General features: G+C 38.2%; 1 protein-coding gene and 1 long non-coding RNA gene across 3 annotated transcripts; one reads left to right on the top strand and one right to left on the bottom strand.

The window, feature by feature from the left end:
* The first annotated feature begins 681 nt into the window (after positions 1 to 681).
* MALT1 (MALT1 paracaspase) lies at positions 682 to 67,464 on the top strand. 2 transcript variants are annotated; one of them, XM_072416540.1, is made up of 17 exons: positions 682 to 885; positions 25,021 to 25,187; positions 26,727 to 26,848; positions 28,974 to 29,124; positions 30,600 to 30,766; positions 34,511 to 34,607; positions 41,043 to 41,087; positions 49,709 to 49,735; positions 52,739 to 52,762; positions 54,431 to 54,634; positions 58,024 to 58,201; positions 58,593 to 58,667; positions 60,529 to 60,656; positions 61,607 to 61,756; positions 63,794 to 63,951; positions 64,592 to 64,717; positions 64,843 to 67,464. In XM_072416540.1, exons 1-17 carry the CDS (start codon positions 704 to 706, stop codon positions 65,293 to 65,295), a joined length of 2,454 nt encoding a protein of 817 aa, XP_072272641.1. In that variant the 5' UTR covers positions 682 to 703; the 3' UTR covers positions 65,296 to 67,464. The 2 variants fall into 2 exon arrangements, with proteins under 2 accessions (XP_072272641.1, XP_072272642.1); XM_072416541.1 differs by lacking the exon at positions 41,043 to 41,087.
* Positions 23,982 to 36,153, bottom strand: LOC140334269 (uncharacterized). Its single transcript, XR_011921502.1, has 3 exons — positions 36,120 to 36,153; positions 27,341 to 27,575; positions 23,982 to 24,090 (listed from the first exon to the last, which is right to left on the bottom strand). It is a non-coding gene; the product is annotated as an uncharacterized lncRNA (long non-coding RNA).
* Positions 67,465 to 104,234: the final 36,770 nt, after the last annotated feature.

Here is a 104,234-nt window from a genome sequence, read left to right on the forward strand (position 1 = left end):
TCATTTGGATATCTTTTAATAAAAACTTTTTTACCAAATACAATCCTAGGCATAGACAGGAAATGAAAATTATCACATAAAAACAAATACAAATAATTACATATCTTTCAACTGTGCCGTTATCAGATACATGTTTTTCTGTCCCACTTTCCTCCTCATTTGTTATATATATCTCTATGTGTTGTTTAACTATTAAAAAGTATTTTGTATGAAACCTTCATCCACCCTCTAAATTATTTAATGTGCAATTTAAAAAGTTAATGTTAAAAAAAGAAGGAAAAACATTTGTTTAACTATTATGTTTGTTTGATAAGTTTTTTTATTGACTCGAAAACATTGGTATGTCATTTCGCGCTAAAATGTGTCTCATTTGCAAATGTTAAGATGTAAAAAAAAAAAAATAATTAAAATAATAATATTATTGATAATAAAACATATTAATAAAACAATCAGGGACGAGTCAGCTTTTTACGCGAGCTGGAGATAGTAGCAAACAACTCATTTTGCACCACACATTTCAACAGGACTTCCCTAAACTTTTGCAGATTTTTCTAAACACATCTATGCTTCTTTCACTTTAATAGGTTGCAGCCCAGAGTGAAAAGACAAGTTACGTTTCTCCAGGAGATGGCGCAAGGCAGCAAACGCCAAATCGTATGTAAAAGACACATAAAGCAGGAAGGAGTTATAAGGAAATAAGCTAATGAGATACCTGAGTGTTTGCTCCACAGAGATGTCTGACACTCAGCAGTTTTATTCACTTAATATTAATTTATTACCAGATCCCACCTTGCAGAAAGTCTGCGAGCTGCTAGACCAGACCAGCGACAGAGGATGGCGAAAGCTTGCTGGGTTTATATCCAAAAACAGTCGCTTCAAGTTAAGGTAAGTTTAGAGTTAAGTGGCATTTAGGATGCCCTGTCTGTAGATTTTTATATACCTAGTATGGAGATAATGATACATTGTATACATTGTATGGTAGGAGTTAACATAGTACACACATTTTGTTTCATGTGGGTCGCCCTGTTTGGGGTTTACACTCCGAAAGCAGAGCAGGAGATCCAAGCAGTGCTTGTGTATGTGGGAGACACAAACCCACAACATGTGTTTGTATACAAGAGATCGCATATCACCAACACACCAAAACCTTCCTTAAAGCACAACTGAACCCTGCAACAACAAAGTTAATATAAAAAGTATTCCACCCCAATGAGTTTTTTTTTTCATTTTTGGCTGCTTTGTTTTTAAAAAAAATTTTCTTGTGATCAGAGCTTGCACTCACACATGACTTCACTTCTCTTCTGTCAGTCAGACCATTGGTGTTTGGTCCAGAGGAAGGTGTTTTAGGATCTCAGGACAGGATGATGGTGGGCATGTTGGCACGGTATACATCAGTGTATTTTGTAGTCCATTGTAGAACCTTTAGGGTGACACTCAATGCAGGACACAGAAGGGTTGTATTGTCTTTATACCTCCCAACTGTTTGTGATGAAGGAACTGTCCCTTTTTCAGGTTCTGTGTCCCACTTTCCGCCATCTTTTTGGATGGATATATATATATATATATATATATATATATACACCTCTATAAAAATGTATAATTTAAATTACATTGGTATAAGTGTTGATTTGCTCTAAACCTTTCATGCATCCACTAAACAATTTTTAATTTAAAAAAACTAAGATAATATAATAAAGAAAACATAAGATAAACTAGAAAGTGCAACTATCATTTTTGCATACTGATTTTTATTGTCCACAAACTGGGGGTGCGCTATTTTCTTTCATCTCTAAATCGAAAACCAGTCCTTCTTCCAAAAGTTATATCCAAAAGTTTAGAGGTGTGTTGTCGCACTTACACAGGAAGTGTCAGGGTCCTGATATTACTTCATATGCTGTAAGAGAAGTAAAAACATCATTATTATTTAATAATTTTTTTTCTTACTTTTTAATTTGATTTGCGTTGCCCAGAAATGTTCAACGTTGCTTCTAATTTTTTTTTAATGCTAGGCATACAGTACTTGACTTTTCGTTTAATGTGTACCACAGGGCCAGATGTTGATGTGCATTACATCGCACTGCATTGGTATGGTGCACTTGAGCTGCCATTAACAATAAGAAGCAACCCAGCACACAAGAGCATGTGCTTTGGATTGCTGCATGTCGAAATACACATTTCTGGTCAATGCATAGACACGACACATCAGTGGGAATTAACCTGTACGGGATCATGTCTGGTACATTTTTGATGATAACAACATTACCATGTGAGATAACAATGCGGCACAGGTTAAAGGGCTATGTAACATTATTTATTGTTTGCAATTGGACACAAGAAGAAGGTAATACAGCAAACTTCATACAGGGATGTTAAAAAATTTGGAAAAGCTTATCTGAATATCCTCACTTTTCACTGTGCCACAAATATACAATGCACATTACGCACAGGTGATACATTGGTCAATCTATTCTTCATGTGGACCTTTTGTGGAGAGAGGGAAGAAGGGTTTGGTCCTCTTGTAGTGTTTTTATTGCAGGTGAAAATATTGCAAAATATTGCACGAAAAAACATGGTCACACATGTAAATGCATGCATTTCAAATCAAAGCTCCCAAAACTAGCTTTTCTGGTCAGATAAATGCACAATAAGTACTAAAGGCAAGAATGTACACATGCTAAGTGATTTTGCCTGAGATGATCATGAGCTTCTCTGGTGAAAATCTAGCATGGTACATCAGTTTCTCAACATCGCTTAGAAGCATTGTGTATAAGAAGCAATGTATCTTGTATCGTTTTTATTTATGTCTCTACCCCCTGTTTTTGGTACTTCTCCTTTATAGCTGTGAGATGACTGTTACAGTCAAAAGATATGGCAGTTTTAGGTGTAAACAGGTGTATTAGCTATTTGACTCTTTGCTGCTCATCAACTGTATTAGCGGTTGACTAAAAAGCCACAGTAGTACAAACAGCAAAAAGCAAATGTGCCAAAAACAACTGTATATATTGTAAAGGTATTAGATCAGTGACAGTTTTTTTATGAAAAGTACACTCTTGCTTTACCCTGCAGGTAAACCTGTAATTGCTGACAGATGGGACTTTTGTCAATTTGTTCTTGCTAAGAACTAAAATTCTGTTGTTTGGCCCCCAATGGCATCAAACTGCTGTTCAGTTTAATGGAGGGAGAAGGGGAAGATAAGCAGAAGGCACTCTGCTGCATCCACACTGACAAATGACAGCGGTTATCCCTGCTCAGCCATTTAGTGATCTGCCTAGTTGCTCGCTAAACAACAAAAAGGGGACTGCTGTACATATGCTAGAGTTTCATCTGAGACAGCGACCATAGTGTATGTAGCATAAAGCTGATAGACTTCGGCCATGCTTTTTTATAATAATTTATACTGGATAACAGGGATATTTATATTTTTGCAAACTATGTAGCAATCCCTGTATCTTATCTTAGATCTTATGATTTGGCATTCAAGTTTGCAGTCAGCTTATCTTGTACATTTCCACTTAACTGAAGTTTAGCAGAAGCCCCAAAGCAGACAAAGTAGGGAGTGTGTAACAAACCTGAGAGTGAAGTCTGAGATGGAAGCTGCCCTAGGACCATATCACACATGTCATTCTTTTCAGTGGCAGAATCACAATACAAGACACAGAAGTGCCTAAAATAAAATGGGTATTGTCAATAAGGGAGCAACATCTTGCCCATCAAACAGGCATTTTGCATTTCAGAGATTTTTTATTTTATACATGGCAATGGGCCATACTTGTACCAAGGCAAAAACAACTGAACCTGTTTATTTGACTAATTTAAAGGAAAGGATTGAGGATAAGAAGCACAAGAGCTACCAGGTACTAGATCAAAATTTTGACTCTGACGTCCATAACTCATGAGTTACTGTTCTGGAATAAGAACAGAGCTACTCAAGTATTGATTTAGGTATGTTCTTCATACTTGTTTTACTTGGTAGTGACGTCAGAATCATGATACCAATATTGGGACCTGAACTTTTAAAATCCACTTAGCATCCCATTTACACATTACCCTTAAAGCAGAACTTAACCTAGGTTTGTTGCAGGCTTGTATGTAAAGCATTTTAACTCTTCACTACTTCATCCAAAATAGAGAACTTTGGTCTTTAAATAGAAAAAAAGATGAAGTCTGTGTCCTTTTTCCTACACCCCCCCCCCCCACACACACACCTTTACTATCTGGTCCACTCATCTTCTTTCTTATTTCTGGCAGAGGAGAAATTGTCTTTCTTAGGATGTCCTTTTCATTGACCAGGTGTCATGAACACTATGGATACTAATGGCTGTCAAGTGGCAGGGTCCACTTAGAATCCAATGGAGAGATGACATTCAGGTTGGTGGTCAAAGATTGCAGTGCTAAATGCAGGGCCTGTTTTAGACTCTTGCTGCCCTAGGGAAACATTGAGAGGATGTTCTCTTCCTTAGCAGTGAAAAAAAGAAGAAGGACAGCATTACAGTTGAATAAACTTGAAATTATTTTTTTATTTAGTTTTTAATCAGACCTTCAGTAACAGCCCCAGTGCTTTCCTTAGTGACAGACCCCAAATACAGACCCCAGTTAAAAAAAACAAAAAAAAAAACAGAGCAGACTCCCATGCAGACCCTCAGTTCAGACCTCAGTGCAGACCTCCCAGTGAATACCTTAGTGACAAGTTCTAAATGCACACCTTAGGGCAGACCTCAATGCAGATCCTGTGAAAAGACCTCAGGACAGACCCCCAGAGAGACCTTAGGGCCGCACCCCAGTCAGACCTTAGTACAGACCCCCGTTACAGACCACAGTAAAGAACCCAATGCAGACCTCAGTATAGGCCCCTAGTACAAACCTCTTTAATACAGTCAGTGTCCCTCCCAACCTCCCACAGTGTCTCACCACATTGGATTAAGGAATGTACTGACTGACATGCATTGGACTTGTGAAAGAAAGAATTTCTCTTACACAGCACATGTGAGCATCATGCATGGAAAGCAGTGTAAGAATCAATGTTGACTCTATATGCCCACTGCACCCTTAGTTGCTAATAATGCCTCTTGATGTTGAAGATTCAGTTTGCCTCATTGTAGATCAGAGCCTGGTTGGATCCCAGGTCAAAACTCCAGCAAGAGCAACATGCCCTAAATAGTAAGCATTATAAAGACTTCAGATTATTTTCCTTTAACATTGTTAAATAGGTAAAAGGGGGTAAAAGGAACACAATGTATTGTCTGGAGATGCGCTTTAAAAAACGCCTGAGAGAACTATGAAGGTCGCCATTGCTAATGTCTCATTATGCAACAGCAAGCTGCCTGACTGTCAGACTGACTATCTGGCTCCCTTTTTGAGGCAGTAATCCAGAACAAATATGTTGCTAAGGACTCTGAACTTTACTTCAACAGTCTTAATTTGCATAGTTCTTCTAGGTCAGTGATTCAGAAGATATAGGACTCAATATATACCTTTGACTTTTTTGTTGAAATCAGTAGAGATGATGTTATGGTTTACATTGTTCTCAGCATCTCAATAGGCTAATACATTCCTCGTTTTATGGTAAAGAGTAGAAGGGATGTATTCTATTGTTTTGAACAATGTAAAAAAATTATTTAATTATTCATTTATTGAATAAACTATGCATGAAAAAGTGCTGTTTTCTTAGGACAAGCCAAGGTTACTAACTTGATCAAAGGTGGGAATGAAAAAACGGAGTGAAAACTAATGCATATTATTCTTTCGATATAGATGATCCAGCAGCAGATGAAAATAGACATCATGGGATGAGTTCTGTACAGAATATAGCGTGATAAGACATCTGCAAAATAAGAGGAAGTAGCAGTCAGGCCTTGCTTCCACTTTCACATTTGCCATACACTCACATATGCGGTTAAATGGCATAACAGATGTTAGTCTGCCAGAATTCTATAGGATAGCAGATAACATCAGCACATATAAGAATAGATTAAAAGAGAAACAATAGAGCTGCCCTTGTTGAGTCTCTACCTAAAATGCTCAGCTTTGCTCTTTCTGACTTGAAATGGATAATTCAGCTAGTGAAGCCAAAACCCATGATAACCATACTTGGTAATGCAATATTTTTATTATCTAATAAACATGACAGCCAGACAGGAGGTATACACACTGCCTGGTTAAAAAACTCCCCAAGCCTACGGGGGTTATTAGCTGGGGTGCCTGTTGAGCAGTTTTACGCACCTGTTGGTGCAGTGGTATGATCTGGGGTTACTTCCGATGCTCAGGTCTAGGTTCAGCAATGGTATGTGTCCCAAAAAATGAGGTCAGCTGACTACCTGAATAATGACTACCTGATGATACAACAATATTTCAAGAAAACAATTCCATGATTCACTGTGCTCCAATTATGAAGGAGTGATCCAGAGCTTGATACTTTATTTTCACCCATGGATAGACCCATGGATGTGCTAGAGATTATTTTTTACCCAACAGTCAGACTCTTCTAACATTACTTCCAGAAAGAAATTGTGACATAGTATGAACTTATTTAGCTTGTGCATGACATAATTTAAAGCTAAAGGCAGTCTAACTCATATTTGGAGCTATTAAAGTGACTTTTTGTTTATTCCAGTACTTTGTTTGTTTTATGAGAAGGATCTTTAATAAATGACCTCCTTCCAAGAATTCTAGTTGCCTTGTTGTTATGTTAAAATGCCAAGCAAAATTAAAATTCCTTACCTGCATACTTGCTCAATTCAGTTACTAAGAATTAAAGCAGAAAGGTTTGGCACACCTAATGAACAGACAGTTTATTGGAATACACAGACAGTTATTGGAATGAAACTGCACATTGGGAGCTCATGTGGGTGAAAACTACATCTGTCATCCCTTTCCTAAGCAAAAATCCATAAGGACCTGCAAAGGGCAAAAGACTAGTTACAGTAAAAGTAATACCTCTAGGCTCTCTCAAGCTGAATATTATATGTTACTGAAATGCTACTGACTTTTTGTAATTCCTTGTGTCTTTATGTGGAGGAATATGGTAGAAGCAAAGCTCTGCTTTCTTCTGTCTGAGTCCCTGATTACTGCTGATCCAATGATAATAATGGATGATTGATAGAGATAATCAACAAAGACGAGAGGTACAAGAACACAGATTTACAGAATAAATAAACCAGAGGCTTGTAGATCCATCCAATGCAGGTTCTCAGGTACAGCTTTCTCTCTGAAAAGAAAAACAGTAAGCAGCAGCAAGTTGTGACCTCACTAAACTTCAATCCAAGGGCAACTCATTCAAAAGAGCAAGCTGGCAACACACCAAAATGTGCAAAAATGGACATGTGCAATTTGTGGCAACACACCACAACACATTGTGGTGAGGAGTATATTGCTTCAATGTGTTAAATGGTTTCAAATGGCAAAATGTCACTCTAATATTATCACAACATGCATTAATGTGTAACGGCACACTAAATATTGTGATACAGAGGCAGCAGTGACTTAGATGAGTTCACACTGCAGATATACAGCCATAATGTTCATGTAATAACTTAGGAGTCCCTAGTCAAATGAAGTACAGTGCTATTCTTTAAAAGAGTCCCAGCAAAACACACATTTAGTACTGCTTAAGCATAATAGTTTTAAACCTTTCCTATATTATATCCGATTTTAACTTTTTCAGGTCCACTTAAATATTCCAAAATTACTTTAGATTACCTGCCTAATTTTTTTTCTGCTTAGTAAAATGAAGGTATGCTTTTCTGAATGGGATTTCACATGTACACATTAGATATAACTGTGTAGATCCTAAGGACCCAAATCAAGGTGTCTGGTGCTCTAGTTTTAACAGTTCTTATGAAGAATATAACAGGAGGAGCAGGGACATACAAACCTGGGGGAGAACACCCAAAACTTCCAGGTGGACAGGAATAAAGTTGGGGATTATGGTAGGGAGATCTCATTGCAGTATCCCAACAGTAACATATGTAAGAAGTAGGAATAAGAAGAAAAGGTGACTCTGTTCACTGACTTTAAACCAGACCAACATACTAGTCTTAGAGCTCCACACCTATCCTTAACCATGGGGCTAGTGAAAATATATGTGAGTGCAAATATTTCCAGGTGTTTTAGTCTAAAAAAAAATTCATACTGAGTGTGGGTACTTAAACTGCTTTGGATAGGCAATGAGAAAGAAAAATTATAATAAAAAACACGCAGTTAGGATAATTTGCTCTTCCCCTAAAGATTAACCTTAGACAGTGTTAATGACATTGGACTATGGTGGGGCATTAGATTGTGAGCCCCCTTGAGGGATAGTTGACTATGGACTGCTTTAAGTGCTGGGTAATATGTCAGTGCAATATAAATACTAGTTAATAATAATAATAATTCATTTAAATATGCAGACACATTTCTGATTTTTATAGTTTCTATATAATTTATTAACAGAAATTATAGCTTGAACTCGTATGGACTTTGTAGTTAATGAGGCACTTAATTTTGTTGATGGCGTTTTCTCCCCTGCAAGATGATCTTATCCAGTTGACCTAGTTGGTTTTTATTGAGTGTCATGATCCCTGTGGTCAAAGACCATTAACTACCCTCTTTTCCCTTGAACTTTCCTCCTAGCAGGAGTCTTTAGAGTTCTTGTCACATCCAAATTGTGCTACAAATAACCGTCTAAAATCTGTAAAAAAGCATGTAGTACTCCTGGTGGTATTCCTACTAAGAACAATGCCTCAAAAGTAATGTTCCAGAGGGAGCAGTCCTCCGTAGGAATGGTGGGATGGCAAGATAAAACAATGAAAATAATTCTCAGGTACCATTGAGGAATTATTTTTTCATGGACACAACAAATTTAGGAAAGTTCTTTGAAATTATTCCACCAAGAGATCTGCTCACTTGTGACTGCCGAAATGGCAAACACTTGGACCTGTAAAGAACTTAAACTAAAGTCCTACCATGTCTGTAGGAAGACTCGAAGATGATATGCTTCTGGAGCTGTAGGTTTAAAATTTTAACCAGTTGTAAGGCCACAAACCTGTTCGAAATATGAGAGTGTATATTGGGTCTTATATGCTGAAATACATTGCCAGGAGAAATATGGCCTACATGACCAATGATTTAAAAGCAGTCCCATCAAGAACCTCATAAGCAAGAAAAGGAAAGGCCAGGCTGCAAACCTTTTACAGCCTGAAGTTTATCTGCAACATCATCTTTCCATCATACTGCAACTTATATACCAGGGCTTACCAAATGCAGATCCCGAGGACGACACACAGTATTATTTGGTATAAACAAAGTAGTTTTCTGAGACTGTAAACCATTCTATACCTAATTTGTTGCTGTCTGTTAGAGAAATACTAACTTGCGCAGATCCTGGACTTCTAGTACTGAGCTGGACATATCTGTGCTAAAACATTCTAACATTTTCAAAAGAATTGAGATATCACCCATTAGACAACCTGGAGGCATTCTGCACACCATGTCAAACATAGTTCCTTAAAAAATATAAATATCTGAATGGCTTACTTCTTTTCTCAGTCTGAGTTACAAGTCTTTATTTAGGCATTGTCTGTTACAAGAATATTTTCTTTCTTTTTTGTGACCTACTTTCCAATGTACTTCTTAAGGGTTACGGGCAATGTTAATTTTATTATTATAACTCTGCGATTACTCAGGTGATTATAATGAAGACTGACCTTATCATTCAGAAATTAGTGCAGGATCAATCATACTAAATAAGTTGCTTCAGAGAAAAGTGTAGATCTTCAAAAAACATCTAAATTCCCTTCCCTTATATTGATCAAACTAGAAAGGATTTCAGTTTCATACTCATACTCCTCCTTATCAAACTGTACGGTCTAAAGTTTTATTCAGATTCCAAATGGGCACCATCATTTTATATAAACCTCAGTGCTGGGAATCCTTTAGACATGGTTGCTTATGTAACAAAATTTGGGGAACATTAAGATAAACAACATTTAAAAACATAAATCATAAAAAAAACAAAAAACAAATAAAATGTATTCAGATGCATTTTAGATTCCTATAAAAGACTTGACAACATCCCCTTTGTATTCATTTAGATAATGTATATGAATTTATCCTGACAAAAAATCATATCCACATTAAAAGGATGATGATCAATAATAATGAGCAATTAGGAACTGAAGGTGAGTTCCCACACCATGTCATTACTGTTATTTGTTATTAAGGCAAAATTATAAAGGCAAACAAAAAAAGTGCATCCAAATGCATGAAGACGCAAAAAAGAAAGAAAGGGCATATCAGTGGTATGAGAGAACGCGTCAAAATAGTTAACCAAACACATTCAACATAGAAGTGTGAAGTGGTAGGACTGAAGCTCCTGACCAGACAGTGTGTTTAAATTTGCAAAGTTTCACTTTTTTACTTTTTAAGTACACAGAGATCCTAAATTAAACCTACAAAGCTGAATGGATGTAAAATGAGTTTTCAATTTTGTAAGGAGGAGAAGTAAAAAAATGGTAATTGGGGATGTTCTTTTTAATTCCTAGTCATCAATTAAGTTCTTTTCAGACCCTGTGTCAAAAAAAAAAAAATTGAACCCAAACATGCATACATGAAAAGATCCCTCAAACCCATCCTTCTGGTGGCTTGGATTTCCCACATTTCCTCCATTTCAGCACTAAAACCTTCATCAGTGTCTCTATTAGACTTCCAGGAGTGTCAGATCCCAGTGACCCCACCACATTCCACATCTTCTTCCTCTGGCCTCTTTGTGATTTTTACTAATTAAGTTCTTTTACTAATGAAGGTAATGGAGGACAGTGCCACATTGGGCTTTATTCATTAAAGCTCTCTAAGAATGCAGAAGATAAACTATCCTAGGTAATATTTGGTGATTCGGCAAACTTTGAATGGATCTGGTCAAGACTGAAGATATCTGCCAATAAATAGCAAATGATTCCTAAGACATTCATTCCAGGTTTGCTGGATTACCCATGGATCTCCATAGATAGTCCCCTCCGGTCTTGGAGAACTTTGATAAATAGGTCCACTGCATAGCAGAAGACACTTGCATCCAACACTCCTAATTTACTGACTGTACTTTGTGCCCCTTTGCATAGTTTCCATGTTTCATCAATAGCAGATCACAGAAACATAATGCTGAAACTGCTATTTCTTAGTTTAATGCCATAGCCAGCCACCAGTGAACTGTCCTTTTTTGCTTACATTGAGGTAACACCATTATTTGGAACAGTATTGGGTATATGTTGGGGTAGTATAATTTGTTTGAATACTGGAAATTCTTATCCCAGATGCTGCTGACATCAATGTATTTGTTGTCTAGAGAAGTTTTACTCAACCAGGGTCCCGTGGAACCCTAAGGTTCCTCTAGAAGTTGCTAGGGGTTCCTTGAGCTATGAGCAATTTGGGCCTATTGTGCCAATTCAGGTATTACCAATGACTTTTTTGGCTATCTGCAGGGGTGATATTCTTTCCAATGGCCAGCAATGTAGAAGGTATTCTTCCCAATGACCACCACAATAATGTACTGTGAGTTGTGGATATAGTAATTATAGTAGGTGTACCCTGAAAACATGTAAGTTATTTCCATGGATTCCCCCATGTTTTAAAGCTTGGGAGACTCGGGAGAGACCTAACAGCCTTTATAGAGCTAAGCAGCAAAGAGCAGTTACAACGTTAGGATTACTCTTGGAGAGCTATGACCTGGTTTCAAAACCAAGCAGCCCAGATGTAGCTGGCTACCTTTACAGAAAGGTTTAGTTCATCCATAGGCATCATTTCTATAAAGAGGTGGAATCTTGTATCATTAGAATCCTAGGTTCAAACCTCGGACAGGACACAATCTGCGTGGAGTTAGCACTACAGAAGATGTCAGTGATGCCAATATTTGTGAAGTTAAATAAATAAAGGAAACATGACAAAAGTAAGGTTGAAAGTAGAGAACATATCCTGAAGTTACCTACATAAACTCATACTAAAATTAATGAAACTATTGCTTTTACTGAAAATAAAGTACAGATTTTAAAATGCATTCAGGTTGAGAAAATGAGAATTGCAGAGGAGCAAATCAAAAAACTGTTTGGGACCTTTTCTTTTGTTTTTATCCTATTTGTGGAATATAAAACATACGATTTAGAATGTCCCCACTGAAAATAAGACAACAGGTTAGTGTTGTGGAAATGAGTAAGATATCTGATGGTAACACATACGTAGTTTTGAGAAGACGTGGGTGTAGAAGGAGGCTGTGGGCTTGAATGAGTGTGATTAACAACCTCTTCTAAGAGATAGGAAGGGGAAAGGGGTGCTAATTCAAAAAGATTTCCCACCTTTAAGATAAATCTTGTTTTTTACGTAACAATCTGTAACCATTACTAGATGTTGACTTGTTTGTTATTGGCTCATTTTATGTTTTAAAGTGGAAGCTGGATAATATATTCTTTATATTTACCTGGTATGACTCAACTCATGATTCATATGTCAAGACAATAAAAAAAAATGCACATGCATGCCCCCCAATTGTCCTATGGGGCTGTCCCTTCATGCAAAAATAACAAAATAGGTGGGCACCAGGCCAAGCTGTTTGCCAAGTTCATCGGGGTCATTAGGTTGAGTGGAGTTTAAAAAAAAATTAAGTTTTGGAATGAATAGACAAAAATTAAAACATTTGTGGGTTATTCACTACTACCAAGTGTACCTTTAGAGATATTTCCCCCAAAATATATGATGTGACATGATGTTATACCAAAGTCAACATATTATTCACCCTTCCCATAACTCATCTTCTGCTGCCTCTCTTTGTAGTTCTCTTCATTGGCTTCCATTTCACCTTAGAATCAAATGCAAGCTCCTGTGCTTTGCCTTCAAATCCCTCCACAGTTCTTGTCCCACTTACCTTTCTGACCTGATAGAAAAATACTCCCCTTACTGCTCTCTCTGCTCCTCCAATGACCTACTAATGACATCCTTACTCATAACCTCTTTACATGCACCGCTGTAAGACTTTTATAGAGCTGCCCCGACTTTCTGAAATGGTCTTCCTCGTCCTATTCGGCTTGCTCCTACTTTCTGCACATTCAAAACCCATCTTTTCAAACGTGCCTATCTGTATTCTGTCTCTTAAAACCCTCACTACTTACCTACCATTCCATATCCCCCATCCTATTGTGTGCTACTTCCTCCACCTCTTAAGGACTTAAAAAAAGAGAGAGCGAGAACCATATATTATCTTCTATTGTGTGCTACAGCCCCCACCTCTTAGACTGTAAGCTCTTCCAGTCAAGGATCCTCTCCTCCTCCCGTGTCACTGTCTGTCACAACCACTATTTAATGCACTGCGCTGCATAATATGTTGGCGCTTAATAATTACTGTTTATTATTTTTATTAATATTATTATTATTATTATTAATAATAATAATATTAATAACAAAAATATTAATTATATTGAAAAAGTTGTTTATATATTAACTCTTGAAAATGTATTCCAGATGTGGTACACCAGCCCTTTTATTATGCTTTTTTAATCATTTATATGACCGTGGATAATAAATAATACATCTCTCTGACTCTGAGGATATGATGGTATCCCCTAATAATCACAGTTTTTGTATGTTTCTTTGATAAATGGTTGTGAATATCCCTATTTAGCTGATCTGATTATTTCATGAAATTAAATTTGTAGATGATATAAGGGAAATCTTATAGTATTTTATCAAGTATTCTACAATAATAATATACTATTTAGTGTATGATAATTTGTTAAGAGACCTTCGCTCTATATATTTATAAACTTTAATATTTTGATGATATAACACATTTCATTGTTGCACAAGCAATTTCCATTTCCTTCTTTTCTTTCTTTTATTGACCTTTTATCTTCTGTATGCACCTGCTGCCATAAATGTTCTTCCCTTATAATATGGCACTCTGTATATGGTGTATTTTTTGCTTAGGCTTTTTTTTTTTGACAAAGCACTATCTTCTTTTGTTGCAATGCACAAATGTCCAATATAGAGCATTATTTCCCAACCAGGGTTCCATTAGAGGTTTATATGTGTTTCTTGAGCTGTGGCTGATTGACCTGCCATCTGATGGTGCCGGCATAGTTCCATGTCCAGTGGCACTCATTGTGCAGCTTGCATTTCAGGGAAGAGACAAACTTTGAAACAATCATGACACCTGTAGCCACTTAAACCTGGAGTGGTATCTTCTTTTGAACTTCTATTGTAGTACTTGTGAACATACAGGTGGGGAGATCAAAGGCAAGACCTTATCAGGGTGCTCCTTCACTTTCTTTGTAAAGCCACAGTTGGGTCAGCCATGTGAAAGACTGAATTGCGGTGTGGCCCGTACAGACGTCAAACACCTGGTGTGAAGTCTAAATCACAACACTAGTTAAACAGAAGTACAAGTCTTGACATCTATAAACAGTTCACAAATATGTTTATTTCAGTGTGTAAAAAGCTGTTTACTTGGAGCTCAACTTTAAAAGTAATGACCTAGTTTTCGAGGAGTCCAGCAAGTTTTAGCCTGGAGATATGTATGAATACCAGGCCCTCTGGGAGAAGACACACGCCACCTGTTAACTGAAGGAATGTAGACACAATCATTCATCATCTAGGATTTCCCTGCAACGTGAGAATGCATGCATCTGTTTACTTTCGTGATTCCCCTGGCAAAATTGCTGTGGCACTGGTATAGGAAAGAAAATAAACCAGTTGCTCACAGCAACCAAACAAGCTTATTTTCTTTGCTATTTGCAGACCTCATGGCATAAGCTACTCATAAACTGCATGGCATGGGCACCCATAATAGTATTGTTGGTGCCTTCCCATTACTGTCAGAAAAGCAATATTAACTTTTCAAATTTTTTAATTTTTCTTTGTGTTACAGCTAATTCAGATATTTACATTGTAAAAAGGCTAAATAAAATGCACATTTTACAGCATTTGGCATTTGGGATACTACAGTGAGTTGTAGTTTCAGTCATTGTAAACAGAACCCCAACATATTGAACAATAGAAGTCAATATACAACGTAAAGAAGCACAACACAGTGCTATACTCTGATTTGTAGTTTGTTGCATTCCCAAATAAAGTCAAATGCCCTTTTTGGTCCATGTTTTCCCATTTAGAGAAAGACATAGAAGACATAGCCATTGAGTGCTCTCTGTAGCAGATAATGTACAAATCTCTTGATACAATAACTGTCATTTGATACACTAACTAATATATATTAGATAATTAGCTAGGGTTGGGGTTGTGTTTGAGCAATTAAAGGGCATGTAGACCTGCCCTGGAAAGCAAAATGCATTCTTAATGTGGGTTGGTTTAAAAACGGACCATGAAATATTTTCAGATAATCTATGATATATTTACACAGGCAGTTCTTTAGCTTTGTGTGTCAGGAAGTTTACCAAACAAATTTAAGCACAGAGTTTCTAATCAGGGTTACCAGTGCAGTATAAATTATACAACACCTTGTAAGTTGTTTTGATAGAGCTGTCCAAAAAAATAAAAATATTTTATCATTATCAGCAAGAAATACTGCTTACCTGATGTCATTCTGTAAAGTTGGGTTTCCAGTGGGGAACTTCCCACTATTGCAATGCAATGCACTTTTGAAAATGCATATTACCATTTACACTGGCATATGTAAGAATAAATGGCAACCCAGCCCACCAAATTATGTGATAAATGTTACCACTCAAGAAAAAATGTGCTAAACTGCAATGCACTAGTGTGAATAACGCCTTCATGATTTATTAGTATCCACATCTATTGTTGGTAGATATGCCTTTTTTTGTTTCACCTTTATTACAGCCTATAAATTCATTAAGCTAAAAATAAGTGTCTGCTGACTTTTTTTCAGTTCTTGTACTTTTTGTGGCCTCAGTGACCTGATCCTAACCAGGAAACAAGGTGCTGTGCAGACTTTGGAAATTCTGTTCTATAAATTCTTAATAATTTCCTGCAAACGTGTGTGTGTAGGAGAGGTGGGCAGCAAATGAGTCGAGAACCTGGGCACGTGCGAGGCTGCATTTGCAATGGTTCATTTTCAGGGACAATCCGTAACAAGGAAATGAAAAATGGTAATTCAGGACACATACATGGCTTTTTCCCACAATATTATTATTATTATTATTAATAATAAACAGGATTTATATAGCGCCAACAAATTACGCAGCGCTGTACATTAAATAGGGATTGCAAATGACTGACTAATACAGACAGTGATACAGGAGGAGAGGACCCTGCCCCTGCTCTCAAGGTATTTTTGAGTGACTACACCCTTCAAGAGAATGCTTGAGAAGAACTTATTCTCAGCAAAGTTAAGCCAATATAGTATGGTGGATGTTGTAATAGGATATTCACACCAGTAAGATTTGCTGCTGTGTGTTTATTACACATGCGTTATTGCAGGTTGTTTCTTAGGAGGCAGGTTTTTAAATGAAAAGGCACAACAATGCACATGAATGTGTTACCATAGATTGCAGTGCCTGTTTTTGCATGACATTTGTTGCAATGCAAAATGTATGGCACCACAATGCGCATGTGTCATAGTAGTGCAATGGCATGTACAGGTACTAATTCATAATACAATATATATTTTGCAATGCCCATGTAGTGCATTACAGTGGGTTCACTTTTTCACAGCGTTCCCCAGTAGGAATTACTTTCTATACCTTTGCTCTGCTCCAGAAGGTTATATAGGACTGATTTATTCAAGCTCTTCAAGGCTGGAGAAGATACACTTTATTCAGTGAAGCTGGGTGATCCAGCAAACTTGGAATGGATCTTCTGCAGGATCGAAAACAGTTGCTAACAAATAGCAAATTACTTTTAAGAAAGCCATTCCAGGTTTGCTGGATCACCCAAGAAAGTTTATCCTCTCCAGCCTTGGGGAGCTTTAATAAATCAGGCCCCATGAGAGACAGTGCAGGTTGGCCCAGTGTTGTCACATGGCGTAAGTTACATGCTCTTCCATACCCAGAGATACTTGGTATTCTCTTCTACCTTTAGAATTCAAAAAGTTGTTTATTTATATAAAACAGCGTGACCTTGATTCACTTCAGCAGCAGTAAAACTATATGTGGGCAATATTTGTTAAGGCATATAAGATTATCACCTGCTACAGGGTGTGATCAGTTGGCTTTATTCAACGGAGGGAAAGTTTCTGGAATTAATACTGTTTGAAAATGTTTTTTCAGCCTGGTATTAATACCAGAGGGTTTCTTCAATGTGTGAAAATGTTAATATCATTGATATCAAGAAAGTTCCAATGTGGGTTTAGGTTTTTTTTAAATAAAATGAACAGAACAGTAAACATTACTTACAGTAAATGTATGAAAATAAATAGATTCAAAATGATTTTGATTAATACACACTGCAGGTAATTTATTCTTGCTAAATCCAGCAGCAACTAACCAGCATGACATTAATCATTCAGTACACGAATATCACTGCTCTGATACCCAGTGTTTAATGAATGTGCTTCATAAAATGTTTTTTGTCTTCCTGGTGGAATTGTATGTATTAGACCAGGTGTACTAATGGGTATGCATGTGGAGTCTTGTTTCGATGTCATGCCAACATGAGAATAAAAGAATTTATTAGTTGTCCCAGATTTGCGAGCAAATGCATGCATATAAAATATATTCATTATTATTTATTAAAAAGGTTACAAGGTTAGGTACTGCCATGAAATGTAACTCCCACGTCCAAATATATAACTGCTAAAATGTGTTTTTCTTTGCTGCATCAAGAGTGAAGAGCTAATATTAATATAACATAAAACACCGAGCTGTTCACTGAAAAGGGGTTGCAAATTACAGATTTACATAATGGCCAAGTACAAAGACACAGGAGAATTAGAGGACCCTATCCAATGGAGCTTACAATCTAATAGCTATCATTTGAAAGTTTAAAAATAAGAGAGAGAGAGATAAAGAGAACCATATATGTACCTCTAATGGCGCGCAACATCCCCCACCTCTTGGGTTGTAAGCTTTTCTGGGCAGAGTCTTCTCCTCCTGTGTCATTGTCTGGATCTGTTGGTCATTTGCAACCCCTATTTAATGTACAACGCTGCGTAATATGTTAGCGCTATAAAAATATAAATAATAGTAATATGTGTGTGGTGGGGGGATATTGTTATGCTCATGCAGATATTTTACATGTGCTTAGAGTTATGAAACTCCATAAATTGCTAATTTAATACTGATTATATTGATAAATACTTTTACAAGTTTTTTATATGCCATACAGGGTTTATTTGGTATATCCTATAGCTTGCATATGCATTTAGTTGATCGGAAGCCAATTTTAAAGCCATTTGTAATTTATTTTTATGTGTGCTGTGAGCTGCACATAGCTCCAGTGGCCTCATTTGGACCATAATCCATCTGTCCCCCAGTTCTCCTTCTTTTTGGTACTGATAGGTGGACCGATATAATAAAATCATATTTTACCACCAAAAGTGTTGCACTACATAACCTCATTCAACTTCTGCATTTTTGAAACTGCTATTTAGGAAAGGTAGTGTGAAAAGTTTAACCAATCATTTTTTGCAAAATACCTCTTCACAGTCTGCACAACTACAGCCGTAGCAGGAGTGTGGTGCACAATATAGGATTGGGTACATAAAGCAAAACTGAATGGATTTGTCAATGTGCACTACAAACTAAGACTGCACCATTCATTTTGAACATCAATAAGCTAGTGAAGGGGTTGGATAACAATCATGCACTTTCACATGTTGGTAAAGGATCTGATTGTACATTTGTGGTTAATCACGGCTCTGGTTTAATTTATTTAATAAATCATTTTTGTCATTCTAATGTGTGTGCAAACTCCAGATTTATTATGAACTGTGTACATTTCTGATGTCCATTGTCAGTAGCTGGTGGTAAACCAATTGTGACTCAGAGGCCCTGATTTATTAAAGCTCTCCAAGGCTGGAGAGAATACACTTTGATCAGTGAAGCTGGGTGATCCAGCAAACCTGGATTGGATCTGGTCCAGGATTCAAAACATTTGGTAGCAAATGATTTAAGGAATCCTTTCCAGGTTTTCTGGATCACCCACCTTCACTGATCAAAGTGTATTTCTTCAAGCCTTGGAGAGCTTTAGTAAATCAGAGTGCAGAGTATAAAGCTTTCCTTTTTTATACAAACAAACCTGTTTTATTGCTACCAGTTGGAATTAACTGGTCATAAAATTTAGCCAACACTCAATGACCTTCACAAATGCACTCTCTTAGTTCTTTGATAAGAAAACAATTTAAAGCTGGTGGAAATTCTTTTAAAGCTTGCAATCATGCAATATTTATCTTTGGAAATGAACAATTAGTGACCGATCGTTTCTATAATTGCTAACAAAAAAGGTGCACAACGACAGGCCAACAACGCCGATGAATGAGCAATGTCGCTGGAACAAACAGCCGTCCTGGCGGATCTGTTTGGGCGACAATCGTTTTCTATCTATGTACGGTCGATCAGTGATTGTGGATTGTTCTGCGGTACACTTTCTCTGATACACATCACTTCCTGCATCGTTCAAACGATTGTATCTACTGTGGGTACATTATTGGTGGATTATATTTGAACGAATCATTACAGCTTGTACAGAATCGTGTATTATACGATCGTTCAAAATAATCATGAATAATTGCTGATCAGTCATTAGTTGTTTGTTTTCTAACTACAATTATTGCACATGTGTACTGTACCTAGCCCAAGACTTTGGATCAACTATGTGTATTAGAAGGATATTAGAGAACTTTATTGGAGAATGTTACCTTCCCAGTATGTTCTGAAACTGACTTTTAAAAGGGAGAGTTTGATTATTTTTCAGAAAAAGTCACCAAATTGAGACCCCTTATTGAACGGGATGCCAATAATTTAACTTCAAGCTCTATGTAGACTGCTTAGAAAGAATAGAATAGACAGGGGACATCTAGGAAGCTTTTATTTATGCAGAGAACTCACTGCAGATGGCAAGGTTCATCCTCATTCCACTTATTTTATGAGAAGAAGCACTCACAGGCTCTAGAGATGAAATTTTTTTGAACATTTGGGAATTTATTGTTATTGAAATCACTATTAATTTGAATACATGCAACCAGAATTACTAAAACTAGTCTAAATCTAAAAACATTTGAACTGTGACAACTGAAGGAATATTGTACACAGATTGTGTACAGAAAAATCCCCAGAAATTCTCTGTTCCTCAGTAGTTCACTGCAGTAGTGTTTCTCTCAATTATTATACTGAGACTGATTATGTCAGTCTTCTTTAGCAAGACGTCTTTCTGATGTAACAGAGCGGAAAAGAGAAGTAACTGGATTGCATGTGTGAGTTTAAAATGTTAGAAAGTCATCTGTAATGGATTTTGCTTTGTTAACAATGTGTATATTTTAGCTATAGGATTAACTGGAAGGTCTAAAGTCTTATTTAATGTCTTACATAAGCCTTCCTCAACCATTTACCACTGAGTAACCCTGGAAATAACTTTAATGAACCCCCACTTTCCTGATGAACCCATACTAAAGCCATAGAAGGCCACAGTGTATGTTCCCTACATCATTTGTATATTTATTTTTATATCCAATATCTACTATCTAATATTATTAAAGAGGAACTAAAGTCAGAACTGCAAAAAACCTGCAGGGCAGTCTGATCCCTCCAGGGGTGTCTTGCATGGGGTCCCGCATCATCCTTGCATCAATCCCAGAGCCGACTCTCTGAGCGCTAATATCTTCTCTTCTTCTTCCTGTTCTTCATCCTATGTCACCCGACCCAGGCACGAGATCAGGTGACGTAGGATGAAAAAAAAATTTGCTGATCTCAATGCACATGCGTGAGATCAGCAAATGTTACTCTATGCTCCAAAGGAGGCTATGAGACTACCGAGAGAGATGTACAGACTATTGACAAATATTCCTGAAGAAGCAGACTAGTTCTGCGAAATGCACTGAAGAATGTTAAAAACCATTGCTAGGTTCCCCCATCTGTTCTTCAAATGTTTATCTGCACAGAAAAAAACTTTAAGTCTTGTTTGGGGAACCTTTGGCACAATTAATAGGTCACCTTGGTTTCTTCTGCCAAATACATGGTCATCTATTTTGTGATTTTTTGTTATATATATTATGCATAGAAAGTCCCACCTTCCTTGAAATTTTTTTTATAAATATATACTTATAGGGATGTGGCATCTCCCTTTTAATTGTTTAGGAATTTGATACTTTGGAATTCTTCCAGTTACATCATACCACTGAGTTTGTGACTTTGCCAAGTGCATCAGCCAAAAAGAAGTAAATCGTTCGAACCTCTAGGAAGCTCTAACAACCTCTGGAAGAACCCCAGGGAAACCTCTGATTCCACTGCACCTTGATTGAGAATGGCTTTTGAAAACACTTAAACTTCTTGGTATAATTCTATATTTTGTTTATGTCTTCCTGGGAGTCTTGTCCTAGCAGACAAGGAGTCTAGGAGTCATGTTCCCCTTTTTGGCATGCCCCAGCACCTCCTTACATCCTCTATAATATAAAATGTAAAACGATCACCCATTATAGTGGCCTAAATCAAATACACATAAATTGCTAATAGAGTACCCAGAAGTTTAGTAAATTGTTGGGTAGTTTAAATTGCTCTCTACCAAGCATGCTGTGCACTAGAATGTGCAGCATGCATAAGGTGGTGCTCTATAGGGGTTCAGGACAGGTATGTTGTCTGCTACTGCAGTTGTACATTAGGTTGCTATTCTAATATAGGGTGATGAAATGCACCCAGACCTGTTAATTCTGTTTTGGGACACTGTATTGTGCACCATATTTATGCTTTTCACAGTTAAACTGGTTTATGTTGAATAATTCCATTACAATGCTGCTTTCCCAGTGACCTGTTGCATGCACCAAAAATATATTTTCATGATTCCACCATAAAAGAAGAGAAAAAATAGTAGAGAAACAAAGACCCAAACCAAGTAACAGGCATGGCTGAATCAAACCAACCATGACCAATGCACATTCCTGGGCCAGCAACAAACCAATGGCCAACTAGCACAGCTAGTACACATGAATTTCACTGAAATCCTACACCAGCCTGCAGAAACCAACATAACCAATATTCCCAGTGGTATTATTATTATTAACAATAATAATAATAAAAGGATTTATATAGCACCAACCTATATAAGGGCCAATTTGCTAAAGCCTAGCTCAACCTGCAGTTTAAATCGGCTACATACAGTTAGGTCCATAAATATTTGGACAGAGACAACTTTTGTCTATCTTTGGTTCTGTACATTACCACAATTAATTTTAAATGAAACAACTCAGATGCAGTTTCAGCTTTAATTCAGTGGGTTGAACAAAAAGATTGCATACAAATGTGAGGAACTAAAGCCTTTTTTTACACAATTACTTCATTTCAGAGGCTCAAAAGTAATTGGACAAATTAAAAAGCTGAAAATAAAATGTTCATTTCTAATTCTTGGTTGAAAACTCTTTGCTGGCAATGTCAGCCTGTAGTCTTGAACTCATGGACATCACCAGATGCTGGGTTTCCTCCTTTTTAATGCTCTGCCAGGACTGCAGCGGCTTTCAGTTGCTGTTTGTTTGTGGGGCTTTCTGTCCGAAATTTAGTTTTCAACAAGGGAAATGCATGCTCAATTGGGTTCAGATCAGGTGACTGATTTGGCCTTTCTAGAATATTCCACTTCTTTGCTTTAATAAACTCCTGGGTTGCTTTGGCTGTATGTTTTGGGTCATTGTACATCTGTATTATGAAATGCCTCCCAATCAATGTGACTGCATTTAGCTGGATTTGAGCAGACAGTATGTCTCTGAACACCTCAGAATTCATTTGGCTGCTTCTGTCCTGTGTCACCAATGGATAAACACTAGTGTCCCAGTGCCATGGCAGTCATGCACGCCCAAGCCATAACACTGCCTCTGCCATGTTTTACAGATGATGTTCTATGCTTTGGATCATAAGATGTTCCACGCCTTCTCCATACTTTTTTCTTGCCATTATTCTGGTGAAGGTTGATCTTGGTTTCAACTGTCCAAGTAATGTTTTTTCCAGAACTGTGCTGGCTTTTTAGATGTTTTTCAATCTAGTCCAATCTAGCCGTTCCATTCTTGAGGCTTATGAGTGGCTTGCACCTTGCAGTGCACCCTCTGTATTTACTTTCATGCAGTCTTCTCTTTATGGTAGACTTGGATATCGATACGCCTACTTCCTGGAGAGTGTTGTTCACTTGGTTGGCTGTTGTGAAGGGGTTTTCTCTTCACCTTGGAAATGATTCTGCCATCATCCACCACTGTTGTCTTCCGTGGACGTCCAGGTCTTTTGGCGTTGCTGAGTTCACCAGTGCTTTGTTTCTTTCTCCTGATGTACCAAACTGTAGATTTTGCCACTCCTAATATTGTAGCAATTTCTCGGATGGATTTTTCTGTTTTTGCAGCTTAAGGATGGCTTGTTTCACCTGCATGGAGAGCTCCTTGGATCGCATGTTGTCTGTTCACAGCAAAATCTTCCACATACAAGCACCCCTCTTCGAATCATTTCCAGGCCTTTTATCTGCTTAATTGATAATGACATAACAAAGGAATTGCCCACACCAGCCCATGAAATAGCCTTTGAGTCAATTGTCCAATTACTTTTGAGTCCCTGAAATGAAGTGATTGTGTAAAAAAAAAGGCTTTAGTTCCTCACATATATATGCAATATTTTTGTTTAACCCACTGAATTAAAGCTGAAAGTCTGCAGTACAACTGCATCTGAGTTGTTTCATTTAAAATTAATTGTGGTAATGTACAGAAAAAAATTAGAAAAAAGTTGTCTCTGTCCAAATATTTATGGACCTAACTGTATATCCTAGGTACATCAAAACAGAAGGTGTGCAAAGTTGTAGGGGTCAATCACAACAATACATTTCAGAACTTCATGTGTTTTTATGCAGTTTTAATTGCAACACTTACGTTGACACTCATTTCTCATGCATTTTTTCCAGCTGGCAAGGCACAATAATGCTTCACAAGCTGCATTTTTCTTCCATGCTTTGTCAAAGACTTTATTTTATGTTCTGTAACTGCACCTATAAAGTAACAATACCATACATTATACACACATTTAACAGCTTTTTTACACATACAAATAAGTAAAAAAATATGCAAACATAATACAAAAAACCTCTCTGTTACAAGAGACCAGCAATGAAGAAGACACACAAAGTATGTGTTATATATATATGCATACCTCTAAAATACACAAATGTCCAAACAAAATATTGGAAAAGCTAGTGCATAAATAAGTGAAAGTCACATGCTGAAAAAATGCTGAACGCCTGGGTACTGTTACATTTTCCCAAGTACTTCCCTTTCCCTTTCTCAATAGAAACGCATAGTTTTTCTTTCACTGACTTTTTTCTGAGAAATGGTCTATTGAAAAGTCCATGACGTCAGCAATGGCTGCAGAGAAAGGAGAGGGCATAGCAGCCGCCAGTATTATAAAATGTAAATCAGGGTGAGTGACCCTCCAAAGAACAATATGAGGAGGGAATTATTCAATGGCTGCTACTATTTGAAAAAGTGATACAGAATATTGTATGATGGCATATCTCATTTAGAAAAATGATTTTACATTTCTTCTAATTTCAGCTTTAAAGCCTAACTCTAGAAACATTTTTTATTGGGTTTTAGAAAGAGCTGGAACAAGTTACAGCTTCTGTTGGGTTTCTATCACCATCTGTAACCTTGCCATTTATAAGAGTATCTGTCTTTGTGACACCCATACAAAAAATAGCGGTTGTCCAGGGGCAAAAATATGTTTTGTTCTGATTGGAGAGATCTTCCATAACTTTCTGTGCTGCCAGAAAGAGAGTGGAAATCTCACTAAGAAAGAAAAAAAAAGAGTTACTGACCTCCATTGGTAATTCATTGGAAAATAAATTATGTTTCCCTTTTCTCAAATACACCAGTTTAACCTTAAAAATTTAATAACTTTAATAAAAATACTTTATTTGTAGATCTACAGAGCTTCACCAGTGTTCCCTGAAAGTCATGGAGCCCGAAGGAAGCCCTGCCCGCAGCCTGCTAAGACTGATAGGAGACCAAGGATGTACAACGAAAGAACTGGCAGATCTTCTACAAAATATTGGCCAGACTAATGCCATTCAGATCCTGAAACCTCCAGGTGTGTTCTATTCATTGTATATTCACATTACCCTAAATACAAGGAGAAAAGTTTGTGAATGCAGAACTGTTCCCGGCCATCAGCAATTCTGGTCATACATTGAACAATATTTCTTAAATTCCAAATAAACATTAAATCTAAAGCAAATCCATTAGAGATTTTGGACATCTCTGGTCAATATCAATATGAAATAATGAATATATTGCATGTTGATTGAACATTGATAAGGATTAGTGGGGGGTGGGATGAGGGTCATTGATCAGGCAATGAACTGGCTTGGTTGATGGTTGCACAGTACTAACCAGGTAAATGATTGCTATCCAGCAGTTATCAATAATTTATCTGGCCATACACCAATTGGCCAGCATCTTTCTGTGGCTAGCAACAGGCAAATTGGACAGGGTTAGTTTAGCTTTAACTAACCCATCAGCTACCAGCTTCATTTTGTCAGCTGCCAAAGATGGGCCACTATGATGTGCCAAACACCACTGCAGCTGTCCAAGAACAAGGTAGGTAACCAGGGTCACTCAACATCATTTTTAGGTAGTTTAAGGTAATGCAAAGAGTTATTGATTACGGAACTCATTCTAAGATTTCCACATTCCCTCTGCTTGCACCACAACAACAAATTGCCCATATTGTTAGTTTTAAATAACGTTGGAAGAATGAGGTTTGGGGCTCAAGGAAATTGTTTGAAAACTTAATTATGTATTTATACATTCAGGATTCATACATAATAAGGCAATCATTGTGTTGCATACCCAATCTTGTCACAATTCACAAGACTGGTGTATCCATACTATACAGAAGAATTCTAGCACCATACATAAGTCAAAAGTAGGACCTGTATAGGTTGCACGTGTTCCAACGCGTTTTGCCAATTTTTGGCTTCTTCAGGGGTTTGATATTGGAAGGACTGCATGGTCTTTTGTTATCTCTTCATAATAATACATAGACTTATACAGGTCCTACTTTTGACTTATGTGTGGTGCTAGAACTCTTCTGTATAGTATGGATATCCCAATCTTGTGAATTGTAACAAGATTGGGTATGCAACACAATTATTGTACATGATAATTATGTATGAATCCTGAATGTATAATGTGTATAATTAAGTTTTCAAACAATTTTGTTGAGCCTCAAACTTAATTCTTCCAATCTTCTACCTTTTACCTTCAATAGATTGTGTTCTATTGTGTTCAATAGAGGTGGCTCTAACACATTTTTTAGAGATAGAAGAGAACAAATCTATACCTCATCTTTAATCTAGTTTTAAACAACACAAATCCAATTAAAGTGTGAGACAATCACTTGACTTTGAACTGGTTCAACCAGTTTTGCAGACCTAGAGCATTTGGTGAAGGAGGCTTCCACTGGTTTCCAAGAGAGGTATATAAGAAACTACCATACTATTGAGATTGCCAGAAAATATCCAAAATGAAAAATCAGTTTTGTTTAACATTGACTGGGTTAAAGAATTTTTGTTAATGGGGATTTGTTCCTTTTTTAACGTAATGTGAGGCATTGTCTGTGTTTCAGGTATCAAAGTGATAGTCCAACCAGAGTCACTGGCTGTCCAGTCTGGACAAATGGTCAAGCTTTCCTGTGTAGCAACTGGACATCCACTTGTTAATTACCAGTGGTTCAAAATGGACAAAGAGGTAATGACTTCACTCTGCACTGACTCAAAGGATGAAATGAGGATGAAGCAAAAAACAACGGCACCCATAATAATGTCATTATTCATTTTTATAGTAATGAACCTCTTTGATAAAGAGGAGGTGAAAAGACATACCCCTAGGGGACAGGAGGTGGGCACTATATGATATTATTTTTGCACCTGTTCCCACTATGCGTGTGCATGGCTTTTCCCAAAACCAGGCAGATTGCTGTGCACAATGCCATGTGTTGAATAAGCAGCCCAAAGCACCTCTGTGCAAACAAAAAATAGTCATGCTGTGAAAAATGACTGTGATCAGCAATGCATGGCAGTTCTTTTAACTGATAAGATGCATTTCAGACACATTTCACATGCATTGCTTTATGTTGCGTAAATGCACACCTTTCTGCCACACACAAGCAGGTAAAAGCACCTATAATGCACCTTTGCTTTTTTCCTTGAAAATATATACTTAGTTTAGGTATAAACTTACCTTTTCATCACTTCCCATCTTTTCATTTAACTGATGGGAGTGAAGAAGATAACTGGTACTTCCAAGCATGGGGGAGCATATGAGCCGTTTCGGTCTTCTAAAATGGTGCTGCTGCTTGACCCCTCTGGCAGAGGGAGAGTCAACATTATGTGGTTCTAAATCCAACTGGAGCTTACATAAGGTTGTCCTCTATGCTGCTTGTTAGGGGCAGTTCCAGTGAACGTGTATCCATACCCTGTATGGGAAAAAAAGAAACAGAAATGGCTCTCATTGATGATCTTTGTCAACATGTGACATACTATAGGAGTGACTCCAAATCTTTATGCATTGTTGACTTGGCCATGTAATTGCTTTCAATGGAACCTACTTTGACTTTTCTAAAAAAAAAAAAAAATATTTGTGAAGGCTTACATAAAAAAATGCGTATTTCCACATTTATTAGTTATAGCTTACTAGCTTACTATTTAGCCTAAGGTTTAGAGATTAGATGTCATCAAAATTTGACAGTTGTTGCCCTGTTAACTGCCTAAGACCTTACTTGATTTACAAATATTACATTTTAAAGACTCTGCATTATCTGTTTTTTATTTGTTCCATTTATCTGTTCTATTAAGCACAGTTATTGAGATTTTGTTGCAACTGTCCTGTGCTTATTGATAATATTGCTTTTTTATAAAAAGTACCTGGTTTTAACTCAGCAACTCCCATTCCTTCAGAAGATATGTGGTTTAGGGGTCCTTTTGCTAATTTTCTAAGATGTAATATGCATGTAAAAGATAGCAAAATTGATGTGCAAAAATCTGATGTGCAAAATAGGAGCCAGTGGCCATCGGTAAAATGATTAAAGTATTTGAAATTCCAATACTAAAGTCCTCCTATCTTCCTTAACATGTTAATAAAATATCAAAATAATAATATTAATACCTGGTGATTTTGCCATAGGGTGCTTCTTCAGACACTTTTTGTTATAGTGTGAGAACATTCTGCCACTGGTTCCCAATTGTGCCATTGTGTTGTCATCCTATCTTGGTAATTTTGCTCCTAAAGGAAACTATAAGTGGCTATGCTGTGCAGTCATGGTCCACCATTGTCCCTATCAGAAAACCTGTCCTAAGAAATGGCATGTAGTGAGGAGGTGTCTATTGGATAACATGAGGGTTTACATTTCTTTTATAACAGTACCCTAACTGAATGGCAACTGGTATGCTAAAGCACTGTGTAAACAGAAACAGTTGATTTTTTTTAATTAAATTAAAATCCTCATGTTTTTTTCTGCTTTGTTACATCTCAGTGCTCCTGATCCACTGCAACTGCCATACTCCAGTGTTTACTCAATGGCATTTCTCAGGGCAGGTTTCCTGATAGTGACAACAATGATCCATGGCTGCCGAATGCATACTGGCACAGCTGTGTTCAGACTCCTACAAATACCTTGTGACAGTGTGACACTTGGGAGCACAATGAAAGGCAGGGATAAAGCATTGTCACCCTATAGCAGGAATCAAAATGGTAAATAAAAATGCTAAAGCCCGTAGGAGATTTTTAGTTGGTTTTATATACTCTCAGTAATGGTGGACTATACATATGACATACAACCTGCTGATTTATGGCTTTGTTTCATACCCTGACCCAGGTACCATACGGGAACTCATCCGAGCTGGCTTTTAACCTCGTGGATGTGAATGATGCCGGTTTATACATCTGCAGAGTAAACAACAGTCATTCTTTTCATTATAGTACCTGGGCACAGCTGGATGTCATTGAGAGCAATCTGGCGTGTCATGGTGAGTAAGTCAGTGAAATGAAGGCTATGTAATGAACACTGACTACCGAGGACATCCTATAGACCTAAAGAGAGAGAGATCTCTGAGCAATAAATACCCCGCACAGCAAATAAAATGTCACAGACCATTAGGAGCTGTTAAAGGGGCTTCCAAGTTTTTGGAATGATTTGTCTTTTCATATTTATACAGTCTGTCTGCATCTTCTAAAAAAAAATAATCCAAAATCCTAACATTGGTGTTGGTGGACTTGTCCCAGGGTGATTATGCTCACTCCATTGTATGGAGGGCTGGACTTGGAACATATCTGCCTTTGGTCATCTTCAATACATGGTGACTGCTAGGGTGTTGATGATGCCTGGTTAATAAGTATTTTCTATACTCATATGAAAACCATTTTAGACTGGAAACAAAAAGAAATGCAGCCTCCACATCTAAAATCCAGTAAAGTGTAATATATTAACGTTAGGTGTTCAAGTTTGGATACACTTTAACCTCACAGGGTAGAAATATGGGAGCCACCACTGACTTACAATATTTTGGATGGTACAACCCCCAGGGCTGTCAAAGGTATCTGTTCCCCTACTACATGATTAGTCAAAGACCTGGAAAAAATGGTATGAAATGATTTGCATACATTTGTTATGGTTTGTTAGTGACTCACAAAGTATTGAAGCAAGGATATAAATGAGAAGTCTGGAGCCAGCACCTCCAAAAAACAAGTCAAGAGCAGCTCCTACAAATCTACAAGTATATAACAGATAAAACTCCATGCAGATATACATGACTTAACTGTGTTGCTTAACTGCAAAAGATAGGAGTAAGTTTGGCAATTTGACTGTGTTGCATGGAAAAGTTTTTAAATCCCAGAACTGGGTAAAAAAGAATACAAGTGATAAAAGGGATACAATGTGGAGGCACAGATAACACTAGTAATATATGAGTAAGTATAGATATACTAATTTTACAACTGGGGAATTGAAGCTAATTATTGGTAGTTATTTGGTGCTGTCCTCTTCTGTTTAAAGAGCCTAACTTTACCTAAAGTCTGCTGTGTGGTTTTTGGTCCCTCCAAATTACTATTCTTTGAAGGAACCACCCTTTTCTATTTAGGCCTGCCTACTACATATGACCATAGATGTCTCCTTGTTCCTGATGAAGCAGACCTTGCTCCCTGAAACGCGTAGAACACATGTAGGCTACATGGAGACTCCATAGAGACTACACATCACTTGGATTTGCAATGTGATTCCACATTTGTTTGAATTTGATTTTAATTGACACAAATACAAAGTTTTCTGTTTTTAATTATGACAAATTATGTGTAAGTTCTGTGGGATTAGTAATGCCTCTAAAGTCCGTATGTCTTTTTTTTCTTCTTTTTTTGTAGTATTGAAAGCAGCTTTGGTGTATGTGTAATAATATTTAGTATTTAGCTGTTTGTTCAGATTTAAATATCATATGTCTTTTTCTTGTAGGACTGTCTGATGACAAACTCCAAATCTGCAACCAGCCCCAGCCCCAAAAGCTTCTTGTGGGGAGCAGGCTGCTTTTGGAGTGTGGTGCAGTGGGAAAGCCACTGCCTCGATACCAATGGTTTCGAAATGGTGTCTCTGTGACTGGTGCTACAAATAGAACTTTCATGGTAAGAAGTAAAAAAAATGCATTTCATACAGTGATATTTACATAGCATATGATAAAATATTAGAAACAGCTGTGTTGATATAAAGTTGTGCAAGCATAAACTCATTGCTCATCTACTAGAGACGTTTGAATTCCAAAGTGCAGGTGAGAATCTTTGCACTTGCCAAGTGACAGACAGATATAAAGACCTATTGTTTCTACAAAGCCTAGTGTATCCAGTACAGTGTGATATTATATGTAGTCCCAATATCTTTGTGAACTACCTGTATCTCCCTCAATTTGTGTTTAACTGTTGTGTGTATACATTCTTATTTCAACGCTATGTACAGAAAAAGTGATAAATAATAATTTGTGCCAAGTTTCTGATGCAGGATCAGCTAGCAAAATGCATTTAGCACACTTTAAAAAGGTTAGATTTTCCCTTTAACTCCAATACTGGGTAACAGGATGCTGTGCATAACACACTTTTCGAAAATACCTAGTAATTTCCAGTTAAAAACATGGGCTGCCATACACCATCCTGCCCGCTGTTTATTCTTTGTAATAAATGTTACTTCGAAATAAGAAACTGACGTCTGTTGTCTTATCAGAAGGAATAGTGAAAGATTATCTTTGGACAAAGTCTGAAGTTCTTTGGTAAATCTTCCTCTGTTCACCACTTCCTTGTTTAGCTTAACATGCACTTTGTCATCTTTGTCAAAATCTGTCATCTTTATTCTTGTGTTTTGCTTTGTTTTTTTGCTTTGTTTTTTGCTTTGTTTATGCAGGTAGAATGTATAACCATTGAAGGAATGCAACAACCCTTTATTGTAAACCTAAAACCCATTTGTAAACTAATTATTATATTTTTCAAACCCAACACTGCTGTTCTAAATCCTAAACTAAGGCTAAAACTTACCGGATACTTACTTAACAACACCAGCTGGAGCATTAACAGGTTTTAAAGTTGAGTTGCACAGCCGGTCCGATATTCCACTTAGGTTATGCCTTCTGTACCAACTTGCACTGATGATTGATGTGTTTATGCTGTCCCATGTACTACCAAAGGGATGTGTTAAGAATCCAAACAAAGGACTTAATTCATGAAAAATGTAAGGGTTCATATGAGTAGTGTCCATAAAAATTCTCCAAAATACAAAACAATAAAATTACATTTTAGATCCAATGTGACCCTTTTATAACTGTAGAGCAATAATTAAAAGTCCTTTATGAAGACTCCTGACATGTTACTTGGTGGATATCCCCAGGATGTTTCCACAGGGACCAAATCAAGAGGCATGAAAATGCATGAAAAGTGTGCTTTCATGGTGTTTCCAGTCTGCATCTAGTAAACATATCGATTTGGGCCATCTATGCTTCTCCAGCATAGAGGTTGTGCAAACCTATAGAGGGTACTAGCAATGCTTTTGAGAAGCTCAGTCCTGTAACCTGACATAAAATTGAATACAATATTCCTTACCTGTAATATAAAGACACAATTTCTTCAAATTTATTGGAAGGGCAATGAGCTTTAATAATTGCAAAATATTAACTTTAGTAAACCATAACAACAAATTCAGAACAACGAACACCCCAATCTTAAAGCATAGAAAGGTTGTCCTAACCAGAGGGTCAGGAGGCCATATGGCTAACCACATCCTACTGAGGGCATAATGAGACATTTGGCCCCTGGCAGGGCATATACCACTAATAAATCTGTGACAATATTGTATGAAAATAAAAAATACAGGACAGGAGGTAGGGAATGTGCCAAGGCAAGATGGCTAACATCAAAGAAGAAGTGTAACCATCCCCTTACTACCTTAAATTGACCCCAAAAGTAGCAAAATTGGTCAAAAAACTTGGCAAAACAGCCCAGCATACCAACCATAAAGCCAAAAACTCCTAATCACAATGGCTGGATGGCTGATTCATTCCTTGCAGTAGCCCAGAATCCAAACACAAACATGGCAGCAGTTCAGGTGTCTCCCTCAGTGTTGTTATAAGTTGTGTCCATGCTAACAACAGGCTAACAACAGTGATTCACATTTGTGGGGAATGCTTTGACACAGAAAATCATACAGGCCTGACCACATAGCTGCCCTCGTGTTTACATATTTGCTGACATAAGTCTTTAAAATGAAACCTGTTGAACTTGTTGAGAAAAAACAATCTATGCAGCCTTAGTGACCTACCAAAAATGAAATCCTATTTACGGGGTAAGTGAATAGCAGTACACACATGTTTTCCAAAGAGGCTGCACCAAGATTCAGAAATTTACAAATGCCCGTCCCTTACTGGTTCCACTATATCTTGTTAAATATACACTTTCTCTTCTGATCTGTAGTTTTTAAGGTTTTCTTTACTTTTTATTTATTCTATTTTTATTGAAAGGCTTTAGTGGCAAATATGACAATATGATGATTTAGGTAAAGAGTGAACTTATGGCTGGGTGAGTATAAACAATGGAGAAACGCATTTCCATTTTTGCCTAGGAAAACACAATGACAAGAGGAACAGAGGAAGATTAGTTGGGTGGGAACAAAGTATTGGAGATGGTGATTGGGAGCTACAAGGGGAAGGATGGGACACTTTTGTGTATGACAAAAGCAGGTTACTGGCATTTAATACCTATGCAAATATTCTGTAGAAGAACTTTGTAACTTTGTGGGTCTGAAGGAGCCTGCTCACTATAGTGAATAAATCTGATGCCACTTTGTGTAAGACTTGTTTACTGAGTGAGGAGTCTTTGTTACAAGCCATCTAATGTATGCAGTAAAAGCTTTATTAGATTTATGGTTTTCTATAACCACCAAGTAAAATGTATGTTTGCCTTTGTTAAACATTTATACAGTTTAAAGTCCATTATACCAGCAGCTTCATCTACTTGTTCCTGTAGCTAGGTTATATACAACAGTCTGCACTGGAGTTCAGATGAAATTACATGCAGCGTGTCTAAATGAATCGAACTCGTAGTCTTTTGCGATGGAAGCATACACAACCCTTCCACCAGAATCCCATAATGCAAACCTGCAGCTTTAACCTATTAATCACAAGGCCTTGTCTTTGAAATGTTAGATGTATATTTGCCCAGGCAGCACAGTGGGTTCCTGGGAGCATATTGAAAGCAGATGTGAAAAATGTATTGGTGTCTTCATATCCACTGTTGAGTAAAGAAGCAAGTCTATGTTTTTTCAATGCAAAGTAAAGCAACAGGTTCTCTTTAATATAGACCTCTAAATCTGTTTACACTTGTCTTAGTCAGGAGAGGACTAATTTGAGGGGCTTTGCTGTCTGCAAATATATTTTTAGGATGTTGTTGAAGCAATAGCCCGCAATGGAGATAATTCACCATTCAGATATCGATCAGAATGGGACCATTAGTCGCTGACATTATATACTGTAGCTACCCACTCTTTGTTCAGACCTGCAATCATAGCATCTGGCAGGGTGAGGTCTTCCTGCACCAACTTCTTTTTTGACCCTAACAAACACCCACTTTCACCATGCCCACCAACCTATGGGACACCATGACACACTTTTCATGATACACGTAAGCCCACCGAAATTCATCCTTACCATGAAAGGAATAGTTAGCAGTGCTTCTCCCCTAGGCCAAAGGCTTCCAAGCCTGCATTGAGATGAGTATATGCTGATGGTGGGGCCACCATTAAACTGAAGCATTTTCTTGGCCCTATAAAATACAGTTTTCCTATAAAGTAAATACCTTAATCTAAACAGTCAAATTATTTGTTTCTGTCCTCAGATTTCTAACGTTTCAGTGGAAGATCAGGGCCAGTACTTCTGCCGCGTGTCTAATGGCAGTGAAAGTGAAGACAGTAGGGAGGTTAAGGTTACTATCGGTAAGTAAATTCCTTGACCTAGGCATAGCACGCCTTTAAATTGCCTAAACAATCATAATGTCATCATGTGGGGTAATGTCACTGTACGAAATGTAAGATGAAAGATTGTCAAGTCCATAATTACATATAAGTATGTAAAAGCTATAGAATGTAAAAGAATTCATTGATATCAAATATCTGATCTTAAAAAATGGGTTTTCATACACAAATCCTGGTTTAATCCCCTGAATATTGAAGTTAACAGCAGCAATCCAATCTATGCAGAAGTATTAAAAACTATTAGGTCAATTCATTTAATTGCAGCAAAATGCTAGGTAAAATGCAGAACCCATTGGGGTCTTTGGGGCCCAATGTGTAAAACTGCACTGTTTTCCGCTTCTGGGCCAGGAGAAACAAATCACACATATGAACAACCAAATCTGTATGCCGCTCCAATCTTCAAAGACCAACTGTGTCACTTTTGGTAACCATGCTGCGATCTACTGCAGCCACAAGCAAGAAATGATTTCCAACCTCTCCTATTCACTTGAATGAGAGAATATACATCCTGATAGGTTGCTAAAGTTCACTCTACTTTGTACCCTTTTATATATTGTTCATTGATTAGGACTGTATATTGAAAAATGTTCACTTTTTAAAAAGTAATATAAATAAACTTTACTGTATAAATATGGAAACAATTACATAAAGTGTTATTGTCGGGGCATCCACATTGGTTTTGCTTTATATTTAGGTCATTTTAAATTACCTTAAATGATTTTTAGGTTGGTTTATGTAGAACAAAAGACTGCTATATGACAATATGACAAATCAGAAAACTTCCTGTACTTCCCCTGAATTCTTGTTCATTTGTGTCTCACACACTCTCCCTCCCAGACATTGCAGTTCACAGTAGGAGGGGTTTAGAAACAGAGGCAGTGCTCTCAATTCAGAAAGCAATGGGTTTGACTGGGTGGGACAAAATGCTGATTAACAAGATACAGGTTTATAATTCAGCAGTAACAATTGTAATCGCTATGCTGCCTACAACATCTTTTCCTCCCACTGTAGTGCAATCAGGCAACTAAATTTATGAGCAGTGCAGTATTGTTACCACTCTATCACAGGAAGCTACAATAAGTGAACTTCAATGGCAGAATCAATGAGAATTTTTAAGAGCTTGAAGGGGGGCTTAAAATTATAAATAATGCTGCAGCACATTTTTTTAAAACTGGGAGGCCCTAAGTCTATGTTGTTATCTTTTAGGTTTTACAAAATGCACAAACATAGTAAACTGTCGTATGATAAAAAACATAATTAGGCGCTTAAAGTGGAACTATAGTTCTGCTTTAAAAATGAGCAATTAGGCAGTGTTTTATTGTACAAAGGGACTGGTGATGTCCCTTCTGCAATAAAACAGCCTGTTTGCTGTCTTCTTTAAAAAAAACACTGAGCTGTGAATGCAGTTATTTTCCAACACACAGATGACTTCCTGTTAGAAACAGCATACAGCATAAAATAAAAATTACAGACCTTTAATTTGCTGTATCATTTTGTCTAATACTGCAGATCAGGAAAGCATTTGGCTGAAAAGCAAGATTGCATCAATGAAAAGTAAATATGTTTTAGAAATAATTAGACTTTGAACTTTAGGGACCTGAACTTGCTGATCACTTTTCCTATTGATGCCAAGAAAAGATTGTAACAAAAGTGTGTTCCTATATTGTTTGAAAACTAAATGCAGGCACTGACAAGCTAGTACAGCAACATCTGCAGGTTCTAAGGCAGTACTTCACTTGTAGAATACAATACTATCTACAGGCTGTAAAAAGCTCTGCACTTTATTATCATTTTGAAATATTGCAGCTCTTAAAAAGCTTTTTGTTTTTTTGCTTTTCTGACCTTAATCCCAGTTTCTAAAGACTGTGCAGAATGCATTTTTAATCAAAAGGACTACTATTACTAAAATAAAAAGTTGCAAGGTGTTCCAAATCCACCACGTATGAACAAACTGTAACACATTTTATTAGGATAATCTAACGCCATATCCATTGTTTGGATTTCTTCCATGCATTTTGCATTAAGTATCCTTCTTGCATAGTCTGTTGATATCTGGTGGATTTAGGACAAATTTGGGCATCTCTTTATCCAGGAAGTCAGCTGTGTTCCTGTGTCATGTGTAGTTGAACCTTACATGTTTGCTCAGGGGCACAGGCTGTTACCACAAACTGCATAAACCATTATTATTTCACAAATTTGGATATCTAGGAAGGTTCTAAGAAATATAATGCAGTTTAAATATGCCCAGCATGATATTTTCAGAATATAAACAAGAAGATATAGGGACAGACAGGCTTTTAAGAGCAAATATATTATATGTGTTTATTAAGTTAACGATGGGTAAATACATTTTATTGTACTAGAAAATCCAGCATCAGCCAGTTGGAGCACACCCATGATTTACTTTGATTACCACTGCTAACTTTCTCGTAAAGAAAATATGAACTGTGACCATTGTTCCCAAAAAAAGACAAATGGAGGCCAAAAGATGAGGCACCAGTATTGTCTAAAGTCTCCCTGCAACTAATTATGTCCTTATTATTGACTTTCTATGCCTTCTTCTGCACCGCATCTCTAGGGGCTTGGGTGGCATCTTTGTAGAGGAGCAGCAGTAGAGCTTAACAAATCACAGATCCACAGAAATAGAAGCAGGGAGCAGCATGAAGTTCCTTTCCAACAAGCAAAACAAAGTGCAGGTAGTCCCCAGGTTAAGGACATCCGACATACAGACGACTTCTAGATACGAATGGGCGTTCCCTGCTTGTTGTGTGCAGGAGGAAGGTTTGAAGGGGGGGGGGGGGGGGTTTGCATGACTTGCAGAAGAAATCTTTTGCTAAACACAGGTTGTGGATGATCATGGGGGGAGGCTCTTTCTGCAGCCTCTTTTAACTCTTTAATGACCAAGACAAACTCTGCAGTTGTTTCTTTTTGTATATCAAAGCACAGCTTACTCCAGAAGTTAATGAATGTCGAGGCTCCATAAGGATTTTTTTTGCTTTGTTTGTGATTTACTTACAGTGAGGATTTTATACAGTAACTGACACCACACTGCATAATAAAATATTGAGACACACATCTGTCCTGATTGTATATATTAAAATAATGTACCCGTTCCAACTTACATACAAATTCAACTTAAGAACAAACCTACAGTCCCTATCTCGTATGTATCTACCTGTAGTGACAAGTCTAACTCCAAATCTGAGACTAGTCAGAGGCCTTCAATTAGCTCACATACAGATATAAGGAGGCATAGATCAGGAGTGCCATAGAAAGTGCACTGCTGTTTTATAGTAATAATTCAATACTTTTTTTTACATTTTTTAAATTTACACGTATGCACAATTACTATTTTTAGATGTTCTCCAAATCAAAGCAAATCTTCCCCTTTTGAGTTTAGGACTACTTTAACTAGTTGCCTGGTTTTCTCCTAGCTGTGATACTTTCTAATGGGCAGCACGTTGGCTCAGAGGTAGCAATTTGGCCATTGCAGCGCTAGGTCTCAGGTTCCAATCTTGTTGTGAGCCCCTTTGAGGGACAGCTAGTGACATGACTATGGACTTTGTAAAGCGCTGCGTAATATGTCAGTGCTATATAAATACTGTGTAATAATAAGCCACTGATTTAGAACAAGCATGCAACTAGTATATCAGACTGTAATGCAATCTTTTTTGTTCGGTGGCTCAGAAAGCAATGAAAAGGCAGCAATATACTTTTTTTCAGTACAGGCTTTCAAACTTCTAATTTGTGAACTTGAGGTCAGTTCCTTTTATTAACATTCTGGAGTCCATTCTTTTACATGTTGCTGTCTACATTGTGGTCCTGAATAAATAATATTCTAATCTTTAATAAATGAACATTTATTGACACTGGTTCATTACACATTTATTTCCTATGGAATGGTATCCATAGTGATTGTTATACAAATCTTCTAGCAAATCCCAGTTTTTTTCTAAACCATTAAATACATTTTTAATCCATCGTTTGCACTGGATAGAAAACTAATTGTGACTCAGCAGATTATAACACTTTGTCTTTTCATCACTTATAAATCAACCTTCCATTGCTGCCAAGTGGAAATAACTTTCCCCAAATTAGTTGCTTCTGTAGCCAATATTTAATAGCATCCATAAATACTTTTATTTAATATTTGGAACCATTTATGTGGTTGATTTTTTATAATCTCTCAAAGATTAGGCTTAATGGGGATAGTCAATAATGATTAAAAAAAAGTCCCTCAATATATTGGCAAAAGTTTGTGGACACATGACTATCACATCTGTTCTATATTTGAATGTTTGTTGGACAACCCATTCCAAAATTATGGACTTTAGTATGGAGTCATCCCCCTCCCTATTGCAACTATAGCAGTCTCCACTGTCCTGGGATGGCTTTTATCAATATTTCAGCATATTTTGAGTGTATCTATGGAAATATGTTCCTATTTAGCCAAATGAGCATTTGTGATCTTGGGTTATTATTAGATAAGCACAAAGGAGTTTAGTAATATTGCAGTCAGGGCTTTGTGAAGGGCCCTTGAGTTCCATCATGTGAAACTCATCAAATCATGTCTTTATGGTCAAGTGGTCCATGTCTTGCTGGAACAGAAAAGGGTCTTCACCTCCACAGCTCTTAACCCACATACCTTTCTTACCTGATATGAAAATGACTCCCCTAACCGCTTTCTTTGCTCCTTCAATGACCTACAAATGATTTCCTCACTCATAACCTCATCACACGCACGGCTCCAAGACTTTTCTAGAGCTGCCCAACTTTCTGGAATGGTCTTCCTCGTCCTATTTGGCTTGCTCCAACTTTCTGCTCATTTTAAAGAGCACTCAAAACCCATCTTTTTAAACTTGCCTACCCATCTTCTGTTGTTTGGAACCGTCACTACTTCCCACCACTGCATATCTCCCCTCCTATTGTTTGCTGCTTCTTCCACCTCTTAGATTGTAAGCTGTTTGGGGCAGGGTCCTCTCCTCCTCCTGTGTCATTGTCTAGTTTTGTTTATTATCAATCTCTATTTTTAAGGTTTTAAATACACAATTGTCTAAAATATACTGTAGAATTAACAATACCTTTCATTGGAAAACCTGGAGTGGTGTCCACATACCTGTGGTCATATGGGTACCTGTGATGGTTAGAGATCCACAAACCTTTGGTTATAAAGTATGTATATATCGGGTTTTAGCAAATGGAGTTACCCTTTTAACTTTTTTTAATAGTAGACATTGCCAGCACTTTCAATTAACTGAAAATTAAACAGGGAGGTTTACATCTATCTCCTAATCAGCCTTAGGGTTGACATGACTACATGATATGCAGCACTTACCTTCATGATTTTTTGGATCTTAATATTTGGTGTCATATTTTATGTTCCTTCTACACACTCATTCAAACCCCAAAACCAAAAAAAGAGAAGCCAACAAACCTATCTATTTTTTTTTTTAATAGTGATATAAAATTGGGATGTTCGGAGGAAACTCACACAAGCACAGGGCAAACAGTAAAAGCTCTTGCAGATTATTGTCCTTGAGGCTTATAAAGTACTTTAGCAATGCGAGGTTCCTGCAATGGCTCTTTGTAATGTGGTATCATGTATATATGTGGGAAATTAGATTTGTTAAGGCATTGTTGTTAGAAAACTAAATTAAAATTTTTCTTGGTAGCTGCAAGTACTTTAAGAGGGTGTACTTTACCAGTTTCGTTAGGCTACGTACACACGTCAAATGATTCTGGTCCGATTCAGATTCAGGGCTAGTATCAGACAAGAATATGACGTGTGTGAAGTGGCCATCTGAGCAATAAACGAGCACAATGGTGAACGAGAGAGAGTGCAGCGAGATGACACTCGCTCATTTTCTTCCCTCCCTCCTCCATAGAGCAGATTGGCGTTGTATGTACAGCACTCGTTCATGCATCTTCCTGTCTTTTGACATTGGAAAGGATCATGAAGGATCATTTTCAATGAAAAAAGTGTACGTAGCTTTGGGCTTGTTTTAAATTTAGGGGTTAACATTGACCAGCATTTTCCCGAGCCATGAAAAAACCTGCAGCATCTAAAGAATTGCAAACCAGGCTAAATCTATCCTTAGTCTAGTAAATCCAGTTTCATAATTAAAGTTCATGAAAATGTGTGGACTTTCTATGCAAACAAAACCACTAAAAGTCCAAGTCTGTCTACATCGCTTTTAAAATTCTCTCTATTACCGGTAAACTTTTCTAACCATGTGTTTTTTGAGGCGTTCTGCAAATTCGGATCGGTTAATGTTGGGAACTGCAGATATCAGATACTTACATATAACTGTTATTAGTGTAAAACATGTTGTAAGTAACCTAATCAGAGATAAATGAAAGCAAACATTAAATTTTGTTTTTCTTTTGAAATAAAAGGACATGGGAGGCAACAGACAAATACGGCAATGGAATGCACAGAAGGTAGTGTAATTGCATGAATATTTTGCATGTTTTGGTGTTGAATTATTTTGTTACTGGACCCTTTCATAGCTAGGGCTTGTTCACACCAAAACACATGTTTTAGGGTATGCACTGGCATAAAGTGTAAATGCACACTGCAATGTATTTTTAGAACACATTGCAGCATTTGACTTATTTATTAACTTCTATTACATTTTTATATTTGAGGGTGCCAATTTGCTGTGGTGAGTTGCAGCACATAAAAAGTGCCCTGCAAACAGTAAATTTGTTTTTCAGCTCTTACCAATGCAACATGTTGGTGTGAACGGAAGCCATAGCATGCAGATTTTTTTGTTCTTGCGCTGGTACATCCCAGCCCAACATTGCTGGTGTGAATGAGCCCTTATACAGTATTGATGTTTTAAACAAATGCACTAACACATAAAACATGATATTTAATGTTTATTAACACACAACCCACTGTGTGGGGCATTGTGCCCAGTGTACTATCACAGCAGCAGACAATGTGACTGCATTGTAGCACACTAAGATAAAGCTATTTCCATTTTCATGCATTAAGGTGCACTACCAACACATTCAAAATTAATGGGCTGACCTTAAAATTCAAAAGAACTTCCAGTTTAAGTGAGATATACGTATTACAAATGCTTGAGAGCAAAAGATGAACAAATATTTGCAATGTAGCAGCAGTCTCTCTGCAGAAGTCATCACAACCCCTGTTGAAGTAAAGCTTTAGCTCTGAAGTTGGGAAGCCCACACCTGCTCCAGTTTTGACTCAACAGGGTCTATCAGACCTTTTCAGAACCACTTTTACACAGAGAGCAAGGGCCCTTCTCTGAAGCATGCCGGAAGGGGACAGTCTTTTCCATTCAGGACATTGCTGCCTTCTAAAGAAAGCCAACTGTGAGACTTTGTACAGATATTTTAATTCCTAGAGAAGGTATTTAACTTATTTAAACTGAAGTTCATTTGGGTTTTGTTTTAAATCTGGTGTATGCATGTGCAGGGGTTTGAGATTGTTTTATGTTTATTTTATTCAATGAATGGTATAAAGGATTTGATAGACATAGGTGTGAATCCAGCCTTATTGACCCACTGACCTAGAACAATTAAAGTAAGTTTGAAAGGAAATGATAATACCTGCTCTGCCTACTTATTACCAATAAGATAAGCAAGCAAGGCCGAGCAGAGCACCTGAAAATAGTTTCTCTATATAGTTATAGGTGGTTTTATCCACAGATATCTAGAGAGGTCATCTTTAGCCTGGTTGTTGAATCTACTACATCTGGACACCACTAAACAGGGTGTTGCGGGGTGAATCTGCAAAAGTCCCATAGGCATTGGGATCTGTTTTGGTGTTTTCCAGACCTATTTAATTTATGTTTACCTAGTTAACCCAGTTCTGATTAACTGTTTTGCTCAGAATTAGTAAGAGTCAGATTCAATTGTAGCAACAGTGAACAATTTAAATCAATAATACAAATGATTGATTCAAAAGAATGACTAAAATGTAATATCAATAAACACTATGAACAAGGGTTAATACCTTCTATATACAAAGAGAATATAATGCCGAGCGAGTTGGCTTCATCCTCACCCACAACGCTTGGGAAGCCCTGGGACGGTGAGGCAAGAGCTCTTGGAACCCGGGCAGTTCGTTCACTCCATAGTTGAAGCTTCTACTTGAGGTCAGGTGTTGCCAATATTTTTAAGATTTCTAAAGTTTGAGAATTTTCAGTCAAACAAAGTACTTAATCAATCATCCCAGAAAGCTGGCCAGGCTCCCTAGAATAAGGGAAAATGTTCCTTCCCAAGTTGTTTGGGTTTCGCCACCTCCCATCAATGACAATCAATGACAATGACATTATCAATGATTATCAATGACAATCAGACAACTAAGAGATAAGATTTCACCAACTCCCACCTTGCATCAAAAATAAACAGATAACTGAAATACAAGGTTTTATCAACAAGTTTTAAAAGCACCTATGGGGTACTCCTTGTACCTTTCTGCAAACAGCGTCATCATGGCTTCCACTGAGTACTATGAACCATCAGTTCACTACATTGTCTTAGCTGCAAAGTATTCTCTCTCCAATTCTTTATCTGCTGGCATTGCCTCCCAGCTTGCCTGCCTCTGAGGAGTCACTTTGTTAGTTGAACATTGTGGTCAAGATTCAGGAGCTCGCTCATATTTATTGGCCTTGGAGCCAAACTTTCCCAGTTTCCAACGGTGGGGTTTAACACTGTGGGACAGAGCTCCAACATTATTCCACTGGTGGAGCATCTGTCTACTGCAGCTTCCACTAAAAGAAGTCATGTGGAACCAGAAACTGTGATCTTTTTTTGCTGTACACCTTCAGTGAAATTTGGTTACCTATGGTCACTCAGCACCATGGTTGTCGTTTTCACCAGCTTTTCAGGTTTTGTGAGTCCTCAAGGCATGCCTTTTATTTTGAGCCTAAATGTTGCCTTCTGTAGCTGTTCCTATACATGGGGGGAGAGGACAATCTCATTGTTCTGGATGCCTCCAGCGTACTCTCCATCAGCAAGTTGGGCACTGCTTGCTTGATTGTGGGAACATCTGTATCCTGGAATATTGCTGTTCTCTGATGCTGGCATCATTTTCTTCATCAGAGTCTTTCTTAATTCTGTGGGGTGTGACTGGGTCAGTCTGTTGCTTCTACTAATTCTGTTTCGGGTCTCTTGGAGCCCCTAAGGCTGCAAAGGTCTTCTGGCTGCAATTGTACTTCACCAAACTGTCCAAACTGTCCAAACAAAAGTCTAACTGCTACTTTCATAGATTGATTGACCATAAACCACAAGGTACATATGTCTTTAGCATTGAAATGTGGCTGTTGGAGCCCTCCTGTTCTATTTTTTTGCGTTAGTCTCTTGTCAGCACTTATGTCCATGGCTCTTTGGCTTAAGTGCTGGACTTCTTGTAAGTTTTTGTTTTTGTAAGATACAGTTAATCCACCTGTGTCCTTTCCAGTCACAAGGCATGCCATTCCAAATCTGTAAAATTTACCTACCAAGCCACCTCCACTTTCCAAGGTAGGGGACATTTGTTTGCAGATGACTTGCATTCCTAATGCATAGGTACAAGAGGTGATGAAGAGATACTGAGATCCCCTTGGTGACTTGTTCACCTAAGTAATGCTTTCTCTGGTCTTTTGCTCCAATAAGTTAATACACTAGTTCCTTCTGCATAAAAGGTTCAGTAGTTTTACTCTAACCAGTTTACTGTTTCAAAACCCACAGGGGGGCTTTACAACATATTGGACCTAAGGGTTATAAATGTGTACATTCAGCTCCCCAAAATTCTGTATAAAAATAATCAGCAATGTGATTGCTTACATTTACCAGGAAGATTTCGAGGCTTTACCAGATATAAAAGATTTCTACGTGCCCATCTTTCTACCTAATGTTTTCTGAATTTTGCTGTATGGCCTTTGCACCAGTTCATATCCCTTTCCATTTGTCCTGTCTTTTGTACTCCAGGAGGTGCTGGCTCCAGTGATGGGGCTGTTGTGCTCCCAGGAGATTCCTAAGGAGGGATAATTGAAGGACTTTAGTTAGAGAAGGCGCTGAAGGACAAATTGTCTATGACTATCCAGTAACATTGATAAGGCTTGGGTGGATCCTAATCATATAGACATTGTTCATGATCTTCAATTTTAGAAGCCATCTGACTGTCTGCTTCTGCATAAGGGTCTATTAGGGCAGTAGCTATGCACAAATTTCACTCCATGCATTTGCAACACATTTCAGTTATCTCTGGGGACAAATCTGTTCAGTTAAAACCATGGGTTAGGCTGTCTTTCTATGGGCAGTTTGTGGATCCTTAATTTCAGTTGGAGAAGTTGTTCCCTCCTGTTTTCTGGAGGATTATGATAATAAATACCCGCCTTTCAAACTAGGGAGGATTCCTGGTAAACTTGTTGGTGTGGTCCAGTCAGATAACAACACAGTAATGGTATACATGCCAGGGAAGAAAGCAAAAGAAATACTGCAGATCCTGACCTGGCCAGAATTTTTGAATCTAGTCTTGTTAACCGGTAACATTCTCAATGTAGACAACTGGCAGGCAAATTTACTCAGATGATGGCGTCCGCTCTTGAGGGGGTGGTCTCTGCACCGATAGGTGTTCCAGAACCTGTGCTAGAGGGTGAAAAAAGTCCTTCCAGTTGTGAATGCAGTCAATATCCTACCCTACTGGTGGTAATTTACTATACCATACTCAGCACAATACGGAGCTACTCCATGTTACAAATTCAGTGTATGTATTATGCAGCTAAATAAGGGAAATTCAGCAATACGTTTGGATAAAATGTATGTATTTATATTTTGGGGACTACTTCAAAAGCAATTACTATTTTGTATTATTAAAGGAATTGCCTTGTCAGAAAAGCAAGGTGTGATGAAGACTGGCACAAGAGTTTTTTTAGTATGGAATACTGGCACAAACATGTTTGGCATATAACGTTTAATCAGTTTCATCAGTTAAATGTATTTGGCAGTAATGATAATAACTAAATACTAAAACTTAGAGCTGACCTACACTTTGACATCCTCCTCCTCCAAATAGTGTAAAACAAGTTCATTGTGAAGGATTTAGCACTAACACATTCCACAGAGGCACTAACCTAACAAAGATTAACCTAATTCCCAAGTTAAACTGCAACAAAACATAGAAACATAGAAAAGTAACTGAAGAATGAGTAAGATGATGGGAGGAATGTTAGTAATGGGAGGAATGTTTGTAAACTATGGGTTTAAAACTAAGACCCTGGAAAGAGAAGTAGTCTTTACTATTTTATTGACATCAGCAGCTACTGGTTGCCACTTTTTTTTATATAGGAGGGATATACAATATACTTCAATGGTTGTGAAATACATCTTGTATTACTGGATCTACTTGTTGATTATATGTGCAGTGCTGTGGCACTGACAATGACAGATAAAGAAACTTTCTTTGCTTATAATGTTTTATGCAAATTCTAGCCAATATTTGTTTGCTGTTTGTAATGTTCAGTGTTGGATACCAGATACTGTTAAAAACAGGAACTAAACACATTACATGTGCATGTATTATAACGTTAACAATAATTAGTGCAGTTATAGCACTAAGTGTATGTCCAGCCAAAATATTTTCTTTTAGGTATGAATAGAGTGTAGAAGGGTTAGATGCCCCTGTCTGTTTGATATTGATATCTAGGCTATGATAGAGAGAATTACTCCCACTTCCTGCACTGTAAAATAATCCCTGACAACACACCTACTTAGTCAAAGTGTTCTTTGTACTTAGTCAAAGTGTTTTAGGTTGATTGATCTAGTTTACTGCAGGAATACTTCTCAGCTTTTCCCTATTAGTATCTGAACTGGTGTTGGTGGATCCCTTGCTGTAGAGCTCCAACGTCAAGCTTTTCTACCACCCTAATGTCCCCATGTACAACTGCAAACAAATAAACACTTCTGTGGCCAGAGGTATTTTAATTATCATTGTTTTTGCTGCTTTTTCCAATGCACTGCATAGTTCGGAGCCATTCAGAAGCTGGGATCCTTTCGGTATCCTACATCACATCCTATAGATGTAGACATGCCTCACACGACTAAATTCATCATAAACTCTTCGGAATGTAATCTGTGCTATGTGGGTGGTGACTGGGGTGATATTTAAGAGTAAATAAATTTAAGAATTTGCAAAATGTTTAAATTTTTAATAATACAAATCTAAAATGTCCCTTTTTCAGCTAGAAGTTAGCTTTCTGATTTAAAGTGTACATATAGCCACAGTTTTTTTAAAGTTTTATATATTTGGATAGCGTAGGTTAAAAGCCATTTCAGTTTATTTTTTGCTGTGTCCCAATGGGGAGATTTCCTATTACTTCCTTTATGGACACAGGAAATGAAAGGAAACCTCTATAAAAAGGTTTTAACAAACACAATAAAATCAGACTATACTTTATAATCTTATCTACTAGCTCTATCAACAACTATGCAGTGCAATTGGATAAATATTGAGTGGATAGTTCAACTGGGCCCTCCTATTTTATTAGTCATAACTATAAAATTGATGATCAGTGCTCAACTCAGAATTTTTTTTTAAGCTGGGTGGCAGGAAATTGTAGGCAGGTGGTGGCCCCTGTATTGTGATCCAACTCATCAGTAACACTCAAAAACAGCCGGGTGGTTACTGAAACGTGCTGGGTAGTGCACCCAGCTAAAAGGGGCTGGGGAAAACACTCCTAGATGTTCCGTTTGCAGGAGGTCAATAGCAGATCTAGCACTCTCTTACATCTCTTTTTTTTTTTTAGAAACACTTTCATGTTGTATATACTGAAGCATAGCTGCACCTTGCATTAGACAAATATTTCTAAAATAAATACTTAAAGAAAAATAATTCAGTGTATACATTTATCAAAATAAAGACAATTGACCATGAACCACTTTAGTTTCAGTTGACGTTCTGGTGACATAACTAGAAGCCTAGGCATTTAGTTGGGCAATCTTTGCTGAAGCAAGCGGAAAGCCAGTTGTACCTGTCTGTGCTTATTTTGAGAACATAGAAGGAAATGTTTCACCACGAAAGGAAGTATAAGCAAAAAGGTAATAACAAAAAAGCAATTATCCTGGGCATGTCTGCATCTAAATGTCATGTCTTGATGTTGCCTAAACAGCAAACCCAAACCAACAGATGTCTTGAGTCACCAGAAGCTTTAGCATTCAAATAAAAGAAAGCTGTGATAGAACACAATCCTTCCAAAAATGCTAGATGTCTGGCTATTAGGCTTTGTAGCTGTGATGCTTTCTAACAGGAACCATGTATGCAGATTACAAAATTCTATGTAATGTATTGTGTAATGTGCCATAGTTGTACATACACTTTAGAGTTTCAGCTAGGCATAAATTTACCTTCATATGTACTTCTGACATTCATTTCAGGGATAGGAATCAGGAATGGAAATACTTCTGCCTAAAAGAAGAACTACACATGATAAATAAAAAATTGTGACCAGGCAAGTCTTTTATTGCACAAGGGACAAGTGATGTCCTTTCTGCAATAAAAAAATCCTTTGCTACCTAATAAATTTTTTAAAATTACTCTCACCCGTTCTTGCTCAATCACAGCCATTCAGTGTTCTTCGGTGTGATGAATCTCCGGCAATGAATGGCTTGGCTGGGATGACAAAACTACTGGGTATGTTTTGTTTCATGGGTTCATCATTATCTGGCAAACCCTGGCATCCTACACAGAACTGCTTATACACAACTTAGTTTACAATAACAAAAATAGATTGTGAACAGGCAGGTAAATATGTTTTATTACAGAAGGGATATTGCCTGTATCTTCTACAATAAAAACCCTGCGTGCTCACAATTTTTATATGTGGAACAAACTAAAGCCATTATTTTATTGTACTGGCTTAGAAAAACATATACCTAATAAAAACTAGATTTTTTTGAAGTTCAAGGTACTTGTAGCACATTGAGCCTGATTTATTAAAGTGCTCCAAGACTGGAGAAGATAGACTATTATTGAAAAAGCTGGGTGATCTTGCAAACCTGAAACAGATTTCTTTAAAATCATTTGCTATTAGTTTGCAAATGTTTTCAGTCCTGCATCAGATCCATTCCAGGTTTGTTGGATCCCTCAGGGCCTATCATGATAGCCTATCTTCTCCAGTCTTGGAGAGCTTTAATAAATTATGTCTACTCTGTCCTTCTTCATTACTGTTGATCACATCCATTTGCTGGCTAATGGTAATAAACTCTGTCCCAAGATGTGATTAAGTGGTACAAAGTAACATTATTGTTGCTATGTATCTACTCTCTTACTTGTGATCCATGATATTCATATGAGGTCAGTTACAATACCCTCCCAGGGTATATTTTCGTTTGGATTTAGCAGATTGCAATATGAATATTTTTCTCAGTTCAGCCAAGCAGACTGATTTGAGCAATGCTATTCATTAATTACAAGGTCTGTAGTCCACAAATATTCCTGTGAAGGAGCAGGCAGGTTGGGGCATGCACAAAATCCCTGCGATGATAACCACCTTGGTCTCTACGATTACTTATTCTGGAATTTTCTGTATTGGAATGTCAGAGGAAACATATTCCCTGGTCGAAGGATGAGAGAAAAAAAAGTCCCAGGAAAGAGTTGCTGTGGCTAAAGCAATTTTGGATGTCGATAAATTGTGAAATTTGCTGTGGGAAATCATGCAACTGAAGACATTGCGTGTGCAGAATATTTCTGCCTCCACGCAGAACTTGGAAGGTGGTCCCCACTCTACCCCCCAGTCTCAATCCGCTTTTTCTCAATGCTTGAAAATATATCTTGGTCTTATATAAGAGTTGCAAAGAGTGAAAAAAACACCATTTTTTCCAAGGCTCCCATCAAAATTGGAACATCTACTGATCACCTAAAAATTGAGAACACAAATATTTATGGGACCCATAGCAACTAATCAAATTCTTGATTTCATGTAAAGAAGGATTTTTTTTTTGCTACTGTACCTTTGCTGTCATTTTTCTAATTGGCTTCTTAATGTTTTCTTTGTTTTGTGTGAAAACTGCCATTATAATTTAGCTTTTTCTATTTTATTTTTCCTTAGATGAGTTGAGTGACTTAATTGATAATGGTAAGTACTAAATATTTGCAAAACAAGTTACTATAAAAGCTTTTCTAAATAACAATAATTATTTTATGATGATGTGAAATAAAAATAAGACAATATGCCTCACAATTTGGATAAGTGACCGCAGAAGTCATTTTTGAAAAGTCAATCTGGAGGCGAAGCAGGACCAGATTTCCATGACCATGAGCAAGCAATATTTATAACTCACGGAGAATCGGGCCTTTCTCTCTTACTGAGCATGTAAGCGAAAACGGCCTTGTGAATTTGGCTGCTGAATTCTAATTTTTCAGGAGCTGTCAGCTCCGCTCCCCATTGCTCTTGCAGTCCTACAAGAACTGTAGTATGTGTTCTTGGATAGAGATTCCCCATCCAAGCACACAGGAGTCCACCGCCTGTGCTCATGAACAAATGCAGCCGTGGGAATCATCCTGTGAATTTTCGCGAGACTGGCTTAGGCCTTATCGTTCATCCCTAGTTTTGACCTGGCTTAGAATATTGGGCTTGATTTATTAAAGCTCTTAAGGACTGGAGAAAATAGGGTACCATGGGAGAGCCTGAGTGATCCAGCAAATCCTGAATAGGTCTGGTTCAGGATTGGAAACATTTGCCACCTAATAGTAAAGTTTAGGTTTGCTGGATCACCCAGGCTCCATTGTCTTTCGTCTCCATTCTTGGAGAGCTTTGATAAATCAGGCCTAATTCGATAATGCGAAAATGAGCCTATAAAAGCTGAATGAATTTTTCCTGATGTTGGGAAAATGTAATGCTTATACCTATACAGAAAAAAAACTTCCTTTATAAAAATGCAACAATAGGTTCAACAAGTGGCATTTTTTATGCATTAGCTAACATTTATATGTTATAATCAGTGATGCTGCCCTGCCACATCCTACAAGTAGGGCAAGTGTGGCAACTAATTGTAGGGGACTCTAACATTACTTTTTTTGTTAGGTTTGCCTTTTTACTTTAACAAGTTTATTATGTCAATCACACACAATGCTATCCTAAAGTGGCAGAATTACTGGCAGTGTATCTTTATGCAGAAGCTGTGTATTATTAAGCATTCTCCTTGTGTTCTCATTAGGCTATGATTTAATAAGAATGCATAGCCATCTGTCAAAAAAATTGAAGTGGAAATAGATGTTTTAACAACCCCCCTGCAAATCCAGGACGAAAAGAAGAAACAGAGGGTCATGGACTTGGCTAATGAAACCCTCATTTAAATATCATTGACGTATTTGTAGGATGTTTGAAACAGGAAGTTCATATAAGGAAATCCACATATATGTTGAAACTGAAGGAATTTTGCAAGCAGGAGTGGTCAAAAAATTCACAAGTTAATGTCAAAAACTGGTGGAAAGTTATGCACACTTAATGTCAAGGGAGGCAAAAACAACTTATGGGGCCACCTGGGTACATACATTGCAGTACATCAATTGATATTTTTGAGTAAATTATTAAAAAGGCAAGTTTTTTTGTGCTTTTATTTAAGTACTTTATGTTTAGACTTTACCTTGGATCTTTTTGAATGAAGATCTAATGCAGAAAAAGTGCCAAAGAACCCAGTTGGCTGTTCTGTTTGTATTTCAGCCTGAGAGGCATACCACTTCCTGATATATTGATATGATATTGATATTGATTGCATGGGAGAGAACATAATCTATGTGACTCATTTTCAAGTTAAACCCCTTACTTCACCCATTGTCACTGCCTAAAGTCGTCATCCTATTAACAGTCATCATCCTATTAACAAAACATGTTACAGGTTATGGTGCTATGGATGCTCCTGACCATTTTCTGAGCACTGAATTGATTTGGCGTTGGATTTTGTCTTCTTTTGGTGGCACCTTACGGTTTTGTTATTTCATATAGTGGATCTTTTCTAGTGCTTTCCATATATTTTTGAACTTTTGGACTTTTGTATGAAAAACACTTTACTCTGATATTGCTTGCAACCCAATTTAAATCCTGAAAGGATATACTATATCAAAATGCTAAATGCTAATTGTTCATAAAATAGGAAACCTGAGTTTTAATAAATGACATGATACTGGACCAATTAATGACCTGACCCATCATGAGGTTTAATTTATTTTGTCTATCCATCCATGGGTTTTGTTTAATTGGAATTACAAGTTCCATAGAGGTCCTAACCATACATACCTTTGAAACATAACAGGGCGTCCTGAACAATAAAGACAAGAATGGTTTATTGTCCTGACATTGACATGGGCAAATCGTCCTTTTGAAATTGCTCTAATGTGGTGATCTCCATTTAAAATGTTTTAAAATGTTTAGTGCCTATTTAAATTAGCTTTTGTGCTGATTCCTTCAAGGTATTTAATAAATGTCCCAAGAAATTATTTTAATTTTGAACATTTGGTATCATTCAAATATACTTTTGTTGTTAACAAATAGAACACAAGGGACACATTTACCCCCTATAGAGAATTGTAATGTAATTGGCTCAAAACCTACAGCAGACAGATAATAAATCACTCAAAATCAGTCATTTTTATTGATATTGATATTTATTGTAGCTGGAGATAACATTGGAGGTAATGTAATACCAGTTATATTAAACACCTGCTGCTATAAACGTACAATAATAAGATGTTAAAGAACTAATTTGCTCAGCTTGGATTAGTTGTTTCTGTGCTGTTTTCCTCAAGTCTGTGAACCACCATGAAAACACATATATAATGTATCCAGCATATAATGACACAAGCATCCTTTTCACCTTGGAAAATGTGTCCTTCAAAGAAGCAAAATGGGTGGCAATAGGGCTATTTCCACAGCAACTCAGATGAGGAAATAACCCCAACTCATACAGATGTGAGTTACATTGAAAAGTTATATCCTTGTGGTGTGCTTTAACAGCAAATCTTGCAGTTTTCTTTTGTAACAAGAGGAACAAGTGGCATAATTTACAAATAGCAGTTCTTTATTTATTCTTATAATTCTTGGAACTCCTAATAACTTGCTCTTTGTTCTGTTCCATTACAGTACCCACAGATGAGCCCATTTTTGGTAAGCATCATTTATTTATATTTTTGTTTTAGAAAAGCACTTCTTTTTAAAGAAATTGGGCCCTGGACCCATGGTTCAATGAGATGGTGGCTTGGCCTTAATGGTGGGTAAAACCTTAAAGGCATAGTCTTTGAAAGCTGAACTCCAGGCAGTATTATTTTAATAAAAATATAGGAGTTGGTGTGTGTATGCATTTCTATTCTTTAGAACAGAATAGGAATTTACCAGTGTTGAGTTTATTTATACAAAAAAATACCCTTACTTATTGTCCTACAGCCAGTAGTTACATCAAACTAGAATTAAGGAAATCTGGAACAGCAACCCAGAAAGAAATACATTTTAATAAATTAGGGGAAGGCAAAAACTAAAAAATTGCATTGTAGATTGCAGGATTTCTCACTCCCTGTCTACTAAAGCCATTTTGATCGTAACAGGAAGTGTTGAAAATGTTTTTTTTTTTTTTTTTTTTTTAGAAGCCTTGGTTAACTCTTAAAACAAAGGTTTCAACATTTCTCAGCTTTATCCAAAATGAAAGAAAACAGTACAAAGAAAAATGTTCTAAAGCATTTTTATTTAATATATAGAAACTTGTGTCTCAGACTGATGTATTTGTTGAGAGTTAGTCAGTCTCTATCATATGTGTTAAGCCTCATTATGATTGAGTCATTGTTGGCAGTCACAGAATGTGTCACTTCACACTTTTCTAGAACTGAATACTTATGCAACTTTTTTTTTTCTAACTTTCTCTATTATAATTTGCACCAATGTGAGTCACGACTTAGTTAATCATTCCACTGCAAAATTAAACTTCATGGACAGCGTTATACAGTTTACAGATGGATAGTCATATTTTAAAGAGCTAGTTGGTTGTAACATATTTTCAGCATAATAAATAAATTAGATCAAGTTCCTTTATTCTGTTAGATATAACCTGGCAGGGCTGTGGATAGCAAATTCAACTATTGCCAAAGGTATGTGGCCACCTGAGCATGACAACTACATAAACCTGCTGGACAGCCCATTCCAAAACCATGGGCACTAATAAGGAATTGTTTGCTCCCCCTTCCCATTTTGCAACAATCCCAGCTTCCACACATCTACGAAGGCTTTCCAAAAGATTTTGAAAAGTGCTCCTTTTGAACCAAAAGGGCATTTTGTGATGTAAGGTATTAGTGATGTAAAGTTTTTGCAATTACCGTTCTAATTGATCACATAGGTGCTCATTGACATTAGGGCTTTGTGTAGGCCACTGAAGTTCTTCTACATCAAATTCATGGAACAGTATCTATGGATCTGTGTTATGCTGGAGCACAAATGTTTTACCTGAAGATAGGCTTTAGGACAGTTAGCTTACATTTAAAACGTATCTAAAGCTTTTTTTTTTTTAGTGAGAAGTTTGCAATCTGTTCTGGTGATCGCTGTTAGTTTCAGATTTAGCATCAAAACAGGACATAAAGGCGGGATCTTACAATAGAAACATCTGTTCAATTGACTTAGTAAAAATTTTGATTTACCTTGGAAAGATTTCCTTTCACTTTATATTGTGTGGAAGTAAAAGGGAATTCCAATCAATGGGTGAAGACAGTAAAACAATATATTTATGTATAGAATGCCTAAAACAGTTAAGTCCATTGCCAAGAATATATTGATTTCAGTATCTTTTTACAGCTACAGACAAGGTTGCCTTATTAATCGGGAACATGTCCTACAAAAACCACTCTCAACTTAAAGCTCCAATGGTCGATGTGTACGAGCTTACCAACTTATTGCGACAACTTGACTTCAAAGTTGTATCTCTTCTTGACCTCACTGAAATTGAAATGAAAAATGCAGTGGATGAATTCTTACTTTTACTGGACAAAGGAGTGTATGGTAAGAAGCATTTATCTGATTCTATAAAATTATGATGCTAAATATACAGGTTGTCCAGCCTTCCAGTAAATCACCTATGAAACACCTAGTGGCCATAAAAGTTTGCCAACCCCTGGTCTAAAAGGATATAAGGTGACACACAGATTAGGGGAGCCATTAAATTGTGGAGTTCTGAAAGTATAGAGTTAGATTAATTTGTATTCATTGATCTACAGCTACAGCACTCCCTCAATACTTTAAACCAAGTTGGGGAATTGTTATCGAGCCTAAGAAGCCTAAGAAGACCTAAGAAGAGCCTAAGAAGACTGAACATTGTCACGCATGAGGCTGATAACCATCATATAGTTCATGATGAATTTGATGTTAGCCATAGTTAGGCTGGTGGTAGAGTGCTACACAAAACCAAATGACAACTGGTATTAACCTGAACAATGTTTAATAATTGAATATACAGACTTGTAACAGATTAAAGGAAGGACATACTGAGATAAACACATTGCTGAAACATATTCTTCTGAAAATGTAATTTTTCCACCTAAATATGTACACAAGAAACTCTAAGATCACTTTGACTTTACACACAGCATTTTTGTTCTACGTCAGTAAGATAGAAAAAAACAGAAGTCAGAACCAGCTTGACAAGTAGCATTTTCAAAAGCAGACTAGCAGTGACAACCAGGGTTGGACTGGGATTAGGTGACTAGGTAGATGTTTGCTTTGTGGGCCAAGAAGTCATCTAGCACACAGTTTGTTGGTCTTAGATGCCATTATTAATATTAATATTATTATTATTATTATTATTAACAAACAGGATTTATATAGCGCCAACATAATATGCAGCGCTGTACATTAAATAGGGGTTGCAAATGACAGACAGTGACACAGGAGGATAGGACCCTCCCCCGAAAAGCTTACAATCTAGTAGGTGGGGGAATTTACACACAATAGGATGGCATGGAACTCAATGCCAAGATCTACAAATGGAGTGTGTATGGAGGGTGTGCAAAGGTGTGTCTTATTTGGGTACAAGTTTTAGGAGCATTCACATTATACCATGTCCACCAATTAATGCAACACAGTGGCACATTTTGAACAAAAGTCTGCTCTTGGGATGAAGGGAATAATTGGTTGCATTTGTCCACCAAAAAAGTTTTCTCTTGGATAACCCCCATATTTCTCAGACCCAAAAATACATTATTGTAAGCACAGCTGTGCCTATGTATAGGTCTATCTTAAAAACAGTCTCTACATTTCTGTATTATCAGTGGTGCACACTGTGATAATTTTAGATTATGGTGCTTGGTGCAGAATTTGTACCCACCCTTACTTCCTGTGGTTTTCTTTTGCAAGATATTATAGACTGATAAGACATTTGCTTCCCTCTTTTACAGAAGAGTTCTGGTGTCTGTTTTTAGTTTGCTTTGACACTCTGTAATCTGGTACCAGCTTTGGAAAAACTTTGTTTACAAGCTATGCAAATAGTCAGAGGTGAAAGCTTCCCTCTCTCATGAAGAGCTGCACACAACTTGCATGATATTGCTTTCAGTAATAAAACGTTGCTCACTCTAAAGCTTGGTACACATGTGCAATAATTGTCATTGGAAAGAATCTTCCATGATCCTTTCCAACGACCAAGGACTGCACGATGCCTGAACAAGTGTTGTACATACAGCACCGTTCTGCTCTATGGAGAGGGAAGCTCTTCCCCTTCGCTTCTATTACGATCGCTTCTCGTCCATCATCCGTGGATCCGTCAGGATGGTCGTTCAGATGATGGACGACGAGCGCTGTACACAAGCCAGATTCTCAGACGATTATCGGAAGAGAAGCATTGCAAGTGTGTACATAGCCTTAGGCTGAACCATAACATTAACCAAGATTTGGCACAAGATTTGACATGCAAATCACAAATTAATTACAGTGCTACATATTTAAGAGCTCTAATGTGTAAAAAGACAAGCATTGACTGCACATCAACAGCTATATATTCCTTTGATAGGCAAATATTCCATTGATGGAAGACTCTCAGACAGTAAACTCAGTCTGTAATTTTGGGAAAGACTGAGAAGCATTTTCATTTAAACATGCTTACTAAGTGCTTTACTGCCTAATACTAGCATGTAAAGTGTAAGTTGGACAATGGAGATATATATTAGGATAAGGTAGCACAAGTCTAGTTCAAACAAACTGAAGGCTCCTGTCTGGGTTACTTCTCACAGAAAGGGATTGCTAGCAGAACACAAACTAAAAACAAATAGTAGCCCAGCAGGGAAGCTAACTATCTTTTCTGTAGTCCTTCAATACCAGAAAACAAATCACAAACAGTCTTTGGTTCAGAACCCTTGTGGTAACAAAACCACAGATTTCCTGGAGCTCAGTTTCCCTCTGCACTCAAGAAGCCAGTAAGCACCCATCAACATGTAACCTACTGCTGTTGTAGAGCACATGAGTCTCTCAGCCCACGTGAACCTGAACAAAGACCAGGTGGCCAAGGAGCCCACCCAGCTCTTCCTTTGTTGGCTCCAGGACCCCCATAACCAGCTTTTTGTAAATGCCTATTGTCTAATTCAACCCATACTGTCTTTCTTGGAGCATTAAAATATTATGGCTTTTTTGGACCCATGGTGACCCACAATGTTCTTCCACGGGCTCAACCGCTCCCCAACCGTTGCTCTTGGAAGAACTGCGGCAGCCACAACTGCATGCAAATGTGTTACCTGTGGAGCATTATGGGGCTCCTGGGTGTCCAGTAGCAGATTGCTATGCATGTATGGCTAACCATGTGGTTTTCGACTGCAGATATAAAAGGGACACATAGCTCCTCAGTCCTGGCTCTACATAAATACTATCAATATACATAGTATTTGTTTTACAAACAGACGTCAAAATTATTAGTAAATACAACATACACCAGTTACACAGGATTATCAGAGCTATTCACGGGCTGTTTTACTCAAGTTTAGACCCTTTAATTAGTTAAGCTCATTAAAGAGATAGAAATATTTTTTTTTAATAATTTATAATTTAATATCTGTATTTACTATATTATTCAGTATTGTATATGTGTCTGTATATGAATATTTTACATTTATGAAGTTTCATATGGGGAGCTCTGTTAAAGCCAATGATGTTACAAGGGGACTGTAAGTCTCCTCTAATACTTCCTTCAACAATGAAAGCAGGCTTCTCAAGATATCCATTGTATTAGACCATGAACTTCTTCTTTTGTGTAAATGGTAAATAGTCCATTGGACCACTTTTTAGCAGTTAGTCAATCTGTTTGCTTTAACTAATCACCCAGCAGAAAAGCAAATGATAGATAACCAAATCTGAGATAAACTTCTGTTGCCTATGCAGTGCATATATAATTGATGTCCATTGTCTTCCAGGATTGTTTTACTACGCAGGCCATGGTTATGAAAACTTTGGAAACAGTTTTATGGTCCCAATTGATGCTCCAAAACCGTACAAATCTTCCAACTGTTTGTGCGTGCAAAGTATACTAAAACGGATGCAAGAAAAAGAGACGGGTCTCAATGTATTTCTACTCGATATGTGCCGGAAGAGGTAAGAAGCACTCCAGGTACAGGGAAATTACAAAACTGGTCAGCAGATGAAGTCTGTGCTGTGTATAAGAATCTCTCTTATGTGTTATGTAATATTATCTGTTATGTAATTCACTGTTTGCCTGAGGATTTTTTTTAAGTTAGTGATATACATCAAGTGAATTAATCTATTATTATTTCAGTTCTTTCTAACCAGTAGCAAGTTGGCAGATCAAGAGACCAGTAGAAAGTCCTAATCTGCATGCTTGCTGCAAGTTAGGGATTTATGGTATGAAGCAAGAGGTCCGGCATGACAGCCTATTCTACAACACACATGAACAGCATTGTAGTTTTGTCATTTTGGTTTAAAGTGTAACTGTCTCTTTCATCTTAAATAACATATCATCTTACAGGAACCAGTATGACAACACTATCCTTATTCCTGAAAACCTAAAGGTGACTGCAAACATCGTCTTTGGCTATGCCACGTAAGTTCTGCTCCTATCCATAGACTGACTCTCAGATTCATTCAGTTGTGACGACTGATCAGCAAAGCTTAATAGTTGTACGGGTATCTGAAAAAAGTGCTTAGTGTGATCCACTCGTTCTGATGATTGTGTGCCATTTTCATTGTATTCCCCTCAGTATATTCTCTTCAATGTGCCCCTTTCAGTGTATTCCTCCTGTCTTTGTATACCCCTCCGTCTGGCGTCTGTGTGCCCACCTTAGTCTGGCCCCTGTGTACTCCCCTCAGTTTGATCCTCTTTGTTTGGCCTTTGTGTGTCCTCCCAGTCTGGTCCCTGCGTACCCATTTTAGTCTGACACATGTGTGTCCACCTCAGCATACCACCTCCTCAGTCTAGCCTGTGTCCCCTTTTTAGTGTGATCCACTCAGTCCAGCGCCTGTGTACCACTTTCAGTGTATTTTCCAGAATCTGGCTTTGTGTTCCTTCCTTACTTTGGTCCTTGTGTGCCCTCTTTAGTTTGTCCTCTCATTCTTGCCTCTTTGTGCCCAAATCAGCCTGATCTCTCTTTGTATGACCCCCTCAGTGTTTTCCTTCCAGTCCAGCCCCTGTATGACCCCATGAAATGTCATCCACTCCATCTGACCTCTATGTGCCCCTTCAGTCTGGCCCTTGTGTACACTCTTAAGCCAAGCTTACCTCCTCATTATATTACCCTAATTAGCCGTGTGCATGGCCATTAACTGGCTGTGAGTCCTAGAAGTCACTGTCATAATGACTGTTCATCTGACAGTGAGTCCCAGGAATGGGCAGCACTGTCTGCAGTAAATGTAGCACAGAAAAATAAGAAATATTTGCTGCAGAAATTTGATTTCCTCAAATCCAAACTTTTTAATTTCTTGATTTTTTATTTCAAACATTAAGAAAGATTTTGCGGTTAATTGTCAGGAATTTTAAAAGAGAACTATGAAGGAAAGTCCCAAAAAACACTTGTCATGATGTGCAAATTGCTCAAGAGCAAAGATATATTGCAGCTCATCAGTCCTTAGATGTGGGTACTTAATTTGCCTTTTTTCAATTACATTCATCTGGTTTTGCTGCCAGTAACACAATATCTGTCTTGTGGTGACAACGGTCACCTAATGTACCTGTACAAGCAGCTTTGTCAATCTAGGGTATGATGTGTGTTAGAACAACAGAACACCTGGACCTCTTCTCTCCATAACCTACGAGGTGTCCTCTAATTCACCAGTTGAACCAGGCAGGGTTGATAAAATGTGCCTAAAGGCAATCCCAGCTTCTCTTGTGTGTGTTGGGAATAAATGTACATCATCTCAGCCCAGCCAATCAAGATGAACAAAGATTGCCTACAGAAAAAAATAATGGCTCCATGCGAGGGAATGTGGACAGGTGAGTATCGTGGGTTAAGTTCCAGTTCACCAGATATTAATTGTTGAGCTTTACAAACATTTTTAGTTTTTTTTTTTCTGTTTGCAGAAAGTATCTCCTTAAATGACATTATGTTATTTTATACTGCTAGTTTAAATGCAAATAACACTTAGCAAAAATCTTCTTTAATAATGTAAAATAATTAGAAGTTGTCAGCTGGCAGGTGAATGGTAATGTTATTCTTTGGGGGAATGAATGTATATCTCAGACTCCTTCCTTATCCCATGGGGCTCTGTACTAAGCGGTCTTCAGCATGAAGCTACCAACATTTTCTTAATTGGGCCCAAGGGAAGCAATCGAAGAAGAAGCAGTAAACTGCCTGCTGTGCAGCGATTTTAAAGTGTAGTGCACTAGTCTGAAAGGTTATTAGTAATTCAGTGGTTTTTCATCCTTCTTTCTGTTGACCTCTCAATTGGCCTGTGTTGATTTTCTGTAGGTGTCAAGGAGCGGAGGCGTTTGAAATCCAACATTCTGATCTTGCAAATGGCATTTTTATGAAGTTTTTGAAAAAGCGCTTACTGGAGAATAAGAAAATTACAGTCCTTCTGGATCAAGTTGCAGAAGGTGAACCAATATTTCAAGGTTGCAATAATGGATAACGAGTGCAGATGTTATCTGCTTTCTTATTATTTCCTATGAATAAAGCTGTCACAGTTTTGAAACTTTTTGAAACTGAACTTCACCTAAACTGGTTACAGCAAAGTTGAAACACATATTTTTGATCTGTTTGATCTTTCGTTGGTTTTCTAATTCTGAGCTTATTTAGATTCAAGTACCCTGCTAGACATTAAAGATGAGTCAGTGACTTTAGCAGAAAGTTCAGTAAATTTGGAAGTGTTATACTCATATCTTTAGTGGCCCATGACTCCGTTTTACTTTCATTGCAGCACTGCAACCTCTGTCAGTCTGTTCTACTGAAGGAGAGACAATGGACTGATGACAGTAGATATGTCCTCTCCCTTCCTCTTAGCCAATTGCCTGTGTACTGTGCAATACATTTAGGTCTGATTGACTAATGTTGCTGCACATCTCTCTCTCCCAATCTGAATCCTGCTATGCAGGGTACATTTGCTTTTAACTACATAACACCTCCTTGTAACTCCAGGATCATCTGCAGTCAATATCATCACCCATGAGTTTCTAGGTCTGCAGCCACTATGAGGAGGTCCCGTTGTCATTGTTCAATTTCTCTTTGTTTAATATTCTAAAAAATGCTAAAGAAAAAGCATATGAAGGAGTTGGGGCAATATCCCCCCAAAAAAATCCATACAAAATTAGAGGTAGTAACTATTGCAGGAATATCTTACTAACCAAGTCCTTAAAAGACAAAAAAATCATGGAAAGATCCATTCCATCAGGCTCTATCTGTGGCTGAAACATCATTCTTCCATGTATTATTTTTTTAAGATATTAATGTATTTCCATTGCATGTTTTCTGTTTGCAAACATTTAATTTCTAGAAAAACAGTGATTTTAAAGAAAATTGTCATTTTATTTATTTTGCATTGCTTTAGACATGGGACACTGTTCACTCACCAAAGGGATGCAAGCTCTTGAGATCTGCAGCAGCTTATCAGCTAGGAGAGCATTGACAGATCCAATACAGCAAAAAGCCTGCTCAACCGAGTCTCTGGCACGAAACTTGCAGTGGGCAAAAGCAAATGGTAAGTTGCTATAGTGGTAAGTCTTTCAAGGGCATTTCTTTTAAAAGGTATTCATTTCCTAACCCTTTTAGCACTCTGTTTGTTAACTTGCACACATTTGTGTTATTAAGTTTGGGCAATGCAATAGTTACACATGTTGTAAATGCACAGGTTTACAAACCTCTGAGCCTTATTCCTATGAAATATACATTATATTAGGAAATGAATCTCACAGGTGGCCTACACCAAAGCGCCTCCTTTAACAATTAGCGCTTCCTGCTCCAAGCATTAGCCTATAAAAGGATCTCTTAACATGTAAAATCTTACACCAGGTTAATTAAAAAACAATAATTCCAATAATAATTCCAAGGACTTACTTGAGCTGCAAGGGTTAAACATTCAATTTTTTTCAGAGGTACTATTAAAAAGCACTTACATACTTATTCCCCTACTATTTCAAAAGCTTTCCTATGCATAAAAGATCAGCTGAAATCTGGCTTGCCAAAAACGGAAGGATGCAAAATTGGCAAATCCAAACCCCAGCGATGGCAAGGACCATTGTTGAGGAAAAGCCTCACCCCATAGCTTGACCACTGGGTTGCGGAGGTCTCTGGGTGGGGAGTTTATTTGGAATCTTAAAGCTCCTTTAATAAAGAGCCAGACTCATCCATCCTTCCCTCCGCTCCACTTTCGCTGCATCTCTTTGTAGTTCTCTCCATTGGCTTCCATTTCACCTTAGAATCAAATTCAAGCTCCTGTGCTTTGCCTTCAAATCCCTACGCAGTTATTGTCCTACTTACATTTCTGACTTGGTAAAAAAAATACTCCCCTTGCCGCTCTCTCCGCTCCTCCAATGACCTACTAATGACTTCCTCACTCATAAACTCATCACACGCACGGCTACAAAGACTTCTCTAGAGCTGCCCCCAACTCTCTGGAATGGTCTTCCTCGTCCTATTGCTTGCTCCTTGCTCCTACTTTCTGCTCATTCAAAAGAGCGCTTAAAACCCATTTTTTCAAACTTGCCTACCCGTCGCCTTTTGTCTTTTGAAACCATCACTACTTCTCACCTTCTCACCACTACATATCTCCCATCCTATTGTGTGTGAAATTCCCCCATCTACTAGATTGTAAGCTCTTAGGGCCAGGGTCCTCTCCTCCTGTATCACTGTCTGTATCTGTCTGTCATTTGCAATCCCTATTTAATGTACAAGGCTGCGTAATATGTTGGCGCTATATAAATCCTGTTTATTAATAATAATAATAATAATAATAATAATAATAATAAAAAAGAGCTCTCAGATATCCACCTCTAACAGTGGAAAAGAAATACAGAGGTACATAGAATTCCTTACCCATTCCCAGAAAAGGGGAAAATACCTAGAAATAAAGACACAACACTTTAATAAATGTCTGTGGGTTCTTCTTTTTTTTTCTAGTACTCACCTTTGTACATCCAGCAATGTCCAAATAGGATCCCAATAATCCCTTTCAGAGTCAACCTCTCTCTGGCACAATAATTGTCCTTGACTGCCTGCTTGCTGAATTGGCTGAAGGCATGTAAACAATTACATGAGCTCTGCCCACCTAGGTAGAGTCAACCAAAAACAGCCATCCTCAGGTGCTGGATAGGGTGAACAAATGTAAACAATGACATGAGCCCCGCTTTCTTATTTTTTCCCAAAGTTAAATCATACAATTTGACCTTTAGGTGGAATTTTATCAGGTTTTTATTCTATGCTTATCTTTACCTATCACCCATCAGATTATGAAGAATATTACCCTCCGCCTATTCTTTTCAGTTTCCAGTTGGTAGGTAGTAACTTGGTATATACACAGAGTTAGGATAATCATAGTAGCTGTATTATACGAGAACTGTTTGGTTGCTTTAATGGAATATATAGGTGAATAAAAAGGGTATTTTATGTAGATTATATCTTGTAGATTTATATAGATTTTATCTTTTCTTGAGCTCATCATTATTAGTCATTACTTTTGCCATCAAAATGAATGTCATCTTATTCAGATTTTAATTTTTGTCTCGTGATCTTCATTTAGAACTCCCAGAGAGTATCAGCATTGAATTTGACTGTGGTGTGAAAATCAAGCTCGGATTTGCAGCTGAATACTCCAATGTTATGATCATTTACACTCGAATAGTCGACAGACCCTCCAATATCATTGAGTGTACTGCAAATGTCACAGACTTTCCACTGGTAAGCATAGAGTGATTTTTCTAATGGGATCTTCAGTGGGACACTAAGCGATGGGTGTAGCTCACCAAAGGTTAGTAAGGTACAGGTATAGGCTTGCATAGCCTGTCCATTCTTCAACAGAGAACCTGTCTGGTCACAATCATTTCATTTCTAGCTTTAGTTATAATTTAAGTGGTATATTCTTCTATAAACTGACTTTGTCAGCAGTGTAAGGAAATTTATTTACCAGCATGTTGATAACCAATCTAATGGGCAGTGCATTAAACAGCTTTGGGCACTACTACTGTCCATAACGTCAAGGTGTGTTGACTCTACTGTGTTCCATTGAGCGCTGTGGTTCCTCTCCCCAGCCGTGTCCTGTTTAGATGTGGAGACAGGTAAGAAGAACCACAGTAGCTAACAGAGGGCAGGCCATGCAATATGCCCAGAAGAGTCAGATAGTATTGGGGTGTACAGCTGATAAAGACAGGGCAGATTTCACTTGTGCCTACCAGAAGGGTAAGTATAAGAATTTAATTTTTACAGTACACTGCTTCAGTTTTAATACAATTATGTAACTAAAGCAATGTAAATATGTGCTTTTATAACTAATGTCAAACAAAAACAAAACTCCAATAAATTGTGTTTGTATTTCATGCAGGACTTGTATGTTGACCCAAAAGAAACGAATAAGGGCACACCGGAGGAGACGGGAAGCTTCTTAGTTTCTAAGGAGCTTCCGAAACATTGTTTATATACTCGCCTGAGCGCATTACAAACACTAAAGGTCAGTGGTGGATACTGAAGGTCTACATATTTTTCTCCAGGATTATGATAATTTAGAGAAGTTTGCTCACTATGCACAGAGAAAAGCGTTTTTTATATCTGTTTCTCTATTCTTTTCTCTTTAAGGAAAACCTGACCTTCACAGTCTGTATGACCTACATGTATGAAGGATGTGAAGAGATGGTGGAAGAAAGGAAGAAAATTGACGTAGGAAAGCCACTTGTAGCAAAATTAGACATTTATTCTGGACTTCGGTCCCTCTCTGTACATTCAAGTCATCTACCTCACAGTCCCTGCCGCAGTCCAGATCTTCCTTTAGCAACCCATGACACCTCTCATGTTTTAACAAGCCCCCGTTATCCACAGCCACCTCACAATGTCTACCATTCACACATAAGGAGCAGCATACAGCCAGAAATCTACCATCAGGAACCCTATTCAGCGTATCCTTCTAGCAACCGGAGATACTTCTCAGACAACAAATCTCACTATAGCAATGTAACAATTACAAGACAAAAGAACATTCCAGAGGAGAGCACAGAGGAGACTTTTGACTTTGGTTATCAATATCAACATTGAAAACACCTACTTAAGCTATGGATTTTATTTTTGTTCTTAAACTTGTCATGTCAGTATTCCTAATGGAGTTTATTTTATGACTATACATGGACATTCATTGTTTAAAAAAAAAAAGTAATAGGAGATTCTTTATGTATTTATCATCTACTGCATTCTCATTTTGGTCCTCTTTAATAATTTTAGATTCTGTCTTGAAAAAAGTAGAATGTCCTGTTCTAGGTAAAATAGATCTGCCCCGTCCTGCACATCTAGGTTCATCAGGGATGTATTTTCCATAAAGCACAGCAGGAGACAGTGAGATCACTCAAATAGTCTACACATATAAGCTTGTTTATAGGTTGTCTTAATATTACAAACAATGTAAGGATCATTATAATATGCTTTGTGTAATGTGTCATAGTCTGGTGGACCCACTGTATCACTAGGGGTTATGGCCACCTACCAAGCAGGACAACCTTCTATTACAAGCAGGACAAACGCTAGAACCCACAGGTCTTCAGACGTATAATCATGGCAAACAGTAGGCAGTAGCAGTGCCAGCAAGCTGATGGTCCTAGTCTCCTATCTTCAGCATGGGCAGACAGATTGACTTTTTGCTAGGACATGGGCTAAATGTTCAGCGCTCTATTTAGACTTTCCTAATAAGTCAGGTGTAGAGAACTGTGTATTGAGAAACAACCAGCAGATAGCAAAGGCCAACTTTTACACAATAGAGGTAATTCTAGCAGTTGCTTTGTGAGTGACTATATGATCCAGTGATATAAATTTGGCCCTAAGTTTAAATCTTTTCTTTAGCTATTTCCCTCATCTACATGCCACCTCTGTCACCTCATCTACATCCTTTTAGTCCTCAGTGACAGTCCTTCTGTCATTATACCCCATTATCCTTCCCTTAGATTACTAATTTAATTTCTCTACTCACCTAGTGGGAAGAAAAATCAGCACCCCATTCTAATGTTTGGCAGTAATCAAAGTCACTGGCCACCCATCTGTTCAGAATGTTGGCAAATGATACAAAAATTACAGTGACAATAAAATGTAACCTTACTTTGGTGCTTACTACCGATTCTCCATCTTGCCATGATTTTATCTGACAACTCCAGACAGACAAGCCTGGCAATGAATTAACCTCTGTCCTTCTGATACACTCAACCATTCCTTCATTATTTATTTCAAGATGCCCCCATTAAAGCAGAAGTAAACTGAAAGAAAAACTCACCTTTAGCTTCACAGATCCATCAATCCCTTCGGTGGTTTCCTGGATTGGGTTCCACGTAGTCCTGGTATACTCCTTCGCCCTGGCAACAAGGAAGCACTGGGCACTGCCATCTTTTTTTTGCACTTTTACGCCTTCTTCCTACGTTACCTGATCTCACACTGCGCAGGCGTGACACGGAGTGAGGTAGATGTGAAAAAAGAGTGCCTATCTTACTGCGTATGCGTAAAATCTGTATTTTTTCTGCCAGAGATGGCAGGGATGATGACCACTTCTTGTTTATTGAAACTCTTACATCTATCTATGACAGTGTTTCTCTACATTCTGAACATTATGGAACCCTTGTAATAACTTTCAGATCTTCAGGAAACCCCGGCTATAATTACTATTTCCACAGCTCACAGTTTATTAGTGTGGTGGACAAGAGGAAGAGCCACATTGCTAGAAGACCTGACACTGCAGGTCATTTGGATTTTGCTGTAGGAGGATAAGACAAAAAACAATGCTTACGAGCATTATTACTTCTTAGGAGTGTCATAGCACTGAATTCAATGGTACTTCTTATGTCACAGAAAGTGATGCTATTAGTGCTGCTACTGATAGCGGGGACCCAGTTGGAATATGTATTGCTGTAAAAAGAGAAGCAAATAATCAAAGAGAAGCAGAATAAAATCAGCAATTGTGCTTGTAGGAACAACAACTACGGCATACCTTTATGTTGAACAAAATTTAAGTGACATGGTGGTTCAGTGGTTAACACTTTTCCCTCCCTTTGTTAGTTGGCGTCCCTCTAAAAAAAATGACCTTAAACTGTGGTAATGACATATGCCTTTTGGTGGGATATGAGGTTGTGAGCCCCTTTGAGGGACAGTGAGTGACATGACTATGGACTTTGTAAAGTGCTGTGTAATATGTTATATAAATACTGTGCAATAATAATAATAATAACACTGGGGAATGCATTTTTTGTTGAGTTAGATCTTACACTTGTTTTTTACTAATTTTTTAGTGGTTAATCCCGAAATTGACCCCAGTTTTTTGCTATCAGATCCAGTTTTTACGATACAGGGTGCCCTCCATTTTTGTCAAAAAACATAAAAATTTTACATACAATGAAAAAATAATGAAAAATAACTTGAATGTACTGTTTATTTAAATTTCTTTTGTTCATACAAAGGATTTATTGTTACTCTATGACATTTTTTACAGTAAAACATTTGAAATTTATTCAGGAAAGTGGTTAAGGTAAAAAGGCACGCTTATATTTTTTCCTGGAGTGCTCAGTGCTAGGACAATCTTGCCGTATGCTCCAACAATAGTCAGCCATCATATGTACATTCCATCTACCCTGATACCGTTCTTCCATGACCTTCAAATCTTGGTGGAATCTTTCACCTTGCTTATCACTGACTGCGCCAAGGTTTTCCAGGAAGTTAGAAAGATGGCTATGCAGAAAATGCACCGTGATGCTCATATTGCAACCAAACATTTGTAGCTCTCCAAGAGTTTCTGGACAATTTCTGTGTAATTATTTGCTTGTGTGTTTCCAAGAAATTCCTTGACAATGGCTTTGAATGATAACCAAGCAATCATTTTTTTTTACTTCTGACATTGTCCTGATGAATTGTTCATTGATGAGCTGCCGAATCTATGGACCATCAAACACACCGGCCTTTATTTTTTCAAATGACAGGCTAGGAATTGCCAAAATGAGGTACTTAAAACAGTCTCCCTAACAGTTCGTTAGCATACCTTTAATGAACTGCTTCATCAGACCCAGTTTCATGTGCAGAGGTGGGAATATAATCTTCTTTCTATCAGTGGCTCATGTAGAATGTTTGGATCACCTGGTTTCAGGGCAGATCTTGGAGGCCAATTCCTTTCCACTCAATGCCTCTCACGAGCTCTGCTGTTCCACATGCACAAGATAACCAAGAAGGAAGCATACTATTTTAAGGTCAACACAGATGACCCAATTGTGTTGGTAATATTCTTCACAAAGAGAAACTGAATGGCCAATTAGGACTGACCCAAATATATTGCCATTGTGAAGGAGGACACACTTTATGCTCCACTATGAGCTATCGATGAATAGTCACCATTCAGTTGAGTTATAGATTGGAATTCTCAATTCCTCCATTAAACCAGGTATGTTATGGCAATTAACAAAGACACTGTCAGTTCTAAAGTACTGGAGAAACGCAATTTCTCTGGTTCGAAAGTAGGATACCTTTGTTCCTTTTTCAAATAAGTTTTTCTCATGCAGTCTTGATGCTAGGAGTTATGAAGCCTTTTCAATAGTGCCAAATCATGTTCCAAATCACTCAACTCATGCTGATCAAATCCCTTACGAACAAAGTCCTCTTCAATTTCAAACTCCTCATCATTGTTGTCACCTAGTTCATCACCATAATCATGTTCTTCAACAGAGGGTAGCGGGACACTGGGATTTCATCTGAATGAGCCTCTGGGCGTATAGCTGATGGTAGACTAGAATACTCTGTTACATTTATTTTTCTTGTTATATCCTGAATTTTTCACTATACAAAAGTAACAGTCACTGAAATTATCTCCTGGCTCTCACCAAACCATAGCTATACCAAATGGCATCTTATCACGTGTTCCCTTTGCCCACATCTGTAAACCCTCGACACACTGTTTGTACACCTTATAAGGGGCCCAGGACTTATCTTGATCACCAAGTTTAACTTTGAAATATGCTAAATAGGCTTGCTCTACACATGTGCTGATGTTCGCCCTTTGACTGGGAATGGTGAAACTGCCACAGATATAACAAAATGAATCAGGGTTGTTTAGGCACATACGACGAGAAAGAGCAGAGCCAGACATGATCTGAAAGAAAGGAATACGTGTGTACTAGAAAAATACATTTTGCTTATTCACTACGTAGAGCAGCGCACAACCTCTGACCACACTGTCTTGCATGTAAATCAATAGCCTGTACAAATCCACACTACAGTAATCACAATTAATATAAGAGGCAGAGAAAAAACCTGACCTGATAGAAGAAAACTAACTGCACTTTCAGGATCAGCATACCTATTTTAGCTTAATAAGCTTAAAAATTTAAGTCAACAAAAAAATTTGTTCAAAATTGTTCCCCAGTGTAATTATAGCAATATGGACACCACAAGCGTCAAAGGGCTGTGTGCTACTGATATCCTTTACTCTGGAGCCGCAGATAGGGAATTTCCATTTTTTCAATAAACTATCATCAATGTATTAGAAAAACAAGCAATTTTTGTGTTTGTTATCTGCACTTTGCTTGAATCATCTAGTTAAAAGTTCATGCTGTTCCAGTTTGATATTTCCTCCTACAGACTAGTTCTATGATAAGGAAGTGCTGAACTGACAGCAAAAAACATGTCTCAAAAGCATTCAGCCTATGAATCATCACCTAGAACTTCCCCGCAAAGTAAATTTAATGACTTGAGCTAGCACTTGATAGCTGAAACTTCCTGGAAGTTTTTATATTAGCGTAGGGTTCAGCCTCAAGCAACAGGTAAAAGTCAGGTAATTCTTAACATAATACTCAGGAAATACTGTGACTGTGCTTCTACACAAAGCCTGTGCCAGTCATTTCATTCATGACAGATGGATGAATCATAAAGCAAAATAGCAGCTTTTCATCGGTATATACATATGAGTACATTTCATTAAATGGTAAATCAAAGGTTGAGAAAAGCAATTTAACATCAACAAGAATGACTAAAATGGGGAGCTTATATATAAATATATGTGTGTGTTTGTGTGTGTGTGCAAAAGTTGGGTTTTAGTGTTTGGTATTCCAAAGTCCACCTAAGGCTGCATACACACATATGAGTAATGTGGTCCCTCGATGTCCTTCATTGGTCTGTCCTGGGCAATCAATCAACAAATGACCAGGAACAACCATTATGCATGTCAAGGGAGGAGATCACAGCAGGGCACCACTTGCTCTCTTGCTCTGCCCTGATCCATTCCAGGTTTGCTGGATCACCCAGGTTCACTGATGAAAGTGTATCCTCTCTAGCCTTGGAGAGCTTTAAAAAATCAGTCCCCACAAAAGAAAGCTAATGGAGCCACAACATCGAAGAACTGATGTACTGAAAAATATTTCATCTTAAATCTACTTTTGTAGACTGATAAATTTATCTAACAGTTTTATGTGCTCGTACCACCCTCCTACTATGATCCTTTCAGGGGTTGATTTATATTATACAGGTATATGCAGTCACATTAAAAGTAAGTGTGCCCTATGTTTGTCTTTTTTTACTTTTAACTTTTTTAGGATTAGTTTTTAATTCAAACAATGCCTAAAGTAAAATGTGATATACAATGAAAAAAAACAACTGCGAAAAGTTACTTTTCCAAAATGTATTTTTTTTTTAAGTAGTTTTTTATTGATGAATTTTAATACACAAAGGGACAATAAATAAAGTAGGTACACAAATAAAGAAAACATAAAATATACAACCTTTACAGCATAAGGAAACACTTAGAGGGCTGAAAGAATGTTTAACAATATCAATATTGTTTTGGAACAAAAGTATACATGGCCATCTTTATTTCAGATCATCCTATATGTATTGCGTGGTTGTGGATCGTGGGACCCCCATAAATCTAGAAGGTACAAATATCCTAACATCCAAGATGGAGAGACCCCTAGCCAGGCAACAGTAAGTACTTGTTAATTATTTACTAATTATAATCCAAGTCTTTAGTCTCCTGTTTCTGTTAAATCCTAAACATTTCACATATTAATAGAGTTGACTAGCCCTATCAACTTACATAGAAACAAAATAGACATTCAATAATTTATACAAGAAAACTATCTATAGAAAAATATATTCCAGGAAAACACCCTCAGAAACTGGTATTGTCCCATTTAGAAGAGATGTCTTCTTGCAATGATTTTACATAACTGCCCAGCAGTCTCTGTCATAATCTAAATGACATTTCTAAATACCCTTCAATGCACATTTCATTGGTTGCAAAACATTGGGGTTTTCCTTCCATGAATTCCTCATTCCAAAATTCCCCCACATCATTTCAATTGTGATTCAATGGGCTTATCTGACATCCACTCGTTAATTTGAAATGTCATAGACAATAGAAACCTCTGCAATCCTTAATAATACACTGATGGGTAAGGGTTATCTTCAGATGCAGACAGATTTGCTATGTTTGAATTGTGTGAATGGCCTCTCTAAAAGGCTCCTGAATCTCCATTCCGGCTACGGTTATGCCAGTAGCCATTGCTTCTATCTGTGGGGTGATTTTCCTTGACTTTTTTTCCTACAAACACAACATAAAGGAGAGACAATCTTATTTAGGACCACTAGCACACTGTAAATAAATATGCTTTATTATGCACACCAGTTTAAACACCAAAGCCTCTATTTGCATCTTTCGACCACAAGTAAACCGGTGTGCCCAATGAATGATTTTTATAGTTTGATTCACACAATGCTGCCATTCCTGGAAAAGTTCTTACTTACAGCACAGCCTAGCACTGCTAACAATAAATATCTCTTTTCACTTTTGAGCTGTGAACTTTTGCCTGTAAAGAGGAAATATCTTCAGTAAGCAAACTCCCATTCTTGAAAATTTGTCAATTCACCTCCACCAATTTATCTATTAGTGACAGCTGTAATATTTTGGATTACCCATCATCTCTACACCAGTGACAATGATCACCAGAAAAACAGCGGGAATACAGACAGCAATAAAAAATATACATAGGTTCTGTTTTTTACACATGCTGTCCAAAACAAATAAAAAAGTTTTGGCCTTATCTATACTTTTGAAAAGTTTTGTCAAAATCCATTGTTGCTTTGTTATGCCCTGGTGTAAATGCAGGTCAAATAGCCATCCTTTCTCTGGTGCATGTTTCACCAATACCAAGACCAGCATTCAACCTCAGAAGGCTAGTAGTGATGTCCTGGTACAAAGGATTGGATTTGGGAACGAACGGACAGAGAACAAGGAGCCAGAACAGAATTTAGACAAGGTTTGAGAATAAAGTTCAGGACTGGGCACGTGGCCAGTAGCAGTACCAGAGGCCAGAGAAGAGACTATAGTCAGGAGACATAGCCGGGTCAAATACAAATAACAGACTAGATAGGTCAGACCGGAAATGATGAGCAACTGATTTGCAAATGCACCTAGCAGATTAGCAGGTTAGTCACTAATATGAGACAGGTGCAGGGTGAATTTTAACTTGACTCTAGCCAATCAGGAATCGGAAACAGTTCAGGGCAGGGTTTAGGGAGAGGTCAGGAGATGCTGATTCCCTTGCCTGAGCATACACGCACCACATTCACCAGGCAGTGCAGTACTACTGGACGCTGTGTAAGGAGTGCACATGCATGCACCCTGCAGAGCCAGCAAAATAATGAGGATCATCCTGCTGCAGATTGTGTGGCCTCCTGGAAGTCTGGGCCCGGAAGACAGAACAAGTATCAGTAGTAGATTACCAGCACTCCCAATAAATTCATGTCACTGTCATTAAAAAGATGCTACAGCATACACACCAACATTTTCTCTTTGGCATGGCAATATGGAATAGTGAATGCCCACTATCACCCGACCCCATAATGCACAACATAAACAACAAATAAAAGTAGTACAACACCAAACATATCAATGTATATGATACATGATACCTGCTGCAGTTATAATGCTTGTTGTGTGGAAATCACAGTCTGCAGGGAAATGAGTCTAATCACTTTCAGCACAGGATAGGACTATGTACAAGGGTGGAAACAGAAAGGTAAGGTTGGAGTGCGGCTTTGAGTTTTCTATATTCGCTTGTAAACACAAGCTTGCAAAGGTAAAAAAAGTAATCCATTAATTTAGTTGGTGTAACCTTTGAATCTGCATTTAGAAGGAATTTCAATTTCTACAAATAGCATCAAATGCGGACACTGGTCCTGCCCTTTACTGGTACTAACAACTCTACTGGTTAAACAGCACTAACTGGTTACAACTACAGCTACAACAACTACAGATTCAGGGTAGGTGATTACACTGATGTGTAAAAATATCTGCCATTTCACAATCCAGAAAACACAGAAATGTGTGATTTGAAAAGGACCTACATTATTTTCATATGTTTAGGTATTCACGTAAAAGAAGAAAAACAGAGAGGTGCAGAGGACAGATATGGTAATAGGTGTGGTATGCACTCCAATAAATCAAATGGAACTAGTTAAAGCACCAAAAAAATGGGGCTTTTTCCAAATGCCTATAGTATTTTTCCATTACCTTACCCCCCCTCCACAAAACAGACGTCAGACACATAAATGTGGTCAAATGTACACAAGCTACCATTTACTGAATACAACCATGTTTTTATTATACCTTTATCTTAACTTTATAAACAAACCATCATACTCATTTATCTTTCATACCAACATTAGTGCAAAATAGTTTAACAGCTACTGTAACAACTCCTGTTTTATCCAGGTTGAACTTTAACAATCGGTCAGACATCCATGATGAGATGGGTGACAGGCAGCATGAGACCTTATCCAGGACTGAGGGAGACAGGTCAGGGGTGGACAGATAGATTTGAGTGTCATCAGCATACAGATGGTACTATAAGCCAAAGGAGGATATGAGACTCCCGAGAGAGGAGGTGTACAGAGAAAAGAGAACCGGTCCAAGGACTGACCCTTGGGGAACACCAACATGGAGGAGAGTGGGTTAGGAGGCGTTACCATTGAAAGAAACTTGAAAGGAGCGGTCAGACATATAGGAAGCAAACCAAGAGAGAGCAGTGTCACTGATACCAATGGAGCGCATGATTTGTATTAGAAGGGGGTGATCAACAGTGTCAAAAGCAGAGGAAAGATCAAGGAGAAGGAGGAGGGAAAAGTTGCCTTGAGACTTAGCTCTGATGAGGTCAATAGGCACTTTAGCAAGGGTTTTCAGTAGAATGGGCAGCTCGAAAACCAGACTGGAGAGGGTCAAGGAGGGATTTGGTGGGTCTTTTGTAGACAAGACGTTCAAGAAGTTTGGAAACATGTAAGAAGGGAGATACTATGGCAGCTAGAAGGTGGGGAGGGGTCTAGTGAGGGTTTCTTCGGGATGGGGAGAATTATGGCATGTTTGAAAGTGGAGGGGTAAATACAAGTAGAAAGGGAGAGGTTAAATAGTTGGGTTGGGGGGGGTGGCAGGGTTGAGGAATGGGCATGGAGTAGATCATAGGGAATTGGGCCAAGTGAACAGTTAGTAGATGGAGATGATGAGAGAAGAGAGGACCTAAAGATTTTTTTTACATAAAAAGACCCAGAAAAGCACAGTAGGAGGTAAACTACTCCATATGTGTTACAGTTCATATAATGTTTTGGATAAAATTTGAAGTTTCTAGGAATTTTTGTAGCAATAAATCGGCACTGTCAGCAACCAGTATTTTCTTTTGTAAGGGTTTCGGTATTTTTCTTTCCATCAAAATGAATGTGCATGGCTTTATTATTATTATCATTACTTTTTTATCACTATTTTTTTAAACTTATATTTACTAAATATTTAGTGTCGACATATTGGAGCACCATTCTGCTTTACAAAGGAGGAATGGAGGGATGGTGCTCTCTTATATATGATGATCAGAACTTCAACATATTTATGGATAATTTTAACTTGGGTAAATATATGCCAAGATTTAGTTAAAATTTCTGTGTAAACAGAATGGTATGATTGGAGTACATCTTTGAGTCTTCTATATTCTGCCTTGTAAACACAAGCTTGTAAAAGTAAAAGACCTAATCATTTATTTACTTAGCGTGACCTTTAAATCTGCATTTATATAGGAATTTCAATTTCTACAAATAGCATCAAATACGAACACTAGTCCAGCCCATTACTGGTACTGACAACTCTACTGGTTAAACAGCACTAACTGGTTCCAACTAAAGCCTGAGTCAGGGTAGGTGATTACACTGATGTGTAAAATATCTGCCATTTCAGAATGTTAGTGGCCTAGGGGTTACATGAGACACAGAAATAGGAGATATAATTTATATTTTCATATGGTAAAGTATTCAAGAACACCAGGTAATATAAATATTCTTATATAGAAAGATATCCTGGTGCAGCAGCCTTTGGGTCTTGATGACTCTCTTATCCTACTAAAAGTTTACCTCTATGCTCTATCAGCCTCAGGTGATGTAAAACATGTGCAAAACTGACGAAAAACAGAGGCCATGTTATCTCAAATATTGCCAAACAGTGAGTGTATTGTAAAAATAAGCAGCAAAGCACAATTCTTGTGCTGCACTACATAACATAAAGCAAAGTCTATGTAATGGGCAAATTTGACTGATCCTTTGTGGAAGGGTGATTAGGTTTTTTTGCACACTTGCCAGTTAACTTCACTGTTTGGTCATGTTTTAACCAAACACCCCATGTATGAGTAATGGATTGATTTCCTGACACAGACTTTGGGTCTTCCTAAGTTCTAGCATCCATATCCATTGTACCCCAGGATTTCCTAAGTGTTCATTCCAAGGTTTTAGTACCCTAAAGACTTCCTGTGTGATCCAGAATTCCTGTTTGTCCCATAAAGCTCCTAGTTCATCCATGACCTCAAAGTTTCTGCATAACCCCAAGGTCCCCTGTGTCCCAATGTACCTTTGTAACACTTGTTTTTCAGTGTTGGCCCACAGTTCTACTAATCTTTCTGCATGTCTCTGTATTTCTGTATCTCCAGCTCCTGGATTCAGACTGTATTTACTATACTTCCTCACCTGCCGTGCCCATACCAAACCTTACCTCTCACTATTAACAGCTGCTGCATTTGCATGTGTAGCCAAGGGGAGTATACTGGGAGCTGATCCAGCAAATCTGTACTTTGGACTGAAAACAGTACCACATGGTAACACAGGGGATCCGCTATTCTGCCCAATCATGACAAAAGCGTATTGATTATTTTTCAAATTTATTTTATGTTAATCAGGCCCCCTCCTCCTCTTATGGTATTGTTTGTATTTGTCTGTCATTTGCAACCCCTATTTAATGTACAGCTCTGGTATACAAATACTGTTCAACAATAATAATAAGAAGAAATTTTACTTAATTTATTATAAGCTTGATTTATTATAAAACATGGTGCAGACCCATAACAACGGGAAGCCTAAGTATGCCTTATACCACTTTGATTCAAATTTGAATCTTGCTACTGCAGTTTTTCATTACATTCCATGGATAATTTTTCACTTTCTCCTCTTTCTTTTCTGTAATATTTAAAAACATCTCAAAGCTGTATAACATTGGCCTTTGTTTCTGCAGTCTCTGTGGAATCAATCCCAATTTATATCAGCAATTTTCATGATGCTGTGCTATTGTTTGTATTTAAAATCCCTTCTTAGGACAGAAATTTGTGAAACAGCAGCTGCTGGTACTTTCATGTATACATGTTAAGGCTCCACTCAGATTACACCCCAACAAAGTTTCTTGTTAGGTGACCTAGCTGTCCACACTGCCAACAACTGTGGGGAATACCAGGTCTCCTTTAAATGGGGTTTTCCAAAACCCCAAAATTCCTGCTGTGCCCACTGTGGGTGATGATAACAGTTTGCTGCATGGTGGATTCCCAGCCCACCTCTTTTTCCTGAGCATTTTCAATAGCTCATAAGAACATATTTAAAATAATGTCTTCTTTAGGGAGGTATTTCTAATCTTTGTTATAAATAGGTCACAAATAAAGCAATCAGAATCTGCCAAGACAGCACTGCCTGTTTTTTTTTTTCTCTTCTCACAACCTGTTCTACATATCCAACACTACAAGTGGGAGAAGTGACTCTTGTGTTGCCCACTGTGGATACCCCCAGGCCCAGTATGATTTGTCTGCCTCACAGTTCCAGTTCAGCTGATCTAAACACTGTCCCTATTATAACGTAAGCTCACACTTACTGGTAAAACAGCCACTGATCGATGCAAATCCTTGTATATGAGATGCATGTGTAATGGACTCCCAAATCCTGGAAAAAGAAAATGAGAGGCAGACCAAAATGGCGGCACCCATGAAAAAGAACATGGAAGCCTAATATGGATTTCCCTATAGCGGCCAAGTGACTTCTTAATGGCTCCTGTCACCCACCTTACCATGGTACCTGGTTAGCACCCCAAATAGTTGGTAAGTTGTGGGAGACAATGACACCCAATCTCTGCCTCCCTCATTTGATTTCTGCACATGGTTGATTGTTTTATTTTCTAACCCGTTGGGTTGTAAGGCCCTGGGAACTCTCTAGCTATAGTCTTCTGAGATATACATTTAGCCTAAAGAAAAAGCTCAGACCTGTGAGAGAGCATAACAGTCTGGGAATACATTTCAGCTACAATAGAGTCTTTAGTGAGAAACCTAATGGAACCCTTCTTTTCATTTCCATTGCAAAGCAAAGTTTTCAGTGATGAGAAGCTGAAGCTAATTAGCAGATAGGGAAATTAAATGGGAGCTATTAATGCAGAGTCATTTATTATAATAAACAATGAGTGCCAGGAAGAGGCATGAGAATGGAAGCTATGTGAGGGTAATAGACTTGGCAGTAAGGATGTCGGGAAAGTTGAGAATGCCAGCAATGCAAATGTACTCTTGTGGTACTATTATACTGGTAATGGATGGGAATTATTTGATCAATAATTTGAAACATTTTTTTCCTTTTTCTGCGTAATTATTTAAAAGCTCTAAGTGGCTAAATTTTGTACATTAGTCCTATAATGAGTTCTCCCTACCTTCTTAAGTGTTGCCTACTTAATTTTATACTTACCTTTATTCTCAAGCTACTGCACATACATATTGCAGCCCCATACATTTCCAAGGCAATACCCATGGTGGCCTTAAGCAGTCGCTTACAATATGGTTTTTCTATTTCCTTTAAAGCGGACCTAACTCTTTTATATCATGTACAAATGTGTTTTTGGGGAAGACCCCCACCCCCCTCCTCTCTGACTTAACCGACATGACTGTAAAGACTGAAGAGGAGACCTGTAGCCAAGGAGGCTACAGCCTGGTCCTTCTGCACATGCCCCAGATCATGTCTCATAAAGAGCTTTCTTGGTATGTAAAACAAAAAGTGCGGATCTGACGCATTTTCAGAACGACATAGCATGTGATCCCAAGCCTGCGCAATCAGGTGACGTGTTCCATTGGGAAAGAAGAAAGAAGCCAGGACAGTGCGGGACCTACTGGACTTGGCTCATGGAGGGATTGCGGGCTTTACATCTGTTAAGGTAAGTTGTTTTTTTGTTGCTCTTTTTGTTCCTCCCCTTTAAGATTTATTAATCAATACAAAGTTGTTAATTTGTGTATGTGTTTGGAGTTCACATTTAAAGAATCCATATCTTAGAACCAACAATAAAATGGCCCTGATTTAATAAGAGTAAAGCATGTTCATTTTCAGTTATTTTTACTCATCCTAGCAAATGAGGTGAAACAAAATTGAAATTCAATGTGCAAGGAACACTAAAATACAGGATATATGCTTGAACGTGATTGGATGGTCTACTACGCTAATTAAAAGTTCATTTTGAAGAGCGAAAATGTTTTTAGTATAGTGAAGAGTAGACGTGTTGAGTTTAGTCATACATTTGTGTGAGAGCAAACATCCTGTTATTTTAATTTACCCATGATTTCATTTACATATGATTGAGTATTCTTTGCAAGGTGAGGTTTTTTCACTTTGTTTCACCTCGGAGTGAAAATTTACTGTGCATAATAAAATTCACTTTGAAAGTGAACATGATCCTTTAAACCAACCCCAACATATTCATTTTTCTTCTAAAAAAAAGCTGTGCACTATTAATTTTTGGATTATTTTTTTCAGACATAAAACCAATACTAACCATCAATAATCAATATTAATTTATTCATTTTTGTGGTACACATTGTACTACATGCTCAACTGCGCTCCTAACTACTTCCATTTAACTCAAAAGGAGCTGTTGGGAACCACAGTAAACTTTTGCACACAGTTGTGTTGAGGTTGAGGCACAGTTTCTGGAAGCAACATGTTGTTTCTGTCCTTGTGGTTGCTTTTTCTCCTCTCGAAGAAGAACACACCGCAAAAACATAGGTAATGCACACAAATGTATTGACCTGCATTGCTTTGGATCTTGGATCTGGGGGCACCAAACCATGTGGTTTTTGACCCGAGGTCCTGAAAGAGGCCTTAACATGCATTATGCTGTCTGGTAGTCCCCATTGCATTATGGCAACAAAACCCACCTAAAAGGTGCATGTATTATGTTTCACTAACACAGCACACCAAATGCACAGTAGAGTGTAGTGCTCTGTAACATGGCGTGTTTAGAATGGTGTTTTAGGGTGCCAGGTAAAATTAATGGTTGTGTGGGCCACCAATGTGCATTACAAAAAATGCCACACATTACTACAATATAAATATGGGAATATATCCTAGCATTTACATACACTAAGGGAACATGGTGCATTTTCGTGCTGTTGTCTTCAAGCTTTAAACCTAGCTGCAAGCACGTCCCCCAAACCTTGAGAAAACACTTGTTTCCAGGGCTAGCTATAATGGTAATGAGGGACAGTCTTTGCTGATTCTTGTCACGCTCAGGGAGACGGGACCACTAGGGGGTGCTATGGCTTGCACGGAGGTGTTGTGAGCCCTGAGAAAGGCCCAGGCGCAGAGTCTAAGCACTAACCAGGTTTTCTCCAGAGCCTCTGATGGTGAGGATGTTGCGCCGCTGGCTACTCCCAGGTTGCATTCCTTGGGCACACCAAGGTGGGCAAAATACGGTACCAAATCACAAAGCAGAAGGATAGTCAAGTAAGGCCCGGGTGAAGGCAGGCAGCAAGCAAGAGAGGTCAGGTCACACACCAGAGGTCAATTACCAGGGATCACAGGAGACAGACTGCAGTGACACAGGGGCAACTGCGGGCACAGGGAACACAGGAGACACTGGGATATCCACAGACAGACAGGAACTAGAACAGCACAGGGAAGTTGGCTGGGAACCCACAGACTGGACAACGAGGGGTTAACACAGGAGCTGGAAAGACGAAACACTGAATTACCCAAATAGTGTACATGAACTAGCTCACAGAACTAGGGGCTCGGCACAATGGAGACATGTTGCACGAACACTGAGTGTTGTGTCTGAGCTAGCTTAATAGCCAGGGATAGTTCAGAGGCTATTTTCTGTTTGGCTGATAATGTATGCTAGAGTCAGAATTGCCCGCATATGCAGGAGAGAGGCGTCTGCGCTTTAATGAGGAACAGGTAAGTGTGACAACTCTGCTTCTAGTGCTAGGCGTCTGGCTGTCTCAGTCCACTGCCTTAAAAAAATGTATATATTGACCCCAAGCAAAAGTGTAAATCAAATTCATAGGTAAGTCTGCATCCCAGGTCAACATCCAAACAACTGTTCATTTTAGAAGAAGGGTCAGCAGTCATAGTCACAATTTTCATAACAGGTTTCCTTTAAACTTGGCAAAAAAATCTCTTCTTCCACAGGGTTAGAATATTCCAGAATCTCGGATGTGTGCAGCAGCCAGGAAGCCAACAATTACTACAATTTATCATCCAATCAATGTGCAGTGTGTGCGTTACCAGAGTAACAGAGAGGTGCGCACGGCACTGATCTCTCGGGTCCCGAAATAACGATGCAAGACCTCCAGCCTAGATAAAGGGCATTTTTAGTGATTGATTCTGAAGAGACAGAATTTCTTTTTCTTGAAGTGTCAGACTGTGTAGCAATGAGAGCGCTCAGCACCTGCCTGAGATCACAGGACTAATCTGCTACAAATATGAGAATATCCACAGCTTTAAAGGAAATGTATAATTCTTTAGTGTTTTCTTAGATGTAAGTGTTAAAAAATATAATCTTGATATAAATAATGTCATCAGAGTTTGCTAGTATTCCAAACCCTTTGATTTAAAGTATATTCTGTAGATGTACGTGTACATGGGGGCAAACATTTTTGCTTATTATATACTTAGGCTTCTTGCAGCACGGTGCTAAACCAAGGTTTGCTTGATTGTGGGATGCCAGGAACCCGCAGAACTCCTTCTTATCCCCATAGCTGCCAACTCCCCATAAAGCACGACACTCCTTTTGTGGGTAAATGGCCAGCAGGCCTTTTATTAGCATATTCATATTAAACATTTAACACATAACGATAAATTAACCAATACCTAACCACCCAGTAACAGATATTAATAATACAAATACCGACCTAAATAATAACAAAATAACAATCCGCTTTTTTAATGCCCAAAAACACTGCCAATAAAATCTTTTTGGTTGCCGGTTCTTAAAGGTCCACTCTACCACTTTAGACCTGTGATATTTTTGCTCCCAGATGCCTGAACACTCAGCTCGGGAACAATATCATCACTGCTTGCAACCCAACCAGAACTCATTTGTAACATCAACTCCTCTTCCTACCATTCTGGAAACTCCAGAACGTAGATGGATCTCCCAACCCCACTGATACCACCACCAAAAATGGAATACGCTCAAGGATCTCTTTGTATGGCAGGTAGCTGGCAACTTTTCCCCTAAAACTTAAAAAATTGAGTGACCACCCCCTTCCTTACAAATCCTTGTATCACTTTAACCCCATCCTCATCCCCACCTACCTACCTACCTACAGAACAATTCACTTATTACAACCCTATCCTGTCTGCTCCTCGTCCCCCCAGTCATGCAGGCCATTCTCCCACACACCTTTTTCCCACCCAATTCTAGGCCTGTCTTTACTGCTCCTTCCACAATGCAAACCTATGGGTCAGTCAATAAAGCAATCTGATCTGTGTGTGGTTGGAATTTTTTCTCAATGGAAAAATGATGACAATATAATAGCTAACCTATTTTAATAGAAATCATAAGGGTTCTGAATCATTGTTATTTTTCTTTTTAAGGTGTTATATTAAATATATGTTAAAAAAAGCCATCAATTTTTTTCAGATCTTGCTGTGCTTCACAGAGGTCCCATCTGGGAGCAGGCTTAGGCCCCATTTTCTTCCCCCCATTGCCCCCTTGTTCTTACCTGGGCCTAACACCTGTAAACCCTTAGGCCCCTGGCTTGTGCCATCCACCCTTCTTTCCTGATTTATTAAAGCTCTCCAAGGCTGGAGAGGATATACTTTGATCAGTGATCCTGGGTGATCCAGCAAAAGGGATGAAAGGGATACAGATGATAGGGGAGATTAGATTCTCTGGACCTTTTGTTTGGACCTCAAAAAGATCAGAATCTCAACCCCTAGGTAAGGCGCGGAGTAGATTGTCTGTCCGTATTTCCTATTCTTTAATATTATTATTATTATTAATATTAATAATAATAAACAGGATTTATATAGCACCAACATAATACGCAGCGCTGTACAATAAATAGGGGTTGCAAATGACAGATTAATACAGACAGTGACACAGGAGGAGGAGAGGACCCTGCTCCGAAGAGCTTACAATCTAGTAGGTGGGGGAATTTACACACAATAGGATGGGAGATATGTAATGGTGGGAAGTAGTGGTGGTTTCAAAAGACAGAAGAAGATGGGTAGGCAAGTTTGAAAAAATGTGTTTTGAGTGCTCTTTTAAATGAGCAAAAAGTAGGAGCAAGTCGAAGAGGATGAGGAAGACCATTCCAGAGAGTTGGGGCAGCTCTAGAGAAGTCTTGTATCCGTGCGTGTGATGAGGTTATGAGTGAGGAAGTCAATAGTAGGTCATTGGAGGAGCAAAGAGAGCGGCTGGGGGAGTATTTTTTTACCAGGTCAGAAAGGTAGGTTAGACAAGAATTGTGGAGGGATTTGAAGGCAAAGCACAGGGGCTTGAATTTGATTCTAAGGTGAAATGGAAGTCAATGAAGAGAACTACAAGGAGACGAAGCAGAAGAAGAGCGGAGGGAAGGATGGATGAGTCTGGCTGCAGCATTCATGACAGATTAAGGAGAGAGTCGGGTTAGTGGAATACCAGAGAGGAGGAGGTTACAGTAGTCCAGACGAGAGATGATAAGAGTCTGTACAAGGCGTTTGGTGCTTATATACTATTCTGTGCTTATACTTACAGTACCTCACAGTACTTATGTACCTCAAACACATACCCATCATTCACACCTTTTTCTATTTATTGCAATATTTCACAACCTGGGTTCCATGGAACACTAGAGTTCCTCCTGAGGTTGCTGAGGGTTCCTTGAGCAATGAATAATTTGTTGAAAAGTTGTTTCAAAGGGATTGAGAAACACTGATCTAAGGTGTAAATTGGGTTGTTTTTTCATAGTTTCTTGAGCTCACCTGTTTTCTTGTTCCTCAGCTGAGTTTCCCTAATTGATGTCCACCAGGGTGAATCCTATTAACAGGTGCAAAGCAGTAAATAATTTTTAGTCTAGGCTGCACAATTTTTTTTCTTACTGCTTTAGTGAGCCTTATTCTTCCAATGTGATTTCATTAATAAGGCTGGAATGCTATGACTTCATCCCACCCATGCACTAGCTGTGATAAAACAGGTATGGGAGGCTGCAAGTTTTTATACTCCATGCTTTGTGTACAGAGGTCTGTTCTTTGTAGGGTAATGCTACTATTAGCAGATGTGTGGTATTATGCCATTTGTGTGTATAGGAAGTCTTGTACTTGTTTGGTACCTTTGCCTAAAAAGTATTGGGTTGGTCCCTAGACCCTGTTTTTTTTACCCCTCCTGTACCATGTGCATTGGTATTATCCAAGTAACACAAAGGGAGTATTGTTTTGATATTATATCTTGCTTTTCAGTTTTCTTTTCCTTTGAAGACTAAAAAACAATGAATGCAGGGAGATCACAGAAACACTTCAGCTCAGCTCTCCAATTGGAGGATGGACTCCATGTATGCACCTTTCTCTGTTGCTTTTGGCAGTAGTGTGCTTTAAGTGCCGTCAAGGCACACCTTTGGTGGTATATTGAAAAATGCTTGTATGTAGCATTTTGGACTACAGGGGTTACCATGGCCCTAGCAATTTATTTCTGATTGCATAAACCAGACCAGAGTGAACTAACAGATAACTGGCTGCCTCTGGTCTCTGCTACAGGCTGCTGGATTTTAAAAGTATTTTAGGAGTTATATTCAGTATCTATACAGCTTTACCTTCATGTATGTTACCTTTTGGTTGATTTGCTATAATTATAGTTATTAAAAGGCCATTTTTGCATATGGTAATTGCTGTTGCAATTACCGTATTTTTCGGCGTATAAGACGCACTTTTTCTTCCCCAAAACTGGGGGGGGGGGGTCTGGTAGATCGTAGAGTTAATATTAGCATGCAATGTTGGCACAGGGTGATCAGAAGGGGAATTTAAATTGGCACAGGGTGATCAGAAGGGGAATAATCCTTCAGAATCTTTTTTTTTTAGATTTTCCTCCTTTAAAATTGGGTGCGTCTTATATGCCGGAGCGTCTTATACGCCGAAAAATACGGTTTGTTACCTATTGCATATTCAGAAAATTTTGCTTTAGTTTATAAAATATACACTCTTATGACAAGTGTTGATTGAACACAGATTTCTGCAGTTGTGTTATTTACTGCATGTATTTATTACAAGGATGTAAAAACTTATAATTATTAAAATAACACATTAATAATACAATGGGTATTTTGCATTTTATTTGCCTTTGCATTTTTTTATCTACTGCATGTTTTTGAATATGTATATTCTATGGTAATAGTGTTGTAAAAGAGAAATGAATGCAGCAGGTATTGTTGTTGGCAAACTGTATTGTGTTATTGTATTACACATAGTAATAATACATTATTAATTACAAATATACAATTATATGGTTCATAGCTCACTTCTGTTGGTGGGGTGAAGGTCCTAGTGCTATACATATTACTCCTAATTTGTTAGAGAAGGAAGAAAAAAGTTGATCTTAATCCCGACGCGTTACGCACAAGGCGTCCTCAGGGGTATGATGAGACCAACGGTATGCTGCATATTTATCTTCATTTTTCTTTTATACAAATTTCACATTTACAGATAACACGTATTACCCTCTGTTTACTCATCAAAATGCGCTTGTAATTTGTATTTGTCTTTCATACGGTATCATTTAATATATTGATTAGCGATTTTTGCATATTATTATAACCATATAATGATATTATTTTTACTATTTAGCATACTATCAGTCTCATCACCCTGGGAAAGTCTTGTGTGAAACGCATCAGGAATTACGATTTTCTTTCAACTTCCTCCTTCTCTAACATGCTTTACCGCTTTATGGGGTCTACTAATAACTTCATCCTAGTAGTAATGTGTTAAGCACTAGGTCCTACACCCCACCAATAAAAGTAGACTACGGACAATATTTTTGTATGATTTTGATGAATCATGTATTGTTATAAGGTGTTTTACAATCGCACAATGCATTTTGCCAACAAATAAACCCTGCGGCTTTTCTTTCTATTTTTCGTACATTTATGTGACTTTAGGGGCTGGCATTTATTTGAATACTCAAGGAAAGACAAACCTCCACAAAATACTGACTCTTCCTACATATGGTTTTTGCCTTTAAATATTGTTGCAGTTTATATTATTATATACATTGGTGATAATAGTGTAATAAAATATATAAGTATTACACGTACTCCTGCTGGTGGCCTTTGCATTTGTATTGTCTACCGCAGACTTTCTTGACCTTTCTAACATGAAAAACAGTGAAAAAACTTTTAAAAAACTCAGGTTTTCAGAGAACCCCGGCTATAATTACTATATCCATAGCTCACAGTATATTATCATAGTGGTCAGTAGGAAGGATGACTCTTACATTGCTGACCAGTGGGAAAAATGTCACCCTTACAGATAGCCAAAAAGATTATTTGTGTCATTTATTCCTTGCTCATTGCTTGATAAACCCCTAGCAAACTCTGGAGGAACCCTAGTTGAGAATCACTGGTTCCAAAATGTTTACCTAATATTACTGCAGGTTTAGGACATACACATTTATTAATACAGTTTGTTAAATTAAGACAAATATTCCTGCATATGGGTTCTGCCTATACATTTGTGTTGTCTACTGTATGTTTAACTAACATTGCTGGAGTTTAACAATCTCTTGATAAGTGTTGAACTAACACGTGTATTCCTGAATATTGGATTTGCATTTGTATTGTCTATTTATTATATATATTATGTACCATTGTTGCTGCTGTTTTCGGTACTGATGCACATTCTTATGGTAAAAAAATTGGAGGAACACATATTCTGTGTAAGCATTGCTTTTGTATTTTTGTTGGGCACTGTACTTTATTATTACTATCTTCTATTTTTGCAGTGCCAATATATTACGCAGCACTTTACAAAGTCCATAGTCATATCACTAGCTGTCCTTCAAAGGAGCTCACAATCTAATGTCCCTACTAATACTCCTAGTATGTTAGAGAAGGAAGAATAAAAGTTGATCCCAATATCCAACACATTTCGCACAAGGCTTCCTCAGGGATATGTTGAGACCAAAGGTATGCTACATAGTTATACTTATTTTTGTTATATACAATTTTCACATTTACAGATACCATTCACTTCCCTACTGTTTACTCATCAAAATGCGCTTGTACTTTGCATTTGTTTTTCATACGATGCAATTTAATATACTGCGTTTTTGCATAAATTTAAAGCCATATAATGATTTTATTTTACTATGTAGCATACCATTGGTCTCATCATACTCCTGAGGAAGCCTTGTGCGAAATGCATCAGAAATTGAGAATTTCTTTCAACTTTTCTTCTTCCTTCATAGTCATGTCACTAGCTGTCCTTCAAAGGAGCTCACAATCTGATGTCCCTACCCTAGTCATATGTCATTATCACAGTCTAGGACCATTTACCCTATCTGCAATGTGGGAGGAAACCAGAGTACCCAAAGGAAACCCATGCTAAACTTCTATTTAACTTTTATATTGTCAGTTTTTAATTTCCAGTACAACATTTAGGATTTTAGCACTTAAACCTTAACATTTGGTGTAACTAGGCTTTATAGAGTTACACTGTCATACTCTGTTGTTTACATATGATATTGTTTCGAAAAAGAGTCTAAGATCCTAATAAAATAAATATATATATTTTAGTCTGACCATATATGAGGAAGTAAAAAAAAATCACTGCAAAGCCACAATGTCATTATTATAATAACAAATATATGAATGGACTTGTATGTAAAAAATTAAAAAAATGCACTGAGTTAAATAAAAAAATATAAGTGCAGTGAAAATTCACGTTATGTTCCTCTTACTAATATAGGAGGGTGAGGTGGGCTGTTTTTCAAGAAACCCACAAGGATCGAAAAGAAAAACAAATTACAGACCATTTTCAAAAGGAACATCTCTACACTTAACACAAATCACAGTCTGATGCTTTTATCACCTCAACCACAATTCTGATGATTTTTATGGGTCTTTGGAAATACTTGGAACCCTTGGAGTATATTATGTGGAGATGGGGTAGGCATGTGATCTTTTTCCCAATGATGAAGTGCTTGGGTCAGAGTGGCGAATCATCAGACTCAGTATTATAATTCCCATTTAGGCTCCAAACTCATGTAGGGTGAACACTCAAGGTGAAAAGAAGGATCCTTGTTTTTTTGTTTTATTGAAGAATAGTTCTCTCCGCAAAGGTCTACCATGACTTGCATTAGTGATTCAGAACTTCGGCTCTGCCACCAGCTACACTTATGCTCAATGAGAGCAAGTATTTCGCTCTGTACCATACTAGCAGAGAACAAACTTTTCTGCTTGGGTTGCAGCCTTTTCAAATGCACTGCCTGCTACATATGCAAACAATACAAAAATTGCACATGCACTGCTTATGACATGGAATTATGTTATCATTGTTATGTGCTGTAACACAAGTTTATCGGTTATTGCATTGGCCTGCTATTGCAAATGGCAATACACTAAAGCATGTGTGCATTCCTAAAACATAATGATGTGAATGGGCCCCTAAACCATTAAACACTTTTTTTTTGATGAATCTTGAAAATATATGACTCATTTCAAGTGACATTTCAACTGAGATTCAATGCTATGATCACAGGGGATGCAGAACAATGAGTTAATTTAACTGTGTATGTTTTGGGCTGAACAAGCAGTATTCATACTACTGAGTTATAATTTATTTTCTTTGTTATCATGGTATCATTTCATAATAAAGTTTCACTTCTCTTTGCTGCATCCTGGTGTCTGGTTCCTCTGTCTCTGATTCGAGTTTTGACTCTTAACTACCTCATGTCTATCACAGATATAAAAGAAATAAAGAATACAGGACAATTATACATAAATGCTTTTCTTTGCTTTAGATACTTTCTGTTATGCACGTAATAGTAGAGAATGTTTTTCATCTTTCAATGATCTATTCATTTTCATACCTAGATTAGGGTGGACTTCCATAGGCCAGACCCTAACACAGGCTGTTTTACTACAGGAATATAGGCTGTTCACATAGCAAAGACATTCTTTCCCTATTATTTGGGCTGCACATTGGCTCAGAGGTTACTGCTCTGTCCTTTGCACCAATAGGTCTCAACCAGGACACTATCTGCATGTTTGCAGGTTCTCCCTGTGTTTTCATGGGTTTCCTCCCACATTCCAAAAACATGCAATTAGGTTAATTGGCTTCCCCCTAAAAGAAAATTGAACTGTGTTATTGACATGACTATGGTAGGAACATTATATTGCAAGCCCCTTTGAGGGACAGCTAGTGATATGACTATGGACTTTGTAAAGTGCTGTATAATATGTCGGCACCATATGAATGCTGTATACTAATTCCACTTAGTTTAGTAAATGGGATGAAGTTTTGAAGACATCTGCCATACAACCATCTTTTTTTTGCAAGTGTTTGGTTATATTTTGTACAGTGAACTTTCTTGAATAAAAAGTGAATCTAGCCTTCTTAATATTTCTTTCTTCTTTAATCGTTGAGGTAGACTTGTTATAACATCTTGCAATGTCAGCCACTCGCATACCTCTATCGTGCTTCTTGATGATCTCCTCAGCTGCCACCGTAATCATCTCTTTCTTATTCCCTTCCTTTTCAACTTTTTTCTTCCTAGGGGTCATTGTTGGTATAGTACAGTGGTATATATACAGAGTATAGTACAGTGGTATATAGAACAGCCGTTATTGAGAACAAACACGCAGCGTCGAAGTTATGATGACACATTTTGTACTCGTATTGCAAGACCTCGGTTGTTTATGGTATGGTAAGTACCATATGGATGGTAAAATTTAATGAAAATGCTTGCTTATCTTGCAAAACACCTGCACACTATGTTACTTGCAATCCAAGGTTTTACTGTATATGTCTTGGATTAACATTAAATAAAAGATCCATTAGATTGTCCAAGTTCCCTACTCAAACCATTTACTTTCATGTAACTCACCATGAAAGTTAAACAGCCCATATTATAGTAGTAAATCATTCACAATGTAACAACTGCATGCACAAACCCACCAAACCTGGGTCATCCTCACTGTTCTGCCTCAGGGTTCTGATCCATTCCCACTCAGACGTATGGCCCAGGGACCCAGGTGAAGGGCATTTGACTATAACACGCATATGAGATGGTTGAAAATCTCATTCCAAAACCATGGGTATAAAGGCTCAGATTTTAATAGAACAAATTTCAATAACATTTAGAATGATATATAGATACAGACCATGTAAATGAGGAAAGTGGTGAGAGAATATCTGTTTTATGGGCCAAATTAGTTTCCATACTGCACTACTTCTTATTTCATCTCATCTCTGGATTCAAGCCAGTGGATGGGACAATCAGATGTCCCCAACTAACACCAAAAGAAGAAAAAACAAGTAATGCCAGACTACACCTGTTTACACGAGGAGGAACAGCACTTGTAGACACAGGAAGTAGGTTGTGAGCAATTGTATGACCACAATCTGTTAAAAGACTGCTGAATGGCTACACCCAAGCATAACTACACAATGTTTTTTTTTTCTTTATGTTGCAAAGTTTAGTTCCATAAGTTAAATCTTACAACTTTCAGAACCAACACACTGTGAATAGAATTTGTCTTTTGGGTTTAGTGAGGCTTTGATATGAGGTTGGTTTTCCTTTGTAGCTACAACAGTCTCCACTCTCCTAGGAAGGCTTTCCACAAGATTTTGGAGTGTGTCTGTAGGAATTTGTGCCCATTCAGCCAAAAGGACACCCCAAACCAAGCACCATATAGGCAAAGGATGAATTGACAAGGGGCGGGATGTAAAAGGAGGCATGTTTTACGGTGGAGTCTGTAGAGTAAGAAACTATCACAAACATTGGGGTTAGAGATAAGGAGTTTAAAGTCTCTTGGTTGAATGAAGGAGTTGTTCCAGAAAACACTGTGGAAGCAGAAAGTTGGCAGTAGAAGATGAGTGACAATGGAGAACGGATAGTTTCGTGGATCACCTCCCACCCCCCTATGTTCACATCCCCTATTTATGTGAGGCTAATAAATGGGTATTCTTGGGTTATTCTATTTTAACTGCTGAGGTTGGCCTAGTGGAGCAAGTGCTGGTCTCGATCTGTGCCAAAGATGGATGGCATGCGGGAGGATTGGGATTGGCATCTTGAAGGGTTATAACCATGCAAAAGGCAGTAACATGATTGAAATCATGGCACTTTGTCTTGGCATCACTTTTGATTCTGCCTTCTCCTTTACGCCCCATTATTCACAACAGAGGCCCTGTTACATTCATCTGCGCAACATCTCCAAAATCTCCCGCCCCCCTATCTGTCGCCAGAGACCACCCAACTCCTTGTACAAGCTCTTATCATCTGTCATCTGGACTACTGTAACATCTTCCTCTATAATCTATTATGAATGCTGCAGCCAGACTAATCCATCGTTCCCATCGCTCCTCTTCTGCTGCATCTCTTTGTAGTTTTCATCATTGGCTTCCATTTCAATTTAGAATCAAATCAGGCTCCTGTGCTTTGCCTTCAAATCCCTCCACAGCTCTACCCCCCCTCTTCCCTCCTCCAATTACCTACTAATGACTTCCTCTCTCAAAATCTTGCCCCACGCATGACTCCAAGACTTTTCTAGAGCTGCCCTGACTCGCTGGAATGGTCTTCCTCATCCTATTCAGCCTGCTCCTACTTTCTGCTTGTTTTAAAGAGCACTCAAAACCCATCACCCATCATATTAAACTCACCTACCCGTCTTCTTCCCTCTTAAAACCCTCCCTACTTACCCATCATTCCATACCCCTCTATTGTGTGATACTTCCCCCTCCTATTAGATTGTAAGCTTTTTGAGGCAGGGTCCTCCCCTCCTCCTGTGTGACTGTCTTAACCTGTCTGTCATTTGCACCACCTATTTAATGTATGGAGCTGCATAATATATAATGTTAGTCGAATATCTCACTATTTGATTTGACAGCCATTCGATCGAATAGTGAGATATTGTTCGGGTGATCGAATGCCGAATTCGAAGCGGGAGCAGCACCCTGCTGCGAGCTCTCCCCCTTCTGTTGCATTAGGATCGATCATCGTTCATCGTCTGTGGATCGAGGGCTGTACACACGCCAGATTCTTGTCCAATATCAGCCCTGAGCCGATTATCGGACGGGAACAATTGTACGTGTATACCTAGCCTAACTTATAAAACCAACAGGATATTTGGTAAAACTGAAAAAGGCCTTCCTCTATCTGTTACCACAAGGTTGGACGGAAACAGTTGTCTAAGTTTTTTGTATGCTTAATCATTACCAGTACCTTGCATGACAAGTTATTATTAATGCATTAGGCACCTGATAACAGTGGCTGTGGCTGAAACACCTGAATTCAATAAGTTGGACAGTGTATACACACAATTGTAAGGGTAGACATGCAAAGAAGGCAAATTTTTTTTTTTTTTTTTGTTTGTTTGTTTGTTTTTTTCAGTCTTTTCACACCCTGGTAGCCCAGGGGACAGAAATGATAAATCCATGCTTGGTCAGGTAAACTGAACAGACTGTGAACTTTGGTCACGTTCAACATAAATTACTGCGAAGTACGCAAGTGCCATCTAAAGGTGTTCTGCAGAAAAGCAGCACAATGATTTTGTAATCCTGTATATCACTCTGTAATTACTAATTCTCATATTGCCTATCCAATAAATTCACTACAATTGAAGGTAACTAATTCTGGGCCCCCTTCCACTTCCTAAATCACTTTTTATATGTAAAAAATGTAGAATTATTTATACCTTACCACCGTCATTCCAGGTTAAGTCCTTTGCAACACGGAGAATGTAAAATATCATAAAAAGAATTCAGTCCATTGCATGAGCATCTTTTCTCAAGGTTTAGTCTGCTCTGTATTCCATTGGACAATTGCGCCAGTGTTGCTTCAGAAGATGGGGGTAAGGTATATATCATTGTAGCTTTATTCTTGATGGGCACATTTTTCGCTTAAAGGCAGTAAATGGTTTGGAGGAAACCTGGACAATCTAATGGATCTTTAATTTAAAGTTAATCCAAGACATATACAGTAAAACCTTGGATTGCGAGTAACTTGGTGTGCGAGTGTTTTGCAAGATAAGCAAACATTTTCATTAAATTTTAACTTCATAAAGAAGCGAGGCCCTGCAATACGAGTACAAAGTGCATCATCATAACTCCGACGCTGCGTGTTTGTTCTCAATACCGGCTGTTTTATAACACTATACTATACTCTGTAGCCCCTAACATTGACCCCTAGGAAGAAAAAAGTTGAAAAGGAATAAGAAGGAGATGATTACAGTGGCAGCTAAGGAGATCATCAAGAAGCACGATAGAGGTATGCGAGTTGCTGACAATACAAGATGTTATAACAAGTCTACCTTGACGATTAAAGAAGAAAGAAATATTAGGAAGGCTAGATGAAACGAAAGGAGTCACAAGAGTATCAAAGCAAAGGCCACAAGTTCTGGAAGATGTAGAAAAGTTGCTTCTCATATGAGTAAACAATACAGTGTGACTGAGAACGCTATCTGCGAGAAGGCAAAGGCCTTGTACGCTGACCTCGAAGGCTTCAAGGCGAGCAGTGGATGATCTGATAACTTTAAGAGGAGAAGTGGAATCCAAGGTTTTTAACTGCGATGAGACTGGGCTTTTTGTAAAAAGATGCCAAAGAGGACCTACATTACAGCAGAAGAGAATGCAATGCCCGCTAGGAAGCCCGTGAAAGACCATCTCCTCCTCTTGTTTTGTGCTAATGCAAGCAGGGATTTCAAAGTCAAGTCCTTGCTTTTGTATCATTCAGAGAATTCACGAGCCTTCAAGAAATGCAAGGTGCAGAAGTCAGTTAAATGTTATGTGCAAGGCTTGGGTCACACGTATCCTGTTTGTTGAGTGAATCAACAAGAACTTCGGTCCTGCAGTGAAGAAGTACCTTTTAGAAAAGAATTTGCCACAAAAAGTCTTGCTTACTATGGATAATGATCTTGCTCATCCTCCAGGCCTTGAGGATTACTTACTGGTAGAATTCAAGTTCATTAAGGTTAAGTTCCTTCCTGCCAACACAACTCCACTACTCCAGCCCATAGACCAGCAGGCCATTTCTAACTTTAAAAAGCTTAACATCAAAGCACTATTTCAGCAATGCTTCGAAGTAACTGATAGAACAAACCTAATCCTCCAAGAGTTTTGGAAAAATAATTTCCACATACCTGCCTCAAGATAATTGATAAAACCTGGGATGGTATCACCAAGAAAACCCTCAATTCTGCTTGAAGAAAACTCTGGCCTGATTGTGTTTTTGGATATGACTTAGGGGGGTTTGAACAGGAGCCACCAGTTTTCATTGAAATTGTGTTAATGGGGAAGACCATGGGCCTGGACGTAAATGAGGATGACATCCACGACCTGGTGAAGGAACATGGCCAAGAGTTGACTACTGATGAATCTGCATCACATGCAACAGCAAGAGGTTATGAATGACATCTCGTTTGAGGAGGGGGAAAAAAACATGGAGGAATCCCTTACTTCAAAATGAGTGCACAATTTTGTAGAAAAGCACCATCTGAATAAGGCTGTAGCAGTGCAAGCGATGAATCTGTTTAATGACAATGCAATGTCACATTTCCGTGAAATCCTCAGTTAGGCAAAAGCAACTTTCATTGGATAGGTTCCTTGTTAAAGTTGCACAAAAAGAAAAAGATTCCAGTGAGCCAACAGATAGCAGTGATTCTGTTAGTTATAGTAAAAGTTATCCTATAAAATATTCTTTTCTTGATGATTCTTTTCAAAACTGCAGGTTAATTTGTTTTACTGTATGTATTTTACTTTATACCGTACAGTATTTTGTATTGAACATTTTTCTATAAATGTTTTTGGTTTGTGGAACAAATTTTCTCGGTTTCCATTTTTTTCTAATTTTCTGGGGAAATTTGCTTTGCTATCCAAGTTCTTTGGATTACAAGCATGTTTCCCAAACAAATTATACTTGCAAACCACGGCACCACTGAATATATTTATGGATTGGCCAATGATTGTTTACCAAAAATTTACTGTTAAATGCTTAAGGGCTGTTTTAGTTGTAATAAACACATTCACTGTCTGTACATTCATTGCATCAAGGGCAGTTCACTATATAGCTGTAGTTATTTTTTTCTACTTGCTTATTTAAAAGTATATTTGCTGCATTTGACATCTGTAAATTAGTGGTTGGGACCTAAATTTGGACTCTATCTATTTAGTTTTTGGAGTTATAGATCTTTGCTTTGTTGCAAAGATCTGTTGGGCAGGAAACCAGATTCTTCCCTGCTGCAAGTACTATAGGTTTTGTTCTTCCCCCAATTTAAAATTGAAGGTAAAGAAGAAGCAACAAATTTAGAAACTAATTTTTTTTCTTCTGCTTTCATCAAACATGTTAGGAGCAACTTCTGTCATTTTTTTTATGGGTTAGTTGTAAAGTTAAGCAGATAAGGCCCTAATTTCGAAACCCAAGTTATATATATAATGAAAGCTGGTACACCATACGAAGAGACACTGTGATGGTGTCAATGGCTGTTATTCTGACTCCAGTTGTAACAATGACTTCTCCTTTCCTAAAACCTTTGTACCTAACTTGAATGAAGCACAAATAACCACTGCAGACAATCTTTATCAGGCAGTTGAATACAGCAAACAATTTGCTTTCAGAAACATGTTTAGTGTGCAGAAGTTTCAGACAAACAAGATGATGCAGTAAAAGATATGTGCATGATCCAAAGAAATATGTTTTTCAAAACCTCAGCAAGTGTCTTGCAAAAACTCATTATGAGGAAGGAGGAAGTCATATCATAAAAAGAAGAAGAAACACAGAAAATGAGATGTCTTGAAAACTTGAAAGATATAAAAAATATAACAAATATGCATATAATGCAACACACAATAACTTTTAGGACACCATTTAAGGCAGGGAAGTGGTATATAGGTTAACTGAATGCTTTTGGGCATTATTCTTTGAGTTGTCAATAATATAAAGCAAAGTTCGATCCTCAAGAGCAAAAGCAATACAAGTTCATAGATTGGTTTGATGAAAGTCTTTACGGTACCTTGTCTTGCAACCTTTACTTCTACCTTGACTTCATCACTAGCAATACTCATTATGATGAGTCCCACGGGCCATCAGCAGAACCGTGGTCCTTCATCAGAACAAGGTCTCCAACTTGCAGATTAGGATTGATTTCAGAAGGAACATCTTGATCATTATCAGGGTCCAGAAGACCCTGGAGGGAGGAGGTCATCAGTAGTTATTTGATCCCCATAGTCTAGCAAGAAATTGGGATCTATTAACCAGCAGAAATCTGCAAAAATTTTTGTGGATACTTGCCAGGTGGTATGAGCTTCAGAACTACTATTAGATGGGCCATTGTTGGGACTTGGAGGATTTCCTAGTCCTTCTTTCTTGATTGCTAACATCAAAAAAAAAATCAGTCATCTATAAATAAATGAATGTCTAGTTCACAAAATGTTAAATCTGCAATTTTCACAGCTAGCAGTCACACAATGTTCAAGACTAGGAACTGTGTGTTCAGATAACTGAAACCCGAAGATGTTCCTGTGGCTGTGACAAAAGATCTGTTATCTATAATGACAACTGTCTGTCTTCTCAACCTCATAGGCACTCTGAGGGTTGTTGGTTAGATTAGAAACAGTGAGATAAACAGAAGGTGGTAAAGTCAAGCACTACCCTAATTTGTTTGGGTTAGGTGGACGATACACTCCAAAGAGATACACCAAAATCCTGAGAGAATAGTACTGATGAACTAGAGACATACCAAATGTCTACTGAAGTCAGAAAGATCTGTTCCGTGCCAACAATTATTGAACCACTGATGCTACAACTCTGCTAAAGTTTACTTGGGTAACGTAATCAAAGTTTTATGTATTCCAAAGCCATACTCTGAAAGGGTACATTTGATTTAGGAAGAGAGGCCCGTAGCCGTAAGAATTTAGGCACAGGACCTACATGGTGGGGGGGTCATGTGGCTAGCCCAGGGGTTAATAAAATGTAGTAAGGCTAGAGGGGGCTGTGCTAGTGTGGAGCGTGGGGTAGGAGGGGATTAGGAATATGACGAGTTAAAAGGGGCTGGACGGAAGTGAGAGGCCCTCTTTTGGAAGAAAAAGTTTCTCACCCACCCACCCCTTTTATAATTATAATTATAATTTGAAAGTGTGGTTAATTTTAGCAGTTGGGGTCTTAGAAGGCAAGGATCCAGTGCATTGGTAAAGTGGTGGAATTTGGCAGGGGGGGATCCTCTTTGGTGGGGTCCCCCCCTTTATGGTGAATGGATGATTATGGCTCCTGAGGCAGTGCTGGGCGGCTAGGAGCCAAGATGAAGATGTTGGAAGAGTTAAAGTTCTGTTGGGTGCAGATTTTGCCTTCTGAGACCTGCAGCCTGGTTGTTTGGGTGTATAACCAGGAGTATGGAGTTTGATAATATTATGGATATTGTTGTTATGGTTAGGTATTAATAAAAGGAAGGAATGAGGTTGTTGGTTAAATAGGTTATATTCAATGTAGTATGTTTGCGTTATATAATTCTGGTTAAGTAACAATAATAAAAAATGGAGTGTTATGTTAATGTATGAATGCATATCAAAAATGTATTTATTTATTTGTCATTTATTTAATATGTTAATTACTTTAATGGTTAATTTATTCAAAGGTGTTTAAATAAACAGCTTCTTGCCAGCAAATTTAAATCCAAGATTGGTATCTGGATATTTAATGGTGGGGGAGTGGTTGGTAAGCAGGTGGGGGTCGGGGGGAGGTTTTGATGGTGGTGGTGAAGGATGGGCTAGAAGTCTGAGCTACCCTCATCATGGACCACTGCATCTTGTTACATGGTTTTATCCCATGATGCAGAAAGCAGTTTACATTGTATGGAGCTGATTGGATATAGGTGTTCCTGAGCAAGTTAGATTGGTGTATTATTGCTAGTTTGCACATAAAAGTGAGTAGATAAACGAGGCATGTTTGTATAAAAAAAATACATAGATCCAATGAAATTAAAACATTGAGCTAATATGGTAATGTAGGTCCTTGCTTTAATTAAGTTGATTTAAAATGATATGCGTTCCAAGGAAGAAGAATTAAAATAATTTGCATAATAAAGGCAGAAACAAACAGACATTGATCATATAAATATTAATATTTGCAACTGTATCTTCAATATTCTGAGAGTGGATGTACTATCTGTTGCCCGATCCTAGCATAAATTTATAAAACCAAGACTAAGACTTTCCATTTTTACAGTTGGGGATCATGTGAGAACCTCTTTGTGGGTTTTACTTCTGTGTTTCTGCTGGAAAGATTTTCCCTTACTTTATGTCTCAGGGTTCACCAAGGTGCTGTTTGTTAGTTGTCTGGTTTTTATGATAAACCTCTGGTCAAAGTAATTATGGAGTCTCTGACCCGGATCAAATAGGCAGAACATGAATGTCCGAAGTCTTTATTTGTATACTTGTATTGTTCTGCTTAGTCAAGTCCTAGAATAACCTGGGTACACAGAAAGAATGTGTATAAAGGTTTTCTAATAAGTGGATTCTGTAGGTGTAGAATGCTGCACCAGAACAAAGGATCTGTTTGACAGGTGAAGACCATCAATGTCTAGCTTGAAGGGCCAAATGTGAAGTGTGATGGACCAATCTCATAATGTTGGAAGCTTTTAATCAGACTTTGTGCTTAATATAATTTTTCTTGAACCCCCTTATGCTTTCACTGCCATACTTCCTGGTCCATATTGACATGATAGCATCACACAGTTGCTGTAGATTTGTTGGCCCCACATCTAGGAAGGGAATCTCCTGTCCCACCACATCCTTAAACTGCTCTCATGGAATGAACTCTGGTGATTGTGGAGGACATTTGAGTACAGTAAACCCATTATGCTGTTCAGGAAAACAGTTTGAGATGACTTGAGCTATGTGACATTGGCTTATTATCCTTCTGGAAGAAGCCATCAGCAGATGTGTACACTGCTGTCATAAAAGAATGGACATAGTCAGCAACAATACCAAGGTTGGCTGTGGCATTTAAATTATGCTACGTTGGTACTAAAGGGAACAAAGTTTGCCTGAAAATATCCCCACACATCATTACACCACCAACAGCCTAAATCACTGATACAAAGCAGGGGGGATCCATGCTTTTTTAAGTTGGTGATGCCAAATTCTGATTCTACCATCCGAAGGTCACGTCAGAAACAAAAGCTCATCAGCCCAGGCAACATTTTCCCAATTTTCTCTTGTCTAATATTGGTGAACCAATGTGAATTGTAAGGTCCCTGTTCTTAGTTGATAGGAGAAACGCATAGTGAGGTCTCCTGTTGCTGTAGCCCACCTGCTTCAAGGTTCAACATGTTGTGCATTCAGAGAGGCTTCTCTGCAAACCTCAGCTTATAACAAGTTATTACTTTCTCTTTCAGCTCGAGTCAATCTGGCCATTCTTCTTTGAACTCTGGAATCAACAAGGCATTTTCACTGTGGCTCGCTGGATATTTTCTCTTTTGTGGATTATTTTTTGTAAACCCCAGAGGTGAATATGAGTGAAATTTCCAGCAAATCAGCAGTTGCTGAAATATTCAAACCATCCTACATATTTCCAACAATCATGTCATGTTCAAAGTCATATTGTTTAGACCAGCGGTTGCCTACCCGTGATCCACAAGAAAATTTTGGTCCGTGACTCTGGCCGGTACACCCCCTAGCGGTGTCAGAAAAGGACCCCACTGGGGAATGCACCAGTCAGTCAGACCTGCAGACCATGTCCCCAGGGGTGTAGTCCTAAAAAAAAAGAGGGGGCACAGTACTATCCATGGCAAGCGCAAATGCGCATTATTGTTATGCAAAGGTGCCCACCTCACTACACAACTGCCTATATGTCACTCAAACTTCTCCCAGAGTGACATCATGAACCAGCTCTCCCATCGCAGAGTGGGCGAGTTGTGTTCAGAGAGACAATCCGCCCACTGCCCTGAGCATGCAATTCTATACAGGAGACATGGTCCCCCACTCTGGCCAGTGCCCCCCCCCCCCCCCGAACAGGGTCCTTTTCCTGAACCTATGGGGGGGCAAAATGGCCAGAGCTGCGGACCACCAAATAATTATTTGCAAAATAAGAATGGACACACGTGCCTATTCCCGAAAAAGATGAAGGCATGGTGTTTCCACCGGCGCCTACCCCACTACACCCCTGCATGTCCCCTGTATGGACACAACCTGCCCACTCTCCCATCGCAGGCTCAGGACAGTGTTTGGGTTGTCTATCTAGACTCTGGGGGAGTGGGTGGGTTCTGGCATCATGACGTGACTCATGACGAAACGTTTTCCTCTTTGAGTGACACAGCTCCCCGCGCATGCATAGGATTTTAAATTATGAATGCAGTGGTCCATGAGGTCGGAAAGGTTGGCAACCACTGGATAAGACAATGTATACATGTCTAAATGTATTGAGTTGATTCCATGTGAATGACTGTTTAGATTTTTCTATTAACAAACAGTTGATGAACTGATGAGTGCATGTTCTTGACACTAAACCCCCATCATGGGTTTAGTTCAAGGGTGCAAAGCTCAGTCTTTAAGGGCCTATGTACATTCCTCCAGGAGATCTATTCATTGTGATTATAAGAGATCCTATTATACCACCTTACAAGTGACCATCAAATCAGTGGGTGGATACACATGGCATGTAAATGGGGTTTACCTATATTGTGGTAGAAGAGTGCAATTCATGAGACTGGCAGATCAAACTTAAATTTTTTTTCATGCTCAGAGTTCCCAATTCAGTGTCCTACAATGCATATTTTTATACATTTAGAATGCAAGTACAGACTCAGAGGTCTATTCATAAAGAAGTGAATCTGACATTCACTGAAATATTCTTTGGTGGAGAATTGTCCAGGTCTGTATTTCAATTACAGTAATAGATTTTCCACCAGGGGAATGTCAGATTCACTGCTAAATAAAAAGCCCCATAACAAAGAAAAGAAAATTGTAGACGTTTTTTCATTGCAGTTGGGTGTTAAAATGAATAAATTTAGAATGTCATGAAGTTCTACAACACCACAGTTCCATCTTCTCAGAATTTAATCCAATCATCATCATTTCAGATGAAATACTGAAGCCACTCACTAGAGAGCAGCATTCATCTGTTACATTCTCTTCTATTTCTTTCACTGTGTTTTCCCTCCTATTTATTATATACCTTGCAATAGAAAGTGTTTTATTGCCTACAGTCACCTAATAAAAAATGACTACTTCCAACAATAGGAAGTTATTTCGTGCTGCAGTTATGATTCTCGGTATAATGCTAAGTTATACACTTAGACCACCATTTTTTTCACAGCACAGACAGCCCAGGCTGCAAATGGAACAGCCAAATCTACTATATAGGTGGTCCAGATGCATACCAACTATCTGATATAATTAAGTCTATCAAAGTCAAACCATTCTTTTTGTTTTTGGATGGTTTGGGGAATGTGTAAGTCTTATTTCAGATTTTTTAACACCTTTGTCTGTTGGCAACCCATAGTGTTTCCTCATAGTGGTCACCTGGAAATAGTATAGTCGCTCTCTGACCAATGTACATTTAACTCTTTACCCCCTTTGTTTGTTTGATATGTTTCCTGTAGGTAAATGTCACAAGTTATTATGAGTTATCAATCATAGAAATGTATATTCAAGATAGACACTATCAGGAAATAATCTGTCCTGTAGAGACCCCTTTAATATTTGGACTTTTGTCCTTTTATTTGATAAATGTTCTCTGTTCCAGCAGTGATCTACCATTCTATGGTTCTCATGTTATGCTATACATTCATAATAGATCCTCATGCGCTTGTTCATATTCCTACTATGATATGGATTGTTTCCCGTTGTTTTGCACTTTTCTTTGTATTTGCCAATATTCATCTTATTAATAAAAAATGTAGAAAAAAGGGATTGGGAATGTGTTGTGTTTCATGTGTTTCATGTGTTGTAATAATAATGTGCACAGTGATAGCAGACAACGTAATTGACAATCATGATGACTACAGCAGAGATCCACAACAGTTCCTGCCTGACACAGACCCAACCCTGGTAAGTTCTAAACATCTTGCAAGCAAATAACACCAACTTCCCAGTGTTCATACAGCAAATCAGCACCCCTAAAACCCTCTCTGTATCTCAGGGGCAAAATGATGGTATATTATCATCATTATTTAGTTCTTGTACATCAAAATCAAACCAATGTTCTGATTAAAGTAATTTTAACTTTAACCCAAGCAACACCAATATAGAAAAAGATAAAGTGGGGGATAGATATTATACATTTTTTTTCTGGAGGCCAAAACAACCAATTCAATCGATTGAACACCACTCATATAATGTCTGTTGCCCATGCGGGTGACCCCAGTGGCCCTTTCCTCAAAGACTTGTAACATTCTTCCAAAAGCCATCAACACGAGCAGCAGCTTTTGATTTAATGGCCGGCTCTCTTGTGGCTTTATTGCCCTCTTTAGGAGTAGACTGAATATTCTACAAGTGGAAATGACTGTGTAGTGTTGGCTTTGGATTGATCTATAGTTGCAGACAATCAGAATCTGACATTTACCAATCACTTTCCCTCTCTCGTAGAATATTCAGGAGATTTGATTACAAAGGAGCCACCTGCTCTATCAGCTGCTGTCAGCTGTGGACAGCATTTGAAATTCTATATTTAAAGCCCAACTAAACCCCAAATCGGACAAGATAAATCCTAAAGCCATTATGTTGATTAGTGTAAATTATAAGTATTACCTTTAGACATGTACAAATTCAAAAACATCTTTGTAAAGCTGCGCACCTATCCACCCAGCCAGGAACTCTCCTGCCTTTTAGTTTCTGGTTAGAGGACTAAAGATCAATTGCTGGGTACCTACAACCTGGGACCACAGGTCCTTCACCATCTATCATGACAAATCTTTTTTTATAATACGTCACTTCTCTGGACACATTTCCTCTATGAATGTGCAGAGGCTCGGCTCAACAAGAGTTGTTGTTTGCTTTCTGATTCCAACCCCCCCCCCCCCCCCCACTTTCTCCCAATAAACCTCCACATCAGAATAATAAATGGACCAGCTATGGGGAGGAAGCCCTTGTCCCTCAAGATTGTGAGGTCATGTTTGCTCCTTTGCCCCTTGCAAGTTATCCTCTCATTGGCAAGTGGCCAGAGGGGGAATGTATATCTTAAGCTGCGTACACACTTCCAATTTTTATCGTTCAAAATGAACGACGAACGAACGACGAACGATCGATTGGGCAAAAATCGTTCGTAAAAAAAGTAACCAACGACGCCGACGAACGAGGAAAGTCGTTGGAAATGAACGACCGGACCGACGGATCGGATTGGACGACGATCGTTGACCATCGTTCGTGTGTACGATCGTTCATTGATCGTCCATGGTCTGAGCATGCGTGATGAACGAACGTTCCTGCGGTGCACGTAACTTCCTGTATCGTTCAAACGATCGCATCTATTGTGTGTACAATATCTACGAACGATCGTGTCGTTATCTGTATGTACAGGATCGGTGCTATACGATCGTTCGCAGATATCGTGCAGGATCGTTCGTCGTTCGTTTACCAACGATAATAATTGGAAGTGTGTACGTAGCTTTACTCTCCTCCATTTCTTGGCCACCCAGGTCTAGATAAGGGCCTGGATGGAATTTTAAGTAAAATTGCAGTCTTTTCTCTTTGGCTACAGCACTTGCAGGGGTGGCAGCGGTTGTGAATGCAAATGGCCCCTGATACAAAAGGCCCATAGGGTCCTCCTTGGCAGAGGAAATTTTCCTCTACTTGTCTCCTCTGCCAGGCCCTAACTTATAACATGGTGCACAACCCGGCAGAGGAGGGAGGAGGGGAAGAATTCCTCCGCCTGTTGTCAGCCTATATGAGTTACTGTCTGACACCAAGCTGACCCTCAGGTCACATGTGCATATAAGGGGGGTCTACACTAAGGAAGGAGTAGGGGTCTGTAATCAGGGGGGTTTCTGCACTAAGAGGGAAGTCTGCAATGGGGGGAAGGGTGTCTGCACTGGGAAGCAGGGTCTTCACTGATTGGGAGTCCACTGAGGGAGGGGGGTCTGTACTGAGGGTCTGCATTGAAAGGGATTCTGCAGCACTTAGGGGCTATGTGCACTAAGGAGGGGGTCTCCATTAGCAAGGGGTGGAGGGGGGCACTTAGTGGGAGTCTGAATGGTGAGTTATGGCCTGAAAAAGTGATGGTCTGTTACTGTGGAGGTCTGCACTGT

The sequence above is a fragment of the Pyxicephalus adspersus genome, chromosome 6, assembly GCF_032062135.1.
Source record: "Pyxicephalus adspersus chromosome 6, UCB_Pads_2.0, whole genome shotgun sequence".
Lineage (NCBI taxonomy): Eukaryota > Metazoa > Chordata > Amphibia > Anura > Pyxicephalidae > Pyxicephalus > Pyxicephalus adspersus.

What these genes read in the sequence shown, in the direction of transcription:
- MALT1 (XM_072416540.1), top strand. Translation starts at nt 704, where the DNA reads ATGAGATACCTGAGTGTTTGCTCCACAGAGATGTCTGACACTCAGCAG. An exon ending in GGTTCAAAATGGACAAAGAG is followed by an intron (nt 26,849 to 28,973) that starts GTAATGACTTCA and finishes ACCCTGACCCAG; the next exon opens with GTACCATACGGGAACTCATC. An exon ending in TCTGGATCAAGTTGCAGAAG is followed by an intron (nt 60,657 to 61,606) that starts GTGAACCAATAT and finishes GCATTGCTTTAG; the next exon opens with ACATGGGACACTGTTCACTC.